Source organism: Oncorhynchus gorbuscha, linkage group LG26 (assembly GCF_021184085.1).
Source record: "Oncorhynchus gorbuscha isolate QuinsamMale2020 ecotype Even-year linkage group LG26, OgorEven_v1.0, whole genome shotgun sequence".
Lineage (NCBI taxonomy): Eukaryota > Metazoa > Chordata > Actinopteri > Salmoniformes > Salmonidae > Oncorhynchus > Oncorhynchus gorbuscha.
The window spans coordinates 16432222-16571822 of NC_060198.1; the positions used below are offsets into that span (position 1 = coordinate 16432222).

The following is a 139601-nucleotide window of genomic DNA, read 5'->3' on the forward strand; positions in this document are numbered from 1 at the left end:
TCATTTACAGCTAACCCACACGGGATAAAAATACTATAGTATACTATGGTTTAAATACTGCAGTATTGCTGTATTTATATACTATAGTATTCACTGTAGGATTCACTGTTTGATTCAAGTGTTCTTGCAGATTGTAGTATACTATATTATTCACTTGTGTTTTTGCAAACTTTACTGTAGTGTTTTTACGGACATGACTAGTATACTGTAGTATTTACTGTAATGTTTTTGAGGCCATGACTGTCGTAAAGCTATAGGCTAAATGGAATATGCAAATGTCTTGCTTTTCAAATTGAATAAGAATATACACTGTATATTCTTTCACACAACACCATACCCCCGTGGCACCGTGCACTGGCACGCAACCTTTTGTCCCTTATTTGGTAGTGAGAAAGTTGGCAACCTTACCAGTAACTGAGCCAAATGTGAAAAATCTGTTGAGCACTTGAGCAAGGCACTTTACCCTAATGGCTCTTATAAGTCGCTCTGGATAAGAGCATCTGCTAAATGACAAATGTAAAAAGAAAAATAAGCTAAATTATGGATATAAGAGATGTGCAAAGAGCAATGTGCAGTTTTGGGATGATAGTGCAGGGTGCATAGTCTGTAAATTAATAATGTAGAGTGCAAAGTCCATGGATAAGAGGACCAGGTGGATGGTTGGTGAGGGCAATGTCATGGGGGAAGAAAGTGTTCAGGAGGCGTGAGATTTTGGTTGTGATTAACCTGAACCGTTTGCTAGAGGGGAATCTTTGGAAGAGAGTGTGCAAGGGGTCGTCGATGATCTTTTTTGCATTGTTCTTTGCCCTGGAGTCATACAGGACCTCGATGGAGGGCATGTGGCAGCCAATGACCCTCTCAGCAGACTGGACAATCCGTTGCAGTGATGGAGGAGGTGAGGATGGACTCTATTATGGTCATTTAAAGCTGAATTAGTACACATAAGAGGACTGCGGACCAAAAACACCTTGCATTCACTAAACATTGCACTGAGGAAAACATTTTATTATAGTAATTGTCTGATTGGGAACTACCATCTATCAAGTATAGACTTCCAAATTATTTATATTTGATGTTGTGAGGTTCTGTGTTATGCACTATAGCCCGTTACCATATCATATGTGATTGATTATTATCTGCTGTTGGCTTGTGTGGGTGTATGTGTTGTGCAACATAGCTGACTTGAGACATTGTGTAGCATAGTGTGAATTGCAGCTAATCTAGGGCGTCAACAGTTTTAGGGCCATGGGCCTTTCTCGTGGTGGAAAAATACAGAATAACATAAAAACTGTGCAATGAGTTGTGGGGGACACATACAGAACGTAGTGTAGAAAACAAACGGTCTTTTGTTAGATGCCAGGTGTGTGATAACTGTATCGAGAGTATGAGCGCATAGATATTCTACACAGCAACCGCTGACCGCTGAAGCGCCTAGGGGCTGGGACCTGCTCGTGCGCCAACAATCAACGATAGGCTGAGGTGAGTTTAAACCACTCCCAGTCTCTACTCTGACAGGCCAGCTCAGAAGCGGGAACTACTTCTGTCAGAGTATATTATAATAACTTTGTCAGGAACAAGTCAGTTCTCTGTTCTGCCCTGCGTGGTGTTACAGTGAACCCGTATATAAGAAAATTGCATTTACCACTTATTGCTTAGCTAATAAAAAGTACATAGTATACAATCGGTGACTCAGTGTCATACTTGTTCTGATACCAGATTTGAATTGACACAACCCTAACAACGTTTTATTGAATATAATCAGTAATACAGGAGTCAAATCGCATATGGAGTCATATCAGATCAGATGTTATCAGCAAGACAGAGCTATCTGTGGAAAGAGCACAAGTAGAACAACTATTTTATATTTATTTATTTAACCAGGTAGGCCAGTTAAGGACAAGTTCTCATTTACAACTGCGATCTGGTCTGTCACGGCTTCCACCGAAGTCATTTACTCTCCTTGTTCGGGCGGTGTTCGGTGTCACTGATTCTAGTCGATCCACTTTTCATTTTCGCCATGGACTTTCGGACCCTGGCCGCTTGCGCGGGAAGGAGCGAAAGGGCCCTGATCGACCAGTATCGCTGCAGTTTGCACGAGGACGTCCGTCGGGAGTTGGCCTGCAGGGACACCACCCTCACCTTCGACCAGCTGGTGGACCTGTCTGTTCGGTTGGATAACCTGCTGGCTACCCGCGGACGTCTGTCGGTTCCATCCCCCAGCACCACCGCTCTGATGCCCATGGAGCTGGGAGGTGCTGTGCGCAGAAAGACCGGAGGAGTTTCCGTCTCGTGCACCATCTGTGGCCGCAGAGGTCACACTGCTGGTCGGTGCCGTGTTGGTTCCTCTGGGGATCGAGGCAGTAGGCAGGGCACTCTGGTGTCACCCCAGGTGAGCTGGCACCATTCTCACTCAGATCCCTCTGTTCCACACCTGTTTGTGTATGTCACTTTTCCTGAACTTTCCCCGCATTCCCAGCATAAGGCACTCGTCGAGTCAGGCGCGGTTGGGAATTTTATAGACAAATCGTTTGCCTATAGTTTAGAGATCCTGATTGTTCCCATGGCTGTGCCCTTCCCCGTTCACGCCTTAGACAGTCGACCATTAGGGTCCAGATTAGGGAGGCCACCGCTCCCCTGGGCATGGTGACGCAGGGGGATCACAAGGAGATAATCAATCTCTTTATTGGACTCTCCTGCGTTTCCCGTGGTGCTAGGCCTACCCTGGTTAGCCTGTCATGACCCCACTGTCTCATGGCAACAGAGGGCTCTCACGGGGTGGTCGCGAGAGTGCTCGGGTAGATGTTTTGGGGTTTCCGTTGGTGCTACTACGGTGGAGAGTCCAGACCAGGTTTCCACCGTGCGCATCCCCCCTGAATATGCCGATTTGGCTCTCGCCTTCTCCAAAAAGAAGGCGACTCAATTACCACCCCATTGACGGTGGGATTGTACGATAAATCTCCTGGTAGACACCGCACTTCCCAGGAGTCACGTGTATCCCCTGTCACAGGCGGAGACGGCGGCTATGGAAACTTATGTTTCCGAATCTCTGCGTTCGGTCCTCCACTTCACCCGCCTCCTTGAGTTTCTTTTTTGTGAAGAAGGGAGGTCTGTGCCTGTGTATTGACTATCGAGGTCTAAACTGATCACTGTGAGGTACAGTTACCCGCTACCTCTCATAGCCACAGCGATTTGGTCAATGCACGGGGCGCACTTCTTCACCAAACTAGATCTCAGGAGCACGTATAACCTGGTGCGTGTCTGGGAGGGAGACGAGTGGAAGACTGCTTTCAGTACTAACTTAGGGCATTATGAGTACCTCGTCATGCCGTACGGGTTGATGAATGCTCCATCAGTCTTCCAAGCCTTTATAGACAAGATTTTCAGGGACCTGCACGGGCAGGGTGTATATTGATGACATTCTGATATACTCCGCTTCAAGCACCAAGCATGAGTCCATGGTGCGCAGGGTGCTTGGTTGTCTGTTGGAGCATGACCTGTACGTCAAGGCTGAGAAATGCCTGTTCTTCCAACAGTCAGTCTCCTTCCTAGGGTACCGCATTTCCACTTCAGGGGTGGAGATGGAGAGTGACCGCATTTCAGCTGTGCCTAATTGGCCGACTCCCACCACGGTAAAGGAGGTGCAGCGGTTTCTAGGGTTTGCCAATTACTACCGGAGGTTTATCCGGGGTTTTGGTCAGGTAGCGGCTCCCATTACCTCACTGCTGAAGGGGGGACCGGTGCGTTTGCAGTGGCGGACAGGGCTTTTGGTCACCTGAGGGCTCTGTTTACCTCTGATCCCGTGCTGGCCCATCCGGAGGTGGACGCGTCCGAGGCTGGGATAGGAGCTGTGCTCTCTCAGTGCTCGGGTACGCCACCAAAGCTCCGCCCCTCTGCCTTTTTCTCGAGGAAGCTTAGTCCGGCAGAGCGAAACTATGACGTGGGGGACCAGGAGCTGTTGGCTGTCGTCAAGGCTCTGAAGGCGTGGTGACATTGACTTGAGGGGGAGAAACACCTTTTTCCCATCTGGACCACGGTTTAGCTCGAATCTATCGCCAGTTTTGTACGGCGCGGCTCGGACCGGAACATATCGGACCTATTTCTCTCTATGTCCCTGGATTTCAACCGCTAACTCTGGACATTTATACCTGGATCTCGCAGCTAGCTAGCTGCTATCCGGCTTTCGTTGATTCCGGAGCAAACATCAATTATTCCGGTGCTAGCCAGCTGAAGAGTTCCATCATTCACTCCTTGGCTACAATCACCTATCCGGACCCGTTTTACTGCCAACGCGGAGCCCCACCGGGCCTTCACAACTGGACTACCGACGTCATCTACCCGAGGGAGATATCCGGCTGGCTCCTCCGTCGCGACGTTACCTGAACGCCCGTCTGCGATCCGCTAACCGTTAGCTGTCTTATCGGCTGCTATCTGAATAGACCTATAGGACAATTATTATTATTTATTTTTTCTTGGGCCTCTAACTATATCTTTTTTTTGTTGTGTAAATTGTATTCATCCCCTCTACCACACGGAACCCCACTAATTCTACCGACGGAAACGCACGAGGTGGCGTATAGCAGACCTCCATCCTATGCTAGCTTGCTACCGATGGTCCGGCTAGCTGTCTAAATCGCTGTGACCCCAACCAACCTCACTACTCACTGGACCCTTGTGATCCCTCTACTAAGCATGCCTCTCCTTAATGTCAATATGCCTTGTCCATTGCTGTTCTGGTTAGTGTTTATTGGCTTATTTCACTGTAGAGCCTCTAGTCTTGCTCACTATACCTTATCCAACCTATTAGTTCCACCACCCACACACGCAATGACATCTCCTGGTTTCAATGATGTTTCTAGAGACAATATCTCTCTCATCATCACTCAATACCTAGGTTTACCTCCACTGTATTCACATCATACCATACCTTTGTCTGTACATTATACCTCGAAGCTATTTTATCGCCCCCAGAAACCTCCTTTTACTCTCTGTTCCAGACGTTCTAGACGACCAATTCGTATTGGCTCTGTCATAACCTCACATGGTCTCTCCTATCATTGCTATGCAGACGACACACAATTCATCTTCTCCTTTCCCCCTTCTGATGACCAGGTGGCGAACCGCATCTCTGCATGTCTGGCAGACATATCAGTGTGGATGACGGATCACCACCTCAAGCTGAACTTCGGCAAGACGGAGCTGCTCTTCCTCCCGGGGAAGGACTGCCCGTTCCATGATCTCGCCATCACGGTTGACAACTCCATTGTGTCCTCCTCCCAGAGCGCTAAGAACCTTGGCGTGATCCTGGACAACAAACTGTCGTTCTCAACTAACATCAAGGCGGTGGCCCGTTCCTGTAGGTTCATGCTCTACAACATCCGCAGAGTACGACCCTGCCTCACACAGGAAGCGGCGCAGGTCCTAATCCAGGCACTTGTCATCTCCCGTCTGGATTACTGCAACTCGCTGTTGGCTGGGCTCCCTGCCTGTGCCATTAAACCCCTACAACTCATCCAGAACGCCGCAGCCCGTCTAGTGTTCAACCTTCCCAAGTTCTCTCACGTCACCCCGCTCCTCCGCTCTCTCCACTGGCTTCCAGTTGAAGCTCGCATCCGCTACAAGACCATGGTGCTTGCCTACGGAGCTGTGAGGGGAACAGCACCTCAGTACCTCCAGGCTCTGATCAGGCCCTACACCCAAATAAGGGCACTGCGTTCATCCACCTCTGGCCTGCTCGCCTCCCTACCACTGAGGAAGTACAGTTCCCGCTCAGCTCAGTCAAAACTGTTCGCTGCTCTGGCTCCCCAATGGTGGAACAAACTCCCTCACGACGCCAAAACAGCGGAGTCAATCACCACCTTCCGGAGACACCTGAAACCCCACCTCTTTAAGGAATACCTAGGATAGGATAAAGTAATCCTTCTCACCCCCCCCCCCCCCTTAAAATATTTAGATGCACTATTGTAAAGTGGTTGTTCCACTGGATGTCATAAGGTGAATGCACCAATTTGTAAGTCGCTCTGGATAAGAGCGTCTGCTAAATGACTTAAATGTAAATGTATTGCTTTTAGCCGTACCCTTCTCGTACTCCTCCTCTGGTGCTCTGGCGATGTAGAGGTGAATCCAGGCGCTGCAGTGCCAATCTCCACTCCTATTCCCCAGGAGCTCTCTTTTGATGACTTCTGTAAACGTAATAGCCTTGGTTTCATGCATGTTAACATTAGAAGCCTCCTCCCTAAGTTTGTTCTATTCACTACTTTAGCACATTCTGCCAACCCGGATGTTCTAGCTGTTTCTGAATCCTGGCTTAGGAAGACCACCAAAAATTCAGAAATGTTCATCCCAAACTACAACATTTTCAGACAAGATAGAACTGCCAAAGGGGGCGGTGTTGCAATCTACTGCAAAGATAGCCTGCAGAGTTCTGTCCTACTATCCAGGTCTGTACCCAAACAATTTGAACTTCTACTTTTAAAAATCCACCTCTCTAAAAACAAGTCTCTCACTGTTGCCGCCTGCTATAGACCACCCTCTGCCCCCAGCTGTGCTCTGGACACCAGATTTGAACTGATTGCCCCCCATCTATCTTCAGAGCTCGTGCTGCTAGGCGACCTAAAATGGAACATGCTTAACACCCCAGCCATCCTACAATCTCAGCTTGATGCCCTCAATCTCACACAAATTATCAATGAACCTACCAGGTACCTCCCCAAAGCCTTAAACACGGGCACCCTCATAGATATCATCCTAACCAACTTGCCCTCTAAATACACCTCTGCTGTTTTCAACCAAGATCTCAGCGATCACTGCCTCATTGCCTGCATCCGTAATGGGTCAGCGGTCAAACGACCTCCACTCATCACTGTCAAACGTTCCCTGAAACACTTCAGCGAGCAGGCCTTTCTAATCAACCTGGCCGGGGTATCCTGGAAGGATATTGATCTCATCCCGTCAGTAGAGGATGCCTGGATATTTTTTTTAAATGCCTTCCTAAGTATCTTAAATAAGCATGCCCCATTCAAGAAATTTAGAACCAGAAACTGATATAGCCCTTGGTTCTCCCCAGACCTGACTGCCCTTAACCAACACAAAAACATCCTATGGCTTTCTGCATTAGCATCGAACAGCCCCCGTGATATGCAGCTGTTCAGGGAAGATAGAAACCATTATACACAGGCAGTTAGAAAAGTCAAGGCTAGCTTTTTCAAGCAGAAATTTGCTTCCTGCAACACTAACTCAAAAAGGTTCTGGGACACTGTAAAGTCCATGGAGAATAAGAACACCTCCTCCCAGCTGCCCACTGCACTGAAGATAGGAAACACTGTCATCACTGATAAGTCCACCATAATTGAGAATTTCAATAAGCATTTTTCTACGGCTGGCAATGCTTTCCACCTGGCTACTCCTACCCCGGTCAACAGCACTGCACCCCCCTCAGCAACTCGCCCAAGCCTTCCCCATTTCTCCTTCTCTCAAATCCAGTCAGCTGATGTTCTGAAAGAGCTGCAAAATCTGGACCCCTACAAATCAGCCGGGCTAGACAATCTGGACCCTTTCTTTCTAAAATGATCTGCCAAAATTGTTGCCACCCCTATTACTAGCCTGTTTAACCTCTCTTTCGTGTCGTCTGAGATTCCCAAAGATTGGAAAGCATCTGCGGTCATCCCCCTCTTCAAAGGGGGGGACACTCTTGACCCAAACTGCTACAGACCTATATCTATCCTACCCTGCCTTTCTAAGTTCTTCGAAAGCCAAGTCAACAAACAGATTACCGACCATTTCAAATCTCACCATACCTTCTCTGCTATGCAATCTGGTTTCAGAGCTGGTCATGGGTGCACCTCAGCCACGCTCAAGGTCCTAAACGATATCTTAACCGCCATCGATAAGAAACATTACTGTGCAGCCGTATTCATTGATCTGGCCAAGGCTTTCGACTCTGTCAATCACCACATCTGCAGACTCGACAGCCTTGGTTTCTCAAATGATTGCCTCGCCTGGTTCACAAACTACTTCTCTGATAGAGTTCAGTGTGTCAAATCGGAGGGTCTGCTGTCCGGACCTCTGGCAGTCTCTATCGGGGTGCCACAGGGTTCAATTCTTGGACCGACTCTCTTCTCTGTATACATCAATGATGTCGCTCTTGCTCCTGGTGAGTCTCTGATCCACCTCTACGCAGATGACACCATTCTGTATACTTCTGGCCCTTCTTTGGACACTGTGTTAACAACCCTCCAGGCAAGCTTCAATGCCATACAACTCTCCTTCCGTGGCCTCCAATTGCTCTTAAATACAAGTAAAACTAAATGCATGCTCTTCAACCGATCGCTGCCTGCACCTGCCCGCCTGTCCAACATCACTACTCTGGACGGCTCTGACTTAGAATACGTGGACAACTACAAATACCTAGGTGTCTGGTTAGACTGTAAACGCTCCTTCCAGACGCACATCAAACATCTACAATCCAAAGTTAAATCTAGAATTGGCTTCCTATTTCGCAACAAAGCATCCTTCACTCATGCTGCCAAACATACCCTTGTAAAACTGACCATCCTACCAATCCTCGACTTTGGCGATGTCATTTACAAAATAGCCTCCAATACCCCACTCAACAAATTGGATACAGTCTATCACCGTGCAATCCGTTTTCTCACGAAAGCCCCATATACAACCCACCATTACGACCTACACGCTCTCGTTGGCTGGCCCTCGCTTCATACTCGTCGCCAAACCCCCTGGCTCCATGTCATATACAAGACCCCCCTTATCTCAGCTCGCTGGTCACCATAGCATCACCCACCTGTAGCACGTGCTCCAGCAGGTATATCTCTCTGGTCAACCCCAAAACCAATTATTTCTTTGGCCGCCTTTCCTTCCAGTTCTCTGCTGCCAATGACTGGAACAAACTACAAAAATCTCTGAAACTGGAAACACTTATCTCCCTCACTAGCTTTAAGCACCAACTGTCAGAGCAGCTCACAGATTACTGCACCTGTACATAGCCCACCTATAATTTAACCAAACAACTACCTCTTTCCCTACTGTATTTATTTGATTTATTTTGCTCCTTTGCTCTATTGTATTTACTTTGCCACCGTGGCCTTTTTTTGCCTTTACCTCCCTTATCTCACCTCACATCGTATATAGACTTGTTTATACTGTATTATTGACTGTATGTTTGATTTACTCCATGTGTAACTCTGTCGTTGTATGTGTCGAACTGCTTTGCTTTCTTGGCCTTGTCGCAATTGTAAATGAGAACTTGTTCTCAACTTGCCTACCTGGTTAAATAAAGGTGAAATAAAAATAAATAAATACTATGTAAACTTCCGATTTAAACTGTATATTGATGTAGGCAAGACTATGTAATATTTCATTTATGTTTTTAATATAATCTATAACAAATATTCCAATTGTTTGATTTAGTGTAGCCTCTGATAGGTTTACTTCAGTCTCTATAATCCCCGCCCCTTCGAAATTCCGTGCAGCATTACAGTTTTTGGTGGACTGGAGGCGGCAGTGCGGATTCTCCCAGTCATTCCCAGCTCTCGTTTGCCCGTTGCGGATTCTGAAGGCGGTGAAGTTTGTTCCTTATTATTGGATTGGTAAGTCAAAAAATGTGTTGTTTCAAACAGACGAGTTTATCTCATCACATTGCCAGTTATAATGTAATTAGGGCCGAGGTTAGACAATCTCCGTTCCACCGATTGACTACAAAGCAAATAGGTTTCCTAAATTTACTGTGAGGTGATGGAAAATTGTGAAATTAAGCAAATATGAAATCGTGAATCACGTGTATATAGACATACGATTGAAACTATGTTTTGTAGGTCTTTTTTTTTTTTTTACACATGTTGATGTTGTAGGCCTACTGCTCATATCAGACATGCCTTTATTTAAAGGCCTATCTTATACATTATGCGCAATTTGGATAATATTTCATTTGTATATTGTCTGATATCAATTTGCATGGTGTTCTGTGACTTTCATTATGGGTGGAATAACAGTACAGTAGAATGGACGCAAACAGGCGTGGTCGTGCGGATCTGTGGCGCTGCGCGAAAGGTAGCTCATGGTGATGCTGCGAGGGCAAGTATTAGCTGGTTTGTTTATTCTGTACAGTTAGACAGGCTAACTGTGGCATTAACAGGATGTGTGAGTTAGGTTGTGCATTATAACAGAAATTCCACTATTTTATGGTCCTTCTTTTACGTGGTGCGTAGTTGTTAACGATTGATAATTTTGGGTTATTGATATAGACATTACTCATTTTAGGTGAAGTGTATCGGTAGTTGAAATGGCCGCTGTTGGCTAATGTTACATTGGCAGCTAAAATCTGTCATTGCTTGATGCGATGATGATATAGTAACTAGCAATACGCAAGTGTTCGGCTCCTCCTCAAAACATAACTTGGAGGACGTGAAGCATCACTTACATGGTTTTCTTTAGTATGTGCTAGTGACCAAATACTTTACATGTATCTCATCAACATGATGTTTGTGTCTCCAATATAGTTTTTATTTGGTGGACTAAATCTTTGCAGTTGATGCTACATGCGTGCTTCTTCAGCATCAAACCAGTCCAGCGTTGCAGCACTAATGCGACCTGGTCGAGTCCTCAATGTCCTAGTCACAGAAGGACTCAAACAACATTTAAAATGCGAGCAATGAGGGAGATGAGTCAGTTAAACAAAGTGATTATGCCGAGCCAAATACTCGGCTCTATGGTAGTGAAGCTGTAGGCCGAAGTTACTGCAAGCATCTGTTTTTCAAGCAACCAGTAACTTCCTCGTTCCAGTGGTGGCACGTTAAGCTTACCTGGTAGGCCTCTCTATCCTACCTACCAAAAGTTATGCCAGCCACAGTGGGAACTGAAGTTGTGAAATATCCATTGCGAACTACAAAGGAACACATGCACAGTTAAAGGTGTTATAGGATTTAAAGGATTTTTAATAACTCTAAGACCTGCAATGTAGTTACACTGTGGGTATTCTATGGGACTTGATATTACTGAATCAATACTTTTCCTAAACCACAAGACTTGAGTGACATGTTTGTTTCAAGTTATTTGGGGTTTTAATGGTTCTACGGAAGAGTTTTTGATCAGGCTTTCTATGGCATAGTGGCATTAAAGTTTGGCACTCTGGTGCATTTTGCTATTAGGTTTTGCTTGATGGATCAGGCTCTTTTCTTAAGACCATTTGCTGTATGCAGACCTAGTGTCTGCCAGCCCCTCTCAGCCTTGTCTGAAAGGGCGGGGTCCCTTTGCAATGGGGAAAAACTTCAGTGTGTGAATGCAGAAAGACACAAGCGCACACACACACACTCACACACATACAACCTATCCATCTGTCTAATATCACACATATGCACAAATGCACAGACCAAATATTACATCATATTTGGTTTCCAAATTATGTGTTCAAGAACTGAAAGCTACAAAATGATGATATCCTGGCATATCCACAACCGATATACATGTATTTTCAAGTATCTTTAGGTTGTTGTTTTTGTCTTTGTTTTTCTCAATTTGAGTCTCTGTGCAGTTACACCATGTCACGTCCGACCTTAGTTCCTCTTTTTATGGCTCTATTTTAGGTTGGTCGGGGCGTGAGTTGGGGTGGGCATTCTATGTTTGTATTTCTAGGTGTTTGGCCTGGTATGGTTCCCAATCAGAGGCAGCTGTCAATCGTTGTCTCTGAGAACCATACTTAGGCAGCCTGTTTTCGCCCTTGAGTTGTGGGTAGTTATTTTCTGTTTAGTGTGTTTTGCACCTGACAGCTGTTTCGGTTGTGCCTTTTGTTACTTTGTATTTAGTGTTCAGTTATATTTAATAATATGCCGAACACGTACCACGTCCTGGCTGGAAGGGATCGCCTCCCATGGGAACAGGTGGAGACAGCCAGGAGAGGTGAACCAGTGGTACGAGGGAACACTGCTAGCAAGGAAGCCCGAGAAGCAGCCCCAAACATTTCTTGGGGGGGGGCTAGAATGGGCATCAAGCCAGGAGGGATGAAGCCGGCTCAGGGCATCTGGTCTCCAGTGCGTCCCCTCGGTCCGTGTTATATGGCACCAGCCCTACGCACTGTGTCTCCTGTGGGTCTGCTCAGCCCAGTGCGTCTTGTGCCTGCGCCCCGCAAGTGCCGGGCTAAAATCAAGGTAGCCCTTTCAATGAGTATCATCTGTTCAGGGAGCAGTGGAACAGTTATTTATGTGCCCTGATGGTTTCACAATAAATAAATCAGTTGTGTTAAGGAGAGATTATTTTCAGAAATCTGCCTTGAATTGAATTTCTCTCACCTTCAGGCTCCATTTTTCCCTAAACTCTTCTTACATTATCTGCTCATCCAGTGAAATGACTGATAAAACAGTCATGCTCAAACTGCACAGATACTGTATGCCCCTTCCACTGTAAGCAACCAGCCATTTTATCCACGGGACCTTTTAACTCCAAACTGCTTTTAAAATCTTCTATTTGTTTGAGATAGATATCTCACATTTCATAAGTCCGGTCTGAGAGGCATCTTAAGAATCAATTATTAAAAAGACAATGAATGTCATCACATACACTGATACCTGGTGTGTTTGGGGCTGGTATTTGAAATTGACACAACAGCATGTGTTATAATGAAAAAGGTGGTGGAGAGGGTGGCATCCTGTTTTCTATCAGGGCAGGTGATGGTCAGTAAAAGAGGGGGGTTGAAGGGTGGGGAACAGCTGTGACCACTGGGGTTACAGGTGAGGACCACACAGCCTCGCTGTGTGTGTGCGTGTGTGCATGTTATCATGCGTGTGTGCGCATGTGGCTGGTAGCCTAGCAGTTAAGAGCATTGGGCCAGTAACCGAAAGATCGCTGGTTTGAATCTCTGTGCCGACTAGGTGAAAAATCGGCTGAAGTGCCCTTGAGCATAATTGCTCCTGTAAGTCGCTCTGGATATGAGTGTTGACTAAAATGTGAAAAAAATGGTTTGGGTGATGGTATGTACATTGTTTTGGGAGTGGTCAGCCAACTTAGACATGCTTGGGCCATCTCCCCTTCAGTAGGACCACCATTGCAAGCAAGTTTCCACAGCTGTGTCTTTTAGGCTAAAAGGAATTTACACTTGTTATAGGGACCAAAGTCTGAGAATGCCTAGAGCCTGAGCCATTAGTCTTGCAGCCTCCCCAGTGCCCTTTTTGTGTCTAAAATACTAGGCCATTTAAGCTGATGTAATTTATTTTTTATTTGATTTATTTCACCTTAATTTAATCAGGTAAGATGGTTGAGAACAAGTTCTCATTTACAACTGCGACCTGGCCAAGATAAAACAAAGCAGTGCGACACAAACAACACAACACACATGGAATAAACAAGCGTACAGTCAATAACACAATATTAAACTCTTCCGTAGAACCATTAAAAAAAAGAAAGTCCATATACAGTGTGTGCAAATGGCGTGAGGAGGTAAGGCAATAAATAGGCCATAGTAGCGAAGTAATTACAGTTTGGCAAATTAACACTGGAGTGATAGATGAGCAGATGATGATGTGCAAGTAGAAATACTGGGGTGCAAAAGAGCAGAAAAGTAAATACAAACAATATGGGGATGAGGTAGGTAGATTGGGTGGGCTATTTACAGATGTACAGCTGCAGCGATCGGTTAGCTGATGTTTAAAGTTAGTGAGGGACATATTAGTCTCCAGCTTGAGCGATTTTTGCAATTAGTTCCAGTCATTTGCAGCAGAGAACTGGAAGGAAAGGCGGCCAAAGCAGGTGTTGGCTATGGGGAAGACCAGTGAGATATACCTGCTGGAACGTGTGCTATGGGTGGGTGTTGTTATCGTGACCAGTGAACTGAGATAAGGCGGAGCTTTACCTAGCATAGACTTATAGATGACCTGGAGCCAGTGGGTCTGGCTACGAATATGTAGAGGGCCAGCCGACTACTGCATACAGGTCGCAGTGGTGGGTGGTATAAGGGGCTTTGGTGACAAAACGGATGGCACTGTGATAGCCTGCATCCAATTTGTTGAGTAAAATTCCGGAGTTCTAAATTGAGCAGCTGCTGAAAAATGAGCTCCTGTATTTATTGAGATTTAAATGTTTTTTTAGAGTGAAGTACATCGAAAAAATCAAGAGAAAACTGCAAGACTCAATAGAAGACAAAACAAGGAACAAACTAAACAAGACAGGCTTTTGAAAAATTAACTATTTTTTTTTCATAAAATTGTACAGTTATCTTAGCTAGGTGAATTGCTAGCAGAATTGTTTACTTGTTGCTAAGCAGTTGCTAGGGACTCTCCTGGAAGAAGCTAGCTAGCTTACAAAGAATAACAACAAAAAATATCTAGTTAACAGAAGAAAGGAAGACAAAATAAGGACAAAAGAAGGACAGAAGAAAAAGGAAAAGAAAGAGGACAACAAAGTGAAACAGTCAGCACTTCTATTGCAACTTCGTATTTCGTCGTCCTAACGTAGTCTACACTGCTATCTGCCCAGCAGCTAGCCAGCTAGCAAACGTCCGTCTACCGAATAGCAGCACTGTAGAAACTATTACACTCAACTGAACGACTTGATTAGTGTAGTGTTAGCTAGCTACATAGTTGTCTTTGCTGTCTTCGTATCCAAGATAATTGTGTAGTTTAGAGCGTGTAGTCTTAGAGTGATTATCTTAATTTACCGAGGTTAGCTAGCCAGCTATTTGTCGTCCTTAACGTAGGAGACACTGCTAGCTAGCCAACAGCTAGCCAACGTCTACTGAATAGAACTTCCGCACTCAACAACCCGGTCGCATTCCGCTTCGCTCCACAGGTAGTATCACATTTTTCATTTCATTTCATTACAGCACAACGGTTTGATTTGTTTGATCGTAGCTAGCTACATAGCTAGCTACATAGCCGTCTGTGTATCAAAGATAATTGTGTAGTCTAGAGCGATTTTCTAGGTTAGCTAGCCAGCTATTGTCGTTCTTTTAACGCAACATAACGTAATCAACAGTGCTAGCTAGCCAGCTAGCCCCGAATAGCAGCACTGTAGAAACTACTACACTCAACGGAACGACTTGATTAGTGTAGTGTCAACAACGCAGCCACTGTCAGCTAGCCTACAAAGTCAACAACGCAGCCACTGCCAGCTAGCCTACTTCAGCAGTACTGTATCATTTTTAATAATTTTAGTCAATAAGATTCTTGCTACGTAAGCTTAACTTTCTGAACATTCGAGACGTGTAGTCCACTTGTCATTCCAATCTCCTTGCATTAGCGTAGCCTCTTCTGTAGCCTGTCAACTATGTGTCTGTCTATCCCTGTTCTCTCCTCTCTGCACAGACCATACAAACGCTCCACACCGCGTGGCCGCTGCCACCCTAATCTGGTGGTCCCAGCGCGCACGACCCACGTGGAGTTCCAGGTCTCCGGTAGCCTCTGGAACTGCCGATCTGCAGCCAACAAGGCAGAGTTCATCTCAGCCTATGCCTCCCTCCAGTCCCTCGACTTCTTGGCACTGACAGAAACATGGATCACCACAGATAACACTGCTACTCCTACTGCTCTCTCTTCGTCCGCCCACGTGTTCTCGCACACCCCGAGAGCTTCTGGTCAGCGGGGTGGTGGCATAGGGATCCTTATCTCTCCCATGTGGTCATTCTCTCTTTCTCCCCTTACCCATCTGTCTATCGCCTCCTTTGAATTTCATGCTGTCACAGTTACCAGCCCTTTCAAGCTTAACATCCTTATCATTTATCGCCCTCCAGGTCCCTCGGAGAGTTCATCAATGAGCTTGATGCCTTGATAAGCTCCTTTCCTGAGGACGGCTCACCTCTCACAGTTCTGGGCGACTTTAACCTTCCCACGTCTACCTTTGACTCATTCCTCTCTGCCTCCTTCTTTCCACTCCTCTCCTCTTTTGACCTCACCCTCTCACCTTCCCCCCTACTCACAAGGCAGGCAATACGCTCGACCTCATCTTTACTAGATGCTGTTCTTCCACTAACCTCATTGCAACTCCCTCCAAGTCTCCGACCACTACCTTGTATCCTTTTCCCTCTCGCTCTCATCCAACACTTCCCACACTGCCCCTACTCGGATGGTATCGCGCCGTCCCAACCTTCGCTCTCTCTCCCCCGCTACTCTCTCCTCTTCCATCCTATCATCTCTTCCCTCTGCTCAAACCTTCTCCAACCTATCTCCTGATTCTGCCTCCTCAACCCTCCTCTCCTCCCTTTCTGCATCCTTTGACTCTCTATGTCCCCTATCTTCCAGGCCGGCTCGGTCCTCCCCTCCCGCTCCGTGGCTTGACGACTCAATGCGAGCTCACAGAACAGGGCTCCGGAAGGCCGAGCGGAAATGGAGGAAAACTCGCCTCCCTGCGGACCTGGCATCCTTTCACTCCCTCCTCTCTACATTTTCCTCCTCTGTCTCTGCTGCTAAAGCCACTTTCTACCACTCTAAATTCCAAGCATCTGCCTCTAACCCTAGGAAGCTCTTTGCCACATTCTCCTCCCTCCTGAATCCTCCTCCCCCTCCCCCCTCCTCCCTCTCTGCAGATGACTTCGTCAACCATTTTGAAAAGAAGATCGACGACATCCGATCCTCGTTTGCTAAGTCAAACAACACCGCTGGTTCTGCTCACACTGCCCTACCCTGTGCTCTGACCTCTTTCTCCCCTCTCTCTCCAGATGAAATCTCGCGTCTTGTGACGGCCGGCCGCCCAACAACCTGCCCGCTCGACCCTATCCCCTCCTCTCTTCTCCAGACCATTTCCGGAGACCTTCTCCCTTACCTCACCTCGCTCATCAACTTATCCCTGACCGCTGGCTACGTCCCTTCCGTCTTCGAGAGAGCGAGAGTTGCACCCCTTCTGAAAAAACCTACACTCGATCCCTCCGATGTCAACAACTACAGACCAGTATCCCTTCTTTCTTTTCTCTCCAAAACTCTTGAACGTGCCGTCCTTGGTCAGCTCTCCCGCTATCTCTCTCAGAATGACCTTCTTGATCCAAATCAGTCAGGTTTCAAGACTAGTCATTCAACTGAGACTGCTCTTCTCTGTATCACGGAGGCGCTCCGCACCGCTAAAGCTAACTCTCTCTCCTCTGCTCTCATCCTTCTAGACCTATCGGCTGCCTTCGATACTGTGAACCATCAGATTCTCCTCTCCACCCTCTCCGAGTTGGGCATCTCCGGCGCGGCCCACGCTTGGATTGCGTCCTACCTGACAGGTCGCTCCTACCAGGTGGCGTGGCGAGAATCTGTCTCCTCACCACGCGCTCTCACCACTGGTGTCCCCCAGGGCTCTGTTCTAGGCCCTCTCCTATTCTCACTATACACCAAGTCACTTGGCTCTGTCATAACCTCACATGGTCTCTCCTATCATTGCTATGCAGACGACACACAATTAATCTTCTCCTTTCCCCCTTCTGATGACCAGGTGGCGAATCGCATCTCTGCATGTCTGGCAGACATATCAGTGTGGATGACGGATCACCACCTCAAGCTGAACTTCGGCAAGACGGAGCTGCTCTTCCTCCCGGGGAAGGACTGCCCGTTCCATGATCTCGCCATCACGGTTGACAACTCCATTGTGTCCTCCTCCCAGAGCGCTAAGAACCTTGGCGTGATCCTGGACAACAAACTGTCGTTCTCAACTAACATCAAGGCGGTGGCCCGTTCCTGTAGGTTCATGCTCTACAACATCCGCAGAGTACGACCCTGCCTCACACAGGAAGCGGCGCAGGTCCTAATCCAGGCACTTGTCATCTCCCGTCTGGATTACTGCAAGTCGCTGTTGGCTGGGCTCCCTGCCTGTGCCATTAAACCCCTACAACTCATCCAGAACGCCGCAGCCCGTCTAGTGTTCAACCTTCCCAAGTTCTCTCACGTCACCCCGCTCCTCCGCTCTCTCCACTGGCTTCCAGTTGAAGCTCGCATCCGCTACAAGACCATGGTGCTTGCCTACGGAGCTGTGAGGGGAACGGCACCTCAGTACCTCCAGGCTCTGATCAGGCCCTACACCCAAATAAGGGCACTGCGTTCATCCACCTCTGGCCTGCTCGCCTCCCTACCACTGAGGAAGTACAGTTCCCGCTCAGCTCAGTCAAAACTGTTCGCTGCTCTGGCTCCCCAATGGTGGAACAAACTCCCTCACGACGCCAGGACAGCGGAGTCAATCACCACCTTCGGAGACACCTGAAACCCCACCTCTTTAAGGAATACCTAGGATAGGATAAAGTAATCCTTCTCACCCCCCTCCCCCTTAAAATATTTAGATGCACTATTGTAAAGTGGTTGTTCCACTGGATGTCATAAGGTGAATGCACCAATTTGTAAGTCGCTCTGGATAAGAGCGTCTGCTAAATGACTTAAATGTAAATCTTAAATGTAGTGTTGGAGGCTATTTTGTAAATGACATCGCCGAAGTTGAGGATCAGTAGGATGGTCAGTTTTACGAGGGTATGTTTGGCAACATGAGTGTAGGATGCTTTGTTGTGAAATAGGAAGCCGATTCTAGATGTACATTTTGGATTGGAGATGTTTAATGTGAGTCTGGAAGGAGAGTTTACAGTCTAACCAGACACCTAGGTATTTGAAGTTGTCCACATATTCTAGGTCAGAACCGTCCAGAGTAGTGATGCTAGTCAGGCGGGCTGGTGCGGGCAGGGAACGGTTGAAAAGCATGCATTTGGTTTTACTAGCGTTTTAAGAGCAGTTGGAGGCCACAGAAGGAGTGTTGTATGGCACTGAAGCTTGTTTGGAGGTTCATTAACATTGTCCAAATAAGGTCCAGATGTATACAGAATGGTGTTGTCTGCGTAGAGGTGGATCAGGGAATCACCCGCAGCAAGAGCAACATCATTGATATATACAGAGAAAATAGACGGCCCGAGAATTGAACCCTGTGGTACCCCCATAGAGACTGCCAGAGGTCCGGACAACAGGCCCTCCGATTTGACACACTGAACTCTGTCTGAGAAGTAGTTGATGAACCAGGTGAGGCAGTCATTTGAGAAACCAAGGCTGTTGAGTCTGCCGATAAGAATGTGGTGATTGACAGAGTCGAAAGCCTTGGCCAGGTCGATGAAGGCCGCTGCACAGTACTGTCTTTTCTCGATGGCGGTTATGATATCGTTTAGTACCTTGAGTGTGGCTGAGGTGCACCTGTGACCAGCTCGGAAACTGGATTGCACAGCGGAGAAGGTACGGTGGGATTCGAAATGGTCAGTGATCTGTTTGTTAACTTGGCTTTCGAAGACTTTAGAAAGGCAGGGCGGGATGGATATAGGTTTGTGACCGGTTGGGTCTAGTGTCACCCCCTTTGAAATTGGTAGTAATAGTTTAGTCATTTTTCATTGTGTTATTCAGTACCATCTTTTCATCCATTTAGTGATACTAGGAGTATTTAAGAAACAGTAGATCAAGGAAAATAGAACATACGCCAATGTTTGGACTGGGGTATGTTTGGCATAACTGAAGCCAAATAGCTGATAGCATACTGTATTCTCTGTTATCTACTAAGCCCAAACAGAACTAGCGGAAATGACAAAGACCCCTTGGGAGTGGGCGAGAACCATGCGCAGCAGCAGTAGCCTATAATAGTTTTACTCTTTCCCAATTCTCCTCCCCTGGATACTTGATACACATTTGTTTCCATGATTTCCCCCTAAGTGCCCTAATTCAATATCTGTCCTGTGAGGTAGAAGCACAGCAAAGACTGTGTTGGGTTGATGTTTTGTCCTTCCTAACCTCGGTTGGGGCCTATAGCACCTTAAAAGCATTAGTACTATCTATTGTTTTTGGTGATGAGTTACACAGTGGCAAGCTTTTCTTGCACTCCTGATACAGGCTCCCAGTTGTATTTTATTCAGATCACTTACTGTTTTGACACATTAGCCATTTGCACAGCTGGCTTAGGACCAGTGTCCTGTCCAAGGGTGCACAGCTAGGCTGCACACCAAGATTTCACTGACTGACCCTGCAGTAAGAAACTGTCTTAAATGTTGGCTGTATGATTAATATACATAAGGTTATAATATAATCAATCAATGTCATTTGGTAGCAGTGCTCGTACAGAACCAAATAGTTAATGATGTGTCTAACTTTCGTTCAACTTTAGCTCATTTGCAATTGATTGTCATGTTATTCAAAATTGAGTTTTGCAGCTGGGCTAGTCTCTTGGAAATTGTGTCTTTTTTGTGCTTTCATTTGTGCTACAGCTGTAATGACATTATGCCGTCCTTTGTTTGTTGTCTGTGGTCTAGCTCTTGTCCAACGGTGTTAGTGCACATCCTTAAAGCACTAGCGCCCTGGACCAGAGCTACCCATGGTCTATCACTTTTGCCTGGAGGGGAATGTTGTTCAAGAGTTTGTGGAAAAGATTAGCTAATTCTAAGAGGATGCATTTCCCATGTCATGAACCTCATATCAATTGTGTTCCCCCATTTTCCATGTCTCTTGGTCCACGAAAGCAGGAAATCGTGACCTGGAGTTCCACTGGTGCAGTTTCCATGTCATGTGGCTTGTAGCTGCTAACACAGCTGAAGGACAGCATCCATCTTGGCTCCCTTTACTCTCTCAAACAATTTCAATACCAGCCACTGCAGATATTAATTTGATCTACTTCTTGAAATGGTGTGCCCCATTTAGCATATGATTAATGTGCTGAATAGATAATCCCTGATTCCTTGAAGTGCCTCACACCCACACACACACACACACACACAATTGTACTATGGTAAAAGAGGGACAGCAAGAGCAACGGGTAAGTAGTATTCATAGGGGCTTTAAGTTGGCAGAAATGGGGTATGAGGCCTAGATTCGTAAGTATCTGATAAGAGTGAGAGAGAGAGAGCGAGTATAATGACAACCAGACCTTCAGAGCAGTGTTTTGAAAGTATGCTAGTGAAATTCAGAGGAGATGCAGTGCATTCGGAAAGTATTCAGACCACATTATTTTGTTATCAACACACAATAGCTCATAATGACAAAGCGAAAAGAGGTTTTTAGAAAGTGAATTGATGTACACCACCGTTCAAACGTTTGGGGTCACTTAGAAATGTCCTTGTTTTTGAAAGAAAAGCAATTTTTTGTCCATTAATGTCAACGGTGGGTGTAGCTGGGACAAAGCACTTTACTGAGACAATCATTGTAACAGAACGCAATTGCGTCACAAAAACAAATGCCCAAAGAACAAGTGAGGCAGCACAAAGTACCACAACCACATACAAAGTACCGGCTGCCACAAAGCACGGGCATAAAACAAAACCCGGCGCAAACCAGCCGGAAGCGTGCCTACCTGACAATAAACAATTACACACACAGACATGGGGGTGGGGGGGGACAGAGGGTTAAATACATGACAAGTAATGAGGGAAATGTAAACCAGATGTGTGGGAAAACAAAACGGGAAATGAAAGGTGGATCGGCGATGGCTAGAAGACTGGTGACATCGAACGCCGCCCGGACAAGGAGAGGAACCGACTTCTGCCGGAACTCGTGACAATTAAAATAACATCAAATTGATCAGAAATACATTGTAGACATGGTTAATGTTGTAAATTACTATTGTAGCTGGAAACAGTTGGTAGATTTTTTTTATGGAATATCTACATAGGTGTACAGAGGCCCATTATCAGTAACCATCACTCCTGTGCTCCAATGGCACATTGTGTTAGCTAATCCAATTTTATAATTTTAAAAGTTTAATTGACCTTCTAGGCAGAATTGCAAAGAAAAATACATATCTCAGACTGGCCAATAAAAATAAAAGATTAAGATGGGCAAAAGAACACAGAAACTGGACAGAGGAGGACAGTTGAGGACTTGTGAGGCGTCTGTTTCTCAAACTAGACACTAATGTACAAGTCCTCTTGCTCAGTTGTGCACCGGGGCCTCTCTCCTCTTTCTATTCTGGTTAGAGCCAGTTCGCACTGTTCTGTGAAGGGAGTAGTACATAGCGTTGTATGAGATCTTCAGTTTCTTAGTCTAAAGTCTAAAGAACGCCAGGTTTATTGCTTCTTGAAGCAGACAACAGTTTTCAGCTGTGCTAACATAATTGCAAAAGTATTTTTTAAATGATCAATTAGCCTTTTAAAATGATAAACTTGGATTAGCTAACACAATGTGCCATTGGAACACAGGAGTGATGGTTGCTGATAATGGGCCTATGTAGATATTCCATAAAAAAATCTGTCGTTTCCAGCTAAAATAGTCATTTACAACATTAAATGTTTACACTGTATTTCGGATCAATTTGGGGTTATTTTAATGGACAAAAAATGTGCATTTCTTTCAAAAACAAGGACATTTCTAAGTGACCCCAAACTTTTGAACGGTAGTGTATGTATTTTCTGTCTACAGGAGAAACCAGTGGGATTGGGGATTGCCAGTTTATGGCTTTTTTTCAGGCTTGACTTAAGCATGTCTTCTATCCCCGTAGTGAGGTATCTGCCCCAGGTCAAACTGCTTTTCAGTTGTTTAAAAAACATGATACACACACACAGCCTTGTTAGCGGCAATGTTTGGATCGCAAGTTATTAATCTGTTTTTCTTGGGAAGACGTCAGACAAACAGGCATGCTCGTGAAGATCTGGGGCTGGTTACATAAACGTATATAGCCCTACAAACAGAACGGAGACGCTTAATTCCACCTGTTGTCAAAGTTGTCATGGGCCGCGTTCAGATTGAAATGGTCTACCCTCCAAATACATATTTACCATATTGTTTTTCTATGGGGGTTGACGGACAACGGAAACTACTGCCGGCTAGTTAGATTTAAAAAAAAATATAGGTCATAACTTTAAATGAGGTTGTTCTAACGGATAGATACATACTTAACTCGTTTTTCATGTATTTGTTCAAGTCCCTTAGATATTCGTTGGAAGATTTTCATGAAGACATGCAAACAAGACTATTTGGAAGAAGACACACAAAGGTTTAATGAAATGCACGGTATCCTCACTTTCCAGCTTATTAAGTAAGTAAACCTTGTCTGAGCCAGGACGTCCCATAGGGGCAGCAGCCTACCTCCTGTTTCTGCAGCATGAGGCAGCTTGATGTACAAGTACAACTGCTGGACAGGATGCTAGTCTGTCGCAGGGCCTTAGCCCCAATCCATCTCCTTAAAGGGATAGTTCACACACATAAGATTTGATCTTCTTCCCCAGAGTCGGATGAACTTGTGGATACCGTTTTTATGTATCTGCGTCCAGTATGAAAGAAGTTGGAGATAGTTTGCTAGCTGTTCCTGTAGACTTTGAGTCATTGTACTAATGCTAGTTAGCAATTGAGCAAATGCTAGTTAGCCACTTCCATCCAACTTCACGCAGATACATACACCTCATTGCCAAAATCACAAACTATCCCTCTAATGCTAAGTGCCAAGCAGAAAGGCATTAGGTCCCATGTTTAGTCTTTGGTATGACTCGACCAGGGATTGAACCCCCAAACAATATTGATGCGGACCATCTAACCCAGGGTTTCCGAAATTCAGTCCTCAGGACTCTACACAGTTGATTCAAATAATCAACCAATCATCAAGCTTTGATAATTTGGATCAGCTGTGTAGTGTTAGGGCAACAAAAAAAAACGTGCACCACTTTGGGTCACGAGGACCGAGTTTGGGAAACGCTGCTCTAACCACAAGGCCAGAGAGTTGATCAAATCTACAGTCGTGGCCAAAAGTTTTGAGAATGACACAAATATTAATTTCCACAAAGTTAGCTACTTCAGTGTCTTTAGATATTTTTTTGTCAGATGTTACTATGGAATACTGAAGTATAGTTACAAGCATTTCATAAGTGTCAAAGGCTTTTTGTTGATAATTACATGACGTTGATGCAAAGAGTCAATATTTGCAGTGTTGACCCTTCTTTTTCAAGACCTCTGCAATTAACCTCTGTCAATTAACTTCTGGGTCACATCCTGACTGATGGCAGCCCATTCTTGCATAATCAATGTTTGGAGTTTGTCAGAATTTGTGTTTTTTTGTTTGTCCACCCGCCTCTTGAGGATTGACCACAAGTTCTCAATGGGATTAAGGTCTGGGGGGTTTCCTGGCCATGGACCCAATATATCGATGTTTTGTTCTCTGAGCCACTTACTTATCACTTTTGCCTTATGGCAAGGTGCTCCATCATGCTGGAAAAGGCATTGTTCTGGATGGTTTTGAATTTTGACTTTGCAGCTGGCCTATCTAGCGGAAATCACTCAGTTCTGCATCCAGGACAAGACTCACGACAATAAACATCAACCTGCATCCTAGGTGCGTCACAAACAGCCCTCGATTCCCTTTATTGTGCATTACTTTTGACCAGGGCCCATAGGGCACTAAATATGCAAAAGGATGGGACATTTGGGACTCATCCCTAGTCAGGGGAGGGATACAGGGGATACACAACGTATCAGACGAGGAGGAAACGGAGGAAACGGCTGAGGCAATCTATAGACGACTACTAATGTTTACAGGAAGAGGATTGCAGTTTCTGCTGAATGTAAGCACTTAGCCCTATCTGCTAAGTGGCGAAGTGGGTAAATGTCAGCCGTAGTCACTGTGTAGGCCTCTGGTTAGGGAAACAAAGTACATACTGGTATGTACACTGCTGCTTCCATCAAATCAACTGTAGGAGCTGTGATGATGGTGATGGTGATGATAATAATGATGCCCTCCGTCTCTTTCTTTCTTTTATTCTTTATCATTCTTCATTCTAGGGTATGAGGCCTATTTTCAACAGCTTCAGATGGGAGTATTATTAGTTTATTTATTATATACACTAGCAGTCAAAAGCTTGGATACACCTACTCATTCGAGAGTTTCTTTATTTTTTACTATTTTCTACATTGTAGAATAATAGTGAAGACATCACAACCATGAAATAACACAAATGGAATCATGTAGTAACCAAAAAGTGTTAAACAAATCAAAATATGTTTTATATTCTTCAAAGTAGCCACCCTTGCCTTGACAGCTTTGCACGCTCTTGGCATTCTCTCAACCAGCTTCATGAGGTAGTTACCTGGAATGGATTTCAATTAACAGGTGTGCCTTGTTAAAAGTTAATTTGTGCAATTTCTTTCCTTAATGCGTTTGAGCCAATCAGTTGTGTTGTGACAAGGTAGGGGTGGTATTCAGAAGATAGTCCTATTTGGCAAAATACCAAGTCCATATTAACGCAAGAACAGCTCAAATAAGCAAAGAGAAACGACAGTCCATCATTACTTTAAAACATGAAGGTCAGTCAATCTGTAAAATGTCAAGAACTTTTAAAGTTTCTTCAAGTGCAGTCGCAAAAACCATCAAGCGCTATGATGAAACTGGTTCCCATGAGGACCGTCATAGGAAAGGAAGACCCAGAGTTAGCTTTGCTGCAGAGGATAAGTTCATTTGAGTTAACTGCACCTCAGATTGTAGCCCAAATAAATGCTTCACAGAGGTCAAATAACAGACAACTGTTCAGAGGCGACTGCATGAATCAGGCCTTCATGGTCGAATTGCTGCAAATAAAGCCACTACTAAAGGACACCAATAAAAAGAAGAGACTTGCTTGGGCCAAGAAACACGAGCAATGAACATTTGAATGGTGGAAATCTGTCCTTTTGGTCTGAGTCCAAATGTGAGATTTTTGGTTCCAACTGCCGTGTCTTTGTGAGATGCAGATTAGGTAAACGGATGATCTCCAAATGTGTAGTTCCCACCGTGAAGCATGTTGGAGGAGGTATGATGGTGTGGGGGTGCTTTTCTGGTGATGCTGTCAGTGATTTATTTAGAATTCAAGGCACACTTAACCAGCATGGCTACCACAGCATTGTGCAGTGATACTCCATCCCATCTGGTTTGCGCTTAGTGGGACTATCATTTGTTTTTCAACAGGACAATGACCCAACACACATCCAGGCTGAGTAAGGGCTATTTGACTAAGAAGGAGAGTGATTGGGTGCTGCATCAGATGACCTGGCCTCCACAATCACCCAATTGAGATCGTTTGGGATGAGTTAGACCGCTGAGTGAAGAAAAACCAACAAGTGCTCAGAATATGTGGGAACTCCTTCAAGACTGATGGAAAAGCATTCCAGGTGAAGCTGGTTGAGAGAATTCCAAGGGAAGCACACTCTCAACAATAGAGGACTACAAATCTAGGAGTGGGAAAATACCTGTGGAAGAGTAAAGTTTTTGGGCAGTTTGATATACCAATATCTCGCTTTGTCAAACAGCAGTTCCTCTCCTTGTCACTAATGATGACTAACATGATACCATCTGGTGTCAATACATTTATTTTAACTAAAGAGCTCAGGACTTTCAGGGTAGCTATATTTAAAAATGGAAATATAATATTTTGAATCTAATGCTGCCACCAACTTTATATATATCACAGAGACTGAAATATAACAAAACGGTTTGACATAGAAACACAGAATTTCCGTTGTTTCATTTGTATTATCTTTATTAATTTTTATTTTTTATTTTATTTATTTCACCTTTATTTAACCAGGTAGGCTAGTTGAGAACAAGTTCTCATTTGCAACTGTGACCTGGCCAAGATAAAGCATAGCAGTGTGAACAGACAACACAGAGTTACACATGGAGTAAACAATTAACAAGTCAATAACACAGTAGAAAAAAAGTCTATACATTGTGTGCAAAAGGCATGAGGTTGGCGAATAATTACAATTTTGCAGATTAACACTGGAGTGATAAATGATCAGATGGTCATGTACAGGTAGAGATATTGGTGTGCAGAAAAGTAAATAAATAAAAACAGTATGGGGATGTGGTAGGTAAAATTGGGTGGGCTATTTAACGATAGACTATGTACAGCTGCAGCGATCGGTTAGCTGACAAATGTGAAACATATGAATAACTTTCCACCCATGATGCCAAAGAGGGTGCTTTTGGTCATTGACTGCAGGAAAGGGCTACCCTGATTGAATGTGGAATGTGGTATATTTGATAGAAAACATTCTGGTAGAAGTGAGTCTCGAGTTTTACCAGAAGATGGCACTGTGTGTCTTGATAAGTTTTGTCCTTAGGCATCAGCAACACATTGCTGGCTAATTCACTTTGAGTGGGGTAACACAACTTACATTTGTAACACTGTTGTCTCCATTTCACTATAATGTAATTTCTATTATGACAAAATGTGTCATTGTCATAAAATTTATCACTTTTCACAATTTTCTCACTTTTCACAAATCTGTAATTGTGTTTAAATCCTTGACATATTTGTAAAATGTGATTAAACCAAGAGATAGACATTGTGTCCTATTGCTCCATTTGTTTACCTATGAACCATGTTTAGGAAACTAACTGAGAGTATAGCGTGAAAAATCAGGCTGAAATCTTACTCAAAATATCCCCATAGTTCTGCCCTTATACAATGGTTGCGTTCCAGGTCATCTTTTCTGTAGTCGTGCTGCACAGATGATCAGATCTCACAACCACATTAATATGATACAGCAATATTTTGAGATGCACAGCATAACAGCACATAGACGACTTTGAACGCCATCTACAATATGTAATTCCACTGCTGGGAGAAGTCCACCCCAGGTACAGAACTAGAATCAGCTTCCCCTCCCACAACCCTAACCACAAACCATTAGAGGGGAATATGCTAAACTGACCGAAGATCAGCATCTCGGGGCAACTTCATCCTACACCTAATACAGCCCTGGTGTCCTAACTGAGTGTGGCGTGTATGTGAACATGTCTCTCTCTGTTTCTGTGATTGCAGGGCTTCATCAGAAGCCACTGATGAAGTGTAATCGGTGAAAAGGTCAGAGGTGAAAGGTCAGGATGACGACAGTAGCCGCGGAATATGAACACATGGAGATCACGCAGCAGTACAGTAGCAGCGACACGGTCAACAACCGCTGGGATGACGAGTGGGATAATGAGAACAGCTCGGCTCGCCTGTTCGAGCGCTCGCGCATCAAGGCCCTGGCAGGTGAGTGAGGCAGAGAGGAGAGAGTGTGTCAGGGTAACCCCTGTTGCTGGCATTGCATTTACTTAATCTCATAGAATAGCAATGGTTGTATGATGATGTATACCTGGACTTCGGTTCAAATACCATTCAAAATACTGTAGCTCTGCTTGCCTGATGCAATGAAACCAATACAAATGATCCCAAAAGTGCAAACTCCACCCACCTGGCACTCCAGGCAGGCAAAGCAAACGCTCAAAGTAGATGTTTGCAGACGGATACAGGAAGATATGGAAGAAACCTCTTTGAAACTGCTCGGCGACCACATCATTAATTTGTATATAGCTCAATGTGTGTTGAGAAATTAAACTCAGAAAATAAGAAGTGATCATTTGTAAACAATTATTGTTGGGGGTAATAGAAGAATAGTTGTGACTTTCTACCATTGAGCTGTTTTATATGAGAGATTATGTACAAAATCCCCATGGCAAAGTCACCGATGCTTACTGGAACAGAGAGAGTTTCAATAGGTAAGTGCCTGCACAGAACCAGAAGCCAACCCAGCAATTAAGCAAAGTGTTTTGACAAGAGAGAAAAAATGATAATAAATAGAAATGAGAAAGTGTTCCTTGGTTTCTCTTCTTTCTGGCCCGGAGACCACAAAGCCCTCTGCATTCCGATGAGTATCCTGCTTCTCACATGACTGTGTTTTCCTGCATTTCTGCCCAGCGGAGCATACGCCTCTCCCCCACCTCCACTTGCTGCAGTCAAGAGTGTCTTCAATGGCTACATGAACACCTACCTACTAGTAACCAGGCGCCTTTGATTGAATCGAAAACGGGTCATTCTGCTATTAAACTTTGTTCTGCTTTGTAAAATGAGAATGAAGTCAACGGAAAATGAATTCAAAACATTTGATTGAAGAGGGCCCGCTTGATGTTTACAGTAATAGTGTTACTATTGCATCTGAAAATCATCTCACCCCATATGACTCAAACAGTAACATCATTACATTCCCAGTGGCTTGGTAACTCTGTAACCCCCCCCCACACACACACACACACGAGTAGCCAACATACTCTGTAAAGTTGCAATATGCAGAAATCGCTGCAACGTTTCCTGGTTGCTAAAACTCTAATAGTTCACCTGATTTCAGTTTATGTGACAAAATAAGCTAGTATAGTGTAGAGTCATTATGCCTTCTAAACCACTGTAAATGATATTTTCCATAACCAAAAATATTGTTGTTTCAGCTGTTTGAAGCTGGTGTACAAAACCGAAAGTAAAAGATGCAAAAACAAAACGTAAGAACAGAAAGCATAGAAATAGTGGACATAGAACAGATCTACCGCTTCTTATACTTGTTTTCAAGTAGAATGATCAATCTATAATTCACATTTCTATGTCAATTTGGTCAGGTCGCCCAAAACGTTACATATTGCCACTTTAATGTGTACCATCTGGTTCAGGATCAGGCCCCCTAACAATGAATGGCAGGTCATCTCATTCGTTTCAGGGTTGCCAGATTGAGTTGTATTATTTTAATTCCTTCAGGTGGATCACCAGATTAAAGAATGCTGGCTATGACCTCTCACAGGTGTAGCTGAATTGCAAAGACATCACCTTTTCCTTCACGTACTGACGTGGGTGGCAATTTTTTATTTCTTCACAACTCAGCCGCATGGCCATGAGAGAGAAATACAGTACAATGCTCATCTTACAAATATGTAGTAGTAAGTAAGGTTTCATATTTTCCAGAGATTCTACCAATTTTCTATCCCGAGAAATGTCTGTTCCAACCAGAAGTGCTTAAAAGCACAGGAACAGCTGGCACTGTAAATGGAGAAATATACACATTCATCTAAAGTTTTGTTTTTGTATTTGTTGCAATTTAATCCATTTAAAATCCTGTCAGTCACAACACTGTTCAAATCAAATTTTCTGTTTTGTTGTATCTTAGTTTTAAGGTAGCCTAGGCCTATGAAGCACTGGCCGACTGTTAAAATATCATGAGGTCTATTGAAAATTACATTAGTTTTTAGCCTACCTTTGACTGAAAGTTGTCAGACAGCTTGTTGACTCTTTTCTCTCCCCTTACACCTGCTATCGGGGGAATTTGGGAAGGCTGTGGCTGTTTATACTTCATGATAAGACCTTTATTGTGGTGACTGTCACAGGGAACAGCGACTGGAACGAATTGCAAAAATCACTGAAGTTAGAGACTTATCTCCCTCACCAACTTCAAACATCTGCTATCTGAGCAGCTAACCGATCGCTGCCGCTGTACATAGTCTATCAGTAAATAGCCCACCCATTTTTACCTACCTCATCCCCATACTGTTTTTATTTTTTTATTTTATGCTCTTTTGCACACCAATATCTCTACCTGTACATGACCATCTGATCATTTATCACTCCAGTGTTAATCTGCAAAATTGTAATTATTCGCCTACCTCATGCCTTTTGCACACAATGTATATAGACTCTCCTTTTTTCTACTGTATTATTGACTTGTTAATTGTTTACTCCATGTGTAACTCTGTGTTGTCCGTTCACACTGCTATGCTTTATCTTGGTCAGGTCGCAGTTGCAAATGAGAACTTGTTCTCAACTTGCCTACCTGGTTAAATAAAGCTGAAATAAAAATAAATAAATAAATAAACATTTATTGTAATTTAATAGCCGCACACATTGTTGCCACCACGTTGTCCCAAGACGTTGATGATGGCACGGTGGCGTCTGATATTTCTGCCATGGCCCCTTGTTTTTGCAAGGCTGAAACCTGCTTCGTCCACATATATTAGCTCATGATGCACTGCATCTGCTTCTAGCTCCACGACTCTCTGAAAGAAGACAAAACAATGTAGCACAGTACGAAAAGGCAGGGATCAGTTAATATGACGTAGCACTATACACTTCCAGATCTAGTACCAATGATAAGATGGTATAAAGAGACTCACGCTGACGTTTTGGAATATGGTGTTATCTGCCATTATGTGGTCCTGCAGTCCTCTGAGTCTGATGCAGTTATTTGAAATGACCATATTTACAATGTGGGGCTCCTGCTCTGGGGTGAATAGTCAACCTCTTCAACCAGATACTGGTTTTCTTGCAGTTCTGTAAAAACATTTTAATGGTTTTAGTGATAGATCCTTCTCATTATGAAAGTACAGTACATATTACTGTAGCAGTAAGACAACAGCACTTAGTTATGTACCGGTTCTCATTTTGAAATACCCAGATGATACATGCAACAGTATAGAGGCTCAGATTTGGTTTAACCTGTTGCCCAGCCTCCCTCATGCTCATCCCATGGCATCCCTCATGCTCATCCCATGGTTGACAACATGGTCAACAACGGTCGCTCTGATTTCATCAGTTATTATATTCCTGACTCCTCTTCCCTGTCCTCTCCTTCCCCCCCATCCTACTTCAACTCTTCCTTCTTCTCCTCCTCTTACTTCTTCTCCTCCTCTAGTTCTCACCCCTCTTACTCTTTGTCCAATATTGGTCTCCATTGTTGTCCAAACCAAATGTTTACCTGTGGTCTATTTATAGTGCTCAAGCTATGAACTTGTAAGTGAACTAATTATCTGAATGTGTTTCCACGTGTCAATGTGGAAAGGCAATTGGCAAAATAGTGTAGCAATGTAGAGACCAATGTTTACAGTTTTTCTAGAAGTGTGTTATTAAATTACAAACTGAGTGTAAAGCAGAGAATGTGCATTCAGTTTGGTACCCTTGGTAAATGCATTGGCTCCAAGTGGTAATGGTTTCAGAGATAGTACTTCAAGGACCACTGTTAGTGTTTAAATATTCAGAAAAAATTGTAAGATCCCCATTGTGGCGGCAGGGTAGCCTAGTGGTTAGAGCGTTGGACTAGTAACCAGAAGGTTGTGAGTTCAAACCCCCCAGCTGACAAGGTACAAATCTGCCGTTCTGCCCCTGAACAGGCAGTTAACCCACTGTTCCCAGGCCGTCATTGAAAATAAGAATTTGTTCTTAACTGACTTGCCTGGTTAAATAAAGGTAAAATTAAAAATAAAACTTTTTTTAAAATGAGCTGTTGCGAAAGCAACATCGACAGTCGTGGCCAAAAGTTTTGAGAAAGACACAAATATTAATTTTCACAAAGTCTGCTGCCTCAGTTTGTATCATGGCAATTTGCATATACTCCAGAATGTTATGAAGAGTTATCAGATGAAATGCAATCAATTGCAAAGTCCATCTTTGCCATACAAATGAACTGAATCCCCCAAGAACATTTCCACTGCATTTCAGCACTACCACAAAAGGACTAGCTTACATCATGTCAGTGATTCTCTCATTAACACAGGTGTGTTGACGAGGACAGGGCTGGAGAGCACTGTCATGCTGATTGAGTTCGAATAACAGACTGGAAGCTTCAAAAGGAGGGTGGTGCGTGGAATCGTTGTTCTTCCTTTGTCAATCATAGTTACCTGCAAGGAAACACGTGTCATCATCATAGCTTTGCACAAAAATGGCTTCACAGGCAAGGATATTGCTGCCAGTAAGATTGCACCTAAATCAACCATCAATCGGATCTTCAAGAACTTCAAGGAGAGCGGTTCAATTGTTGTGAAGAAGGCTTCCGGGCGCCCAAGAAAGTCCAGCAAGTGCCAGGACGTCTCCTAAAGTTGATTCAGCTGAGGGATCGGGGCACCACCAGTACAGAACTTGCTCAGGAATGGCAGCAGGCAGGTGTGAGTGCATCTGCATGCACAGTGAGGCAAAGACTTTTGGAGGATGGCCTGGTGTCAAGAAGGGCAGCAAAGAAGCCACTTCTCTCCAGGAAAAACATCAGGGACAGACAGATATTCTGCAAAAGGTAAAGGGATTGGACTGCTGAGGACTGGGGTAAAGTCATTTTCTCTGAATCCCATTTCCGATTGTTTGGGGCATCCGGAAAAAAGCTTGTCCGGAGAAGACTAGGTGAGCACTACCATCAGTCCTGTGTCATGCCAACAGTAAAGCATCCTGAGATCATTCATGTGTGGGGTTGCTTCTCAGCCAAGGGAGTGGGCTCACTCACAATTTTGCCTAAAAACACAGCCATGAATAAAGAATGGTACCAACACATCCTCCGAGAGCAACTTCTCCCAACCATTCAGAACAATGCCTTTTCCAGCATGATGGAGCACCTTGCCATAAGGCAAAAGTGATAAGTGGCTCGGGGAACAAAACATCGATATTTTGGGTCCATGGCCAGGAAACCCCCCCAGACCTTAGTCCCATTGAGAACTTGTGGTCAATCCTCAAGAGGCGGGTGGACAAACAAAACCCCACAACTTCTGACAAGCTCCAAGCATTGATTATGCAAGAATGGACTGCCATCAGTCAGGATGTGGTGGCCCAGAAGTTAATTGACCGCATGCCAGGGCGGATTGTCAACACTGCAAATATTGACTCTTTGCATCAACTTCATGTAATTGTCAATAAAAGCCTTTGACACTTGTGAAATGCTTGTAATTATACTTCAGTATTCTATAGTAACATCTGACAAAAATATCTAAAGACACTGAAGCAGCAAACTTTGTGGAAATTAATATATGTCATTCAAAACTTTTGGCCACTACTGAACTCTTTACACACACACACTATCTTAATTTGTTCCTGCTTCTCTGCGACCACAGAGTGATCAAATTAAGATTGGAGATACGTTTTCCACTTACTGCAAATCTGTGGGCTTGGCCATTCTCCGTGAATTGTTCTGACCTCATTCATTCTTTGTAGCATCATGTGAAACGTTTGAGAAGAAGCTACATCATAAGCTCAGCAAAGGCTATTGTTTCACATCCAACTAAAATATAAGCATATATACATTAACCTTGCCACAAGGAAATGAAATGGAGGACTGTGTAATTGTTATGAACAACTCAATTTGACATTTTAAAGAGATTTCACTCTCCAATATTTTGGTATTTTCAATTTGTATGATTATCGCAGAGGTTGACCATCACAGAAACCCACCCAGAAACCCACACCACTATGTCACCACCCTATTTCCTTTCTCTGTTTCATAGTAATTCCTATGAGGTGAGTCATGTGGAAGGATGTATGTATTTTTCTTGTCTAAGAATCTGACTTAAAACCGAGCATTACAGGTCTCGATGAAGAGGCTTGTATAAAGAGGTTATGTAAAGTAGGGAGCAGAGGTGACTTGCAACTCGACTTTGACTTTAACACCAATGACTCGGGACTTAACTTGGACTTGAGCCTTTTAACTCGAACTGACTTGATACCCTCCCCAAACCCAAATATATAAAATTATGCTATTAAAAAAAGTGTGCAGCGCATCAACTCTTCATTTAACTGATTACAGTTTGAATCAGACATCAGCCAATCAAATTGTACCAGATGAGAAAAAGTTGGGCGTGGTAGTGCAGAGGAAAGTCGGCGGGTGAATTCAGACTGAGTCTTTAGAAAGATGATACCCCAAATTATTATTTTCGAATATAAAGACCACGCTGTATAAAAAAAATGGAATGCAACTTGCAAAACATGTCGGAAGAAAATTAGACGGAGGCGCAGTAAGTTCCAACTTTGTTCGACATTTGAAGTTGCACAAAGAACGGTAAGTCGTGGCTAATATAGCCGACAGCTATATAGTTTAACTTTGCTAGTGTAGCATGTAGGCTAACATAAAGTTAAATCAGTGAGCCTCCACACAGTGAGTCAGTGCGGGAACGTGATCATTGCACCCAAGATTGAGGTACAACTGGCTAAGCAGTTGGTTGTCTAAATCCTGCCTGATGTTACTGCTATTCCTAAAAACCATTGACACACGTTAGCCTACTGTAACCACACACAGAGAGGGTGTGTGTTAAGGTTTGGCGATTGTGTACAAGCCTACATCGCCCGATTGCGATCCTTGATAGTCGATTGCTATGGGGGGGGAGAGGTCTTCCTCATGGCTACCCATGTATTTCCATGGAAATATGAAGTTGATTTGGAAAATAATAAATATATTTTTAAAAGCGTTGATGATTTGCGTAAATATAATATACTAACTCTTACTCTTGTTAAAAATAAGAAATGGTTTTACATTTGGTGAACATTTTGACTTGTTTAGGACTCAACTCAAAGTTTAGGTCTTGAGACTTGACTTGAGACTTGTCGATCTTGACTTGACTCGGACTTACCTGTTTTTGACTTGGGACTTGAGTGCTAAGACTTGAGACTTTGGCGCTCTGCAAGTTCACCGGATGTTGGCCCATAAGTTTTCATGTGTCATGTGTTTGTGCCATTTACAGTTCCTAACTTTTTTCTGGCTCTGTACAACTAGGAAAGTATATTCGTCATGTGTTTTTACCCAGTGTATATTTGCTCATATATTTTTTTTTACCCCTCCCTTATGCTTTGTTGTGATACAACAAATATAATATTATTTAACACATAATAATATAATTTATATTACGGGAATTCTAGTGTCATTATTAGCATGTGTTCCTTAATTTTATTTTTATGACACACTCAAGAACCTCCAGACGCTAACCAGCTAACTAGCTACAAGCTATTTAGTCATTGTTAGTTTTTTTTAAAACCTGGATGACACTCGCCACCCCAGCTTCCCTGCCCATCCACCGCTGCCCCCTGGACACTGATCTCTTGGCTACATAGCTGACGCACGCTGGACTGTCCATTAATCACGGTACTCCATTCTGCTTGTTTGTTTTCTGTCGGCCCAGTTGCCTAGTCAACGCCATTTTACCTGCTGTTTGTTGTCCTAGCTGATTAGCCTCACCTACTGTTTTTAGCTAGCTTTCCCAATTCAACACCTGTGATTACTGTATGCCTCGCTGTCTCTCTCAAATGTCAATATGCCTTGTATACTGTTGTTCAGGTTAGTTATCATTGTTTTAGTTCACAATGGGGCCCCTAGATCCACTCTGCATACCCCTGTTACCTCCTTTGTCCCACCTCCCACACATGCGGTGACCTCATCCATTACAACCAGCATGTCCAGAGATGCAACCTCTCTCATCACCCAGTGCCTGGGCTTACCTCCGCTGTACCCGCACCCCACCATACCCCTGTCTGCGCATTATGCCCTGAATATATTCTACCATGCCCAGAAACCTGCTCCTCTTATCCTCTGCCCCCAACGCTCTAGGCGACCAGTTTTGATAGCCTTTAGCCGCACCCTCATACTACTCCTTCTCTGTTCCGCGGGTGATGTGGAGGTAAACCCAGGCCCTGCATGTCCCCAGGTACCCTCATTTGTTGACTTCTGTGATTGAAAAAGCCTTGGTTTTATGCATGTCAACATCAGAAGCCTCCTCCTTAAGTTTGTTTTACTCACTGCTTTAGCACACTCTGCTAACCCTGATGTCCTTGCCGTGTCTGAATCCTGGCTCAGGAAGGCCACCAAAAATTCAGAGATTTCCATACCCAACTATAACATCTTCCGTCAAGATAGAACTGCCAAAGGGGGCGGAGTCGCAGTCTACTGCAGAGATAGCCTGCAAAGTAATGTCATACTTTCCAGGTCCATACCCAAACAGTTTGAACTACAAATTTTGAAAATTACTCTCTCCAGAAATAAGTCTCTCACTGTTGCCGCCTGCTACCGACCACCCTCAGCTCCCAGCTGTGCCCTGGACACCATTTGTGAATTGATCGCCCCCCATCTAGCTTCAGAGTTTGTTCTGTTAGGTGACCTAAACTGGGATATGCTTAACACCCCGGCAGTCCTACAATCTAAGCTAGATGCCCTCAATCTTACTCAAATCATCAAGGAACCCACCAGGTACAACCCTAACTCTGTAAACAAGGGCACCCTCATAGACGTCATCCTGACCAACTGGCCCTCCAAATATACCTCCGCTGTCTTCAACCAGGATCTCAGCGATCACTGCCTCATTGCCTGTATCCGCCACGGAGCCGCAGTCAAACGACCACCCCTCATCACTGTCAAACGCTCCCTAAAACACTTCTGTGAGCAGGCCTTTCTAATCGACCTGGCCCGGGTATCCTGGAAGGACATTGACCTCATCCCGTCAGTTGAGGATGCCTGGTCATTCTTTAAAAGTAACTTCCTCACCATTTTAGATAAGCATGCTCTGTTCAAAAAATGCAGAACCACGAACAGATACAGCCCTTGGTTCACTCCAGACCTGACCGCCCTCAACCAGCACAAAAACATCCTGTGGCGGACTGCAATAGCATCGAATAGCCCCCGTGATATGCAACTGTTCAGGGAAGTCAGGAACCAATACACGCAGTCAGTCAGGAAAGCTAAGGGCAGCTTCTTCAGGCAGAAGTTTGCATCCTGTAGCTCCAACTCCAAAAAGTTCTGGGACACTGTGAAGTCCATGGAGAACAAGAGCACCTCCTCCCAGCTGCCCACTGCACTGAGGCTAGGTAACACGGTCTCCACCGATAAATCCATGATTATCGAAAACTTCAATAAGCACTTCTCAACGGCTGGCCATGCCTTCCGCCTGGCTACTCCAACCTCGGCCAACAGCTCCGCCTCCTCGCCCAAGCCTCTCCAGGTTCTCCTTTACCCAAATCCAGATAGCAGATGTTCTGAAAGAGCTGCAAAACCTGGACCCGTACAAATCAGCTGGGCTTGACAATCTGGACCCTCTATTTCTGAAACTATCTGCCGCCATTGTCGCAACCCCTATTACCAGCCTTTTCAACCTCTTTCATATCGTCTGAGATCCCCAAGGATTGGAAAGCTGCCGCAGTCATCCCCCTCTTCAAAGGGGGAGACACCATGGACCCAAACTGTTATAGACCTATATCCATCCTGCCCTGCCTATCTAAGGTCTTCGAAAGCCAAGTCAACAAACAGGTCACTGACCATCTCGAATCCCACCGTACCTTCTCCGCTGTGCAATCTGGTTTCCAAGGCGGTCACGGGTGCACCTCAGCCACACTCAAGGTACTAAACGATATCATAACCGCCATCGATAAAAGACAGTACTGTGCAGCCGTCTTCATCGACCTCGCCAAGGCTTTCGACTCTGTCAATCACCATATTCTTATCGGCAGACTCAATAGCCTCGGTTTTTCGGATGACTGCCTTGCCTGGTTCACCAATTACTTTGCAGACAGAGTTCAGTGTGTCAAATCGGAGGCCATGCCGTCCGGTCCTCTGGCAGTCTCTATGGGGGTGCCACAGGGTTCAATTCTCGGGCCGACTCTTTTCTCTGTATATATCAATGATGTTGCTCTTGCTGCGGGCGATTCCCTGATCCACCTCTACGCAGACGACACCATTCTATATACTTTCGGCCCGTCATTGGACACTGTGCTATCTAACCTCCAAACGAGCTTCAATGCCATACAGCACTACTTCCGTGGCCTCCAACTGCTCTTAAATGCGAGTAAAACCAAATGCATGCTTTTCAACTGATCGCTGCCTGCACCCGCATGCCCGACTAGCATCCCCACCCTGGATGGTTCCGACCTTGAATATCTATAAGTACCTAGGTGCCTGGCTAGACTGCAAACTCTCCTTCCAGACTCACATCAAACATCTCCAATCGAAAATCAAAAGTTGGCTTTCTATTCCGCAACAAAGCCTCCTTCACTCACGCCGCCAAGCTTACCCTAGTAAAACTGACTATCCTACCGATCCTCGACTTCGGCGATGTCATCTACGAAATGGCTTCCAACACTCTACTCAGCAAACTGGATGCAGTCTATCACAGTGCCATCCGTTTTGTCACTAAAGCACCTTATACCACCCACCACTGCAACTTGTATGCTCTAGTCGGCTGGCCCTCGCTACATATTCGTCGCCAGACCCACTGGGTCCAGGTCATCTACAAGTCCATGCTAGGTAAAGCTCCGCCTTATCTCAGTTCACTGGTCACGATGGCAACACCCATCTGTAGCACGCGCTCCAGCAGGTGTATCTCACTGATCATCCCTAAAGCCAACACCTCATTTGGCCGCCTTTCGTTCCAGTACTCTGCTGCCTGTGACTGGAACGAACTGCGAAAATCGCTGAAGTTGGAGACTTATCTCCCTCACCAACTTCAAACATCAGCTATCCGAGCAGCTAACCGATCGCTGCAGCTGTACATAGTCTATTGGTAAATAGCCCACCCATTTTCACCTACCTCATTCCCATACTGTTTTTATACTGTTTTTTTATTTATTTACTTTTCTGCTCTTTTGCACACCAATATCTGTACATGACCATCTGATCATTTATCACTCCAGTGTTAAATTGTGTTATTCGCCTACCTCCTCATGCCTTTTGCACACATTGTATATAGACTGCCCATTTTTTTTTCTACTGTGTTATTGACTTGTTAATTGTTTACTCCATGTGTAACTCTGTTGTCTGTTCACACTGCTATGCTTTATCTTGGCCAGGTCGCAGTTGCAAATGAGAACTTGTTCTCAACTAGCCTACCTGGTTAAATAAAGGTGAAAAAAAATCAAAACAGCCCAAACACATGAACTACTGTACATAGATGCAGATCCCTAAGGTTGGACAGACAGACAGACAGACAGTCAGAGGCAGACAGCAGAAAGACGGACAGACGGTGTCCCTTCTGGCCTTTTCTCATTCCCTGTGTCCATTGTCGTAATGATTTTGATTAGTCTTTTCGCACAGTTACTGGAAAACAAATGACTGCAAGACTCGTGGTATTGGGATGAGCATGAATTCATAACATCATGAGGAGTAGATGTAAGGTAGCTTAACTGTGGCCTCCTTCGCCACAAGGCTTTCTCATGAACAGGGGGACAAATGGGATATTGTTGATGGTGCTGCTACTGTATGTAGCAAAAATACTCTGTGGCAGAGAACTCCTGAGACTGCCATGAATATAAGGCAACATGGTTGAGTCCGTGGCTAAATCCAAAGGGGAATAATTATGGAAAACATTTTGTCAGAGTCTTGTATGGATTACATTTGGTTGTATTTACTAGGATTATCTGGACTTTACAATTACTTTGTTTTTTGTGTGACCATACTTTTTTAATGACTTGCTCAGAATATGAAATGATAACTGTTATAGAAAGTGTCTCTGCTTAGAGAGAAATCTATGTCTGTCCTTTCCCTGGCAGTGTTCGCTGCGGTACCTTGGCTATTTATGTTTGATTTGTAATCAGAATCCTTTTCGCTTTGTGATGTTCTGCCTAGTGGAAACTGGTTGATTGTGCTCCTCCTTTGTTTGGGAAGCAACCATTCATGGGCCAATATGTGGACTATTCATCCATTAGGAAGAAAGAGGGGGGAGGCTTTCAGTTCACCTCTGAAACAGGATGTTTGTATGGTCACTTTTTGACATTGGTCGCTCACATTATTTCAAACCAGCATTTATACATTTCTGGAATGGCCAGATTATTCCTCTGTCACTGTCTGAACAACAATGCTGGGAATTGGCAGGCTTGTATCCTGGCTAGCTTCCCTCTACCCCCTCCTCTCTTCAGGGCTTAGTACGGCCCAACGTCCTCCCTCTTTCTCCCCACTGCATGGACATGAGGCGGTGACATCATCACTGAGCTCCCAGGCCGTGGCCTGCCAGTGACGGAATTACAAACTCCTCTTCCCTCTCTAAACCCATCCCCCTCCTCCACTTTTCCCTCCAGACTTATGAAAGTTGTGCTGTGTGGGAGGAAAACCCCTTTCATTCTCTCTTTTTATTGGACACCTTTCTTAACTGTCTGCCAGTTGAGGATGAGGTACAGTGATTTCTTTTTTTTGGGGGGGGGGCAATACCACTCAAGTGTGCACTCCTGAATGGGTGAGCAGCTTCACAACCTAGAGGGAGAGGGGCGTGAGAGGGGGTGGGGCGGAGGCTGCTTTTGAATGGGTTGAGAGGGAAGACAGAACTAATCAAGAGAGAAGAAGAAGCATGTTGTGCCCCCTATCTGACACAGATCCAGCTTCTCCACTCCGGTTCCTTCAGTGGCTGCTCTGGGAAGAGTAGTGTCCTTGAGAACATTCCTTCCTTTTGTTACTTTTACTGGATTCTTTTTTGGGGCTTGTGGTGTAGCAAGGGTGGTGGTGGTAGGAGGCTAAAAGAGCCCACTGGATCCCTTCTTAACTTCCCTACGTTTTTCGCCTTGCTGTGCTTGTTTTTTCTGAGGGGAATTTTTCTTTCAGCGGGTCCCAGTTTTAGTTTGGAACTATGGAAATGGACTGGGAGTTGGGTGGGAAAGATGTACAATTCACAAAGCCGGACTCTGGTTTCCCCGCTCAGGTGGCTTTCAACTACAACATGTTAGAAGGGCGCTTTAAACAGCTTCAAGGTAAGTGAATGCTGAAGGCTGCAGGCGCCTTTTCTTTATAGGTGTTGCTATGCTATATTCTCTGTCAGCATATAGAGTCTAGAGAGAGAATTCTGGATCGTCTGTGTTGAATTTGGCAGTTCTTTATCAGGGTAATGTTATGTGGATGAAGAGCATTATATTTCATTATTGTTCTTTGACTTCTTAGAAAATAAAACAAATTGGGTGTCTTAATCCTACAGGAAACGGTAACTGTTAGTGGTGGATATGTCACGTTTAGTATGACAGCACTGTGATGAATTTCAGACTGGATTATAAGGCTGTCTTTTTTGAGGGGATATTAATTTAGTGTTGACAATAAAATACTAAATAGCTGTTTTCGAAAAAGGCCCTCTGTCTACAAACACACAATCCACAATGCTATCTAAACGGCATGCATGCTAGTTCCTAGCGGGTAGTCAGGACAACAATGGCATGAGAGGGGACGGGGAAGGTGGGAGTGGTTGTTTTTGTCCAGCCCTCCCATGAAAACTACCATTGCAGTGTTTTACTTGCTATATTGTATTTACTTTGCCACCATGGCCTTTTTTGCCTTTACCTCCCTTCTCACCTAATTTGCTCACATTGTATATAGACTTGTTTATACTGTATTATTGACTTTTGTTTGTTTTACTCCTTGTGTAACTCTGTCGTTGTATCTGTCGAACTGCTTTGCTTAATCTTGGCCAGGTCGCAATTGTAAATGAGAACTTGTTCTCAACTTGCCTACCTGGTTAAATAAAGGTGAAATAAATAATAAAAAATAAAAAACACTTTCAAGGAGCCAAATTCTAGGAAATGATAGCGCTTAACAATATGTTTTTACACAGTATAAGTATCTTTTTTACAAAAATGGCATATTACTATTAGTTACACAGTATGTCATTGTGTGATATTGTTTAGTATATTTACTATAAAAATGACTTGTTTTCTAAATACATTTTTTTACATTCATTTTCATATTTTCATTACTATGAACCCCAGGTTAGACTGCAATAGAAAAAAAAATGAGAAATGAGCATGCCAATGTTACCATTATCATACAAACGTTTTTTAATAGTCCTGCTGTCTTTGTTGACATCTTTGTCGGGGTTTCTCTCATCCCAAAGAGAATGTGGTCTTTGCCACATGAAAATATCAGTCATTAACTCAGCCTCTCTATGAATAATTGACTGAATGCACTATTGTGTTGTTGAATGTCTCTATTCTATACATTTTTTTATATATATATATATATAAGTCCTTTTCATTAATAGAACATCAAATCTACAGCAAATCTACAGCAATGGTCAGAATTTGTCCAGTTTTGCTCCCTTGAATGGTATAAACTGGCCACAACAGCTACGTGGATACGACTGGATGAATGTGTGCCGTTTGTTAATATGTAGCTTTGTGTAGATTTGACTGACTTGACTGACTGCTGACACCTTGTCCAATGTTGTAAAGCAGCCAGAATGAAAAGGAAGACCGAGAGATAGACTTGAACTTTCATCCTCTGGTCTATTGGCTTTACTAAGTCATGGGATGACTGAATTGATAAAACATCACAGAGTCAATGTTATTGATTGCTATTCTTGTGTCATGTACTGCTAGCTTGAAATTGTTATGCTTCATCATATTTTTTAAATTGAGTGAAGATATGGCAAAATGTATGGATTTGACCTGGTGTGCTGATAATGGAAATTGTAGAACTGTAACAGGGTCCCGAGTGGCGTAAGGCACTGCATCGCAGTGCTAGAGGTGTCACTACAGACCCTGGTTCAATCCTGGGCTGTATCACAACCGGCCCTGATCGGGTGTCCCATAGGGCGGCACACAATTGGCACAGAGTTTGACCGGGTTAGGGGAGAGTTTGACCGGGTTAGGGGAGAGTTTGACCGGGTTAGGGGAGAGTTTGACCGGGTTAGGGGAGAGTTTGACCGGGTTAGGGGAGAGTATGACCGGGTTAGGGGAGAGTTTGACCGGGGTAGCTTGTCATTGTAAATAAGAATTTGTTCTTAACTGACTTGCCTAGTTAAATAAAGGTTCAATAAATAACAAATGTTCATAGGGTCTCAAAGGATCTAGGAACAGTAACGTTCAACTGAAGATTTCAGACATACTGTAAGGGGAGTAAGATTACCATTGGTTGAATCCCTGTGACCCTTGATTTTAGGCCGAGTAAAGTAGTAGCCTTGTTCCACCCAGAATTGGTCATAGAACAGTTCTCCTGTTTCTGTAGCGTGAGACGGCTTGATGTACAAGTGCGTCCCCTAGACAGGACTCTAGTCTATCGCATGACCTGATATTAGGCAGAGCCCTCTGGTTCATTAGTTCATAAATGTGTTATATTTTCAGCATAGCTACGTGGTGTCATTGTGCCAGTGACCTTTTACAAACAGACATGAACTGTGAAAAACATTTAGCAAGTCATTTTGTATTCCCGTGGCTGTATCAAACGAAAGGAAATTGAAAGTGCGTTGTCAGGTCTCATGAATTGTTCTGTTTTATCTAATACATTTAGGCTGGTTGTACTCCTGTACTTAAAATCACTTTTAATGGAGATTTTCCATTGCTCCTTTCTTATCCAAGAGTAGGCTTAATCTGAGTCCTTGAGGTGGGGTTTTTAGGTCAATAATTTGCTTTGACAAGCTTGCACTGGCTTGGTTACATATCTACCATAGTTGCTAAAGCCGTGCTGGAAAGGACCGTGTGAAAAGACAATATCCGATCTAACGTTATATTGTTTGGGTCGGAACAATAGTGTAAAAATGGTTATTAGATGCACTCCAGTCGCTTTTGTACCAGACTGTAGCTATTTCTCCACACCAATGACCTGGACTACCACCACACAGACTTGAGTGCTGAAGTAATACTTTTGTCGGCAAACAGGCCCCTGGCAACCCGGTTTCCACCACAGTCAGTCTTTAAATGAACTGCCGGGGAAATGTTGATGTTGAGTCATTGATTTGAAGTATATAGCTGTTGGTAGTTGCCTGTGTGATAATCTGAGGCCTTTATTAAAGAACAAACAGTCCATCTGCCATAACACCATGACTTATCTGACCGATGATCTGTTTCACCCTTCTATCAATGGAGGGACTTTATCCACTTTATGACATGGAGACATCTTGTCAAGTACGGTACCTGGTATTTATGTTTTCCCATGTGTTTTGTCAGCATAATATTATTACATCAACATTGCTGGTGGGCAAAACATAATTTACACACACAGTTTTTGTATAATTTCGATCTAGTTTTCAAACAACAATCAACAATAGCTTTTCAGGTTTTGCATGAAGTTGACTTCCTGTATGACAACGCAATCAAATACCAACCAAAGTTGGATGTGGATTTGACAACTCATTTGTCCTGTTGTTAGTCACCCCTAAACATGGCAGTGTGACCTCATCCATTAATCCAGCCCTTACACACAGGAAGAATTTCAATCTTCTGGCCCGCCACACACCACAGGATGTTGATTCAACAGTGAGGGAAGAAGGAAGCAACCTTTGAACTGCTTCACTAAGATGTCCAGTCTTTCACCTTTGTTTTTCATCCTTGGATACTGATTTCTAGTCTGTTCATTTGTTAGTTTGCCAATGAATGCTATATCATGTAATATGTATATCTAGGCCTAAACAAAATGGCTGTTGTTATTGTTGTCACTCTGAATGATTGTTTTCAGTCTCTGCCAATCATTCAAATCTTTCACCACGTTCAGTATTTCCTTCCAGCTAAGGGTGGGGTAGTGATCCAAAGTGCCTTGAACTCTGCAATTCCGGAGTAGTGCCCTAATCAAGATCTCATTTTCCTGCCGAAACCTGGAAAGAGGAAAAAATAGAGAAAAGAAACCAAACTGTAATTTGAATGAATGTGCATCCCTGTTGAGATAAGATGAGAGATTAGCTTTTGGGAACCGGAGAGTTAACCCCCAGGATAGAGTTACAAGATTTGTCAATAAATCAATAGTTTCTATTCTGTGTCAGTCATGATGACCAGACTGCTCATATCCCCCAGCTGGTTAGATTTGCTTCTTTGTTCCTGAACTCCAAAGACAGTAGAGCTGTGGGTCAAGTCAAGGTCAAAATTTGGGATGATTTTCTCTGGAAGAGAGTGATATCCAACACGATTAGGACTAAAGGACCCTATTAATCAGTGCAATAGTAAAAAAATAATGAATAGCCTCTGATAAATAAGTGGATATACTTGAATATATGGGTTATTCCACAAATTAGGTTCCATTTGCATAGCCACGGGAAGAAGGGGTGCTGAGGGTGCTGGCACCCCCTGATAAATAACAATAAAGAGATAATGAATGTAAAAAATATATTTACAAAATTAAGTAAAATAAATTCCCACCAAATTAGTGCACTAGGTCTTTATTACTCCTGTATAAAATGATAAACATTTCCCTCAGTTGACCTTAAAAGAGGGACAGGTTTTTGTCCTGCATAAAATGAATCACTAATAGCAAATCTTTATTCATATAAAAATTGAATTTATGGAATTTTCCATGTGGTCCATATTAAAGAGCACTTCAATTAATATAACAGACTTTTACAATTCAATATTTGTGGACAATTTCTACTTAAGAAACTGACACAAGCACCGATGCAAAGTGAAACAAAGTGTATTCCATGCGCTCATATAGATGAAATTTGGACTAGAACAGCGTCAAGTAGCATTAAGTACGATGTACAAAATATGTACCCTCCAATGAATGTACCTTCCAATGCAATTACCGTTTGCATGTTTTTTAGTGACACTAAAAAAGTTGCCATCCAACCTTTTTTATGCTAGTAAAGTACATGTCACGACAGGCCTGTATCCAACCATGTCATGCTAGTAAAGTACATGTAACGAGATGGCGGACGGAAGACAGGGTGGTGTGGCTTCTCATTCGAATGCTGTAATTTTATCTAAACCACCAGGTGTACGCCGACCCCAGCTAAGCAACTCATGCAAAGAGTTAAAGCGCAATTGTGTGTTTTATCTCCAGTACCTGCCATGATTGTCAGTTATGTAGCTGCTCTACTGATAATCTCAGTGCGTCCTTGCTGGGATGACACCAGTCTACTGCCGGAGAATACCAACACCAAACGCATTGGTTCACCGTTCCACTGGAGCAGACAGTACACAGCATACCATAATGTTCTGAATAATGGCCAAGTCTACCTTGCTCCCTATTCCACTGAACCGCTTAGGCGTAACAAACACAAGTCTAACATTTATCGGAAACTGTTAAACTACCTGTTCACTACCCTCCTGCTCTCTGGGGATGTGCAACTAAATCCTGGGCCCAACATCACCGAGCCAGCGAAACTCACCAGAGTGGAAAGCGATGGATGGCCTCGTGAAAACATTGTAGCCAGGCACAATCAAAGCAGCATATGGAGAGGTTTTATGGAGCTGATCGTTGCCTCTGTGGAAGTGGGTGAGTGCTATGGTCCCATGGTTTCTCTCGGCTCACCCGGCTCCAGGATAGATTTTGACTCTTCAAACATACCCAAGTCGCAATATGTGATCCCTGACTCTGCTTCTGGTATGCAAGCTGTTTTAATTAGTTCCCCGCATCCAGTGCAGGCGGGAGGGATTGTTAATTGCAATACCGAACTGCCCATAATCAAAACAAAACAAAATGGCCTAAACCCACCCGTCAGAAAACACAGAAAATGTCACTTTTTTTCAATGTGTCATCTGGGACCCACAAGTTAAGCCCAAGGGACTACTAGGGGGGCACTTGAACATTCGTAGTGCAATTCCAAAAAGTGATCAAATTCAACATCGACTCACAGACTCCAACCTTGACTTCCTCTGCCTCTGAGACACGGCTCCATAAAAACTCTCCATATGCTGCTTTGATTGTGATTGGCTACAATGTCTTCGGGAGAGACAGGATTGAAGGAAGAGGAGGGTGTGTGATGATTTACATTAAAGAACATATCCGGTGTAAACAAATTGAGTGGTGATGTGATAATGAACTAGAATGTATTGGCCTGTCACTGTCTCCCCAAATGTCTTTTACCCTTATTGGAATGCATAGGCCACCTTCCACCAAAAGTGTGTTTTTTGATCAGTTTAATAACATGCTTAGGGAATGTGACTTTGGGAAAGAGGTCATCTTAATGGGAGATTTTAACATTAATTATGAAGGCAAGTTTTGTAGGAAAACCCTCAAACGATCACTAATACCTTTTGACCGTACACAGCAATTTAAAGGGCCAACCAGGGTGACTTGTTGCTTTAAAACACAGATTGGTTTGGTGTTCAGTAATAAACCAGAGAGAGTGACTAAATCATTCAATATGGTTACTGGGCTCTCTGATCATAATCTGACACTTCTAAGAGCAGGTTTAACCTCTCTACTGTTAGAAAGCCGGATCAACTAAGAATACCTAAGAGTGAATTAAGCTATTTTGAAAACGCAATTAAGGGAATTAACTGGAATGATCTCTTGTCTTATACAGACGTGGAAGCTGATAGTCAAGTTTTTCTATCCACAATCCAGACCACAATAAATGGTTTCCTAAAGAAAATCAAATCAAAACCTGGCCAAAAGAGCACTCTTCCTTGGCTAAATGGAGAAATCTGGAAATTGATGAAAGAACGAGATTATGCTCTGAAAATAGCCCTAAGATCCAAATTAGAGCATGACAGACGTAGGTTCACCATGTTGAGAAATAAGGCGATGAAAGAAATCAAACAGGCCAAGGCAAACTTTTTTTGTATTAATATAATTGCTGAAGCAAAGGGAAATTCTAAACTGATCTGGGAGAATCTAAAAACGTTAACAGGGAAAGACCAAAGTAACACTGCAAGAAGACTAGAAATCATGGTGAATAACAATCTAACCCAGGATGCAGTCAAAATAGCAATAGTCTTCAATTCCTACTTTATTGACTCTGTCAGTGTACTGACACAGAACCACTCCACTGGTTTCTTGGGCTCAGTGCTAGTAAATGATGCCCAACCTGTCTTCATCATAAGGGAGGTTTCTGAGTCAAAGGTGAACAAGGTGATTAGCTCACTAAAGAACTCTAAAGCCAAAGATAGGTAGAGTCCAGCCCAAACATATCTTAAAAACTACAAAGAGTCACTCATTGGTCCCATTACTAAGGTCACCAACACATCTATTGGTCTCGGGGTGTTTCCAAGGGTATGGAAGTCGGCCATAATAACGGCCCTCTTTAAATCAGGCGACTCTGCTGACGTGAGTAACTACAGGCCCATTAGTATACTACCTGTGGTGTCAAAGGTTATTGAAAAGTGTGTAGCAGAACAACTGATTGCCCACCTCAACATTCACATTACACTCCATGCAGTTTGGCTTCAGAGCGAAGCACTCCACAAAAACAGCCAACTGCTTTCTTCTGGAAAATGTGAAGTCCAAGATGGACAAAGGGGGTGTTGTTGGGGCTGTGTTTCTGGACCTAAGGAAGGCTTTTGATACTGTTAACCATGAGATTCTCATCATAAAATTGTCCAAGTTCAACTTTTCCCCTGATGCCTTGAGATGGATGAAATCATACCTTGAAGGCAGAACTCAGTGCAATAAGCTGTCGCCCACTCATAGCTATGATGTGGGCGTGCCCCAAGGGTCAATACTGGGGCCCCTCCTGTTCAGCCTGTACATTAATGATCTGCCTTCTGTCTGTACTGGGTCTGAAGTTCAAATGTATGCAGATGATATAGTGATATACAGTGGGGCAAAAAAGTATTTAGTCAGCCACTAATTGTGCAAGTTCTCCCACTTAAAAAGATGAGAGGCCTGTAATTTTCATCATAGGTACACTTCAACTATGACAAAATTAGAAAAGAAATCCAGAAAATCACATTGAAGGATTTTTAATGAATTTACTTGTATATTATGGTGGAAAATAAGTATTTGGTCACCTACAAACAAGCAAGATTTCTGGCTCTCACAGACCTGTAACTTCTTCTTTAAGAGGCGATAGGGATGACCAGAGATGTTCTCTTGATGCAGTAAGTGCCTGAATTTGACAATTTTCTTTTTCTGCTAACCATTCTAAATGTAACGAGTACTTTTGGTTGTCAGGGGAAATGTATGGAGTAAAAAAATACAATTTTCTTTAGGAATGTAGTGAAGTAAAAGTTATCAAAAATATAAATAGTAAAATAAAATAAAGATGCCAAAAACTACTTTAAATAGTACTTTAAAGTATGTTTACTTAAGTACTTTACATCACTGCTATTTTGTGACAAAACTATTGGTAGAGTTGGAATCACATTGAACTTTAAATCATCACGCACTGATTTTTAACTGAAAAAAGTATGTTTTCTTGACACACACACTGGTGAGAATCTGCATAAAGAAAATCTGCAGATTCCAACTCTACCAATAGTTTTGTCACATTCAAATCTGTCACCATTTGTATGGAAACCTAGCTACTTACTATAACGATTGATACTAAAACCTCTTTATACCAACAGACATTTTATAGCACAAACTAAGAATCTCAATTGGTGGCACTTAACCCCCCCCCCAAAAATATTAGTTGTATTGATTGAATTGAACTTCCTCTATTGCATCAAGGTCCTAAAGCGATCATCTGCTAAAAATGGCATTGAGATGACATTGGAATCATTTAAAAAACATGGTTGTCATTTCACATAATCAATTATGTATTTCTCTTAACCATATCCCCCTACTTGGCCCTTCGAGATACTGCTGTCATTTCTCCATCAGCCCAAGGTCTTTGAAAAATGACAAACGTCCTGACGTAGCCTTGTTTTAATGAACAACCTGAAATCGTCTTTATTGGCAATGTTTTTGTTGTTGTTGTTAAACAGCTCAAACTTTACTCTTCAACCTGTGTTAATAGTACGGGAGCTGTGTGTTTACCTAACGATAAGACCAGATGCTAGTGCAACATTCCTCTAGCTAGCCCTCCTCGGAGTTGAGCGAGGGCAGTGGTGGAGGAGAGGAACACTGTTCTTCTGTCCAGCTCTGTCTTGTCCTCCTGTCTCACAGAAGACTCCTTAAAAAATCCCCACTAGCATGTACCTCTATGTAACACTTGTGGTGATGTTACCATGTTGCACTAATGCCACAGAAATGGGTTTGGATGCATAGGAGGTTGGTGTCACCTTAATTGGGGAGGATGGGCTTGTGGTCATGGCTGGAGCAGAATAAGTGGAATTTTATGAAATAGATCAAACACATGGTTTCCATGTGTTTATGCCATTCCATTCACTCCTTTCCAGCCATTATTATGAGCCGTCCTCTCCTCAGAAGCGCCTGTGATGATAGCTGGTTCTACCCCCGAGGGGTAAGGCAGCAGGCAGGAGGTTGGCTGAGTCTAGTTAGTGAAGTCATACACAGTACAATTGTGGTCAGGGTTCAGTATTAACTGAGAGATCGATTCCAAATCAATAGTGTTTATAGTGAAAGGATACCTTTTATTTCATATGTTGATTTAATGTTTTGTGTTGCAGGAATGGGGGGGGAGATAGGTTCGACCTTCTACAATTGTTATTCTTTCGGCAAGATCGTCAAACGTGTCAAATAAATCACTCCCAACAAAAAAAAGTCAAGAGGGCCTTGGAGTTCATTGCAAGGTGCAGCCAGCCCTGCATGCGGCAAGGTCATCGCTCTCATTCCGTCGTGTGGCAAACAAACAATCAAATCACTTGCTTATGTCTTTGCAGGGATAAGGAATGCAATAACAGGAACATTGGGGAGGATTATAAATAAACCCGCCTTGTGTTCATGGATATGAACTCTGAGCCAGAGGGTGGGGCATTGTCCCTGTCAAGGGCCCCGAGCATAAACAGGATTCCCACTTTCACTTTTTTTGAAAACATTTCAATGCTATGGATAGATCTCATTAGTCTGCAGTGGCTTTCTCCCCTTGTCTCCTCACTTTCATGCACACTGTCCTGAGAACCCAGAACAGATGGCAAACAATATGGTCGACCGCCTATCAAGCATTTGCGTTCACCTGTCCATTTCCTTCATCTCAGTGGAGATGGCGAGACCAGGAGAGGAAGCCGTAAGACATTCTGCAATAGGTCTGAAGAGGCAAGGCCACCAGTCCCAATCCAGTCTAGTTGTTTTAATATCTGGATCATGAAAGGATGATGAGTTGCATGTGACAAAGCGGGCCAATCACCCACAATGACCAAAACCTCTCATATTATACAATGAGTATCATTACTGTTACTGTATATAACAACACATGGGTGCCATCATTTGCCACAATACTTAGCAACACAGTATTGATTTTGTTTACGTAAAAAGTGTTACATCTGAATGGCAGGCTTACAATCTTATTGACATTATCAATCTAGCCTTGGGGACCCAGGGAGTACACATTTTAAATATGCTTTAGCCCAGCACTAAAACACCTTATTCAGTTAACCAGGGGATGATTACAGTAGTTGATTAGTTAGATAACTACTCTATTATTATTATTATTATTATTATTTCAGACTTGAAGTATTTCAGATTTGAAATTAAAAGACCAGGCTGTATAGGGACAGTGTGAGCTGTTAACTATACTTCAATGTCTTGTTCCAGCATTATCTTCCATAGCCTTAACTAAAGCTACTTTGACAAAGTAGTTCACTACATCAAAGCTATATTGGGAAAATTATAATATCTATATCTTAAATGTCATAGATTGCAAAACAGATCACTCTTTAAGACAAAAACGATATTTCGAGTGATATTTAGGAACGTCTGATGCCCCACAAATGATAAAATACTGTGTATTCCATCCATATTTTCTTCTCTTTTTGCCAAAAAGTAGTGTTGTTCCAGTAGTTAGCTACATGGTCAAAAAGCAATTAACTACACTGCCAAGATTTTAATTGAATCTGCCACCAAGCTACAGCAAAATGTAGTTTAATTACTAGTTGAACTACATGTAGTTCACTACTCCCCAACACTGCTAATTTGGCAAACATAGGGCAGCAGATAGCCTAGCAGGTAAGAGTGTTGGACCAGTAACCACAAGGTCACTGGTTCAAAACCCCGAGCCGACTATGTAAAAAATCTGCCGATGTGCCCTTGAGCAACGCACTTAACCCTAACTGCTCCTGTAAGTCTCTCTGCTAAAATGTTTTTTTAAAAAATTTTTTTTTACCCCAACTCTGCTTATCCGTCATCAGGAATTCACTTGTTTCATATCCCAATTCATTTAATGACATATCACTTTGACATAGCTTCTCTTTATTTCTTCCTTCTTAATTTTATTCCCGGTCTTCTTTTCTCTCCAGATGAGCGCGAAGCGGTGCAGAAGAAGACCTTCACCAAATGGGTGAACTCTCACCTCTCCCGGGTGTCCTGCCGCATCACGGACCTGTACAGGGACCTGAGTGATGGGCGCATGCTCATCAAACTGCTGGAGGTGCTGTCTGGGGAGAGACTGGTGAGTACCGTGCTACCTGGGCTTATATGGATCAGTTTAGCCTTTTAGATCACAATGAATAAGATTACATGGGCAGGGAGGACCTGATCCTAGATCAGAACTTCTACTCTGAGATACTTGAGGGGCGTTCCATGAAAAGAGTGCCTTTTGCATCCATTTGATATTTTAAGTAGCAGTTTTGCATCTATATTGCATTTTAAAAGTGTGTTATATTAAATGAAGTGCCCTTTTAATATAGACCACACGGAGAACTGAATACTTCAATTAATATGAATAAAGACATACTAAAGTGCCAAAATTCAGCATTTTGACATGTCCCTCCGTCAACCCTGTGTAATTCTAGGAAGATTTCTCCAAGTTTCACCATCATTTGTAATGCCCAAGTTTGTCATTTCTGAAGATTTATTTATTGTGATTACTGATTCATTTACATCTGTCCCTCATTTTAAGGTCAGCCCTGCTACGTGAACTGAACACTCATTTTAATGAGGTGGTATTTTATTATTATTTTTTTTACCTAAAGAAACATTGAACATCTAATAGTCAAATCAGTGTAAAAGCTTGTCAGTTGGTTCTACTCTTTTGCAATTTTCTGGTGTTTTGTGGTGGAAAACTGAGCGGGTTGAGCATAACACGTCAACCCTGTTTCCCATAGATAGACAGGCTGGAAAGGTTTTAACAATTCAATTTTTTTGTGAAGTTTGCATTCAATTACCACTCCCTGTTGCACACCACAAGCTTCCATTCACCCTGTCACAATGAGATTTCTGACTGATTTAAGTTTTTTTTTCTTCTTTTCATTTAAACTCTTGACATGGGAAAACGTGTTTATGAAGTTGAACGTGCTCTTTATGATAGAATGTTAAAACTTGGTGAAAACCAAAGGTTTTTGGAACTAAGTTACATTGGTGGAAAGACCTATGATACATACAGTACTGTAGCGACCCGCGGTACCCAGTGTTCATGGGGTCCGACATGCCAGTCAACCCGCTATCTGCCGGAAATGCCTGTAATGTTCTGGTGCTGGGCATCCTGGTGGGGGGCTGGATGTCCTATGGGTGGTGGACCATTCTTGATACACACTAAACAGTTCATTGTGAAAAAAAACAAGCAGTGTTGCAGTTCTTATCACACTCAAACTGATGCACCTACTACCATAGACCGTTCAAAGGCACTTAAATATTTTGTCTTTCCCATTCAACATCTGAATGGCTCACATACGCCATTCATGTCTCAGTACGTAAAAATCTTTCTTTTAACCGTCTCCTCCCCTTCATCTACACTGAATTAAGTGGATTTTTAAAAGTGACTTCAATAAGGGATCATAGCTTTCATCTGAATTCACCTGGTCAGTCTGTTTTGAACATTCAGTGTATATTACTAAAGTGCAGTTATTGAAGCAGGTGGGCTGTCTGGGATTGTTTGTTGTTGCTGATGTCGGGAAAAGATGTCCACACCGTCAGAGCCATATATCATTATGGGGGTCCGCTGTCCAGACGTGTTATTGTGTACAAGGCGCCCGATAAGATATCTCACTCTATTAGAAAATACCCAACAAGCCACAACCCATAATGTAATCTACCAAGGATACTCTATTACTCTATACTCTTACCCTATGAGGTCCGGAGCCTGCTGGTTTTCTGTTCTACCTGAATTTATTGTACACACCTTGTGTTCCCTGGTCTAAATCAGTCCCAGTCCCTGAACAATGAAAATAATGTAGTGGCTATCATGACACGAGACCCAGATGCAGATGGTTGGAGTTTACGATGTTTAATAATCCAAAAAGGGAGTAGGGCAAGAGAATGGTCGTGGACAGGCAAAAGGTCAAAACTAGAGTCCAGGAGGTACAAAGTGGAAGACAGGCTCAAGGTTAAGGCAGGCATAATGGTCAGGCAGGCGGGTACAGAGTCCAGAACAGGCAAGGGTCAAAACAGGGAGGACGAGGAAAAGTAGAATAGCAAAGGCAGGAGTACGGGGAAAAAGGCTGGTTGACTTGGAACATACAAGACAAACTGGCACAGAGAGACAGGAAACACGGGGATAAATACACTGGGGATAACAAGCGACACCTGAAGGGGGTGGAGACTCTAACAAGGACATGTAAAACAGATCAGGGTGTGACAGTGGAACTGGCTTTGAGGTCCAGAGTTGACTTTGTGGGCTTTATGCCATGTGGCTATTGGGGTAATCCATGTGTGCAATTACAAACAGCAGTTGATGCTCAAAACTCAAAGGGCTTTCCCTTTTGTATTGTATTGTATTACGGTACTTGGCTGTTGTAATCCCCAACTCCTATTTTTGCACTTCCTATTGTGATAAAGGACTACAAGACATTAATTACTTCCTCTGGGCATGCCTTGTGTCGGTTTTAATTCGTCACTTTCCTGGTCAATGTGTAACTCGATTTGAGTTTAGGCACAGCAGATAACAGCTATTTGCCAGGTAGAGGCATGGGACCAAATAGTATTTGGAATTGTTTAAATACTTAAGCTGCGCTTGACTGACCTTTCCTGGCGCAATGTTAACAATGGAATAGTCCCAAAACTGCAAACCCTGCCCATCTGGCACTGCGGGCAGGCTCAAGTAAAAAAAACTCCAGGTATTTGAAAGATTGTAAAATACTATTTGAACCCTGGTCTGGTACCATATTAGGTTACCAGGATATTGTGCAACACATAGGAGGATGATTCAACTTGCATAGGCCCCGTACCAGTGTTCTTCTGACCCTGTTAGGTGTCTCGTCAGGTATCATGGAAACCAGTAAATAGATCGTACTCAAGTCATGTATTAATAAGCACTGAGAAGTAGTGGTGTAGTGGAGGATAAATACACCTAAATGTCATTTACAGACCTTTTTTTATTTTGTGCGAGCATTTACCCACTTACTGCGGGAAAATGCATTGAAAATATAGGGACTACTACTTTATTTACAGCTATCGGAGTTTACCCACCTATGTTTTTACCAGTACGTCACCTCTCATAAGCACTGAATATCTTTTTTGTCACTACCTAGCACTTTTTTTATGACATAGTTCAAGAATCTATACATACAGAATGTGCTTACCAGCGGTTAAGAGCATTGGATCTGTAAATGAAAGGTCACTGGTTCGAATCCCTGAGCCAACTAGTTGAACAATCTGTTCATGTGCCCTTGAGCACGACACGTATCCCTAGTTGCTCTGGATAAGAACGTCTGCTAAAATGTAGAATACCCGGCTGTGTGTGTACGTACCTGCATTGCATATAAAATGCAAGCCATGGTCTCCCCACATTTTGTACGTCATCTTTCAGCAATGATTAAGGAAAGTGAACCGGTAGAGACTGTAGGAATGACGCTTCCTTTACATGATCTCATGGTCTGGTAGAAAAGTGCTTATGTCATTGTTACTCAGCTGGCGCTGCACTCCCGGCTCCTACAGAGTATAAATCTGCATCTCAAAGAGCTGCGCCACCACACAGCACGCTCAGGCGAACATGTACACACACACAGTGATACAGACACACACACACACACACACACGCCTTACGAGGTCAGCAGTGTATTGTGCTGACTGACTCAACAATAGGAGTTGAATAGGGATTTTGCTTTCACTCTCACTTGGGTGTCAATCAAATGGTGTTAAGATACAGTAAGTACATTTTTTAAATTCTTCAATCCAAACCATCATCCGTTTTCGGGGATACATTTTCTTCTTTCAACACAGTGGAAAAACTAGGCATGTACAGTGCTGTATTTTAAATGAAGTAAGCAGTTATGTTTTTGTTTTACACTATTGACTCCGTTTTGCTGAGTACTTCAATCCAAACGTGCCTGCTTCCAATGTTTTAAATGTTATACCCAGATAGCGGTTTTGATTGAATAGGGTTGACTCACCCCCCCCCCCCCCCCCCCGCCTGCACAAAGGCCTAGTCCCCCCCCCCTCTTCTGCTCCTCCAAAACCACACCTCAGAGTAAAGTCTCCACACACATCAGAGAGCAGAGGGCTGCTTTATTGCCAGGTTACTCATTCACTTTCATCAGATCGGGCAGATCGGGCAGCCGAGCGGAAATGGAGGAAAACTCGCCTCCCTGCGGACCTGGCATCCTTTCACTCCCTCCTCTCTACATTTTCCTCCTCTGTCTCTGCTGCTAAAGCCACTTTCTACCACGCTAAATTCCAAGCATCTGCCTCTAACCCTAGGAAGCTCTTTGCCACCTTCTCCTCCCTCCTGAATCCTCCGCCCCCTCCCCCCCCTCCTCCCTCTCTGCAGATGACTTCGTCAACCATTTTGAAAAGAAGGTCGACGACATCCGATCCTCGTTTGCTAAGTCAAACGACACCGCTGGTTCTGCTCACACTGCCCTACCCTGTGCTCTGACCTCTTTCTCCCCTCTCTCTCCAGATGAAATCTCGCGTCTTGTGACGGCCGGCCGCCCAACAACCTGCCCGCTTGACCCTATCCCCTCCTCTCTTCTCCAGACCATTTCCGGAGACCTTCTCCCTTACCTCACCTCGCTCATCAACTCATCCCTGACCGTTGGCTACGTCCCTTCCGTCTTCAAGAGAGCGAGAGTTGCACCCCTTCTGAAAAAACCTACACTCGATCCCTCCGATGTCAACAATTACAGACCAGTATCCCTTCTTTATTTTCTCTCCAAAACTCTTGGAACGTGCCGTCCTTGGCCAGCTCTCCCGCTATCTCTCTCTGAATGACCTTCTTGATCCAAATCAGTCAGGTTTCAAGACTAGTCATTCAACTGAGACTGCTCTCCTCTGTATCACGGAGGCGCTCCGCACTGCTAAAGCTAACTCTCTCTCCTCTGCTCTCATCCTTCTAGATCTATCGGCTGCCTTCGATACTGTGAACCATCAGATCCTCCTCTCCACCCTCTCCGAGTTGGGCATCTCCGGCGCGGCCCACGCTTGGATTGCGTCCTACCTGACAGGTCGCTCCTACCAGGTGGCGTGGCGAGAATCTGTCTCCTCACCACGCGCTCTCACCACTGGTGTCCCCCAGGGCTCTGTTCTTGGCCCTCTCCTATTCTCGCTATACACCAAGTCACTTGGCTCTGTCATAACCTCACATGGTCTCTCTTATCATTGCTATGCAGACGACACACAATTAATCTTCTCCTTTCCCCCTTCTGATGACCAGGTGGCGAATCGCATCTCTGCATGTCTGGCAGACATATCAGTGTGGATGACGGATCACCACCTCAAGCTGAACCTCGGCAAGACGGAGCTGCTCTTCCTCCCGGGGAAGGACTGCCCGTTCCATGATCTCGCCATCACGGTTGACAACTCCATTGTGTCCTCCTCCCAGAGCGCCAAGAACCTTGGCGTGATCCTGGACAACACCCTGTCGTTCTCAACTAACATCAAGGCGGTGGCCCGTTCCTGTAGGTTCATGCTCTACAACATCCGCAGAGTACGACCCTGCCTCACACAGGAAGCGGCGCAGGTCCTAATCCAGGCACTTGTCATCTCCCGTCTGGATTACTGCAACTCGCTGTTGGCTGGGCTCCCTGCCTGTGCCATTAAACCCCTTCAACTCATCCAGAACGCCGCAGCCCGTCTGGTGTTCAACCTTCCCAAGTTCTCTCACGTCACCCCGCTCCTCCGTTCTCTCCACTGGCTTCCACTGGCTTGAAGGTGCTTGCCTACGGAGCTGTGAGGGGAACGGCACCTCAGTACCTCCAGGCTCTGATCAGGCCCTACACCCAAACAAGGGCACTGCGTTCATCCACCTCTGGCCTGCTCGCCTCCCTACCACTGAGGAAGTACAGCTCCCGCTCAGCCCAGTCAAAACTGTTCGCTGCCCTGGCCCCCCCAATGGTGGAACAAACTCCCTCACGACGCCAGGACAGCGGAGTCAATCACCACCTTCCGGAGACACCTGAAACCCCACCTCTTTAAGGAATACCTAGGATAGGTTAAGTAATCCCTCTCACCCCACCCCCCCTAAGTTTTAGATGCACTATTGTTAAGTGACTGTCCCACTGGATGTCATAAGGTGAATGCACCAATTTGTAAGTCGCTCTGGATAAGAGCGTCTGCTAAATGACTTAAATGTAAATGTAAATGTAAAATGGTCAGCTGAATCCTCTGCTTTTTAGGAGGGTGAAGAAGTGCCGTGTTGTGTATATAAAACCCATGTCATATACTTAAACTTGAATGTATTTGAGGTGAGTTTGAAATAGCTTTTAGGACTTTTTTTTTTTGTTGGTCAGGTTAAATTTGCAACCATGATTGCACTTTTGATTTCATGTAGACTACCAGGCAATTGTAAAAGTGTGATACTTTTGGATATACTCTATAGTGTATGTGGACACCCCTTCAAATTAAACGATTTGGCTATTTCAGCCACACCCATTGCTGACAGGTGTATAAAATATAAATATGTTGTCTCCATAGACAACATTGGTAGTACAATGGCCTAACTGAAGAGCTCAGTGACTTTCAACGTGGCACCGTCATTTGATGCCACCTTTCCAACAAGTCAGTTTATCAAATTTCTGCCCTGCTACAGCTGCCCTCGTCAACTGTAAGTGCTGTTATTGTGAAGTGCAAATGTCGAGGAGCAACAACGGCTCAGCCGAGAAGTGATAGGCCACACAAGCTCATAGAAAGGGACTGGCGAGTGCATAGGGTGTAAAAATCGTCTGTCTTCCATTGCAAAACTCACTAACGAGTACCAAACTGCCTCTGAAAGCAATGTCAGCACATTAACTGTTTGTCGGAAGCTTATAGAAATGGGTTTCCATGGCCGAGCAGCCGCTCACAAGCCTAAGATCACCATGCGCAATGCCAAGCATCGGCTGAAGTGGTGTAAAGCTCACCGACATTGGACTCTGGCGCAGTGGACACTTTCTCTGGAGTGATGAATCACTCTTCACCATCTGGCAGCCCGACGGACTAATCTGGATTTGGTGGATGCCAGGAGAATGCTATCTGCTCCAATGCATAGTGCCAAATGTAAAGTGTTTTTCATGGTTCAGGCAAGGCCCCTTAGTTCCACTGAAGGGAAATCTTAACGCTACAGCATACAATGACTTTCTATACGATTCTGTGCTTCCAACTTTGTGGCAACAGTTTGGGGAAGGCCCTTTCATGTTTCAGCATGACAATGCACCCGTGCACAAAGCGAAATCCATACAGAAATGGTTTGTTGAGATCAGTGTGGAAGAACTTGACTGGTCTGCACAGAGTCATGACTTCAATGAGCCAGGCCTAATCGCCCAACATCAGTGCCCGACCTCACTAATACTCTTGTGGCTGAATGGAAGCAAGTCCCCGGAGCAATGTTCCAACATCTAGTTGAAAGCCTTCCCAAAAGAGTGGAGGCTGTTATAGCAGCAAAGTGGGGACCAACTCCATATTAATGCCAATGATTTTGGAATGAGATGTTCGACGAGCAGGTGTCCACATACGTTTGGTCATGTAATGTACAAACAAAAACAGAACTACATATCAGTATGAACACGCTTTCTAATGGCATGGCAATATAATTTCAAACTTAAAATGATAGTTCACCCAAATTACTAAATTACATATTGGTTTCCTTACCCTGTAAGCAGTCTATGGAAAAGGTATGGACAAGTTCTATGTAACTATGTTGATAGAGCATGCTGCTTGCAGCGCCAGGCTTGTGGGTTAGATTCCTATGAGGGATCAGTATGAAAAAAATATTTAAAAGTATGAAGTCGCTCTGGATAAGAGCGTCTGTAAAAAAGTGTATGACAGCAATCCATGCTTTGGTTTAGTTTCACTGGCACTGTTTCCACATGCTAACGTGTTAGAATTTGTGGCACAAGTCCCATTCAAGTCATGGGACCGATATTATCCTCACAATCAATTTCAGATACTTTCGGATGATTTGGACTTGATGTGCGAAAAATGCTAATATCGGTACCATGACTTGTATGGGATTTATGCCACAAATGCTAGAAATGGTGACAGGAAAATTAAACCAAAGCATGGCTGGCTGTCATACCTTGTCCATAGACTGGAAAGCAATGTGTAATTTTCTGTAATATGGGTGAACTATCCCTTTAACTTTAGGCCAACAAGTATAATGCATTATGATGCCATGGGCATGTATGATCCTATAATATTTTGGGGAAGCCTTATAATTAGACAGTGTAAGGGCTCATACTGTACATGCTTATAACAAGAAATAAAGTGTCACCAACTTATTGTTTTAACCTACAGCCACTCTCAACTGATTGTAAGTTGCTCTGGATAAGAGTGTCTGATAAATGACTAAAAAATGTAAATAAAAACGTGTAAATCTCTTGTAGCTGACGTGTTCGGTGTCCTGTCCCGTCTCCCCAGCCCAAGCCCACCAGGGGCCGGATGCGTATCCACTGCCTGGAGAACGTGGACAAGGCCCTGCAGTTCCTCAAGGAGCAGAGGGTCCACCTGGAAAACATGGGCTCACATGACATTGTTGACGGCAACCACTGCCTCACCCTGGGCCTCATCTGGACCATCATTCTCAGGTTCCAGGTAAGAGAGTCTTCAAACCAAAACGCATGAAACGTATGTCTGGTGGGGAGAAATGATTTGCTAGAAATGCTGTTCTAGTTTTTCAATTGGGTGATGGATAAGTCTTTGCTACATATATAACGGACAGCGCAACTAAACCCGAGGGCCTCCCCCAAAGCACTGCTCCTGTTGAAAACCATTGAATTGCTGTGTTTTTTAATGCATCAATTTGTCTGGTTTGAACTCTCACTTACCCAGTGTTCTATTATTATCATCCTGGAGACCTGTGTACCTCAGGGTCTCGGTTATCTGAATCAGTTATGTTATTATTGGTATGTGAGCAACAAACCCAGTTGCTCTCCATGAGGAGAGTTCAGTCAGTATGCTGATTTCATTCCAACAGAGTGTCGAAAGCTTATTTTACTATAAGGCCTCATCCTTTATAACAGTGATCTAATACTAACTTGTCCTCAGCACACATATTACACAGTCAATTATTTACATAAAGATGATGTTATGACACGAATAAGATATGTAGGCAACTTGGTATGGCAACTGCTTGGCATCAGACCGCAAGGCGCTACAGTGGGTAGTGCGTAAAGCCCAGGACCACTATACCAGGCGGTGTCAGAGGAAGTCAAAGACTCCAGTCATCCAAGTCATAAGACTGTTCTCTCCGGAAAGTGGTACAGGAGTGCCAAGTCTGGGACCAAAAAGGCTCCTGAACAGCTTCTATCCCCAAGCCATCAGACTGCTGATCAGTTAATCAAATGGCTACCCGGACTATTTGCATTGACTCCCTTTTTATATTTTATTGCACTGACTCTCTTGCACTGGCTCTATGCACATTCACTGGACTCTACCCACACACACACTCACACGTACTACACTGAGACACTCAACATACACATACACACACTACATACACTCACACACATTCACACTGTTTCCCACTCTCCCCACACGCTACCACTGCTCTGTTTATTATCTACCCTGATCGCCTCGTCACTTTTACCCCTACCCACATTTACACATTAACTCAATCCCCTCAACTACCTTGTATACCCAGCACATTGACTCGGTACCAGTACTCCTTGTATATAGCCGTGTCATTGTTATTTTAATGTATTACTATTATAATTTTTTTTTAGCACATTTTATTACCTTTTTAACTGCATTGTTGGGAAAGGGCTCGTAAATAGGCATTTTACAGTAAAGTCTACAACTCTTATAGTCAGCACATGTGCCAAATAAAATTACATTTTTTTGATTTAAGACTGTTCACAGGTGCTGTTGTATCATTGTCTGTGTGACAGATTCAGGACATTAGCGTTGAGACTGATGGAGACAACAAGGAGAAGAGATCAGCCAAGGATGCCCTGCTCCTCTGGTGCCAGATGAAGACTGCTGGGTGAGTGATTGACTGTCACCTTGCTTTCAGACACGTTTCTTCGAGATTTGAAGTACTTAGACTTGGGTCATCTACATTTACCGCTCTCAGTTCCACCGCTTGACTTAAACAATCCTCCTTAAGATATACATTTATTTAGACAGCAACACCATTGTGAATTTTTCATTTACAAGTCAGTAAAGAAATTCCAGACGAAGATCCACATCTTGAATTATGTAGAAATTGCTTCGGGAATGAATTTGAACATTGAACACACAGTCATATCTGGTGTTCTCTGTTTTGTTCTTTACAGCTATCCAAACGTGAACATTCACAACTTCAGCACCAGTTGGCGAGACGGCATGGCATTCAATGCCCTCATCCATAAGCACAGGTAACAAGAGTCTGTTTGATCAATACCTTCATGTCCTTGTGGGTCACATTTTACAACGCTCTCAACATATTTTTTCACAATTTTTCACATGTAATTCAGACCAATTATCCTTTGTGATTTATGTCAGTCTGTAATGACCCAATATATATATATATATTTTTTATCCCACCTCCAGCCCCCCTCATTTATGATGATTTATTTTCTTATTTACAATAGAGTAATGTTCAAATAACTACTTTTTTGGTGTCTTTGGGATTTATTGATGCATTACTGTACGTCAGTTGGTATAATTGTGTTGAATCTTTGAGATATTGGAACATAACTAACATTTCAACAGGTAAATTACATCTGGGTATTTACCTTGTGATTATTTGGTGGAATTACTGTGTGACTGGTGCTGTTGTATGATGCTTTGTCTCGTGTAAAGGCCAGACCTGATTGACTTTGACAAGCTGAAAAAGTCTAATGCCCACCACAACCTGCAGAATGCCTTCAATTTGGCTGAGCAGCATCTGGGGCTTACCAAGCTCCTGGACCCAGAGGGTGAGTTCTGAACTATGCTCTTCTATGTAGTGGAGGAGTGCATATAGAAAATAGCTAAATCTAGTGCAACGCATACTTTCTCAGTGTACAGTCGTGGCCAAAAGTTTTGAGAATGACACAAATATGAATTTGAAAGTCTGCTGCCTCAGTTTGTATGATGGCAATTTGCATATACTTCAGAATGTTATGAAGAGTGATCAGATGAATTGCAAAGTCCCTCTTTGCCATGCAAATGAACTGAATCCCCCCCAAAAACATTTCCACTGCATTTCAGCCATGCCACAAAAGGACCAGCTGACAACATGTCAGTGATTCTCTTGTTAACACAGGTGTGAGTGTTGACTAGGACAAGGCTGGAGATCACTCTGTCATGCTGATTGAGTTTGAATAACAGACTGGAAGCTTCAAAAGGAGGGTGGTGCCATCATCATTGCTTTGCACAAAAAGGGCTTCACAGGCAAGGATATTGCTGCCAGTAAGATTGCACTTAAATCAACCACTTATCGGATCAACAAGAACTTCAAGGAGAGCTGTTCAATTGTTGTGGAGAAGGCTTCAGGGCGCCCAAGAAGGTCCAGCAAGCGCCAGGATGTCTCCTAAAGTTGATTCAGTTGAGGGGTCGGGGCACCACCAGTACAGAGCTTGCTTAGGTATGGCAGCAGGCAGGTGTGAGTGCATCTGCACGCACAGTGAGGCGAAGACTTTTGGAGGATGGCCTGGTGTCAAGAAGGGCAGCAAAGAAGCCACTTCTCTCCAGGAAAACATCAGGGACAGACTCATATTCTGCAAAAGGTACAGGGATTGGACTGCTGAGGACTGGGGGTAAAGTCATTTTCTCTGATGAATCCCATTTCTGATTATTTGGGGCATCCAGAAAAAAGCTTGTCCGGAGAAGACAAGGTGAGCGCTACCATCAGTCCTGTGTCATGCCAACAGTAAAGCATCTAGAGACCATTCATTTGTGGGTGCTTCTCAACCAAGGGAGTGGGCTCACTCACAATTTTGCCTAAGAACACAGCCATGAATAAATAATAGTACCAACACATCCTCTGAGAGCAACTTCTCCCAAACATCCAGGAACAGTTTGGTGATGAATAATGCCTTTTCCAGTATGATGGAGTACAAAACATCAATATTTTGAGTCCATGGCCAGGAAACTCCCCAGACCTTAATCCCATTGAGAACTTGTGGTCAATCCTCAAGAGGCGGGTGGACAAACAAAACCCCACAAATTCTGACAAACTCCAAGCATTGATTATGCAAGAATCTGCTGCCAAGAATCTGCTGCCTTTGATGTGGCCCAGAAGTTAATTGACAGCATGCCGGGGCAGATTGCAGAGGTCTTGAAAAATACCAAATATTGACTCTTTGCATCAACTAAATGTAATTGTTAATCAAAGCCTTTGACACTTATGAAATGCTTGGATACTTCAGTATTCCATAGTAACATCTGACAAAATTATCTAAAGACACTGAGGCAGCAAACTTTGGAAATTAATATATGTGTCGTTCGCAAAACATTTGGCTACGACTGTACTGTTATGTTTTTGTTATCCAAATAAACGTAATAAAATTGTAAAAAATCTTAACTGGAATGTTTAAAATACTCTAGGGGCCAGATTCTGGTCCAGTGATAGTGCTGCATATTCCAGACTACATATACCCCCTGGCGATGGGGATTTGAGCCATGTCTGCCACTCTCCACCTGCTTTACCTTCCCACTGCCCTGTCATACAAAATAATGAAATACAAAAGGAGATCTTCTTTTGATATTTTTGTAATGTTCCAAATCATTGTCACTATAACCTACAAATTGTTTTAACCAATCGGAAATGTAATTTTTGCTTCACAGATATCAGTGTGGACCACCCCGATGAGAAGTCTGTCATCACATACGTGGTGACATACTACCACTACTTCTCCAAAATGAAGGCCCTGAAAGTCGAGGGGAAACGTATTGGGAAGGTGACTCAGCGTTTATTCTCAATTTATTCTCAATTTATTATCTCAAATTCTATGCTTGTTTGTTGGGTTGTTGTCAACAAGTTGCCTCAGTTGTTCGGGGCAGAGTAAGAGCTTTGCAGATTTGGATTCAAATAGTATAAAAACTTTCAAGCTGTACTTGATTGAGGTCATAATGAAACCAATTGAATAGTACCAAAAGTGCAAACTGTCAATCTGGCACTCCAGGAAGGCCAAACTAAAAGAAAGAAAACAAATACTCTTTGTTCCGCTAGGTACTGGACAATGCCATTGAGACAGAGAAGATGATTGAGAACTATGAGTCTCTGGCCTCAGACCTGCTGGAGTGGATCGAGCAGACCATCATCATCCTCAACAATCGCAAGTTTGCCAACTCTTTAAACGGGGTGCAGCAGCAGCTTCAAGCCTTCAACACATATCGCACGGTTGAGAAACCCCCTAAGTGAGTAACCCCCGCCAGCACCCAATCCCAAAGGATCCCCTAACCCCAATGCAACCCCTATGCACTTATGGAGATCTGACAAGATGGGCAATCTTCAGCTTTAAGACCATCTTAAGAATATTTGTAAATGTCTACAATATTTACTCAAGGTATAACATTGTCCAGTTACCTTGTCATTCCGTGACCCCTTTTTTGGTTACTGTTCCTGTGACATTCCCAGAACATCACAAATTCTTTGTTCCAAACTTCTGAACCAATATTTTTATGAAAAATTCATGTCACTACCAAAAGCAAAAATGATAAGTCCTAATGTTAATGAATGGCACACCATTCTGGGTGCACGCCTCTCTCCTGCTTGTAGTGGAATGTCCTTCAAAATTTTAGTTGTGCTATGTCCATGAATTGAAGCGATACGGTATGCATGTTTAGTATGTAACGATGCAGAAATAAGACGTGACATGTTGCATTCCAAAAACGCTTTGAAATAAGTGCAACCCTGCAAACTTGGAAGTAATACGATATGTGTTTAGACATTAGCCTTTTATACGTTGTCAAAATATCACTCCCCCAAAACCACTTACCTTTTTTATCGATCAGGTTTACTGAGAAGGGCAACCTGGAGGTGCTTCTGTTTACCATCCAGAGCAAGATGAGGGCTAACAATCAGAAAGTCTACATGCCCAGGGAGGGCAAACTCATCTCTGACATTAACAAGGTGATGCCTGTAGTCTCTGACGAACGCTTTCGGGTGACATTTCCCTAGGTACAGATTAAGGATCAGTTTCCCTTCCCCCAATCCTAACCTTTACCATTAGTGGAGAAAATGCTAAACTGACTCAAGATAAAGGGTCTAGGGTCAAAGTTACCCTAAGCCTTGACCAATGTTTTGTCTTAGTGAAAAACTTGATGTTTCATTATCTCTCTCTCCTGTTTGTCTATGTCAGGGTGTTTGGTAGTCTTTCTTTGGTGTGTGGTAGTATTATTATTAGTAAGTAGGCGTTTTACTATGGTATAATTATTACAACGGGAGTTATTCAGCCAACTCATACATTTTTGCATCCGGACATAAAACTGTGAGATGATGAAAGAGTTTAATCCACCATTGGCATAGTGTGTATGTGTAAGGTACAAGACAGACTGGTGGAAAATGGTGGCAATTCAACATGTAGACTAGTCTAGAAATGAACAGAACAATAACGTCCGATGTTCATGTTGGTCTGTCTTGTCCATATGACACACCTGAGTTAATATTGTGTGTTTAACTTTGTCTATGGTAGACCTGGGAGAGACTGGAGAAGGCGGAGCATGAGCGGGAGCTGTCTCTGAGGACAGAGCTGATTCGACAGGAGAAACTGGAGCAGCTGGCTCGCCGCTTTGACCGCAAGGCTGCCATGAGGGAGACCTGGTTGAGTGAGAACCAGCGCCTCGTCTCACAGGTGAAAACAAACGCTTGTGCACAAATAGAAGAACACACATGTTAATGTATGCACATACTCACACAAACACTCAAAGTAGCCATGAGGGACAACTGGCTAAGTGAAATCCAACGGCTTGTCGCACAGCCATAGACACACACACACACACACACACACTCATACAAAGAATAATTATAAAAAGCAATCGTGGCTATTTACACAAAATACAGTACTTTACCACATCATTGTCAATACAAACGTCTCGGCCATTGTTTTCTCACAGTTTTGCACCACTTAGTGGACACACAGATTCAGTGTAATACACTGGTATGGCAGCATCTCTGTGCACATTAAGACTAAGTGCTGCAGATGTAAACGTTACATCTCATTTGCTTTCCTACTTTTGTCAAACTGAAATCAGGGCCAATCTGCAGTTGAAACAATAACAAAGCGGACACCCCGCCTCTGTTTTGGCAATAACCTGAGGGATGGGCCGGGAAAATTTAACCACTCTCAAATTCATAGACAGAGCTATTGGATGTGAGGCTTGACCATCCATGTTATCACAAATTATCGTTAATAAATCTTCTTCGGGATTGGTGGTGTCCCTTCCACGGGACGGTTGAGCTAATGTAGGCTAATGTGATTAGCATGAGGTTGTAAGTAACAAGAACATTTCTCAGGACAAAGACATATCTGATATTGGCAGAAAGGTTACATTCTTGTTAATCTAACTGCACTGTCCAATTTACAGTAGCTATTACAGTAAAATAATACCATACTATTATTTGAGGAGAGTGCACAATTTTGAACATGAAACGTTGTTAATAAATAAATTAGGCACATTTGGGCAGTCTTGATACATTTTGAACATAAATGCAATGGTTCATTGGATCAGTCTAAAACTTTGCAAATACACTGCTGCCATCTACTGGCCAACATCTAAATTGCACCTGGGCTGGAATAATACATTATGGCCTTTCTCTTGCATTTCAAAATGGTACAAAAAAAATACAAAAGAACGGTTGGTTTTTATCTTTAACCAGATCTATTGTGTTAAATTCTCCTACATTCCTTTCACATTTCCACAAACTTTCAAATGGTACCAAGAATATGCATATCCTTGCTTTGGGGACTGAGCTACAGGCAGTTAGATTTGGGTATGTCATTTTAGGCGAAAATTTTAAAAAAGGGGTGGATCCTTAACTTGTTGTAACTCTCATCCCGTGAACTAGATCGTTGTCATCATCTGACACTAATTAGCATAACGCAACAGACATAAATATTACTAGAAAATATTCCTATTCATGAAAATCACAAGTGAAATATATTGAAACACAGCTTAGCCTTTTGTTAATCACCCTGTCATCTCAGATTTTCAAAATATGCTTCACAGCCAAAGCAAGACAAGCATTTGCGTAAGTTTATCGATAGCCTAGCATAGCATTATGTCCAGTTAGCAGCAGGTAAAATTGGTCATGAAAATCAGAAAAGCAATCAACTTCGGATGAGCTTCGGATGTTTTCACTCATGAGACTCCCAATTAGATAGCAAATGTTCCTTTTTTCCAAAAATATTATTTTTGTAGGCGAAATAGCTCCTTTTGTTCTTCACATTTGGCTGAGAAATCGACCGGAAATTGCGGTCACGACAATGCCAAAATTATTCCAAATTAGCTCCATAATATTGACAGAAACATGGCAAATGTTGTTTGTAATCATTCCTCAAGGTGTTTTTTAAATATCTATTCGATAATATATCCACCGGGACAATTGGATTTTCAGTAGGGGCGAGAGGAAAATTGGCTACCTCTGTATTTTACGCAAGAATCACTCTGAGAGCCATCAGGTGACCACTTGCGCAATGTAGCCCCTTACGCTTATTCTTCAACATAATGGCGTGAAACTACGTCAATGCTGTAGACACCTTGGGGAATAGTAGAAAAAGTAATCTGGTTGATAGCCCATTCACTGCTCAATAGGGACGCATCGGAACGCAGAGCATTCAAAACATGAGTCACTTCCGGATTGGATTTTTCTCAGGCTTTCGCCTGCAATATCAGTTCTGTTATACTCACAGACAATATTTGTACAGTTTTGGAAACTTTAGTGTTTTCTATCCTAAGCTGTAAATTATATGCATATTCTAGCATCTTGTCCTGACAAAATATCCCATTTACTTTGGGAACTACTAGTGAGGCTATACAGTGTTTGTTTACATTTACAATGTTTACAAACATTGGAGCAAAACAAGCTTATATTTGGGGTTCTGATGGGGTTTGACAGTTGAAATAATGTCACGAGGCATAAAATTGTTTTGTTTATAGTTTTTTTCTCTCCCCTTTTGTAATATCCAATTGGTAGTTACACTCTTGTCCCATCGCTGCATCTCCCATACGGACTCGGGAGAGGTGAAGGTTGAGAGCTGTGTGTCCTCCCCGAAACAAGACCCCGCCAAGCCGCACTGCTTCTTGACACAATGCTTGCTTAACCCTGAAGCCAGCTGCACCAATGTGTCGGAGGAAACACTGTGCATGCGCCTGGGCCGCCACAGGAGTTGGTAGAGCGTGATAAGACAAGGAAATCCCAGCTCGACAAACCCTCCCCATAACCCAACGACTCTGGGCCAATTGTGCGCCACCTCATGTGTCTCCCGGTCGCGGCCGGCTGCGACACAGCCCAGTATCGAACCCAGATCTGTAGTGACGCAGACCACTGCACCACTCACAGGCATTTCTAAGTTATATTCTTCAAGAATCAATGGGTACATCAATGTATAAATCCAAAAATAGCAACTGCGGATTGCCCCTTTAAAGGAAGCATAGTATTTTATATGTCATTGTCAAATTGTAAAGATGATTACTTTAAAGAAATAGAGATTATTTATTCCTTGTATGCCAGTATGTTGCCAACCATACGATATAATACTGTTAGGATATACTGTATTTTATTGTATTTTAATCTATTCCATTCCCATCACTTCTATCTCGCAGGACAACTTTGGCTTCGACCTTCCAGCGGTGGACGCGGCCACCAAGAAGCATGAGGCCATCGAGACTGATATTACAGCTTACGAGGAGCGTGTGCAGGCCGTGGTGTCCGTCGCTAAGGAGCTGGAGGCAGAGAAATACCACGACATCAAACGAATCGCAGCACGCAAGGACAATGTGATCCGGCTGTGGGAGTACCTGCTGGAGCTTCTGAAGTCGAGGCGCCAGCGCCTGGAGATGAACTTGGGTCTGCAGAGGGTCTTCCATGAGATGCTTTACATCATGGACTGGATGGACGAGATGAAGGTAAGAGAGGGAGAGTGGACCTTTCTGAAAATGTATCTGTTAAAACTGTGTTGGAAAGACCAAATATATAATTGCACATTTAATTTTTTATTGTAACACAAATTGAATTGTTCAAAATGCATTCTACCTCATCTACCCTGCTTTCACTCTTACTCTTCAACCTCTTCATTCAAAGACTCAATCATGGACACTACTGAAAGTTGTGGCATGTTTGCGTGATGTATTGTTGTCTCTACCTTCTTGCCCTTTGTGCTGTTGTCTGTGCCCAATAATGTTTGAAACTATGTTTTGTGCTGCTACCATGTTGTTGTCATGGGCGGCAGTGTAGCCTAGTAGTTAGAGCATTGGACTAGTCAACCGGAAGGTTGCAAGTTCAAACCCCCGAGCTGACAAATCTGTCGTTCTGCCCCTGAACAGGCAGTTAACCCACTGTTCCTAGGCTGTCATTGAAAATAAGAATTTGTTCTTAACTGACTTGCCTAGTTAAATAAAGGTATAAAATGTTGCTACCATGCTGTGTTGTCATGTGTTGCTGCTTTGCTATGTTGTTGTCTTAGGCCTCTCTTTATGTAATATCATGTTGTCTCTTGTCGTGATGTGTGTTTTGACCCCCGCAGGAGGTCTTTTGGTAGGCCGTCATTGTAAATAAGAATTTGTTCTTTACTGACTTGCCTAGTTAAATAAAGGTTAAATAAATAGAAAATCACTAACATGTGAACAATGTGTATTGGAAACGGGTCATTTCAAGTCAAACAATCTATTAATCTTGCGTGACATTTCCGGTAGGGGGTGTCAAATAATATTACCCTAATGTCCCATCTCTCTTCTAAATAATAATTTTAACCAGTATTAATGGTGAAATTAACTGGCATATGTCAGTCCAATGCTGAATAATTCCAAATCTGCACACCTGAACCTCGTCCTCGGCACTCCTGTAGATACAAGAGGATTGGGTTGGCACTGTAAGCACTACATCATCTTGCCTTTCTGATTGGCTGGGTGGAATTCTCGCATATCGCTTCCACCTATCGAATCCTCTGCGGTTTACAGGAGTCACAAGAGAGTTGATGGTAGTTGTAATGAATACTCAGGGAGAAAAAGGTGTAGATTCACACGCAGAGCGCGGCAGGTGTTTATTTCACCTTCACAGAAAGCAGTAAACGTGGTCACAGGCAGGCAATGGTCATACACAGGCAGGCAATGGTCATACACAGGCAGGCAATGGTCATACACAGGCAGGCAATGGTCATACACAGGCAGGCAATGGTCATACACAGGCAGGCAATGGTCATACACAGGCAGGCAATGGTCATACACAGGCAGGCAATGGTCTTACACAGGCAGGCAATGGTCTTACACAGGCAGGCAATGGTCTTACACAGGCAGGTGAATCAAAACTAGGACTGAAGGCTATAACTGGTTCTCACAAACGAGCTAGGAAAAGGCTTAGTAGAGTCAAAACAAACAATACCTCACAAAGGCACAAACAGAATGAACTGATCTAAATAAGGAGCTGATGAGACCAGGTGAATTCAATTAACAAAAATGAAAGACAGGGCTACATTCAAGAAAACAACGAAACAGAACACAAGGTTGACTAAGAAAAAAAAAATACAAAACCTTACAGTAGTGGTTGATTTGGATTGATTTTTACATTTCATCTAAATTATAAAAGTTTCAAAAAGTTTCCTCTCCTCACCTTGAAATAAATACTCATGTTGCGTTTCAAAGTGCACAAAAAGTAAACGATTCAGATTGGCAACTGACGAACGAAGGCCAGTGTAATTGAAGGTGCCTGTATGTTGCTAACACGCATGCCTGCCTGTATGACATGCCTTTATGTCTCTACCACACAGATGATGCTACTGTCCCAGGACTATGGGAAGCATCTGCTCGGAGTGGAGGATCTCTTGCAGAAACATGCCCTGGTGGAGGCTGACATCGGCATCCAGGCCGACCGAGTCAAAGCTGTCAACAACAATGCTCAGAAGTTTGCCATCGATGGCGATGGTGAGAATGACCCAAACATTCCGACTGCTATTATTCTAATTGTATTATTAACTGATGATGATAATATATGTCAACACACAATTTTTCGGTTCAGTTGTATAGCATACATTTTGCAAGATCTATACAAGCAAATGGAAAAATAAACATTAAAGGAATAACATATACAGTACAATGTCAATACAGTACAATGTAAATCTGTGGGTCCTGCAAGATGCTAACTGGGCCTCTGTTCTGTCTCCTCTACAGTTTACAAGCCCTGTGACCCTCAGGTAATACGCGACCGCGCGGCACACATGGAGTTCTACTATCAGGAACTGACCCAGCTGGCTGCCGAGCGACGGGCCCGCCTAGAGGAGTCCCACCGCCTCTGGAAGTTCTTCTGGGAGATGGCCGAGGAGGAGGGCTGGATCCGTGAGAAGGAGCAGATCCTGTCGTCGGACGAGAGCGGCAAGGACCTGACGGGCACTGTGCGCCTGCTGAGCCAACACCGCACCCTGGAGAACGAGATGAGTGGCCGTGCAGGTCACCTGCAGCACACCATTACTGAGGGCCAGGCCATGGCCGACGGCGGCCACTTCGGCGCTGCCAAGATCCGTGAACGCATCACCAACCTGCGGGCGCAGTGGGCAGCGTTGGAGGAGCTGGCGGCCGCGAGGAAGGCCCATCTGGAGGAAGCGTATGCCCTGCACCAGTTCCAGGCGGATGCAGATGACGCCGACGCCTGGACCCTGGATGCCCTGCGCATCGTGTCCAGTGGTGAGGTGGGCCATGACGAGTTCTCCACACAGGCCCTGGTGCGCAAACACAAGGACGCCGCCGCCGAGGTGGCCAGCTATCGGCCGGTGATAGATGCGCTCCATGAGCAGGCGGGCGCCTTGCCTGAGGTGCAGGTCCAGTCGGAACAGGTCAAGGGCCGTTTGGCAGGCATAGAGGAGCGTTACAAGGAGGTGGCCGAGCTGACCCGGTTTAGAAAGCAGGCACTGCAGGACGCCCTGGCCCTCTACAAGATGTTCAGCGAGGCGGACGCCTGCGAGATGTGGATCGATGAGAAGGAGCAGTGGCTCAACAGTATGGAGATCCCAGAGAAGCTGGAAGACCTAGAGGTCATACAGCACAGGTGAGAGAATCCGTACATATATAAATGCATGCTGAAGTCATAGTCGACCCCTAGCGCCTCCACCTTTTAGGCCTGATTTATCTTAGTGTGCCACTCAAATACCTGACAAACAGTTTCAGTCAAATGTCATTTTTCTTTATTTTTACTATTTGAAGACGTGAAATAACACACATGCAAGCATTTTTTTGGGAACAATGTTGTCGATTTTCAAAACACTGTAACAGAAGAAACGTAACTCTGGCCATTTGCAAAACATTAAAGGCCTGATTCCGACCCAAGTTAAGTGTGAAAATGGAACGTAATTCCTTTTTTAATGCACTTTTCTCTAAATGTGTATTCTGACCTTGAACATAAGAATGGGAATAGCGTGCTATTCATCTGCTATTTATTTTGGATAAGTTAGTGTGGCAGAGGTGAGTCTACACATATGCCGTATTCTGACCTGGACTTCATTTCCTAATCATTCCACCACCTTTACACACAAGGAAGCAATTAATAAGGTCTAGCGAACCCATTTGTTCCAAGTGGAAAAAGCATCTACTGAATTTTTTTTCCTATAAAAATAACACCATTCTCCATGCAATGTAATTTACAACTTGGTAAGAGCTACTGATAACAGCTATTGATAAGTAAATGAATCATCCATTTGAAGAAGGTAATTGTAAATATAAATAACACTTGCTTTAGATGTGTGACACCCCTATTACTAGCCTGTTCAACCTCTCTTTCGTATCGTCTGAGATTCCCAAAGATTGGAATGCTGGGGGAGACACTCCAGACCCAAACTGCTACAGACCTATATCTATCCTACCCTGCCTTTCTAAGGTCTTCGAAAGCCAAGTTAACAAACAGATTACCGACCATTTCGAATCCCCACTGTACCTTCTCCGCTATGCAATCTGGTTTCAGAGCTGGTCATGGGTGCAGCTCACCCACGCTCAAGGTCCTAAAGGATATCATAACTACCATCGATAAGATACATTACTGTGCAGCTGTATTCATCGACCGGGCCAAGGCTTTCGACTCTGTCAATCACCACATTCTTATCGGCAGACTCAACAGCCTTGGTTTCTCAAAAGATTGCATCGCCTGGTTCAGAGTTTAGTGTGTCAAATCGGAGGGCCTGTTGTCCGGACCTCTGCCAGTCTCTATGGGGGTGCCACAGGGTTCAATTCTCGGGCCGACATCAATGATGTCGCTCTTGCTGCGTGTGATTCTCTGATTCACCTCTACTGAGATGACACCATTCTGTATACCTCTGGCCCTTCTTTGGACAATGTGTTAATTAACCTCCAGACGAGCTTCAATGCCATACAACTCTCCTTCCATGGCCTCCAACTGCTCTTAAATGCTAGTAAAACTAAGTGCATGCTCTTCAATCGATTGCTAACCGCACCCTCCCGCCCGACTAGCATCACTACTCTGGACGGTTCTGACCTAGAATATGTTGACAACTACAAATACCTAGGTGTCTGGTTAGACTGTAAACTCTCCTTTCAGACCCACAATAAACATCTCCAATCTGAATTAAATCTAGAATCTGCTTCCTATTTCGCAACAAAGCATCCTTCACTCATGCTGCCAAACATACCCTCGTAAAACTGACCATCCTACCAATCCTCAACTTCAATGTAATTTACAAAATAGCCTCCAACACTCTACTCAACAAATTGGATGCAGTCTATCACAGTGCCATCCGTTTTGTCACCAAAGCCCCATATACTACCCACCACTGCGACCTGTACGCTCTCGTTGGCTGGTCCTCACTTCATACTCGTCGCCAAACCCACTGGTTCCAGGTAATCTACAAGTCGTTGCTAGGTAAAGCCCCGCCTTATCTCTGCGCCCTGGTCGCCATAGCAGCACCCACCCGTAGCATCTCACTAGTCACCCCCAAAGCCAATTCTTCCTTTGGCTGCCTTTCCTTCCAGTTCTCTGCTGCCAATGACTGGAACAAACTGCAAAAATCACTGAAGCTGGAGACTCATATCTCCCTCATTAGCTTTAAGCACCAGCTGTCAGGGCAGCTCACAGATCACTGCACCTGTACATAGCCCATCTGTAAATAGCCCATCCAACTACCTCATCCCCATACTGTATTTATTTTGCTCCTTTGCACCCCGGTATCTCTACTTGCTCATTCATCTTCTGCACATCTACCATTCCATGTTTAATTGCTATCTTGTAATTACTTCGCCACTATGGCCTATTGTTTGCCTTACCGCCCTTATCCTACTGCATTTGCATACACTGTATATAGACTTTTTCTACTGTATTATTGACTGTATGTTTGTTTATTCCATGTGTAACTGTGTTGTTGTATGTGTCGAACTGCTTTGCTTTATCTTGGCCAGGTCAGTTGTAAATGAGAACTTGTTCTCAACTAGCCTACCTGGTTAAATAAAGGTGAAATAAAAGAAATAAATATTTTACCTTATAATCGCTGGAGACAAATGTGAAACCAGTCATATGGATGCAAACTGATGTATATCAACTTTCCCACAGTAAAGTTTATGAAATGCTGTGCCATTACACAGAATTTAAATTGTACAGCATTTTAACTTACAGTGATGGGCACTTTCGAATGTCTTAATTGTAGGCATACCCTGACTTTCTCTGTTTCATATTTCTATCATATTAAATATTAGCCACTAACAGTATCAAATGTCAGTAGGCCTCATAACAACTGCCAATTTACTCTTAGTTCCCTTTAGCTTAGATTATCATTCCATTTAATTACATTGTTTCGTTTACATTCATTTGCTTTGCTTCCTCTGTAAACACAGTATCTTCCTTGTGGTTGTTGCTGAGGATCATTAGTAACAGTTGATAATATTAAAAAAGGCCGGCTAATTAAATCATTATGGAGCAGAACACAGACCAAGCCGTAACCGTTTGAATTCGACGCATGGCGCAATACTTGGCTGTGTCATCACACAGTTCCACGGTTAGTGCAGGCAATAGACGAGGGTATAGCCTATTATTGTACACTATTCTCCATATTACAATTCTATGTTCACTAATCTTCCAACATTACCATGGGTTAAAGAACTGAATGTGGCAATTTTCAGAATGACTCAACACTATTTAAAAATATATATTCTAACCCTAAACAATCTACAAAATCAGAGTAGTTTTTAATCTATCAATTGGTGCAGAAATGGAAATCCCTTCATTGATCCCTAATATTCTGAACCCCTTTTTGCGATTTCCAAAACTCTTTCCATGACAGACTGACCAGGTGAAGGCTTTGATCCCTTGTTGATGTCACTTGTTAAATCCACTTCAGTCAATGTAGATGAAGGGAAGGAGACAGTTTAAAGAATCATTTTAAAGCCTTGAGACAATTGAGACATGGATTGTGTATGTGTGCCATTCGGAGGGTGAATGGGCAAGACAAAATATTAAAGTGCCTTTGAACGGGGTATGGTAGCAGGTGACGGGAGCACCGGTTTGAGTGTGTCATGAACTTCAACGCTGCTAGGTGTTTCACACTCAACAGTTTCCCAGGTGTATCAAGAATGGTCCACCACCCATAGGACATCCATCCAACTTGACACAACTCTAGGAAGCATTGGAGTCAACATGGAAAGCTTTCAACGCCTTGTAGATTCCATGCCCCGACTAATTGAGGCTGTTCTGAGGACAAAAAGGATGCAACTCAATATTAGGAAGGCATTCCTAATGTTTTGTACATTCAATGTATTCTATTGAGTCTGTCAACCAAATTAAAAATCAAAGGTATGCCGTATTTAAAGGGATTGTTTAAGATAAATGTACTGAAAACCCGATTTGAATGAAAATTCCACGAGAAAGTGGGAGGGTTTTCAGAGTTTGATTTCAATTTATTAAGCAAAGCCTGCAAAGCCTGTTACGCACCTTTACAAGGCAAGTCTGAATATCAACTACTGAGAAGTGCTTAGGAAAGATGTAATTTACTATGTCGGAAACGTGCCCAAAATGCATTTAAACCTTTAAAATGTAGTTTACTTCTCATAAAATCATTTGGATTCATCAAAACTGTAAATACAGTACTCGAAAGACTGCCTGAAAAAAAATATTTTCACAACCATCGATGCCTCTTGAGTCAAGCGGACACGAAAGAAAGTTAGTCTGTTTAAAAAAAAATGTGCAGTCACTAAATCATGACGATCAAAATTGGAATATCAAAAGGTGCAAAGCTATGGAAAATTACTCTACTTTTATGCATAGTTCACCCAAAAAATGTCACATTGTATGGGATTCATTCATCATTCATTCATCAGGATTCATTCATCTGCATCATCATAGTCCAATTCCATGTATTCTATACATAGTCTGTTCTACTGATAAGTTTGTAGACTTTCCATCACCAAGCAGAAAAACAATCCCAAAGAGAAAAAAGGACAGGTGAATACAGTGGAGGAACTGCTGATACGAATGGAAAGTCTTCAATTTACACAAAGGTCACTCTGTAATGGAAGTATACAATCAGTGCTGGATTACCGAATGGGTATACAGGGCACGTGCCCTGGGGTCCCCAACCTCTGCTATATTTTACGTGAATTTACACTGATCGAGCCATTTTACAATTTTGTGCACTAGTATTTACTGATTTCTGGAAAAAAATGGGCAGATTTGCTAAATTCTCTTATGTGAACAAAACACATCATGGAATTTTGCATTCATTGATGGCAGTTGTATTTCAGGTTGAGCAAAAGGGTGTCTTAAGAGATGCAATACAAGTAGAAAGAAAATAAAATGACCAGAAGATCTGTTACTGTATTTGATCACTGATGTTCTGCTGTCGGTACGTTTGACCACAGTTCCAAAAAACTGTTTTACGTGATTGAGGAAAAACTATAAATATACAAATGATAAATTAGTTATAATGCAACAGCTCCTCCTACTGGGCTGGGCGTTAAAGGTGCCCTATTTGTTAGGTTCCTTCTGAGAAACTGAAGTTCACCTTTTTAAATAGAAAATGATGAAATAGATATTTGAAACAGACAGAACAAGGCAGATAATACAAGGAGAAAATTAGATTAATCCCCAAACAGGGGAATACGTCTGAGGTGGATTCATCCGGGTAAAACGTTAAAAACAGATTAAAAACATGGTATGTGGAACAAACATGCCTCTGATATGTATCTAATCAAATCCAATTTTATTGGTCACATACACGTGTTTAGCAGATGTTATTGCAGGTGTAGCGAAATGCTTGTGCTTCTAGTTCCGACAGTGCAGCAATATCTAACAAATAATATCTAAAAATGTCACAACAAATACCTAATACACATACATCTAAGTAAAGGAATGGAATTAAGAATATATAAATATATGGGAGAGCAATGTCAGAGCAGCATAGACTAAGATACAGTAGATAGTATAGAATACAGTATATAGGTATGAGATGAGTAATGCAAGATATGTAAACATTATTAAAAGTGACATTATTAAAAGTGACTCGTGTTCCATTTATTAAAGTGGCCAATTATTTCAAGTCTGTATGTAGGCAGCAGCCTCTCTGTGCTAGTGATGGCTATTTAACAGTCTGAAGACCTTGAGATAGAAGCTGTTTTTCAGTTTCTTTGTTCCAGTTTTAATGAAACTGTACTGACCTCGCCTTCTGGATGGTAGTGAGGTGAACAGGCAGTGGCTCGGGTGGTTGTTGTCCTTGATAATCCTTCCTGTGACATTGGGTGCTGTAGGTAGGATAAGGAATCATGTCAGCTCTATTCATGACAGTTCTATCTGCAGCTTTCCACAACATTTGCCTGAATGTGGCCCAGACATCAATGTCCGTATGCTTATCTTAACATTAGTTTTGAAGAGAAAATGGTTTGTTTTGAAGTGGAACTGATTGGACATGACATGCTCTCTCTTTCCCAGGTTCGAGAGCCTGGAGCCTGAGATGAACAACCAGGCGTCACGCGTCGCTGTTGTGAACCAGATCGCCAGGCAGCTGATGCACAACGGACACCCCAGTGAGAAGAACATCAAAGCCCAGCAAGATAAGCTCAACACCAGGCAAGTTGATCCATTCACAGACAGACGTGACACTATCTCCTGTCATACAGATGCCGTAGCTTAATTTGATCATCCTGTTGTTGCAGGAAATGCAAACTTGTAGTGTATTCGAGGTTTAACATAGCTTCAAGGGGGCCTCCCGAGTGGTGCAGCGGTCTAAGGCACTGCGCCACTACAGCCTCAGGTTCGATCCCAGGCTGTGTCACAGCCGGCCGTGAACGGGAGCCCAATGGGCTGGCACCAATTGGCCCAACGTCGTCCGGGTTAGGGGACTTGGTTGGTGGGATTTCCTTGGCTCATCGTGCCGGCTCATCAAAAATCAAGGCTTCTAAAGTTTAACTTCCACTTAAAATGTTCAGACTTGATTTGCCCTAATTAAAAATGTATCAACCCCTACAAAAAATGGCCAGTAATTATAATCCACATTTACTGTTGCTGTAGGAATTTTTTCTTGCTTTAGCAAACTGGCTCAAATTAAGATCCTACATCTGTAGCTGATATGTCCCTCAGTGGAATGCGGATCAGCTGTTTGTTCACCCTCACCCTGCCGCAATTGCTAATAACCCATCCGCAGTGGCCCGACTATATGTGATAAAGTGAAACTCTGAGTCACACACCTGACCCTAACCCACTAATATAGAACATTTAGATATGATTCTACTTATAATTTCAAACATTTTGGTAGGCTATTTGTTTGTCAACTTAGAATTAGATACATGTAGCTTCTCTTCTGTCATCATATGTTGCCCTAGAAGACTAGATAAACCCTTGCTCACGAGAATGTCATAAATCAATGGAATGAATGCTTCAATGTAGTTGTGAAAACTTTTCTGAGTGATCTCTGCTTCTATCACGGTGCAAAGACGTTTAGGGACCGGGGAGAAAATACAATAACTATAAAATAACGTAAAAGATGTTCTGTGCAAAATGTTCAGTTTGACCAGTTGTAAGCAATTTGGCTTGGGTGCATATTTGTGACTGAATGGCTCAAATCGGTCTTATGTAGCAAAATTTGAAATTGTTTTTTTTTTATACATTGGATAAAAGTAGAGAATCAGTGCTATAAAATTGTATATTATACACTGGGATTTTTGCCCATCCTTCAAAGAAAAACTGCTCCGGCACATTCAAATTGGATGGGTTCCGCTGATGTACAGCAATTTTAAGTCATACCACAGATTCTCAATTGGATTGAGGTCTGGGCTTTGACATTTGCATTTTTCCCCTTAAACCACTCGAGCGTTGCTTTAGCAGTATGCTCAGGGCCATTGTCCTGCTGGAAGGTGAACCTCCGTCCCAGTCTCAAATCTCTGGAAGACTGAAACATGTTTCCCTCAAGAATTTCCCTGTAATTCGAGCCATCCATCATTCCTTCAATTCTGACCAGTTTCCCAGTCCCTGCCGATGGAAAAACATCCCCACAGCATGATGCTGCCACCACCATGGGGATGGTGTGCTTGGGATGAGAGGTGTTGGGTTTGCGCCAGACATAGTGTTTTCCTTGATGGCCAAAAACCTCAATTTTAGTCTCATCTGCCAGAGTTCCTTCTTCCATATGTTTAGGGAGTCTCCCACATGCCTTTTGGCGAACACCAAAAGGCATGGGTTTGCCTATTTTATTTTTTTCTTTAAGCAATGGCTTTTTTTTCTGGCCACTCTTTTGTAAAGCCCAGCTCTGTGGAGTGTACGGCTTAAAGTGGTCCTATGGACAGATACTCCAATCTCCGCTGTGGAGCTTTGCAGTTCTTTCTGGGTTATCTTTGGTCTCTGCTGCCTCTCTGATTAATGCCCTCCTTGCCTGGTCTGTGCGTTTTGGTGGATGGCACGCTCTTGGCAGGTTTGTTGTGGTGCCATATTCTTTCAATTTTTTAATAATAGAATTAATGGTGCTCCATATAATGTTCAAAGTTTCAGATATTTTTTTACAACCCAACCCTGATCTGTACTTACCCACAACTTTGTCCCTGTCACGTCCTGACCGTAGAGAGACCTTATTTTCTATGGTAGAGTAGGTCAGGGGGGTTAGTCTAGTTTATTATTTCTATGTGGGGTTCTAGTTTTGTTTTTCTATGTAGGTGATTTTGTATTATTCCCAAATAGAGGCAGCTGGTAATTGTTGTCTCTAATTGGGGATCATACATAGGTAGCTTTTTTTCACCTGTGTTTTGTGGGATATTGTTTGTGTAGTTGCATGTTAGTACTCCATTGTCGTCACGTTTCGTTTAGTCTTTATTGTTTTGTTGTGTGGTTCACTTATTTCTAATAAAAGATGTGGAACCCAGATCACGCTACACGTTGGTCCGAGTGTGCTTCCAACGATCGTGACAGTCCCTGACCTGTTTGCAGAGCTCCTTGGTCTTCATGGTGCCACTTGCTTGGTGGTGCCCCTTTCTTAGTGGTGGTGCAGACTCTGTGGCCTTTCAGAACAGGTGTGCGTGTATATTGAGATCATGTGACAGATCATGTGACACTTAGATTGCACACAGGTGGACTTTATCTAATTATGTGACTTCTGAAGGTAATTGGTTGCACCAGATCTTATTTAGGGGCTTCATAGCAAAGGGGGTGAATACATATACACGCACCACTTTAAAAAAATATATATATTTTTTGAAACAAGTAATTTTTTTCATTTCACTTCACCGATTTGGACTATTTTGTTCATTGCATTAAATCCAAATAAAAATACATTTAAATTACAGGTTGTAATGCTACAAAATAGGAAAAACACTTTTACAAGGCACTGTACCTGATGCCAAATGAAGAAACCAAAAGATGATTAGGATATTATAATGTTAAGCAGTTATGTGATTTTAACTATGCCTGACCTTTACTTTTCTCATGGTGAATTAATAATACCTATTGACTCAAAATTGTGTTATTGTGTGTTGGATATGACTTTATCCTTTGAATTGAGCTGGACATTTATTATTGGTTATCATCAAATTAATTGGCCAGTTCAGTCAATTTGAGCCTTGGTCTGGCAACAACAGGGTTATGGTTGGTTTGATTCCCGTACGGGCCACAAATATTGAAATATGTGTCACTGTCCGTCAACTGGATCAAAGTGTCTGCTAAATTACCATATTTCTATTTATTAATTTGTTCCTCAGATGGAGCCAGTTCCGGGATCTGGCAGACCAGAAGAAGGAGTCTCTAATCTCGGCGCTGGGTGTGCAGAACTATCACCTGGACTGCAACGAAACCAAGTCATGGATACGCGAGAAGACTAAGGTCATCGAGTCCACCCAGGAGCTGGGCAATGATCTGACGGGTGTCATGGCGCTGCAGCGTAAACTCACTGGCATGGAGCGTGACCTGGCTGCCATCGAGGACAAGCTGGGCGACCTGCGCGGCGAGGCAGAGCGGCTGGCCGGCGAGCACCCGGACCAGGCCAAGGCCATCAAGGGCCGCCTGGCCGAGATCACTGCCGTGTGGGAGGAGATGAAGGCCACACTGCGTAATCGCGAGGAGTCCCTTGGTGAGGCCAGCAAGCTGCAGCAGTTCCTGCGCGAGCTGGATGACTTCCAGTCTTGGCTGTCGCGCACACAGACAGCCGTCGCCTCTGAGGAGACACCCAACACGCTGGCCGAGGCAGAGAAGCTGCTAGCGCAGCACGAGGGCATCAAGAACGAGATCCGCAACTACGAGGAGGACTACCAGAAGATGCGCGACATGGGTGAGATGGTGACCCAGGGCCAGACCGATGCCCAGTACATGTTCCTGAGGCAGCGGCTACAGGCCCTGGACACGGGCTGGAATGAGCTGCACAAGATGTGGGAAAACCGGCAGAACCTGCTGTCCCAGTCCCACGCCTACCAACTGTTTCTCAGGGACACCACGCAGGCCGAGGCCTTCCTCAACAACCAGGTACGCTGATTGGTCAATACCCCTTAAACCAGGGTACTTGATTGTTCGATTCAATTGAGTTTCAATTCTATTTCAAGAGTGGAAAAATATTAGCCAAGGAATCCAAAGTGAATGGTTCCGTTTCACTATTATTTCATTTCACTGATTACACTCATTCAAAATGTGATTTTTGGTAACAGTTTATTTTAAAGTCCTCTTTTAGCTGTTACTACCTAATTTTACTAGGCAGGGATGTGGTAACAATGTGTCATTTTGTGTGCCCAACTATAATCCACTCCCTCTACCTAGGACATGCTGCTTTGCAAATCAAAAAAGTACATTTCAGAAAGTGTCCAATGTACTTTAGATTGAATTACCAGCAGGGTTGGGTTCTATATTCTGTTTCAGTTCAGTCAATTCAAGAATTTCAGTGTACTCCCTAACTGATTTGAAATGGAATTGACCCCAACCTGGATATCCAGTCTCAGTGGGGATTATTAGAAAACCCTGTGATTGACTCTCTCTTTTTATAACTCTAATCTTAGGAGTACATGATGGCCCATACAGAGATGGCCACTACGCTTGAGGGGGCCGAAGTAGCCATCAAGCAGCAGGAGGACTTCATGACCACCATGGACGCCAACGAAGAGAAGATCAACAGTGTGGTGGAGGCTGGCAGGCGGCTGGCGACTGATGGCAACATCAACGCCGACCGCATCCAGGAGAGAGCGGCGTCTATTGACAACAGGTTAGAAGCCTCTTCTGCTATATAGTTACAAATGACACTGGTGGACAGGTCGTCATTTTTTTGCGGTTACTCTGCTGCGCAGATTAGATCTCACACCTGTTGGAGTATTTAATGCCCCACGAACCACATTAATATCATGAAGCGATCTCCTGGAAATGGGATACCTAGTCAGTTGCATAACTGAATGCATTCCTCTAAAATGTGTTTTCCGTATTTAACCCAACCACTCTGAATCAGAGGGGTGCGGGAGGCTGCCTTAATCGACATCATCAGTGCCCGGGTTAATTGTCTTGCTCAAGGGCAGAGCAGCAGATTTTTCTACCTTAGGGATTCAAACCAGCAACCTTTCAGTTACTGGCTCAAAACGCTTAACCAGTTGGCTACCTGCACAGCTTTACTGCAAAAAAAGACTACCCAGAATACAACCAATGGTTAGATATATGACCACCCAGTTATTAGGTTTACAGCTACCACAAATGCCAGTACAACGCTTGATATTGATCTTTGCATTTACTTTGTATTGTGTATCGTGATGAAGCCATCTATTTTGATGAAGCCATCTTCCTCATGAAGCCATCTATTTTGTGAAGTGCACCAGTCCCTCCTGCAGCAAAGCACCCACACAACCTATCCCTCAACGTAACCAAGACTAGGGAGATGATTGTGGACTACAATCATCTCAACCACTCCACAAATGTTGTGTTAACAAACTATAGTTTTGGAAAGTTGGTTAGGACATCTACTTTGTGCATGACACAAGTCATTTTTCCAACAATTGTTTAGACAGATTATTTCACTTATAATTCACTGTATCATAATTCCAGTGGGTCAGAAGTTTACATACACTAAGTTGACTGTGCCTTTAAACAGCTTGGATTTTTTTTTAAATGATGTCATGGCTTCAGAAGCTTCTGATAGGCTAATTGGCATAATTTGAGTTGTACCTGTGGATGTATTTCAAGGCCTACCTTCAAACTCAGTGTCTCTTTGCTTGACATCATCAAAAAATCTAAAGAAATCAGAGACCTTAGACAAAGAATTGTAGACCTCCACAAGTCTGGTTCATCATTGGGAGCAATTTCCAAATGCCTGAAGGTACCACGTTAATCTGTACAAACAATAGTACAAACACCATGGGACCACACAGCCATCATACCGCTCAGGAAGGAGACTCGTTCTGTCTCCTAGAGATGAGTGTACTGTGGTGCAAATCAATCCCAGAACAACAGCAAAGGACCTTGTGAAGATGCTAGAGGAAACAGGTACAAAAGTATCTATATCCACAGTAAAACGAGTCCTATATCGACATAACCTGAAAGGCCGCTCACCAAGGGAGAAGCCACTGCTCCAAAACCGCCATAAAAAACAGGCTATGGTTTGCAACTGCACATGGCGACAAAGATCGTACATTTTGGAGAAATATTCTCTGGTCTGAAGAAACAAAAATATAACTATTTGGCCATAATGACCATCGTTATGTTTGGAGGCAAATGGGGGATGCTTGCAAGCCGAAGAACACCATCCCAACCGTGAAGCACATGGGTGGCAGCATCAAATCAAATCAAAGTTTATTTGTCACGTGCGCCGAATACAACATTACAGTGAAATGCTTACTTACAGGCTCTAACCAATAGTGCAAAAAGGTATTAGGTGAACAATGGGTAGGTAAAGAAATAAAACAACAGTAAAAAGACAGGCTATATACAGTAGCGAGGCTATAAAAGTAGTGAGGCTACATACAGACACCGGTTAGTCAGGCTGATTGAGGTAGTATGTACATGTAGATATGGTTAAAGTGACTATGCATATATGATGAACAGAGAGTAACAGTAGCGTAAAAGAGGGGTTGTCGGGTGGGGACACAATGCATATAGCCCGGTTAGCCAATGTGCGGGAGAACTGGTTGGTAGGCCCAATTGAGGTAGTATGTACATGAATGTATAGTTAAAGTGACTATGCATATAAGATAAACAGAGTGTAGCAGCAGCATAAAGAGAGGGGTTGGGGGGGCGCACACAATGCAAATAGTCCGGGTGGCCTTTTGATTACCTGTTCAGGAGTCTTATGGCTTGGGGGTAAAAACTGTTGAGAAGCATTTAGGACCTAGACTTGGCACTCCGGTACTGCTTGCCATGTGGTAGTAGAGAAAACAGTCTATGACTGCGGTGGCTGGGGTCTTGGACAATTTTTAGGGCCTTCCTCTGACACTGCCTGGTGTAGAGGTCCTGGATGGCAGGCAGTTTAGCCCCAGTGATGTACTGGGCCGTACGCACTACCCTCCTTGAGGTCAGAGGCCGAGCAATTGTCGGGCAGTGATGGCAACCAGCTCTTGATGTTGCAGCTGTAGAACCTTTTGAGGATCTCAGGACCATTTACATTACATTTAAGTCATTTAGCAGACGCTCTTATCCAGAGCGACTTACAAATTGGTGCATTCACCTTATGACATCCAGTGGAACAGTCACTTTACAATAGTGCATCTAAATCTTAAAGGGGGGGTGAGAGGGATTACTTATCCTATCCTAGGTATTCCTTAAAGAGGTGGGGTTTCAGGTGTCTCCGGAAGGTGGTGATTGACTCCGCTGTCCTGGCGTCGTGAGGGAGTTTGTTCCACCATTGGGGGGCCAGAGCAGCGAACAGTTTTGACTGGGCTGAGCGGGAGCTGTACTTCCTCAGTGGTAGGGAGGCGAGCAGGCCAGAGGTGGATGAACGCAGTGCCCTTGTTTGGGTGTAGGGCCTGATCAGAGCCTGGAGGTACTGAGGTGCCGTTCCCCTCACAGCTCCGTAGGCAAGCACCATGGTCTTGTAGCGGATGCGGGCTTCAACTGGAAGCCAGTGGAGAGAACGGAGGAGCGGGGTGACGTGAGAGAACTTGGGAAGGTTGAACACCAGACGGGCTGCGGCGTTCTGGATGAGTTGAAGGGGTTTAATGGCACAGGCAGGGAGCCCAGCCAACAGCGAGTTGCAGTAATCCAGACGGGAGATGACAAGTGCCTGGATTAGGACCTGCGCCGCTTCCTGTGTGAGGCAGGGTCGTACTCTGCGGATGTTGTAGAGCATGAACCTACAGGAACGGGCCACTGCCTTGATGTTGGTTGAGAACGACAGGGTGTTGTCCAGGATCACACCAAGGTTCTTAGCGCTCTGGGAGGAGGACACAATGGAGTTGTCAACCGTGATGGCGAGATCATGGAACGGGCAGTCCTTCCCGGGAGGAAGAGCAGCTCCGTCTTGCCGAGGTTCAGCTTGAGGTGGTGATCCGTCATCCACACTGATATGTCTGCCAGACATGCAGAGATGCGATTCGCCACCTGGTCGTCAGAAGGGGGAAAGGAGAAGATTAGTTGTGTGTCGTCTGCATAGCAATGATAGGAGAGACCATGTGAGGTTATGACAGAGCCAAGTGACTTGGTGTATAGCGAGAATAGGAGAGGGCCTAGAACAGAGCCCTGGGGACACCAGTGGTGAGAGCGCGTGGTGAGGAGACAGATTCTCGCCACGCCACCTGGTAGGAGCGACCTGTCAGGTAGGACGCAATCCAAGCGTGAGCCGCGCCGGAGATGCCCAACTCTGAGAGGGTGGAGAGGAGGATCTGATGGTTCACAGTATCGAAGGCAGCCGATAGATCTAGAAGGATGAGAGCAGAGGAGAGAGAGTTAGCTTTAGCAGTGCGGAGCGCCTCCGTGATACAGAGGAGAGCAGTCTCAGTTGAATGACTAGTCTTGAAACCTGACTGATTTGGATCAAGAAGGTCATTCAGAGAGAGATAGCGGGAGAGCTGGCCAAGGACGGCACGTTCAAGAGTTTTGGAGAGAAAAGAAAGAAGGGATACTGGTCTGTAATTGTTGACATCGGAGGGATCGAGTGTAGGTTTTTTCAGAAGGGGTGCAACTCTCGCTCTCTTGAAGACGGAAGGGACGTAGCCAGCGGTCAGTGATGAGTTGATGAGCGGGGTGAGGTAAGGGAGGAGGTCTCCGGAAATGGTCTGGAGAAGAGGGGAGGGGATAGGGTCAAGCGGGCAGGTTGTTGGGCGGCCGGCCGTCACAAGACGCGAGATTTCATCTGGAGAGAGAGGGGAGAAAGAGGTCAGAGCACAGGGTAGGGCAGTGTGAGCAGAACCAGCGGTGTCGTTTGACTTAGCAAACGAGGATCGGATGTCGTCGACCTTCTTTTCAAAATGGTTGAGGAAGTCGTCTGCAGAGAGGGAGGAGGAAGGGGGGGGAGGAGGATTCAGGAGGGAGGAGAAGGTGGCAAAGAGCTTCCTAGGGTTAGAGGCAGATGCTTGGAATTTAGCGTGGTAGAAAGTGGCTTTAGCAGCAGAGACAGAGGAGGAAAATGTAGAGAGGAGGGAGTGAAAGGATGCCAGGTCCGCAGGGAGGCGAGTTTTCCTCCATTTCCGCTCGGCTGCCCGGAGCCCTGTTCTGTGAGCTCGCAATGAGTCATCGAGCCACGGAGCGGGAGGGGAGGACCGAGCCGGCCTGGAGGATAGGGGACATAGAGAGTCAAAGGATGCAGAGGGAGGAGAGGAGGGTTGAGGAGGCAGAATCAGGAGATAGGTTGGAGAAGGTTTGAGCGGAGAGAAGAGATGATAGGATGGAAGAGGAGAGAGTAGCGGGGGAGAGAGAGCGAAGGTTGGGACGGCGCGATACCATCCGAGTAGGGGCAGTGTGGGAGGTGTTGGATGAGAGCGAGAGGGAAAAGGATACAAGGTAGTGGTCGGAGACTTGGAGGGGAGTTGCAATGAGGTTAGTGGAAGAACAGCATCTAGTAAAGATGAGGTCGAGCGTATTGCCTGCCTTGTGAGTAGGGGGGGAGGGTGAGAGGGTGAGGTCAAAAGAGGAGAGGAGTGGAAAGAAGGAGGCAGAGAGGAATGAGTCAAAGGTAGACGTGGGGAGGTTAAAGTCGCCCAGAACTGTGAGAGGTGAGCCGTCCTCAGGAAAGGAGCTTATCAAGGCATCAAGCTCATTGATGAACTCTCCGAGGGAACCTGGAGGGCGATAAATGATAAGGATGTTAAGCTTGAAAGGGCTGGTAACTGTGACAGCATGGAATTCAAAGGAAGCGATAGACAGATGGGTAAGGGGAGAAAGAGAGAATGACCACTTGGGAGAGATGAGGATCCCGGTGACCAGAAGCTCTCGGGGTGTGTGAGAACACGTGGGCGGACGAAGAGAGAGCAGTAGGAGTAGCAGTGTTGTCTGTGGTGATCCATGTTTCCGTTAGTGCCAAGAAGTAGAGGGACTGGAGGGAGGCATAGGCTGAGATGAACTCTGCCTTGTTGACCGCAGATCGGCAATTCCAGAGGCTACCGGAGACCTGGAACTCCACGTGGGTCGTGCGCGCTGGGACCACCAGATTAGGGTGGCCGCGGCCACGCGGTGTGGAGCGTTTGTATGGTCTGTGCAGAGAGGAGAGAACAGGGATAAACAGACACATAGTTAACAGGCTACAGAAGAGGCTACGCTAATGCAAAGGAGATTGGAATGACAAGTGGACTACACGTCTCGAATGTTCAGAAAGTTAAGCTACGTAGCAAGAATCTTATTGACTAAAATGATTAAAATGATACAGTACTGCTGAAGTAGGCTAGCTGGCAGTGGGTGCGTTGTTGACACTACACTAATCAAGTCGTTCCGTTGAGTGTCTTTTTAGTTTCCTGAGGGGGAATAGGCTTCGTCGTGCCCTCTTCACGACTGTCTTGGTGTGTTTGGAACTTTCTAGTTTGTTGTTGATGTGGACACCAAGGAACTTGAAGCTCTCAACCTGCTCCTCTACAGCCCCGTCGATGAGAATGGGGGCATGCTCGGTCCTCCTTTCCCTGTAGTCCACACTCATCTCCGTAGTCTTGGTTACGTTGAGGGATAGGTTGTGTGGGTGCTTGGCTGCAGGAGGGACTGGTGCACTTAACAAAATAGGAAGGAACATTATCTTGATATATTGAAGCAGCATCTCAAAACATCAGACAGGAAGTTAAAGCTTCATCGCAAATGGGTCTTCCAAATAGACAATGACCCCAAGCATACTTCCAAAGTTGTGGCAAAATGGCTTAAGGAAAACAAAGGCAATGTATTGGAGTGGCTATCACAAAGCCCTGACCTTAATCCTATAGAAAATGTGTGGGCGGGAACTGAAAAAGCGTGTGCGAGCAAGGAGGCCTACAAACCTGACTCAGTTAAACCATCCCTGTCAGGAGGAATGGGCTAAAATTCACCCAACTTATTGTGGAAAGCTACCCAAAATGTTTTACCCAAGTTAAACAATTTAAAGGCAATGCTACCAAATATTAATGGAGTGTATGTAAACTTATGACCCACTGGGAATGTGATGAAATAAATAAAACCTTAGTAAATAACTCTACTATTATTCTGACATATCATATTCTTAAAATAAAGTGGTGATCCTAACTGAACTAAAACCGGGAATTTTTACTAGGATTAAATGTCAGGAATTGTGAAAAACTGAGTTTAAATGTATTTGACTAAGGTGTATGTAAACTTACGACTTCAACTGTATACAGTATATCACAAAAGTGAGTACACCCCTCACATTTTTGTAAATATTTGAGTATATCTTTTCATGTGACAATACTGAAGAAATGGCACATTGCTACAATGTAAAGTAGTGTGTGTACAGCTTGTATAACAGTGTAAATTTGCTGTCCCCTCAAAATAACTCAAAATAACACAGCCATTAATGTCTAAACCGCTGGCAACAAAAGTGAGTACACCCCTATGTAAAAATGTCCAATTTGGGCCCAAAGTGTCAATATTTTGTGTGGCCACCATCATTTTCCAGCACTGCCTTAACCCTCTTGGGCATTGAGTTCACCTGAGCTTCACAGGTTCCCACTGGAGTCCTCCTCCACTCCCCCATCAAATCAAATCAAATCAAATGTATTTATATAGCCCTTCGTACATCAGCTGATATCTGAAAGTGCTGTACAGAAACCCAGCCTAAAACCCCAAACCGCAAGCAATGCAGGTGTAGAAGCATGGTGGCTAGGAAAAACTCCCTAGAAAGGCCAAAACCTAGGAAGAAACCTAGAGAGGAACCAGGCTATGTGGGGTGGCCAGTCCTCTTCTGGCTGTGCCGGGTGGAGATTATAACAGAACATGGCCAAGATGTTCAAATGTTCATAAATGACCAGCATGGTCGTATAATAATAAGGCAGAACAGTTGAAACTGGAGCAGCAGCATGGTCAGGTGGACTGGGGACAGCAAGGAGTCATCATGTCAGGTAGTCCTGGGGCATGGTCCTAGGGCTCAGGTCCTCTGAGAGAGAGAAAGAAAGAGATCCATAGATGCCCCACAGATGCTCAATAGGGTTTAGATCTGGAGACATGCTTGGCCAGTCCATCACCTTTACCCTCAGCTTCTTTAGCAAGGCAGTGGTCATCTTGGAGGTGTGTTTGGGGTTGTTATCATGTTGGAATATTGCCCTGCGGCCCAGTCTCCGAAGGGAGGGGATCATGCTCTGCTGATCCTTTGTACTCCTCACCTGGTTGCCGCCACACACGCTTGACACCATCTGCACCAAATACGTTTCTTGGTCTCATCAGACCACAGGACATTGTTCCAATAATCCATGTCTTTAGTCTGCTTGTCTTCAAAAAACTGTTTGCGGGCTTTCTTGTGCATCATCTTTAGAAGAGGCTTCCTTCTGGGACGACAGCCATGCAGACCAATTTGATGCAGTGTACGACGTATGGTCTGAGCACTGACAGGCTGACCCCCCCCACCCCTTCAACCTCTGCAGCAATGCTGGCAGCACTCATACGTCTATTTCCCAAAGATAACCTCTGGATGTGACGCTGAGCACGTGCACTCAACTTCTTTGTTCTACCATGGCGAGGCCTGTGCTGAGTGGAACCTGGCCAGTTTAAACCGCTGTATGGTCTTGGCACCCGTGCTGCAGCTCAGTTTCAGGGTCTTGGCAATCTTCTTATAGCCCAGGCCATCTTTATGTAGAGCAACAATTATTTTTTTCAGATCCTCAGAGTTCTTTGCCATGAGGTTCCATGTTGAACTTCTAGTGACCAGTCAGTATGAGGGGGTGTGAGAGCGATGACACCAAATTTAACACATCTGCTCCCCATTCACACCTGAGACCTTGTAACACTCATGAGTCACAAGACACCGGGGAGGGAAAATGGCTAATTGGGCCCAATTTGGACATTTTCACTTAGGGTTGTACTCACTTTTGTTGCCAGCGGTTTAGACATTAATGGCTGTGTGTTGTTATTTTGAGGGGACAGTAAATTGACACTGTTATACAAGCTGTACACTCACTACTTTACATTGTAGCAAAGTGTCATTTCTTCAGTGTTGTCACATGAAAAGATATACTCAAATATTTACAAAAATGTGAGGGGTGGACTCACTTTTGTGATATACTGTATATGGTACACACAACTGGGAGCTTGTTTGTGGTAGTCACAATAAACATGGGACCTATTATCCATGATCAAATCTGTTTACCCAACATTTGCACAGACATAAGAAGAACCGCAAGGCTACTCTGGAGCTACTGATGAGGCTGAAGGATAACCGGGACCTTCAGAAGTTCCTACAGGATTCCCAGGAGGTCTGCTGCCCAACATGTCTTTCCCGGACCCAGATTAATCCTACTCCTGAACTAAAAAGCACTTTCAATAGAGATTCTCCATTGAAAGTGCTTATTATTCCAGGAATATGCTTAATCTGGACGTGAGAAATCGTTCATACAGTCTAACATTGGTATAAGTCTCGATACTATGAATGCATACATTGCCACGCTATGTATTAAATATAAACAGTGCATGTAAGTATAGTGACAGACTGTTTTCACAATCTAAGGCAGTCAAATACAATGACCCTCCTACCTCTGTGTGTGTGCAGCTGTCCCTGTGGATCAATGAGAAGATGCTCACGGCCCAGGACATGTCGTACGACGAGGCCAGGAACCTCCACAGCAAATGGCTCAAGCATCAGGCCTTCATGGCCGAGCTGCAGTCCAACAAGGAGTGGCTGGACAAAATTGAGAAGGTTAGCAAAACCAAAATAAGATTCACTCTGTCTTGATGATTTTGCATTGGGTATTAGATGAATGAACACAAGTTAATAACAAGTGCCTCCAATTACATGACATTAGCGTGATCAGTTATCTAGACTTTTAAGTAGTCTTAAGTGTATGTTGTCATTAAAATTACATTATTTTAAGAATAAAATACATATTTCATAAGTCCTTCTTTTGAGGGCCTAGTTTTAGCCTTATACAGTGGCCTGAAACTCATAGTTTACGGGCCACATCAGACCTGCAAGCCACATTATGCTGGCTTGCAAAGTGATGTGTAACTCCTATTGGAGTGGGGATATCCAACATTTAGAATTTGTATTCACCCGCAACCTGCATTCAGAATGACTTCCAGGGTTGGGAAGACTAAGGTATGAGACTACCTTAAACATCTAGAATTGAACAAAAATGTCAGTAACCGGTACAATAAGTCCAAGTAACAGATTTGAATAGTTTAGAAAATGTATGTTATTTATTTCTGAGTAGCATACATTTAATTAATCAATGTACATGCAAAAAATTGATATTGAAACAAACAATTTTAAAAAATTGACCTGCAGTAGAGCATGCTGGGAAATATGATAATGTTAACTGTGGGTTTTTTTCAACTCCTGTAAAATAACCCCACTGTTGGTGTTAATAACCACACTGAGTGTTAATTTAACTCTTTACAGTGTCAACACTAAAAATGTTACACTGAAAAATAAACACTGGCCAATTTTCTGTGTGCTATGAAAGGGACACATCTGCAGGCTTCATTATGTTTCAAGAACCTTTCAGAATTCCGAAGAACCATAGATGCCACATCAAGAACCCCACACTTACTGTCACAATTTCCTTTAGCATTACTTTATGTAAAATATTCAACTCACGTCTTATTAGGTACACCACCCCATTCATGAAAATGGATAGCTTGCATAGCGAAAATAGCTAGTTAATGAGAGAGGTCAAAGGAGAATGGCCAGAATTGTGCAAGCTAACAGTTGGGGCACAAACAGACATAACGGCGCAGTACAACAGTGGTGTGCAGAACGGCATCTCGGAACTCACAACTCGTTGATCCTTGTCATGGATGGGCTACTGAAGCAGACGACCACACCGGGTTCCACTCCTATCAGCTAAAAACAAGACGAAGTGGCTCCAGTGGGCACGAGATGACCAACACTGTACAATTGAGGAGTGGAAGAACATCGCTTGGAATATGACAGTGAGTTCAGTTCGCTTGAGTGGCCGGAACGGGCTGTTCGCAGCATGAATGTACCGCCGTCCAATCTGCAGCAACTGCGTGATGTCAGCATGGACCAACATCCCTGTGGAATGTTTCCGACACCTTATTGAATGCCCTGAAGAATTCAGGCTGTTCCGGAGGCAAAGGGGGATCTAACCCGGTACTAGATGGGTGTACCTAATAAACTGTCTATTGAGTGTATGTACCCACTACAGCTCCCCAACTGATTATGACTACCCTATACTCACTAACTGCCATATTATACCCACTCCAAAACTCATGGGGTTACCCCACCATAACTAACTGACTGTACCTGCCCACCGCACTAAATGTTCTTCACGACCATAAAATGTGTTTCAACAACTGCAGAAACACAAAGATTATCCATAAACTTGACCTTTTCTATTTCATACTGTGTATTTTGTTACTGTAAGGCATGGCAGCACCACATCACTAGGTCAAATTCCTGGTACTTGTAAAACTACTTGGGAAATAAAGGTGACTCTAAGTCTTTCCTCTCCAGGATGGGATGCAGCTGGTGTTAGAGAAGCCTGAGACAGAGTCGGTGGTCAAGGAGAAGCTCTCAGCCCTCCAGAAGATGTGGGAAGTGTTGGAGTCTACCACCCAGACCAAAGCCCAGTGCCTGTTTGACGCCAACAAGACCGAGCTGTTCACACAGAGCTGTGCTGACTTGGACAAGTGGCTGGGTGGCCTGGAGGGACAGATTCAATCTGATGACTATGGCAAAGACCTGACCAGCGTCAATATCCTGCTCAAAAAGCAGCAGGTACTGTACATGGTGGAGCATGTGTCGTTGTAATCAAATTGATAAATCATGTTGGCGTTAATCAAATAATAATGCAACATATTAATACTAATAATAATTTAAATAAGTTGGCTTTAATTGTTTTTTAGCAATAAAAAAATGTATGGCATCAATTGGTCTGATCTGAAAATCTTTGATAAGAAACCATGGATGTTGACTTAGTGGCCTGGGCCCCGCCAGGAACATCATCTAGGGGAAACATAGTGTTCAAAATGTTCTCCTCCCTCTCCCTGGTGGCCCCTAGATATTGGAGAACCAGGTGGAGGTCCGTCAGAGGGAAGTGGTGGAGCTGCAGAGCCAGGCACTGGTCCTCAGCCAGGAAGGGAATGTCACAGAGGAGGTGGATGGCCAGAGACAGATGGTGGAGCACAAGTTCAAAGAGCTGCTCGACCCGCTGAGGAAGAGAAAGAACTTCCTGGTGGCCTCCCGTGAGATCCACCAGTTCAACCGCGACGTGGAGGATGAGATAGTGAGTTGATAGTTGATTGAGCTGCCTCCTGGGGGTGTACTGTGTGTGTTTGTTTGTTTGTTTGTTTTTGGTTTGCCGATAGTAAAACAAGCAAAATTCAGACAAGTGGAGACCTTTTGGTTTTCAGGGGAAATGTAAAGAGAGCCTGTGACGCAACTTTGGGACGTTAACAAGGCGACACTCCATCTTAACTCCTCCACATTTACTGGATTGGTTGAACGGTACAGAAGGGAATCTCCCTCAACATTTGTCTTTGTTCTCGTCAAGACCAGTATGTAGGGCAGTTTAAGTTTAAGGCATTTATTTTAGGTTAGGTTAGGGAAAATAGGATTTTGAATGGGAATCAATTGTTTGGTCTCCACAAGGATAGTAAAACAAGCGTTTGTGTGTGCGCATGCATGCACATGTTCCACTGAGGCTTTATTTGTTCTGGTATTTTCATTCAATGCACTTAATAATCTATTTGGATTGTCCATTTTAGCTTTGGGTCGAAGAGAGGATGCCAATTGCAACCTCCACAGAGCATGGTCACAACCTACAGACCGTTCAACTGCTTATCAAGAAAAATCAGGTATGTGTATTTTTCTCATGTACTGAACATGTCTGTCATGCCCTGACCATAGCTTTTTTAAAATTCTCTATTTTGGTTAGGTTGGGGTGTCACTAGGGTGGGTAATCTAGGTTGTTCATTTCTATGTTGACCTGATATGGTTCGCAATCAGAGGCAGCTGTTTATTGTTGTCTCTGATTGGGGATAATATTTAGGCAGCCATTTCCCCACTGTGTTTTGGTGGGATCTTGTTTATGTGTAGTTGCCTGTGAGCACTTCATTGACCTCACATTTAGTTTGTTCTTTAATAAATATGTGGAACCCATATCACGCTGCGCTTTGGTCTGAATGTTATTACGACGATCGTGACAATGTCACTTTACAAGGAAGTCACACTTAGGCCCAAAATAAGCACCATTCTATTGTTGTGAATATGTTTATGCACTTATTTATAAGCAAAATTATAATTGCTAGTGTCCGTGTTTAGGACCGTGTTGTTCATGAAATTTTGTCAGTCAGTGATTGTCAAGCAAATAACTGCTGTTCTCACTGGTAATTGCCTGGTAATTAGCATAAACACGTTTAGCATCTCCTGGCTTCCAGGCATACCCTACAAGCCACTGATGCAGACCTTTGGAACATCTACATTTTAAAACGTCTAATAAATCAATTTAATATAAATCCATTATGTATTTTAGACATGACTAAAGAAACATGATATAAAGAAAATGTAGTATATTTCAGAAGAACAGAATAGCATACTCTGTTGTCCTTATGTTAGGCCCTGATATGGCTATGCCATATGGCTGTGGGCTACACTAGTTAATTTAGCAGACATGATTTACCGTAATTGCTGGACTATTAAGCGCACCTGAATATAAACCGCACCCACTGAATTATAAAAAAATATGTATTTTGTACATAAATAAGCCGCACATGTCTATAAGCCGCAGGTGCCTACCGGTACATTGAAACAAATGAACTTTACACAGCCTTTAAACGAAACACGGCTTGTAACAAAAATAAATAGGCTTTAACGAAACACGGCTTGTAACAAAAATTAAAACAGTAGCCTACCAAGAAAGTCATTGGTCACCATCTTCCTCCTCCTGTGCACTGAAACCACTGAAGTCATCTCCTCCTGTGTCGGTGTTGAATAGCCTCAGAATTGCTTCATCTGATGTTGGATCATTTTCATTGTCGCTCTCGTCACTTTCACCCGGAGGCAAATACCCCGCTGAGCTCATGCTGCCCCTTCAACACGCAGCAGTCCAACCATTCGAAACCCGTTGATGATAGTGGATTTTTTGACAATGCTCCACGCTGTCAGGACCCACTGGCAGACTTGACCATAAGATGCTCTGCGCCTGCGGCCCGTTTTAGTGAAGGATTTCTCCCCACTTGTCATCCAAGCCTCCCACTGAACAAGGAGCACCACCTTAAATGCACGATTTACACTGATGTCGAGTGGCTGCAAATACTTTTCTTCCCTCTGAAAGCTTTTGTTGTCTTTCTGCACTGAGTCAGTTCCTCACGCTGCTGTTTCCAACGTCTTATCATCGACTCATTAAGGCCAAGCTCCCATGCAGCAGCTCTATTTCCTTTTCCAACAGCCAGATTTATCGCCTTCAACTTGAAAGCTGCATCATATGCATTTCTCCGTGTCTTTGCCATGATGAGGGTGACAAAATTACTACCGTAAATCAGAATGATGGGAAGTTTGAGCGCGCTCGATTTACGTCACATTATGTGACGGTGCTCAGTTTTTTTGGCGGCATGAATCTTGTGAAAGCGGGAAACATCCATAAATTAGCCGCGTCATTGTATAAACCGCGAGGTTCAAAGTGTGGGAATAAAGTAGCGGCTTATAGTCCAGCAATTACGGTACTTCAAATTCCGTGACATTATTTTACAGTATGAGGAATACAATTGAAAAAGTAGCAGTTGTGCCCTTGGGCTGAATATAATAGGCAATTTATAATTCCATTCTCCCAGCTGTCGTGCTCTGTAGCACCTCTCACTCACATGGGTCTCTCAGATGTAGCCAATGCCCATCACGTGATTGGGTCTTTCTCAGGCAAGAAGTAGGCTACAAGTGAATGAAGACAGACACATCGGTGACACAACTGCGAATTCCGAGGCGCATATTGAATATGTCCACATTTAGCCTGCTTTTTGTCAGCCAACAAGATGAGTAGGCTTAACGAATAGCAAAAGCATAAGCCTATGTGAATCTACTATCCCCCATACTACAAAAGTTGACCTATTCTATTGGTCAACTTGTCCTTCTGTGCAATAAAGAAATATTCCAAACATACTCTGGGAGAGATGTGGGATACCGATAGATCCCAACCTAATACAGCCACTCGCATCAACAAAACGTTTAAAAGCAATGAGGCTGATCGTTTTGGTGATAAGGTGGCTGGATAGAGCCTGCCTAGATCTGTTATCCTATTCCCACCAAGATATTTAAGCAAATATATTGAATGATATCCTACATAGCAAAGAGTATCACTGTCTTATTGAGTTTTAATTGAAATATAGGGTAGATAGATTGGCGTCTTCTCCAGGGGGTGTACAGTACAGAAATAGGGCTCCTGCCCTTTGAGCCATTCAGGCATAGCTTACTTACTTACTTGAAGTGTATCTACTGTATTGTGCTCTTGGTTTTGTGTATCTAGTATGTTAATGTATTGCTGACATTACAAAATTAATTTCCATGGAAATGTGCAATAAAAGTATTGTGTCCCCTTCTCAGACCTTGCAGAAGGAGATCCAGGGACACCAGCCCCGCTTCGACGACATTTTCGAGCGGAGCGAGAGCCTGCTGATGGAGGACAGCCTTGCCGTGGAGGCCATCCGCCAGCGCCTGGCCGACCTGCAACAGCTGTGGGGTCTGATGATTGAGGAGACAGAGAAGCGTCACGCCCGACTGGAGCAGTCCCACAACGCCCAGAAGTACTACTTTGATGCCGCCGAGGCAGAGGCCTGGATGAGCGAGCAGGAGTTGTACATGATGTCTGAGGACAAAGCCAAGGTACTAGGGTGTTATTGACAGTGATTTGGTGCTGTACAAATGTGTGTGTGTGTGTGTGTGTGTGTGTGTGTGTGTGTGTGTGTGTGTGTGTGTGTGTGTGTGTGTGTGTGTGTGTGTGTGTGTGTGTGTGTGTGTGTGTGTGTGTGTGTGTGTGTGTGTGTGTGTGTGTGTGTGTGTGTGTGTGTGTGTGTGTGTGTATTGATAATGTTGCTACTAACTTAGAATTCCCAAAGCGCTAAAAACAAGTGTATTTCCCTCTTAGGATGAGCAGAGCTCTGTAGCCATGCTGAAGAAGCACCAGATTGTGGAACAATCTGTGGAGGACTACGCTGAGACAGTCCATCAGCTCTCCAAGACCAGCAGAGGCCTGACAGCTGCAGGACATACAGAGAGGTCAGTGAAAGAGCCCAGAGTGAAGCCATTGAAGTAGAATGTCACTTATTATTGCCACCCGTCAAGGAACGTTGACTTGAATATGAATGTCCGATCTAGAAAAAGTATTTCTATGAGTGGAGTATTCAGTAGACCAGAGTGTGGTGTGTATGCATATTTTTGTTTCATCTGAACCCTAACAGACCTGATTTCACGAAACGAAAGCCTTGATTGCAGACCATGACTAGTTTATTAGTTTGATCAGGGGTGTTAGTATTGGGCTGGAACAAGAATATGCTTTTTTGCAAAAACAAAAAAGATTACTCTTGTTAAACCCATCCACTGATCATTGAAGTCTTGATTTCTGTTTGTGTGGGCAGTGAGAGGATAGGCATGCGTCAGTCTCAGGTGGACAAGCTCTATGCCGGCATGAAGGACCTGACTGAGGAGAGGCGGGGCAAACTGGATGAGAGGTTCCGCCTGTTCCAGCTCAACCGCGAGGTCGACGACTTGGAGCAGTGGATTGCCGAGCGGGAGGTGGTGGCTGGATCTCACGAGCTGGGACAGGACTACGAGCATGTCACTGTAAGCTACGTCACCTGACTTCAAACCCTACCCTTTCACTCCTGGTGCTGTCAGGGAGGAAAACACAGTCTATATTCCAGACCATCTGCAAAGCAGCACATTGCACAATGTATGATTGTATTAAAGTACCAATAATTGAATGCTGCATTGCAGTTGGGTATCATATTGATATGGTTGACACTTATCCAGGTGTTGTGTGCTTTGGTGTGTGACTGCTTTGCAAACAGTCTGTAACACGGCCATAGACTGATTTCAGTACTGCCCATTTGATACCACCATTACCTTTTAGTAGGTAGTACAGGGCAGTACAATATATATTTGTGTTAAAGGTCCTCATTCTCCTCCTCTCAATCCATCTATCCATCCACAGATGCTCCAGGAGCGCTTCCGGGAGTTTTCCCGTGACACAGGCAACATCGGCCAGGAGCGTGTGGATGCCGTCAACCGCCTGTCCGACGAACTGATTAATGCGGGCCACGCAGATGCCGCCACGGTGGCTGAGTGGAAGGACGGCCTCAACGAGGCCTGGGCTGACCTGCTGGAGCTCATCGACACGCGCACACAGATCCTGGCTGCCTCTTACGAGCTACACAAGTTCTACCACGACGCCAAGGAGATCCTGGGCCGCATTCAGGACAAACACAAGAAGCTTCCCGAGGAGGTGGGACGTGACCAGAACACGGTGGAGACACTGCAGCGGATGCACACCACCTTCGAGCACGACATCCAGGCCCTGGGAACACAGGTAGATATAGCTAATATCTCCCTGTAGCTCACTTCACCAAATCACTGCACTGCGGAAAATGAAATCTCATGTTATTATTAGTGGTGGGCACCAATATCGATCATTCAATGTAATATTGATATTGATAACCTACACTATTATACAAAAGAGGAAACATGACTGTTCTTGCAGACACAAAACCCTCTCACAGGCTCTCAACTTAGCATTCTGAAAGCATTCAGACCCCTTGACTTGTTCCACATTTGTTACGTTTCAGCCTTATTCTAAAATGGATGAAATAGTTTTTTCCCCTCATCAATCTACACACAACGCCCCATAATGACAAAGCAAAAACAGGTTTTTAGAAAATAGAAATGACATTTATATAAGTATTCAGACCCTTGACTCAGTCCTTTGTTGAAGTGTCTTTGGCAGCGATTACAGCCTCGAGTCTTCCTGGCTATGACGCTGCAGGCTCGGCACACCTGTATTTAGGGTGTTTCTCCAATTCTTCTCTGCAAATCCTCTCAAGCTGTCAGGTTGGATGGGGAGCATTACTGCACAGCTATTTTCAGGTCTCTCCAGAGATGTTCGGGTTCAAGTCCGGGCTCTGGCTGGACCACTCAAAGGACATTCAGAGACTTGTCCCGAAGCCACTCCTGCGTTGTCTTAGTTGTGTGCATAGGGTTATTGTCCTGTTGGAAGGTGAACCTTCGCCCAGTCTGAACTCTCTGGAACAGGTTTTCATCAAGTATCTCTCTGTACTTTGCTCCGTTCAGCGTTCCCTTGATCCTGACAAGTCTCCCAGTCCCTGCCACTGAAAGACATCCCCAACAGCATGATGCTGCCACCACCATGCTTCACTGTAGGGATGGTGCCAGGTTTCCTCCAGACATGACACTTGGCATTCAGGCAAAAGAGTTCAATCTTGTTTTCATCAGATCAGAGAATATTGTTTCTCATGTTCTGGGAGTCTTTAGGTGCCTTTTGGCAAACTCCAAACGGGCTGTCATGTTCCTTTTACTGAGTGACTTCCGTCTGGCCACTCTACCATAAAGGCGTGATTGGTGGAGTGCTGCAGAGATGGTTGTCCTTCTGGAATCTCTCCTATCTCCATAGAGGAACTCTGGAGCTCTGTCAGAGTGACCATCGAGTTCTTGATCACCTCCCTGACCAAGGCTCTTCTCCCCCGATCGCTCAGTTTGGCCGGGCGGCCAGCTCTAGGAAGAGTCTTGGTGGTTATAAACTTTTCCATTTAAGAATGATGGAGGCCACTGTGTTCAATGCTACAGACATTTTTTGGTACCCTTCCCCAGATCTGTGCCTCGAGACAATCCTGTCTTGGAGCTCTAAGAAAAATGTGTTTGATCTCATGGCTTGGTTTTTGCTCTGACATGCACTGTCAACTGTGGGACCTTATAAAGACAGTTGTGTGCCTTTCCAAATCATGTCCCATCAATTGAATTTACCACAGGTGGATTCCAATCAAGTTATAGAAACATTTCAAGGATGATCAATGGAAACAGGGTGCACCTGAGCTCAATTTTGAGTCTCATAGCAAAGGGTCTGAATACTTATGTAAATAAAGTGTTTCTGCTTTTTGTTTTTAATCAACTTGCAAGCATTTCTAGAAACCTGTTTTTGCTTTGTCATTATCAGGTATTGTGTGTAGAATGATGAGGTAAATGTATTGAATCCATTTTAGAATAAGACTGTAACGAAATTTGGAAAAAGTCAAGGGGTCTGAATTAGAGGTCGTCCGATTAATCGGAATGGCCGAATAATTAGGGCCGATTTCAAGTTTTCATTACAATCGAAAATCGGTATTTTTGGGCGCCGCCAATTTGCAGATTTTTAAAATTAAAAAATATATATTAATTTTTTATACCTTTTTTTAACTAGGCAAGTCAGTTAGTCAGTGGGTTAACTGCCTCGTTCAGGGGCAGAATTACATATTTTCACCTTGTCAGCTCGGGGGACCCAATCTTGCAACTTTACAGTTAACTAGTAACTAGGTCGCAATAACGACCTGCCTCTCTCGTTGTGGAGACTGCCTGTTACGCGAATGCAGTAAGGCCAAGGTAAGTTGCTAGCTAGCATTAAACTTATCTTATAAAAACAATCAATCATAATCACTAGTTAACTACACATGGTTGATGATATTACCAGACATTATCTAGCGTGTCCTATAACCTATAATCTGACTGAGCATACAAGTATCTAAGTATCTGATTACGCGCCTGCTTCTGCCTACCAACGCTCAAACATTCATTCAAACAGCACTTTCGAGTGTTTTGCCAGCAGCTCTTCGTTGTACATCAATAAAATATATATATATATATTTTTTTTAAATCTGACGATTAATCGGTATCGGCTTTTTTGGTCCTCCAATAATCGGTATCGGTATCAGCGTTGAAAAATCACAATCGGTCGACCTCTAGTCTGAATACTTTCAGAATGCACTGTACTTAACTGCCTGCTGATGGGTCACCAACTGGCTTCCCATTGTATTCAAACTGGCCCCCAGATGGCAATCCCAATAGGCAATAAGAAAGCAGTTGTCTGAGCTTCACAAAGCCATGGAAATGAACAGAAAATGAAACAATCACACAATGTTATTCATAAAACTGCTATGGTATCGGTTATTTAATTTTTTTACCAATATCAATATAGATTTTCCATATTGGGTGCACATCACTAGTAATTATTAACCTGTTAATTACATATAGCCTGTCATTTCATGTAAATACCAGGCAGCAAAAGGTAGTATAATTGTAGAATAAAATGCATTAAAGCGACTTGTGTTTGGACCTTCAGGTGAGACAGCTGCAGGAGGATGCCGTCCGCCTCCAGTCAGCTTACGCCGGCGACAAGGCAGACGACATCCAGCGGAGGGAGAGCGAGGTGCTGGAGGCCTGGAATACCCTGCTGGAGTCCTGCGATGTCCGCAGAGGCCGCCTCCTGGACACGGGTGACAAATTTCACTTCTTCAGCATGGTGCGCGATCTCATGCTGTGGATGGAGGACGTCATCCGTCTCATCGAAGCCCAGGAGAATCCAAGGTAAATGATTATTGTACTTAGCTAGGTGGGGGTCAGTTCCATTTCAATTCAGTCAATTCAGGAGGTAAACTGAAATTCCTATTCCAATCTTAGGTTTGTATACGGATATCCTGATGTGTGTGTGTGTATGCTCCTGTGTGTGTGTGTGTATGCTCCTGTGTGTGTGTGTGCTCCTGTGTGTGTGTGTGCTCCTGTGTGTGTGTGCCTGTCTGTGTGTGTGCGCGCCTGTCTGCGTGCATGCATATTTTTCTTTCTCTGCACAGGGACGTGTCCTCTGTGGAGTTGTTGATGAACAACCACCAGGGTATCAAGGCTGAGATCGACACCCGCAATGACAGCTTCACCGCCTGCATTGAGTTGGGCAAGTCTCTGCTAGCCAGAAAGCACTATGCATCAGAGGAGGTACGTTTAATTGCCAAACCAATGCTATGCTACTGCAGGGCAACCCATGAGCCATTTGAGGACCACTGCTCTTTCTCAATTAAATGGTCCATTTGGGTAAATTAATTTGACAGCCCTATGTTACTGGGTCGTTTCACCACTTTGGTGCCTTTTGAGATGTGTAACTTGGTGAAAATAAATGTTTGATTTCACCTAATTTTAACATTCTGTCATAAAGAGTACATGTTCAACTTAATACAAAAAACATATTTTTACATCTCAAGAGGTTAAATGAAAAAAAACTACAACAGTAAGTGTCTATTAACTGCCAAATAAAGTAACAGTGTTGACCAGAACAGGGTTGACTATTTCGTCTTAAATCAGCCATAAATCCCTTGTGATGGGGGAAATCAAAGCTTGTTATATGCAACAGGGAGGTGCAATTGAATGCAAGTTTCATAAAAAATATTTAACATGGTTGACATGTTATGGTCCACCCACTCAGATTACCACCACAAAACACCAGAAAATGCCCAAAAAGAGTAGATCCATCTCACCTGCTTTTTACAGTATGATTTAGATGTTCAATGTTTCTTTTGTTTTGTATTTTTTTAAGGAATAGTTTCGCCATATTAAAACGAGAGTTCAGTTCACATAACAAGGTTGACCTTCAAATGAGGGACAGGTTGTGTTGTTTTTTACCTTTTAAAAGGAATCACTAATCATATTAAATAAATAATCATCTTCAGAAATGGCTTTGTCAATAAAACAAATAACTGGGGATTTACAATGATGGTGAAAACCTGGAGAAATGTTGGAGTGAAGTGGGTTCCTGGAAGTCACAGAGGGTGCAGTGAGGGACGTCAACGTTTTTGAATCTTCGCACTTTAGCGTGTCTTTATTGATATAAAAATCGGATTTATTAAAGGGCACCATTTCTTAAAATATCAAAGCAAAGACACTCATTTTGTGGAATGACCATACTGCATCGTAGCCTCTTCAGGTTTTAGTGTATTGCATTGTTTGTATGTGATGATACCGAATGTTAAAATATAATAATTTGCTGCCCTGTCCTCTGTTTAGATCAAAGATAAATTACTACAGCTGATGGACAAGAGGAAAGACATGATTGACAAGTGGGAGGACCGACGGGAGTGGTTAAGACTGAGTAAGGATTTTTGTTCATACTTTCCCACATGCTATTGGATGGAATCTTGTCACTAGTTGGGCATATCCCGCCCTATTGGGCACCAAACTGATTCAATGAACGTTGTTTCAACGTAATTTGTCAATGTATTATGACATGCAATTAATTATATGTATTAACCCTAGATGACTGACAGGGCACTGTTTTGAAGCCACCAAGCAGCCATTTTGGTACTCTTCCTCCCTCCATTTCAAAAAATTATTTTGGAAGCTATATAAATCAAAATGTGTATGTCTATATTCATTTTTGACAAGTCTATTCTATTACAGACACCTTATGCTTACTTAAAAAATATATTTTCTGAACTGAACATGAAAAAAAAAATATATATATATATATATATATAAATATATGACTTAAAAAAACATTTTTGGAGTAGAGTACTAATGTTACTGTCCCCATAAAAGACATACTTAAATACATGTAATTTTGTCCTAAAACCAATCCAGGGTTTATACACATCCATTGCATGGAATCTATGTATAAAATACCTAGTGGCCGGGGAATTTAATGCGGGGAAACTTAAATCAGTTTTACCTCATTTCTATCAGCATGTTAAATGTGCAACCAGAGGGAAAAAAATTCTAGACCACCTTTTCTCCACACACGTTTACAAAGCTCTCCCTCGCCCTCTATTTGGCAAATCTGACCATAATGCTGTCCTCCTGATTCCTGCTTACAAGCAACAATTAAAGCAGAAAGCACCAGTGACTAGGTCTTCAGATGAAGCAGATGTTTTCCCTGTTGACGTTCTTCTCTTTGCTCTGCATGGTCTAGTTTTGGAAGTTCACCAGTTTGGGAGGGATGCAGGGGTGGCAGAGGCGTGGCTGCTGGGACAGGAACCATACCTCTTTGGCCCGGAGTTGGGGCAGAGCGTGGACGAAGTGGAGAAACTGATCAAGAGGCACGAGGCTTTTGAGAAGTCGGCCGCTACTTGGGAGGAGCGCTTCTCAGCACTGGAGAGGTTGACTACGGTGAGTGTTTTGACAGTTTGCAATTTTTCTGTGACGTGTCATGAATGTTTATGATAAAATGATTCTTAGACATTAGTCTTACTCATAGACAGTTACTTTTTCAGTTCTATTCCAGTGGGCATTTGTAATGTTCATAAAACATTGTTTAGTGAACAGCTATCTTGTGCTAGTCAATTATTTAAGTTCACATACTAACATTGACACCTAGTGTTAACTGCATGTCATTACAGTATTTACCCAATATTTCATGACAAATTTGATAGTAGTAATATAATATAAGTTCAAAGAATTCAACATAATTGGTACAATGTTTTGCATGTTCCAATGAATCCCAAAGAAACTACAATGTAGTCATTAGGTAATTAAATTTGCTACCATTTTTCACATCTTTAAGTCCCAGGTCAATAGCCAACTTTAAAATTGAAGTGTAACCCATCACTTTTTTGAAGGTGGCATTGCCAAATTTACTCAGATGAAGGTGGTAAAATGAGACTGAGGTTCCGTTGTGTCTTGTTCTTCCAGTTGGAGTTATTGGAAGTGAGAAGACAGCAAGAGGAAGAAGAGAGAATGCGAAAACCCCCTTCGCCGGAGCCTTTACCGGCGCAGGACTCACCACGGCAGAGGTAAGTGTAGCAGGAAGTTGCTTATCTTGTTTATTGTTTATCTTTACAACAGGAGTATAGCTTACCTGGCTGGCATGAAAATGAAGAAAGGGAAAAGCGTCCTCCGTTCGTTATTTAAGTGCATAAATGACTTGTATTTTTTCCCACTGCCCCTGTTTCGAGACAGGTGCATGATAATGGTAATTTCTATATTAAATAAAAATCACACATACATTATTTAGTACAGTTGAAGTCGGAAGTTTTACATACACCTTAGCCAAATACATTTAAACTCAGTTTTTCACAATTCCTGTCATTTAATCCTAGGAGAAATTCCCTGTCTTAGGTCAGTTAGGATCACCACTTTATTTTAAGAATCTGAAATGTCAGAATAATAGAAGAGATAATTCAGCTTTTAGTTATTTAATCACATTCCCAGTGGGTCAGTTTACATACACTCAATTAGTATTTGGTAGCATTGCCTTTAAATTGTTTGTAGGCCTCCTTGCTCTCACACGCTTTTTCAGTTCTGCCCACAAATTCTCGAAAGGATTGAGTTCAGGGCTTTGTGATGGCCACTCCAATACCTTGATTTTGTTGTCCTTAACACTATTTCAGGCTAGGGTCTATTTTTCTCCACTTCCTGTCTGACTGACGTGCACAAAGTAAACTGCCTGTTACTCAGGCCCAGAAGCCAGGATATGCATATAATTGGTACCAGTGGATATAAAACACTTTGAATTTTGTAGAAATGTTATAATAATGTATGAGACTATAACACAATAAATATGGGAGGTGAAAATGCAAAGAAAAATCAACCAGATTATTATTATTATTTTTTTTTTAGAGAGCTCATGCTCTTACAATGGAAAGTACATTTACATTTAAGTCATTTAGCAGACGCTCTTATCCAGAGCGACTTACAAATTGGTGCATTCACCTTATGACATCCAGAGTATGTGGGCATATCCAAATTCAGCTCCCAGATTGCAATTACTATGGCTTCCACGAGATGTCAACAGTCTTTGTTCAGGGTTTTTGTTGTTCTTGTTTCTTCCCAAACAAGGAAGAAGTACGAGTTTTAGTACTGGGACTCAGAGTTGGAAATCAGTCTGTGCGTGCATGACGAAGAGGACGCGCATCTACTAATATCGTTTTCCTATTGAACATACTTCTTTCCGTATGAAATATTATAGTTTAATTACATTTTAGGGTACCTGAGAATGTATTTTGACCTGTTTTAACAAAGTTTAGCGGAAGATTTTTGGATTCCTTTCTCTGCTTGTTGAACGAGTGGATTACTCGAATCGATGGCGCCAACTAAACAGACTTTTTGGGATATAAAGAAGGATTTTATCTAACAAAACGACACTACATTTTGTAGCTGGGACCATTTGGATTGCAAATCAGAGGAAGATTTAATATTTAATCGCTATTTGTGATTTTATGAAGCCTGTGCCGGTGGAACAATATGTTGATGTGGGGCGCCATCCTCAAACAATCACATGGCATGCTTTCGCTGTAAAGCCTATTGTAAATCTGACAGTACAGTTAGATTACAAGAACTTAAGCTTTTAACTGATATAAGATACTGGTATGTATATAAATGTTTAATATCCATAATTCATATGATTATTTAATTGAATTGCGCGCCCTCCAATTTCACCGGAAGTTGTCGACAGGTGTCCCGCTAGCCACAACTTTGGAAGTATGCTTGGGGTCATTGTCCATTTGGAAGACACATTTGCGACCAAGCTTTAATTTCCTGACTGATTGTTGCTTCAATATATCCACATTTTCCTCCGTCATGATGCCATCTATTTTGTGAAGTGCACCAGTTCCTCCTGCAGGAAAGCACCCCCACAACATGATGCTGCCACCCCCGTGCTTCACGGTTAGGATGGTGTTCTTCGGATTGCAAGCCCTCCCTCTTTTCCCTTCAAACATAACGATGGTCATTATGATCAAAACAGTTCTATTTTTGTTTCATCAGACCAGAAGAACATTTCTCCAAAAAGTACAATCTTTTTTCCCCATGTGCAGTTGCAAACCGTACTCTATAGATACTTTTGTACCTGTTTCTTCCAGCATCTTCACAAGGTCCTTTGCTGATGATTTGTACATTTTGCACCCAAGTACATTCATCTCTAGGAGGCAGAGCGCGTCTCCTCCTGAGCTGTATGACGGTTGCGTGGTCCCATGGTGTTTATACTTGCATACTGTTTGTACAGATGAACGTGGTACCTTCAGGCATTTGGAAATTGCTCCCAAGGATGAACCAGACTTGTGGAGGTCTACAATTTTTTTTGTCTGAGGTCTTTGCTGATTTCTTTTGATTTTCACATGATGTAAAGCAAAGAGGCACTGAGTTTGAAGGTAGGCCTGGAAATACATCCACAGGTACACCTCCAATTTCTTATATTTTTATTTCACCTTTATTTAACCAGGTAGGCTAGTTGAGAAAAGTTCTAATTTACAACTGCGACATGGCCAAGATAAAGCAAAGCAGTTCAACATATACAACAACACAGAGTTACACATGGAATAAACAAACATACAGTCAATAATACAGTAGGGAAAAAAAGAAGTGTGTATATATACAGTGTGCAAATAGGTAAGATAAGGGAGGTAAAGGCAATAAAATAGGCCATAGTGGCGAGGTAATTACAATATAGCAATTAAAACACTGGAGTGGTAGATGTGCAGAAGATAAATGTGCAAGTAGAGATACTGGGGTGCAAAGGAGCTAAATAAATAAATACAGTATGGGGATGAGGTAGTTGGATGGGCTATTTACAGATGGGCTATGTACAGGTGAAATGATCTGTGAGCTGCTCTGACAGCTGGTGCTTGAAGTTATTGAGGTAGATATGAGTCTCCAGCTTCAGCGATGTTTGCAGTTCGTTCCAGTCATTGGCAGCAGAACTGGAAGGAAAGGCGGCCAAAGGAAGAATTGGCTTTGGGGGTGACCAGTGAAATATACCTGCTGGAGCATGTGCTGCATTGTGCCCTTCTCCCTGAGTGCTGCATTATGCCCTTCTCCCTGAGTGCTGCGTTGTGCCCTTCTCCCTGAGTGCTGCGTTGTGCCCTTCTCCCTGAGTGCTGCGTTGTGCCCTTCTCCCTGAGTGCTGCGTTGTGCCCTTCTCCCTGAGTGCTGCGTTGTGCCCTTCTCCCTGAGTGCTGCGTTGTGCCCTTCTCCCTGAGTGCTGCGTTGTGCCCTTCTCCCTGAGTGCTGCGTTGTGCCCTTCTCCCTGAGTGCTGCGTTGTGCCCTTCTCCCTGAGTGCTGCGTTGTGCCCTTCTCCCTGAGTGCTGCGTTGTGCCCTTCTCCCTGAGTGCCGCCCTTCTCCCTGAGTGCTGCCCTTCTCCCTGAGTGCTGCCCTTCTCCCTGAGTGCTGCCCTTCTCCCTGAGTGCTGCCCTTCTCCCTGAGTGCTGCCCTTCTCCCTGAGTGCTGCCCTTCTCTCTGAGTGCTGCGTTGTGCCCTTCTCCCTGAGTGCTGCCCTTCTCTCTGAGTGCTGCGTTGTGCCCTTCTCCCTGAGTGCTGCCCTTCTCCCGGAGTGCTGCGTTGTGCCCTTCTCCCGGAGTGCTGCGTTGTGCCCTTCTCCCGGAGTGCTGCGTTGTGCCCTTCTCCCGGAGTGCTGCGTTGTGCCCTTCTCCCGGAGTGCTGCGTTGTGCCCATCTCCCGGAGTGCTGCGTTGTGCCCATCTCCCGGAGTGCTGCGTTGTGCCCATCTCCCGGAGTGCTGCGTTGTGCCCATCTCCCGGAGTGCTGCGTTGTGCCCATTGAGAGCTTGGAGGGTACTATGGTGTTGAATGCCGAGCTGTAGTCGATGAACAGCATTCTCACATAGGTATTCCTCTTGTCCAGATGGGTTAGGGCAGTGTGCAGTGTGGTTGAGATTGCATCGCCTGTGGACCTATTTGGGCGGTAAGCAAATTGGAGTGGGTCTAGGGTGTCAGGTAGGGTGGAGATGATATGGTCCTTGACTAGTCTCTCAAAGCACTTCATGATGACTGAAGTGAGTGCTACGGGGCGGTAGTAGTTTAGCTCAGTTACCTTAGCTTTCTTGGGAACAGGAACAATGGTGGCCCTCTTGAAGCATGTGGGAACAGCAGACTGGTATAGGGATTCATTGAATATGTCCGTAAACACACCGGCCAGCTGGTCTGTGCATGCTCTGAGGGTGCGGCTGGGGATGCCGTCTGGGCCTGCAGCCCTGCGAGGGTTAACACGTTTAAATGTTTTACTCACCTCGGCTGCAGTGAAGGTGAGTGCATGTTTTCGTTGCAGGCCGTGTCAGTGGCACTGTATTGTCCTCAAAGCGGGCAAAAAAGTTATTTAGTCTGCCTGGGAGCAAGACATCCTGGTCCGTGACTGGGCTGGTTTTCTTCTTGTAGTCCGTGATTGACTGTAGACACTGCCACATACCTCTTGTGTCTGAGCCGTTGAATGAGATTCTACTTTGTCTCTATACTGACGCTTAGCTTGTTTGATAGCCTTGCGGACGGAATAGCTGCACTGTTTGTATTCGGTCATGTTACCAGTCACCTTGCCCTGATTAAAAGCAGTGGTTCGCGCTTTCAGTTTCACGCGAATGCTGCCATCAATCCACGGTTTCTGGTTAGGGAATGTTTTAATCGTTGCTATGGGAACGACATCTTCAACGCACGTTCTAATGAACTCGCACACCGGATCAGCGTATTCGTCAATGATGTTATCTGACGCAATACAAAACATATCCCAGTCCACGTGATGGAAGCAGTCTTGGAGTGTGGAATCAGCTTGGTCGGACCAGCGTTGGACAGACCTCAGCGTGGGAGCTTCTTGTTTTAGTTTCTGTCTGTAGGCAGGGATCAACAAAATGGAGTCGTGGTCAGCTTTTCCGAAAGGAGGGCGGGGCAGGGCCTTATATGCGTTGCGGAAGTTAGAGTAACAATGATCCAAGGTATTTCCAGCCCTGGTTGCGCAATCGATTTGCTGATACAATTTAGGGATTCTTCTTTTCAGATTAGCCTTGTTAAAATCCCCAGCTACAATGAATGCAGCCTCAGGATGTATGGATTCCAGTTTGCAAAGAGTCAAATAAAGTTCGTTCAGAGCCATCGATGTGTCTGCTTGGGGGGGAATATATATGGCTGTGATTATAATCGAATAGAATTCTCTTGGTAGATAATGCGGTCGACATTTGATTGTGAGGAATTCTAAATCAGGTGAACAGAAGGATTTGAGTTCCTGTATGTTTCTTTGATCACACCACATCTCGTTAGCCATAAGACATACGCCCCCGCACCTCTTCTTACCAGAAAGATGTTTGTTTATGTCGGCGCGATGAGTGGAGAAACCCGCTGGCTGCACCGCCTCCGATAGAGTCTCTCCAGTGAGCCATGTTTCCGTGAAGCAAAGAACGTTACAGTCTCTGATGTCCCTCTGGAATGCTACCCTTGCTCGGATTTCATCAACCTTGTAGACAATGTGTGAAACCCAGGAGATGAATGGTCAATTACCGTGAGACCAGTTATTTCCTTGACAATCACTGGCGGACGAAATGTTGTAACTGCCACCGCAGCGGTGTTGGTAAAGAAACATACAAGGGTGTGTTTCCCAAAGCCATCATATCTAATGTAGTATGTTACTTATCTCAAAGACCCAGACTCATTCCAATCGTAGAATAACAAAGTGCTTCCTTTTACGTATTTCAGTGTTTCCCAAACTCTGTCATGGGGACCCCAGGGGGTTAACGTTTAGGTTTTTGCCCTAGCACCACACAGTTGATTGAAATAATCAACTCATCATTAAGATTAGATTTATTTGAATACTCTTTGTAGTGCTAGGGCAAAGAACCAACATGTGCACTCATCAAACAATTGTGACTCGTTCTTGTAAATTAAGTTAGCGATGAAAATCACCACAGGCAAGTTGTTAGGTAGCTCATGGACACTTACTCATCTTCATTGACTCGCTTCCTGATTATCCCTTTCTACTTTATATTCTCCACAGTGGAGTAGAGAACGGACTGCAGAACGGACTGCCCTCAGACCAGGATTCTCCACAGGTAAGTCACTGCTCCAAAGTTTACCACCAAAAATATGCCAGCTTTTAGGGTCAGTAGACTGACTAGGGCCTTACTTCTCAGAGCATTACATTGTTAAATATCACCTAAGGTGCATTGTTTGCATCTGAGGCGATTCCCAGAAAACATAATTACATGAAAGCTGAAGAATGAATATTAATATATTGAAATATTTTATGTATGAAATATAAATTAAATTATTTTGGTGTGAAGGCCCATCCATGCCTCTTCAAATTATAATAATAATTAATGTTGGTGCATGACCCCACTGGTGTCAAGGCCACCTCTTATGTAGGTTAATCTGCATTTTGTCCTGCGCTACCCTGTCATTCCAGTACTTCTTCAATCACTACTAACGACAAACTAAGACCCAAGTATATGTAGAACAATGACGCAGCAATTCCTGCTTGTGCATGCCTGTCACATATTTCTAAAACTAAAAACATTGTATTTGGGACAAATCATTCACTAAACCCTAAACCTCAACCAAATCTTGTAATAAATAATGTGGAAATTTGAGTTGACTAAATGTGGAAAGTTGAGTTGACTAAACTGCTTGGAGTAACCTTGGATTGTAAACTGTCATTGTCAAAACATATTGATACAACAGTAGCTAAAATGGGGAGAAGTCTGTCCATAGTAAAGCACTGCTGTTCAACCTTCTTAACAGCACTATCAACAAGGCAGATCCTACTGGCCCTAGTTTTGTCGCACCTGGACTACTGTTCAGTCGTGTGGTCAGGTGCCACAAACCGGGACTTTGAGCAATTAGCTCAAAACAGGGCAGCAGAGATTGCTTGTCAATCTCTCCTGGCTCAAAGCGGAAGAGGGATTGACTTCATCATTACTTGTATTTATAAGAGGTATTGACATGTTGAATGCACCGAGCTGTCTGTTTTGAACTACTGGCGCACAGCTCGGACACCCATGCATACCCCACAAGGCATGCCACAAGAGGTCTCTTCACAGTCCCCAAGTCTAGAACAGACTACGGGAGGTGCACAGTACTAAATAGAGCCATGACTACATGGAACTCTATTCCACATCAAGTAACTGATGCAAGCAGTAAAATTTGATTTAAGAAACAGATCAAAATATACCTTCTGGAACTGCGGGGACTGTGAAGCAGCACAAACACGTACAGAGACACATGCATACACATGATAACATAAACACACGTACACATCAATGTGGTAGTGGTGGAGTAGGGGCCTGAGGGCAGACGGTGTGTTGTGAAATCTGTGAATGTATTGTAATGTTTTTAAAATTGTATAACTGCCTTCATTTTGCTGGACCCCAGGAAGAGATAATGGGGATCCATAATAAATACAAATACAAATGGACATCATTGGTATGGTGATACAGTGCAGACCAGGGTTCAAATACTGTTTAGGGTAATTTAATTACTTTTAAAGACATTCCAAAGTAAATATTTATAATTTTAAATGTTATTTTTAAGACAGGTAGTTGATTATTGGAACGTATTAGGAAATACACTTGGTATGTATTTTAAAACTCAAATACACTTCCATACATGTAACCCAGGCATTTTATTATATTTCAGGAGAAGACCCAGATGCAGACAGTGTCAAAGTAACAAATGCTTATCACTAGTACATGGGGCAAGCAAAACTACAGGTCAAGGGCAGGCAGAGGTCAGTAATCCAGGGTGGTGTGACAAGGTACAGAATGGCAGTCAGGGTCAGGGCAGGCAGAATGGTCAAAACCGGGGAAACTAGCAAACAGGAACTAGAAAAAGACAGGAGCAAGAGGAAAAACACTGGTAGGCTTGACAAACCAAACAAACTGGCAACATACAAACACAGGTATAAGTACACTAGGATAATGGGGAAGATGGGCGACACCTGGAGGGGGGGTGGAGACAAGAAGAGAGACATGTGAAACAGACCAAGGTGTAACAGTACCCCCCCCCTCCAGGGGCGCTACCTGGCGTCCTACCTGGGCGCATACCTGGTTGACTCAATCACAACATTCTTTGTCCAAATACAATTCAGAAACCAGAAGAGCCTATTAGTGTTGCATACTCTAGTTTTAAGGCATGATTGGGGAAATGATTGGTCTCACTCTCACACAGAACGGCTTGGATAGAGTTGAGATCATGAATGGAGTGGCGGAGCAGAACTCAAAGGACCCGAGCCCCATTCCCTCACCCACAGCCGACCGGCGGGGCAAGGGCAGCCTGTCCTCCACGTTGCTGACCCAGAACCACGATACGCCTGTGGCTCAGCTGGAGGGCTTCCTGCATCGCAAGCATGAATGGGAGGGACACAACAAGAAGGCCTCAAGCAGGTATGGTGAACTGGATCAAAAGAGAGAATCCAAATAGCATTGTTTTGAAGAAGTCATTTAATTATACCGTTTATTTTTATGTAAATAGATTATTTTAAGGAAGGTAACTTGTGTTGTACAATACATCCCAGGCTCACAGTGACTTTTTTCCCAGGCTCACAAAGCTCTCTTTTTCAGATCATGGCATAACGTGTACTGCGTTATCAACAATCAGGAAATGGGCTTCTACAAAGACAACAAGGGTGCTGGTCAAGGCATCCCCTACCATAATGCGATTCCGATCAGTCTAATGGGGGCTGTGTGTGATGTGGCCATGGACTACAAAAAAAAGAAGCATGTCTTCAAACTCAGGTAAAAAACTTGAGTGGTGTTCATGTTTCTTCTCATAGAATCACCCCAGAAGTGGATCCTCTCAGTTGCACTTCTTTACGCTATCTGCTTCAGTCTAAATCGGATTTCTTAATGTTCTAATTCATTTTGTTAGAACCAGTTCAGTTTAATGACTGCCATTTCAGAATGTTTTTCTTGCAAATGTTGCTATCCGAATCTCTTTTGAATCTGAAATACACTGCTCAAAAAAATAAAGGGAAAACTTAAACAACACAATGTAACTCCAAGTCAATCACACTTCTGTGAAATCAAACTGTCCACTTAGGAAGCAACACTGATTGACAATAAATGTCACATGCTGTTGTGCAAATGGAATAGACAACAGGTGGAAATTATAGGCAATTGGCAAGACACCCCCAATAAAGGAGTGGTTCTGCAGGTGGTGACCACAGACCACTTCTCAGTTCCTATGCTTCCTGGCTGATGTTTTGGTTACTTTTGAATGCTGGCGGTGCTTTCACTCTAGTGGTAGCATGAGACCGAGTCTACAACCCACACAAGTAGCTCAGGTAGTATAGCTCATCCAGGATGGCACATCAATGCGAGCTGTGGCAAGAAGGTTTGCTGTGTCTGTCAGCGTAGTGTCCAGAGCATGGAGGTGCTACCAGGAGACAGGCCAGTACATCAGGAGATGTGGAGGAGGCCGTAGGAGGGCAACAACCCAGCAGCAAGACCACTGCCTCCACCTTTGTGCAAGGAGGAGCAGGAGTAGCACTGCCAGAGCCCTGCAAAATGACCTCCAACAGGCCACAAATGTGCATGTGTCTGCTAAAACGGTCAGAAACGGACTCCATGAGGGCGGTATGAGGGCCCAACTTCCACAGGTGGGGGTTGTGCTTACAGCCCAACACCGTGCAGGACGTTTGGCATTTGCCAGAGAACAACAAGATTGGCAAATTCGCCACTGGCGCCCTGTGCTCTTTATAGATGAAAGCAGGTTCACACTGAGCACATGTGACATAGTCTGGAGACACCGTGGAGAACGTTCTGCTGCCTGCAACATCCTCCAGCATGACCGGTTTGGCGGTGGGTCAGTCATGGTGTGGGGTGGCATTTCTTTGGGGGGCCCCACAGCCCTCCATGTGCTCGCCAGAGGTAGCCTGACTGCCATTAGGTACCGAGATGAGATCCTCAGACCCCTTGTGAGACCATATGCTGGTGCGGTTGGCCCTGGGTTCCTCCTAATGCAAGACAATGCTAGACCTCATGTGGCTGGAGTGTGTCAGCAGTTCCTGCAAGAGGAAGGCATTGATGCTATGGACTGGCCCGCCCGTTCCCCAGACCTGAATCCAATTGAGCACATCTGGGACATCATGTCTCGCTCCATCCACCAACGCCACGTTGCACCACAGACTGTCCAGGAGTTGGCGGATGCTTTAGTCCAGGTCTGGGAGGAGATCCCTCAGGAGACCATCCGCCACCTCATCAGGAGCATGCCCAGGCATTGTAGGAAGGTCATACAGGCACGTGGAGGCCACACACACTACTGAGCCTCATTTTGACTTGTTTTAAGGACATTACATCAAAGTTGGATCAGCCTGTAGTGTGGTTTTCCACTTTAATTTTGAGTGTGACTCCAAATCCAGACCTCCATGGGTTGATAAATTTGATTTCCATTGATAATTTTTGTGTGATTTTGTTGTCAGCACATTAAACTATGTAAAGAGAAAAGTATTTATTAAGATTATTTCATTCATTCAGATCTAGGATGTGTTATTTTATTGTTCCCTTTATTGTTTTGAGCAGTGTATATATATTTATTAAGTTCCCCCATTTTTTCCTTCTTTTTTTTCTCAGAGTTGCTGATGGAAATGAGTATCTCTTCCAAGCCAAAGAAGAGGTAAGTCGGCTTCCTTTGTTTAACATTTTGTGTAATCGTGTTAAATATTGTTTCGGTAGGCCAAAACAAAACAGTGGGTATACTGTAAAACAAATGAACAACAACTTTTGTGTAGAGGCCCTGTTCTTGACTACCCAACCTAATTATTGGGCTAGTTGTTAAACTGGCCTCCACTACCTTGCATGCACCTATTCTTCTAGGGTGAGTTTCCCCAAAATTTCCTAGCTAATGTGGCACTTTATATGTCATGACGAACCAGACTCAGTACTTCTTTGCCAAAGTACTTCTTTGGCAAATTTCATTCACTTATAAACATATATCTTTACAATTGCCATTCTCTTTTTGAGACAGAAAGCACAACATTAGCTTAAAAAAGTGCTTAGGAAACTGACCTTTCAATGACCCCTTACAGGAGGAGATGAGCACATGGATCCAGGCCATTCTGAATGCGGGGACAGCTGACAAGGTATCGATTACGCCCAGCAACCAGAGCACTCCGGCGTCGAGCCGAGCCCAGACCCTGCCCGCCACTGTCACCCTCACCACCGAATCCAGCCCGGGCAAGCGGGAGAAAGACAAAGAAAAGGACAAGGAGAAGCGATTCAGCCTCTTTGGCAAGAAAAAACTATAAAGTTTCTCAGCAATGAAGACATTCTGTTTTTTATTAGTGCAGCATTGTTTTTTCTTTACTTCTTTTTAATTGTCTGTCCAGCCACAATGATATTCCTGCTCAACTACACCACATGCTGTGTTTAATGTTCCTGGAATTGGGTAAAACGGTCGATGAGACTTGAAATACAAATGTAAATGAACCATTTGAACTTTGTTAGTGTCAAGGTGTATCTGGCAGGTTCCATCATGAAATAGATTTGGTAATATCATGAGGACCATTTAATATTTTAACCTGAATTATTTACTTGTAAAAATGTGTTTTGTGTGTTTTTGTGCTTTTTGTCATTGTGTTTTGTTAAAATGGGTCTGAGTATTTAAACATTTCCTCAATTTTGTGAGGGTGTCTTCAAGAGGCAGGCCTACATTTTTTTTCTGTTGAAAAGGGAGACAACATTACTTCAAAATAATTCATTTTTGTGACTGGACATACACATATTGAATAAAGAATTTAAAGAAACTTTTCAACATAATTTACTATGATTCTTACTTGAAAACAAACAACCTCGAGAAAATATCAGGCTCCACAAGGGCATAGCTAGCCAGCATTATGAATAAGCGCATTTCTTTTTTTGGTCAAGATAAGCCTAATAATACACCTTTAATTGAAACAAGATGAATATCTTTAAATGATTCCCTCATGGTGTAATGTTTTATATATATCATGGACCAGTAATTATTTTCCTTTGTTTACAATTGTCCCTCTTGAGTTGCATCATAATATATGTTTCCAAATAATAATAGTTGGCTACAGATTATAAAATCAGTATGTATAACAAACACTTTAAAGCATTGATGTTAAATTGAAATGTGGAAATTCAGCATTTACTGCAAAAAAAAGGTTGCTTGCTGGTTGATTCTAGCACTGCACATTATAATTTTTGCTATGTTATCCTGTTATTTGATACATAGTGTGCATTTCTTTGTCACTGTATATATTGTATTGAGAAAAAAACACAATCAGAAATTATGTAATAGGAATGAAATGCTTTGCAATGCCTGGGTCTTTGGGCATATATGGAATATTGACCTGGATTTCTGATGTATGAAACTGCACCTGTAGACTTCTCTCTCTCTCAAATATGTGCGATGTCATTAAAATGCTATTAAACATTATAGTTTGTTTGCTACCTATGGTTTTGGAAAAGTGGAGCTCGTCTGCTTGAAAATGTTGAACCTTGCTGTAGTCTAATGAGTACTTTAAGTCTACTCTGTGCAAACAATGTAACTGTAAATACACATTCAAAGTTCAAATGCCCTAGTCTATAACTTCAGTACAGAGCACCTTATTATGATGTGCTGGTCATATTTTTGTTAACACACAACAGCCCAAAATTCCTAATAACCCATCTGCAACTGCCCTACTATATGTGAAAATCTGAGGCCCACACCGCACCCTAACCCACAAACACAGAAAATGCACTGTAGAGATGCTGGAAAAAAATGTTTTGACGAGGTGCAGGATATTTTTTTTTACCGCCACTAGGCCTTTGTTTCTTATCATTTCCAACTTTGATAGGCTATTTGTTTGTCAACTTGTCTATAATTAGCTACATGCAGCTTATCTTCTGTCATACAGTGCCTTCAGAAAGTCTTCGTACCCTTTGACCTTTTCCACATTTTGTTGTCTTACAAAGTGGGATTCAAGTGGATGTAATTGTCATTTTTTTTGTCAAAGTCTACACAAAGTACTCTTAATATCAAAGTGGAAGAAAAATTCTAACATTTTATTTTTATTATGGAAAATAAAATACTATTATATCTGGATTAGATAAGTATTAAAAAAAATGTTTAAATGTTAACTGAAATTAAATAACTGAAATATAGTTGTTGCGCAAGTATTCAGCTCTCTGATTCAATACATGTTGGAATCACCTTTGGCAGAGACTAAAGCTGTGAGTATTTCTGGGTAAGTCTCTAAGAACTTTGCACACCTGGATTGTACAATAGTTCCCAATTATTACTTTTAAAAATGTCAAACTCTGTCAAGTTGGTTGTTAATCATTACTAGATAGTCAATTTCAAGTCTTGCCATGTACAGTTGAAGTCGGAAGTTTACATACACCTTAGCCAAATACATTTTAACTCAGTTTTTCATAATTCCTGACATTTAATCAGAGTAAAAATTAGGATCACTTTATTTTAAGAATGTGAAATGTCAGAATAATAGTAGAGAGGGATTTATTTCAGCTTTATTTATTTCATCAGAAGTACACTCAATTAGTATTTGGTAGCATTGCCTTTAAATTGTTTAACTTGGGTCAATCGTTTTGGGTAGCTTCCCACAATAAGTTGGGTGAATTTTGGCCCTGACTGAGCTGGTTTGTAGGCCTCCTTGCTCGCACACGCTTTTTCAGTTCTGCCCCAAATTTTCTATAGGATGAGGTCGGGGCTTTGTGATGGCCATTCCAATACCTTGACTTTCGTTGTCCTTAAGCCATTTTACCACAACTTTGGAAGTATGCTTTGGGTCATTGTCCATTTGGAAGATCCATTTGTGACCAAGCTTTAACTTCCTGACTGATGTCTTGAGATGTTGCTTGTGGTCCTGTGTAGCTCAGTTGGTAGAGCATGGCGCTTGTAACGCCAGGGTAGTGGGTTCGATCCCCGGGACCACCCATACGTAGAATGTATGCACACATGACTGTAAGTCGCTTTGGATAAAAGCGTCTGCTAAATGGCATTTATTATTATTTATTTATTAATATATCCACAATTTTCCTCCCTCATGATTGGAGTCTATTTTGTGAAGTGCACCAGTCCCTCCTGCAGCAAAGCACCCCCACAACATGATGCTGGCACCCACGTGCTTCACGTTTGGGATGGTGTTCTTCGGCTTGCAAGCATCCCCCTTTTTCCTCCAAAGATAACAATGGTCATTATGGCCAAACAGTTCTATTTTTGTTTCATCAGACCAGAAGATATTTCTCCAAAAAGTACAATCTTTGTCCCCATGTGCAGTTGAAAACCGTACTCTGGCTTTTTTATGGCTGTTTTTGAGCAGTGGCTTCTTCCTTGCTGAGCGGCCTTTCAGATTATGTCGATATAGGACTCGTTTTACTGTGGATATAGATACTTTTGTACCTGTTTCCTCTGGCATCTTCACATGGTCCTTTGCTGTTGTTCTGGGATTGATTTGCACTTTTTGCACCAAAGTATGTACATCTCTAGGAGACAGAACGAGTCTCCCTCTTGAGCGGTATGGCGGATGCTTGGTCCCATGGTGTTTATATTTGCGTACTATTGTTTGTACAACGTGGTAACTTCAGGCGTTTGGAAATTGCTCCCAAGGATGAACCAGACCAGACTACAATTTTTTGTCTGAGGTCTTGGCTGATTTCTTAAGATTTCCCCATGATGTCAAGCAAAGAGGCACTGAGTTTGAAGGTAGGCCTTGAAATACGTCCACAGGTATACCCCAATTGACTCAAATTATATCAATTAGCTTATCAGAAGCTACTAAAGCCATGACATAATTTTCTGGACTTTTCCAAGCTGTTTAAAGGCACAGTCAACTTAGTGTAAACTTCTGACCCACTGGAATTGTGATAGAGTGAGTTATAAGTGAAATAATCTGTAAAAAATTGTTGGAACAATTACAAAGTAGATGTCCTAACTGACTTGCCAAAACTATAATTTGTTAACAAGACATTTGTGGAGTGGTTGAAAAACGAGTTTTAATGATTCCAACCTAAGTGTATGTAAACTTCAACTCTATTTTCAAGACGATTTAAGTCAAAACTGTAACTACTCTCGTAAGCAACTTGCCTGTGCTTAGCTCTCTTACGTTTCTTTTTCCTAAAAGAAAACTTGTATACCCATAACAAAGCAAAAACTCCAAATCAGTTTAATGCACTCTTGTAAAAAACTGTTTAAAGCATAGGAACACTGTGGGCAATAACATGAAATGAAATAAACGCTTTTCCATAAACAAGGTCCAAATCATGTTTAATGCACTCTGTAAGTAAACATTTTTGCAGTACTGTTTAAACTAGATGATAGGAACACTGTGGCCATTTTTCAGCAAGTTGCCACCTTGAAATACAGAAATAAACACTTTTCTGTAAAACAAGGTCTAAATCATGTTTGATGCACTCTGTATAAGCAATTTCTTTGCAGAACTGTTTAAACAAAATGATAGGAACACTTACATTTACATTTTTACATTTAAGTCATTTGTGGACAATTTTTAGCAAGTTGCAGCATTGAAATACAGAAATAAACACTTTTCCATAAACAAGCTCTAAATCATGTTTGAAACACTCGCTAAGCATTATTGTTTTTGCAGTACTGTTTAAACAAGATGAAAGGAACACTGTTGACAATTTTCAGCAAGTTGCAACGTTGAAATACAGAGAAATAAACACTTTTCCATTAAACATGGTCTAAATCATGTTTGATGCACTCTGTAAGTAAACATTTTTGAAGAACTGTTTAAACTAGATGATAGGAACACTGTGGGCAATTTTTAGCAAGTTGCAGTGTTGAAATAAAGAAATAAACGCTTTTCCATAAACAAGGTCTAAATCATGTTTGATGCACTCTGTAAGCAATTTTTTTTGCAGTGCTGTTTAAACAAGATAATTGGAACACTATGGACAATTTTCAGCAAGTTGCAATGTTGAAATGCAGAAATAACCACTTTTCCATAAACAAGCTCTAAATCATGTTTGATGCACTCTGGATGTAAAAGAAAAAAGAAAAAAATCTGCTTATTCGAGATGATATGAACACTGTGGACAATTTTCAGCAAGTTGCAACATTGAAATGCAAAAATAACAATTTTTTCCATAAACAAACTCTAAATCATGTTTGATGCACTCTGGATGTAAAAAACAATTGTTCTGCATATTCGAGATGATATGAACACTGTGGACAATTTTCAGCAAGTTGCAACATTGAAATGCAGAAATAACCACTTTTCCATAAACAAGCTCTAAATCATGTTTGATGCACTCTGTAAGTACATTTTTGAAGTAATGTTTTAAACTAGATGATAGGAACGCTGTGGACAATTTTTTGCAAGTTGCAGCTTTGAAATACAGAAATAAACACTTTTCCATAAACAAGGTCTAAATCCTATTTGATGCACTCTGCAATTTTGCAGGACTGTTGTTCCAATTCTATAAAATTATTTTGTATTTTTTCATGTTGAGAGCTCTAAATCCAGCGGAGAATATCACAGCGAGATTAAACTACTATTGCTGCATGCATCTGATGGACTCTCCCGTAGTATCCAGGACAGCTGTGAGTTTCACAGGCATGGGAAATAGTTCCTTAGACACATCACACCCTATGCAAATCTTTGTCTGAAACCTGACACTTCAAGTCATTTCCGCTGAGAGAGTGAGAGTGGAGAGCAGAGGCATGGGGCTTCTTTGGCACTATAAGGCACTGCACCCTACAACATTCACAGAACGCCAAAATGTCAGGCTGAATCGGTCCAGAAACTCTCAAAGTCTCCCAAATAAGGGACTTAACATCTAAGAGAAAAACACTCAATCAATGACCAAAGACAAGACTTAACTTAATCCACCTATGGCAGGTATGTAGTTGCCAGAGAACCTAATAATGGGTTATTATCCCACGTGTTGCTGATATTGCACTCCACAAATACATTAATGACAAACAACAGGCCTCACACAGCTATAGAAAGCTGTAGGAATAACAAATAAGACATTTAAGTCATTTAGATAGTTAGTTCCTGACTATTTAAGTGTCAAGCACATTTAAAGGTAGAGTCAGCTATATGACATAGATGCAGAAGGTAAACAGTATAGTTGGTCAATTTCCACAACAACTAGGAGGAGCGTTAAAGCGCGAAGCTCAACTTCTCTGCTGTTTTTATCCCGTGGTCTAAATTACTTAAGTAAAAATACTTTAAAGTACTACTTAAAAGATACACTCCGGGATCTTAAGCACAACAAATTCTCACACATTGGATTTGTAGCATATCACACCAATTGCAAAATTCATATGATATGTCATACATATTGGAAAATTCATATGATATGTCATACATATTGGAAAATTCATATGATATTATACAAATTGCAAAATTCGTAACATATCACGAAATGGATGATGTAGTACACAATTGGATGACATAGTACACAGAAAACGGGGACCAATTTTGGCTCGTGAACACCACTTTCAAAACTACTGGCTGAAATTATACAAAAGTTCGGGAGTGCATCTTTAAGTTTTTTTTTTGAGGGTATCTGTATATTACTATTTTATTTATTTATATTTTACTTCAGTCATTTTCTATGAAGTTATCTTGAGGACTTTTTCCACCACTGCCCATGTGGCCACCACATTGTAAAAGTGTAAAGAGAACCCGTGCACATGTGCAGATACTGTGTGTAACCGTGTGTGAGCGAAGTCTTACATCTTGCTCATAGCAATATCTGCTGGTTTCCTGGACACAGATAAACACAAATATTGGTCTAAAAAGCAGTGGAGATTCTCCTTTGAAACTCCAGGACTAAACTCTGTATACTGTAAATCTGAGCATAGACCTTATTGTCACTGGCCCCCCTAGCTGTATAATACTTTAAAAACAAATATTTAAGATTTTCTCTGAAGTCTGTAGCTTTGATGTCGCGTGTAGATTCTCATCTCCGTAACCAAAGATCCCATTTTCACTTGAAAGAGACCTTATGAGCCATGACTGCCTGATGTATTTTCCCCTTCTTTCTGTTGATTTAGCTGTAATACTTTCTATGGTGAAGACATATGTTATTTTATAGTTCTTTTTCTAAATGTCCTTTGATTTCACATCCAGTAGAAAACGCCGCAGCCCGTCTAGTGTTCAACCTTCCCAAGTTCTCTCACGTCACCCCGCTCCTCTGCTCTCTCCACTGGCTTCCAGTTGAAGCTCGCATCCGCTACAAGACCATGGTGCTTGCCTACGGAGCTGTGAGGGGAACGGCACCTCAGTACCTCCAGGCTCTGATCAGGCCCTACACCCAAATAAGGGCACTGCGTTCATCCACCTCTGGCCTGCTCGCCTCCCTACCACTGAGGAAGTACAGTTCCCGCTCAGCCCAGTCAAAACTGTTCGCTGCTCTGGCTCCCCAATGGTGGAACAAACTCCCTCACGACGCCAGGACAGCGGAGTCAATCACCACCTTCCGGAGACACCTGAAACCCCACCTCTTTAAGGAATACCTAGGATAGGATAAAGTAATCCTTCTCACCCCCCTTAAAAGATTTAGATGCACTATTGTAAAGTGGCTGTTCCACTGGATGTCATAAGGTGAATGCACCAATTTGTAAGTCGCTCTGGATAAGAGCGTCTGCTAAATGACTTAAATGTAAATGTAATATAATGAAAAAGAGGGAAACGCGGCGGTGTTCTGGTCAGACTCCGAAAAAGGGCACATCGCGCACCACTTCCCAGCATTCTTCTTGCCAATGTCCAGTCTCTCGACAACAAGGTTGATGAAATCCGAGCAAGGGTGGCATTCCAGAGGGACATCAGAGACTGCAACGTTCTCTGCTTTACGGAAACATGGCTTACTGGAAAGACGCTATCCAGGGCGGTGCAGCCAACGGGTTTCTCCACGCATCGCGCGGACAGAAACAAACATCTCTCTGGTAAGAAGAGTGGCGGGGGTGTATGCCTCATGACTAACGGGACATGGTGTGATGAAGGAAACATACAGGAACTCAAATCCTTCTGTTCACCTGATTTAGAATTCCTCACAATCAAATGTAGACCACATTATCTTCCAAGAGAATTCTCTTCGATTATAATCACAGCCGTATATATCCCCCCCCAAGCAGACACATCGATGGCTCTGAACGAACTTTTTTTAACTCTTTGCAAACTGGAAACCATTTATCCGGAGGCTGCATTCATTGTAGCTGGGGATTTTAACAAAGCCAATCTGAAAACAAGACTCCCTAAATTTTATCAGCATATCGATTGCGCAACCAGGGGTGGTAAAACCTTGGATCATTGTTACTCTAACTTCCGCGACGCATATAAGGCCCTGCCCCGCCCCCCTTTCGGAAAAGCTGACCACGACTCCATTTTGCTGATCCCTGCCTACAGGCAGAAATTAAAACAAGAGGCTCCCACGCTGAGGTCTGTCCAACACTGGTCAGACCAAGCTGATTCTACACTCCAAGACTGCTTCCATCACGTGGACTGGGACATGTTTCGTATTGCGTCAGATGGAAATATTGACGAATATACTGATTCGGTGTGCGAGTTCATTAGAACGTGCGTCAAAGATGTCGTTCCCATAGCAACGATAAAAACATTCCCTAACCAGAAACCGTGGATTGATGGCAGCATTCGCGTGAAACTGAAAGCGCGAACCACTGCTTTTAATCAGGGCAAGGTGTCTGGCAACATGACTGAATACAAACAGTGCAGCTATTCCTCCGCAAGGCTATTAAACAAGCTAAGCGTCAGTACAGAGACAAATTGGAATCTCAATTCAATGGCTCAGACACAAGAGGCATGTGGCAGGGTCTACAGTCAATCACGGACTACAAGATGAAATCCAGCCCAGTCACGGACCAGGATGTCTTGCTCCCAGGCAGACTAAATAACTTTTTTGCCCGCTTTGAGGACAATACAGTGCCACTGACACGGCCTGCAACGGAAACATGCGGTCTCTCCTTCACTGCAGCCGAGGTGAGTAAGACATTTAAACGTGTTAACCCTCGCAAGGCTGCAGGCCCAGACGGCATCCCCAGGTGCGCCCTCAGAGCATGCGCAGACCAGCTGGCCGGTGTGTTTACGGACATATTCAATCAATCCCTATACCAGTCTGCTGTTCCCACATGCTTCAAGAGGGCCACCATTGTTCCTGTTCCCAAGAAAGCTAAGGTAACTGAGCTAAACGACTACCGCCCCGTAGCACTCACTTCCGTCATCATGAAGTGCTTTGAGAGACTAGTCAAGGACCATATCACCTCCACCCTACCTGACACCCTAGACCCACTCCAATTTGCTTACCGCCCAAATAGGTCCACAGACGATGCAATCTCAACCACACTGCACACTGCCCTAACCCACCTGGACAAGAGGAATACCTATGTGAGAATGCTGTTCATCGACTACAGCTCGGCATTCAACACCATAGTACCCTCCAAGCTCGTCATCAAGCTCGAGACTCTGGGTCTCGACCCCGCCCTGTGCAACTGGGTACTGGACTTCCTGATGGGCCGCCCCCAGGTGGTGAGGGTAGGCAACAACATCTCCTCCCGCTGATCCTCAACACGGGGCCCCACAAGGGTGCGTTCTGAGCCCTCTCCTGTACTCCCTGTTCACCCACGACTGCATGGCCACGCACGCCTCCAACTCAATCATCAAGTTTGCGGACGACACAACAGTGGTAGGCTTGATTACCAACAACGACGAGACAGCCTACAGGGAGGAGGTGAGGGCCCTCAGAGTGTGGTGTCAGGAAAATAACCTCACACTCAACGTCAACAAAACTAAGGAGATGATTGTGGACTTCAGGAAACAGCAGAGGGAACACCCCTATCCACATCGATGGAACAGTAGTGGAGAGGGTAGCTAGTTTTAAGTTCCTCGGCATACACATCACAGACAAACTGAATTGGTCCACTCACACTGACAGCGTCGTGAAGAAGGCGCAGCAGCGCCTATTCAACCTCAGGAGGCTGAAGAAATTCGGCTTGTCACCAAAAGCACTCACAAACTTCTACAGATATGCACAATCGAGAGCATCCTGGCGGGCTGTATCACCGCCTGGTACGGCAACTGCTCCGCCCTCAACCGTAAGGCTCTCCAGAGGGTAGTGAGGACTGCACAACGCATCACCGGGGGCAAACTACCTGCCCTCCAGGACACCTACACCACCCGTTGTTACAGGAAGGCCATAAAGATCATCAAGGACATCAACCACCCGAACCACTGCCTGTTCACCCCGCTATCATCCAGAAGGCGAGGTCAGTACAGGTGCATCAAAGCTGGGACCGAGAGACTGAAAAACAGCTTCTATCTCAACGCCATCAGACTGTTAAACAGCCACCACTAACATTGAGTGGCTGCTGCCAACACACTGTCATTGACACTGACCCAACTCCAGCCATTTTAATAATGGGAATTGATGGGAAATTATGTAAATATATCACTAGCCACTTTAAACAATGCTACCTTATATAATGTTACTTACCCTACATTATTCATCTCATATGCATATGTATATACTGTACTCTACATCATCGACTGCATCCTTATGTAACACATGTATCACTAGCCACTTTAACTATGCCACTTTGTTTACTTTGTTTACACACTCATCCCATATGTATATACTGTACTCGATACCATCTACTGTATGCTGCTCTGTACCATCACTCATTCATATATCCTTATGTACATGTTCCTTATCCCCTTACACTGTGTATAAGACAGTAGTTTTGGAATTGTTAGTTAGATTACTTGTTGGTTATCACTGCATTGTCGGAACTAGAGGCACAAGCATTTCGCTACACTCGCATTTAACATCTGCTAACCATGTGTATGTGACAAATAAAATTGGATTTGATTTGATTTTGATTTCTCTAGAGACTATATCTCTCTCTTCATTACTCAATGCCTAGGTTTACCTCCAATGTACTCACATCCTACCTTACCTTTGTCTGTACACTATGCCTTGAATCTATGCTATCGTGCCCAGAAACCTGCTCCTTTTACTCTCTGTTCTGAACGTGCTAGACGGCCAGTTCGTATAGTCTTTAGCCGTACCCTTATCCTACTTCTCCTCTGTTCCTCTGGTGATGTGGAGGTTAATCCAGGTCCTGCAGTGCCTAGCTCCACTCCCACCCCCCAGGTGCTCTCATTTGTTGACTTCTGTAAACGTAAAAGCCTTGGTTTCATGCATGTTAACATTAAAAGCCTACTCCCTAAGTTTGTTTTACTCACTGCTTTAGCACACTCTGCCAACCCAGATGTCTTAGCCGTGTCTGAATCCTGGCTTAGGAAAACCATCAAAAACCCTGAAATCTCCATTGCTAACTATAACGTTTTCCACCAAGATAGAATTTCCAAAGGGAGTGGTGATGCAATCTACTGCAAAGATAGTAATACAGAACTCTGCAGGCTATCTAAGTCTGTACCCAAACAATTTGAGCTTCTACTTCTAAAAATTCACCTTTACAGAAACAAGTCACTGTTGCCGCTTGCTATAGACTTCCCTCTGCCCCCAGCTGTGCCCTCGATACCATATGTGAATTGATTGCCCCCCATCTATCTTCTGAGCTCGTGCTACTAGGTGACCTAAACTGGGACATGCTTAACACCCCGGCCATCCTACAAACTAAGCTCGATGCCCTCAATCTTACACAAATCAATGAACCTACCAGGTACAACCCCAAAATCAGTAAACACGGGCACCCTCATAGATGTCATCCTAACTAATTCGCCCTCCAAATACACCTCTGCTGTTTTCAATCAAGATCTCAGTGATCACTGCCTCATTGCCTGCATCCGTAATGGGTCTGCGACCAAACGACCACCCCTCATCACTGTCAAATGCTCCCTGAAACACTTCTGCGAGCAGGCCTTTCTAATCGACCTGGCCGAGGTATCCTGGAATGACATTGACCTCATCCTGTCAGTAGAGAATGCCTGGCTGTTCTTTAAAAGTGCCTTCCTCACCATCTTAAATAAGCATGCCCCTCTCAAATGTACAACTAGGAATAGATATAGTCCTTGGTTCACTCCAGACCTGCCTGCACTTGACCGGCACAAAAAATCCTATGGCATTCTGCATTAGCATCGAATAGCCCCCGTGATATGCAACTTTTCAGGGAAGTTAGGAAAAAATATACACAGGCAGTTAGAAAAGCTAAGGCAAACTTTTTCAAACAGAAATTTGCATCCTGTAGTACTAACTCAAAAAAGTTCTGGGACACTGTAAAGTCCATGGAGAATAAGAGTACCTCCTCCCAGCTGTCCACTGCTCTGAGGCTAGGAAACACTGTCACCACCGATAAATCCACTATAATTGAGAATTTCAATAAGCATTTCTCTACGGCTGGCCATGCTTTCTACATGGCTACCCCTGCCCCGGTCAACTGCCCGGCACCCTCCACAGCAACCCGCCAAAGCCCCCACCATTTTCCCTTTACCCAAATAGCTGATGTTCTGAAAGAGCTGCAAAATCTGGACCCCTACAAATCAGCCAGGCTAGACAATCTGGACCCTCTCTTTCTAAAATTATCTGCCGAAAATGTTGCAACCCCTATTACTAGCCTTTTCAACCTCTCTTTCACATCGTCTGAGATTCCCAAAGATTGGAAAGCTGCCGCGGTCATCCCCCTATTCAAAGGGGGTGTCACTCTAGACCCAAACTGCTACAGCATATCTATCCTACCCTGTCTTTCTAAGGTCTTCAAAAGCCAAGTTAACAAACAGATTACTGACCATTTCAAATCCCACCATACCTTCTCCGCTATGCAATCTGGTTTCAGAGCTGGTCAAGGGTGCACCCCAGCCATGCTCAAGGTTCTAAACGACATCATAACCGCCATCGATAAGAGACATTACTGTGCAGCCATATTCATCGACCTGGTCAAGGCTTTCGACTCTGTCAATCACAACATTCTTATTGGCAGACTCGACAGCCTTGGTTTCTCACCTGGTTCATCAACTACTTCTCTGATAGAGTTCAGTGTGTCAAATCAGAGGGCCTGTTGCCCGGACCTCTGTGGTGTGCCACAGGGTTCAATTCTCAGGCCGACTCTCTTTTCTGTATACATCAATGATGTTGCTCTTGCTGCTGGTGATTCTCTGATCCACCTCTACGCAGACGATACCATTCTGTATACTTCTGAGCATGGCTGGGGTGCACCCATGTAGACACCTTGGGGAATACGTAGAAAGCGTAAGCTCATTCGTTGCCCATTCACAGCCATATAAGGAGTCATTGGCATGCAGCGCTTTCAAAATATGGGGCACTTCCTGATTGGATTTTTATCTGGGTTTCGCCTGTAACATCAGTTCTGTTATACTCACAGACAATATTTTGCCGTTTTTGAAACGTTAGAGTGTTTTCTATCCAAAGCTGTCAATTATATGCATAGTCGAGCATCTTGTCGTGACAAAATATCCCGTTTAAAACAGGAACGTTTTTTATCCAAAAATGAAATACCACCCCCAGAGTTTAAATTATATAGGTCCTGTATTGCAGGAAGCTTGGCTCAAGTGATGTACTGGGTCGTACACACTACCCTCTGTAGCGCCTTACGTTCAGATGCCAAGCAGTTGCCATACCAGGCGGTGATGAAACTGGTCAGGATTCTCTCGGGTGCAGTTGTAGAACTTTTTGAGGATCTGGGGATCCATGCCAAATATTTTCAGTCTCTTGAGGGGGAAAATGTTTTGTCATGCCCTCTTCACGACTGTCTTGGTGTGTTTGGACCATGACTGGTTGTTGGTGATGTGGACACCAAGGAACTTGAAACTCTCGACCCGCTCTACTACAGCCCCATTGATGTTAATAGGGGCCTGTTCGGCCAGCCTTTTCCTGTAGTCCACGATCAGCTCCTTTGTCTTGCTCACATTGAGGGAGAGGTTGTTGTCCTGGCACCACACTGCCAGTTCTCTGAGCTCTGCCCTATAGGCATCGTTGTCGTTGATCAGGTGTACTACCAACTTAATGATGGTGTTGGAGTCGTACTTGGCCAGGCAGTCATGGGTGAACAGGGAGTACAGGAGGGGACTAAGTACACACCCCTGAGGGGCACCAGTGTTGAGGATCAGCATGGCAATCGTGTTGTTGTCTTACCACCTGGGGACAGGCCGTCAGGAAGTCCAGGATCAAGGAAGCAAGTTACCTTCGCTTCCTTGGGCACAGGGACTATGGTGGTCTGCTTGAAACCTGTAGGTAAAACAGACTCAGTCAGGGAGAGGTTGAAAATGTCAGTGAAGACACTTGCCAGTTGGTCCGTGCATGCTTTGAGTACACGTCCTGGTAATCCATCTGGCCCCGCGGTTTTATTAATGTTGACCTTTTTAAAGGTCTTGCTCACATCGGCTACCGAGAGCGTTGTCACACTGTAATCCAGAACAGCTGGTGCTCTAGTGCATGCTTCAGTCTTGCTTGCCTCGAAGAGAGCATGTAAGGCATTTAGCTCATCTGGTAGGCTTGCGTCACTGGGCAGCTCGCATCTGGGTTTCCCTTTGTAGTCCATAATAGTTTTCAAGCCCTGCCACATCTGATGAGCGTCAGAGCCGGTGTAGTAGGATTCAATCTTAATCCTGTATTTACGCTTTGCTTGTTTGATGGTTCATCTGAGGGCATTGCGGGATTGTTACGAATCCATTTTGGCCCGACAGTCTAGGGGAGATGGTAACGAGACCCGTAACATAACTCATGCAAATTATAATAGTGAAAAAGTAAAAGTGAGAACGAAATAACCACGACAACTGAAATCTAACGTCAAACTCGGGGTTTATTGGAAAACACACGGTAATGGGGGGAGCAGGAAAAGGGGCTGAGCTGGACCCAAGGAAAGAAATAATAAGTAAACACCCTTAAGCTAGACTAGCATATTTCAACAAAAGCTAACTAACTAACCAAAAAATACAGTGGGTGGTCCGCCCAGTTCTAACTAGTGTATTTAACAAAGTTTACCTACGGGTAGTGTATGCCCATGGGCGACTTGTCTTGTTTCCCCCTTTTCCCACCAGCAAACAAACACCATAACCAAAAACAATTCTCACAGGTGAGGACAAAGTGATATGGAGGTGCTCAAACAAAAGAGAGGTCAATACATAAAGAGAGAGTGAAACAGAGAGACCTACAGACATGGCATTTGAAGAGAGATTGTGCTCCACAGCAAACAACTGACAGGGTTTTTAAACAAAGGGAAAGGAACGGTGATTGGGTAGGAAACAGGAGGAGGTGTGTCTTCTGCTTGATGATTGGTGACTGATTGGGGGATGATGATTTTCACCTTTGAGGGGAGAAGGAGAGAAAAGAAACACACACACACACAGGATACACACACAGGATACTTGTATCCGTAACAGGGATTTCTTATAGGCGTCCAGATTAGTGTCCTGCTCCTTAAAAGCGACAGCTCTAGCCTTTAGCTCAATGCCGATGTTGCCTGTAATCCATGGCTTCTGGTTGGGATATGTACGAACGGTCACTGTGGGGATAACGTCGTCGATGCACTTATTGATGAAGCTGATGACTGAGGTGGTATACTCCTCAATGCCATTTGATGAATCCCGGAACATATTCCAGTCTGTGCTAGCCTCCACGCCATCTGACCACTTTCGTATTGAGCGAGTCTCTGGTACTTCCTGCTTTGGTTTTTGCTTGTAAGCCGGAATCAGAAGGTTAGAAATATGGTCGGATTTGCCAAATGGAGGGCGGGAGAGAGCTTTGTATGCATCTCTCTGTGTGTGGAGTAAAGGTGGTCTAGAGTTTAAAAAAATAAAATCCTCTAGTTGCACATGTGACAAAAAATATATACTGTATATATATATTTGGTCAAACTGATTTAAGTTTGCCTGCATTGACCTCTTATGGCTGCGATCCCCGTACAGGGATCAACATCAGGGGACATTTCAGAGTGACAACTAAAAATACAACGTCGTAACATTAAACATTCTTCAAATGCAAGTGTCTTACATCCTTCAAAAGATTAGAATCTTGGTAATTAAACTACGTTTTCCGAGAACAAATACCATGCTTTTGTTTGAGATGAGCAATCAACAACAAAAACATTTTCCGCCATGACAGTCTTTACACATTCACATCTGAAGGTAAAATTATGACTTACATTCTGATGTCTTTCTCTTATTTCTCTTTCTGAGGGTCCCAGTGATCAAATGAAGTGCCATTTTCTTTGATAAAATCAATTTTTAGAGCCTAAATTGAAACATTTTGTAAACCGTTTGTGCCGTGAATTCCATCTCTATCAATTTTTTACGGAGCATTCGACATAATTACACACAGTAAACAATTGTTTATCTAGTGTCATCGTTGGTTTCAGTGCATTCCTCTGGATGTTTGCAACACAGCCAAACTTGATTGTTTTTTTTTGCGGGGAGTATTGACCGAAGTGAACTGATTTGAAGACAATGAGCAATGACTTCATTGCGCACCAATTATTTTAGCGAAGCTTCGTTGATTGACTGTATTTCTACCCAATGACCACTGATCTTCTTGAAATATAGCTGGGTAGATAGCCAATGAGCTGAGGTAAACGCCAGTATGTGATGGTTATGGGTTGGACCACCATTCTTTGTTTGTAAACGCACGCGTAACGCACTCCATTCTCGCCTTGACTATCAGAGGAGTTGCAGTGACGCTTGTTACGCACAGCAGTATTTTGGAAAGGAGTATTTTCAACAATTTCATTGAAGACATCATGGCGAATAAATCAGGAAAAGTGAAGTCCAAAAGTCTAAGTATACAGATTTGCACCAGATTATAGAAGAGATTGATCGGGAAACTGAGATAGATTTTTTGTTTGAGGAATCTTTGAGTGTTATGATTCAAACAGGAGCTGAGGAGCTGTATTCCATGTCAGATATATATATTTTTCATTTTTTTATTCAAATGGAATGGAGTAGAAAAGCAAACACACACATGGCCACTGCGCCTGCTACTCCTCACCATTTCCATATGAAATAGCCATTGGGTGCTTTTCGGGGGAGGGCAGGCCCACAACAATGGCCGGAGTTGAATGGAACAACAGCACTTCACCTTAGTGACTGTTCCCTCTGCTCTATACAATACATATCTGTTTATTTTATGTGATGATAAAAGGCTCATACAATAAAAATGTTTTTTTACATGTTTTCTTTCACAGTGATAGCGACTTTGACTGGGAGCCCCCGGTGCCAAGCTGCCCGCTCTACCTCTGCCCCCTCTACTCCTGCCTCCAGTGGTGTTCATATGCCACAGTTCATTACTGCAGGCATGACTGTGCCTCAGGGCTAAAACGGCACAGCATGGAGGCGTCGTTGTGTTCTGTGTTGCATGACCTGCACCACTTGTTCAGTTTGCCTCTGCTTTACATCAGAAAGAGACTGCTATGGGACATGGCACAGGCAGCAAAATATTGTGTAGAGGACTTCCAAAGGGTCTAATGTTTTTTATATTTTTTAAAACATTTGTATATATTTGTTTGTGTGTTAGAATTGCTTTTTGATATGTTGTATATAGTTATTTGCACTGTTGTATATAGTTATAGGTCATTTCTCCAATTCGGTCACTTGGGTACATTTGGGCAACTTGTGTGGGACACCTGGGTGACTTCATGCTGAATGTCATGTAGCTCACCCATTCCTGAAGTTATCAGTCTGAAAATTTACACACCACACCAGCATTCTATCTGACTGTGTGGCTATTCTAGTACATGTGAAAGATGCTGCTACAACAATAAAAAACAGAAAACGTATGATCTTTTTTTCTCTTTTCTTCCACCAGATCTACTGTGTTATATTCTCCTACATTCAATTAACATTTCCACAAACTTCAGAATGTTTCCATTTAAATGATACCAAGAATATGCATATCCTTGCCTCTGGGGCTGAGCTATAGGCAGTTAGATTAGGGTATGTCTTCAGGTGGAAATTGAGAACAAGGGATGCAGCCTTAAGAATCTAATTAGTCCCCGGCAACTACAGGATTAAGATTGAATCCTACTACACCTGCTCTGATGCGCATCGGATGTGGCAGGGCTTGAAAACTATTACGGACTACAAAGGGAAACCCAGATGCGAGCTGCCCAGTGACGCAAGTCTACCAGACGAGCTAAATGCCTTTTACGCTTGCTTTGAGGCAAGCAACACTTAAACATGCACAAGAGCACCAGCTGTTCTGGATGACAGTGTGCTAACACTCTCTCTAGCCACTGTGATTAAGACCTTTAAACAGGTAAACATTCACAAAGCAGTGCCAGATGGATTACCAGGACACTTCTGGGTTAGCATTTTCTTGATTGCTTTTTGGCTTTATAGAGTTAGTTGAGTGCGCTCTTAATGCCAGCATCGGTCTATGGTGGTAAATAGACGGCTATGAATATTATTAATCAGAACCCTCTTGGTAGATAGTGTGGTTTACAGCTTATCATAAGGTACTCTACCTCAGGCGAGCAATACCTTGAGACTTCTACATGAAAGAGGTTTATTTAAGCAATAAGACAAGAGGGTGTGTGGTATATGGCCAATATACAATGGCTAAGGGCTGTTCTTATGCACAACGCGGAGTGCCTGGACACAGCCCTTAGTCATGGTATATTGGCCATATATCACAAAGCCCAGAGGTACCTTATTGCTATTATAAACTGGTTACCAACGTAATTAGACAATTTAAAATAAATGTTTCGTCATACCCATGTCAGCCAATCAGCATTCAGGGCTCAAACCACCCAGTTTATAATTATTTATCTTAATTACAATATGTATTACCATTCAGCAACACTGTGGGGCAATATTCAGGAGGTGTTTTGCTGAAATACCCTTTGTTTTGGATACCTTTGCATATTTTAAATTGTTACTAAATTGTTACTACTGATTTGTTTAGCGAGCTTTAATTACATTTCAGTAATCAATTACAGAAATATTTGTACCTCACTATGAGATACAGTCCGGTAATACCACACTTCGAAATGTAGTTCAGTCAAGCCATCACAACGTAACATATAACCATAACAAAACATTACACACCAACATCCAAGCTTCATTCATCCAACAAAGAATAGAGATGTTCGCTTACAAAAATATATGGGGAACTTGTTTGTGAAACCTTGTGAAATCAGCTGTTTATCTGATTGTTGAAAAAAATGCTAAGTGGAAGACAAAAGCTTTGAAAGCAGTCGTTGGCACAGAGGATGGTCATTGTCTGTTACTTATGACTCCCTCCCTCTCTTTCTCTCTCCTCTCTTTCTACTTCCCTCTCTTTCTGGGTGAGTTCCAGCCAGAGGGAGAGTTGTCATCATGCGTCTCTTCTCTCTCCAACTCCTGCAGTTCCCACACTCTGCCCCAGACTGAGTCATACAGTATGTACATGCACAAGCGCACACATGAATCCATGCACATGCACACAACTGTGTTTTCATAACACAGACTGCTCTATGAGGGGTGTGGTTGTTGTTGTTGTTGTGTGTGTGTGTGTGTATCTTTCTGAGTAGGCATTTTCCTTCAACAACTTTAAGCCCACTCTTTTCTCAGTCAAAGTATCGCTAAGAAGTGACTTAATTTGATGTCCTGATCAAAATGTAAGGAGTTAATTTGTTCAAATCTCATCAAGGACAACTTCAGCATTTTAGCAACTTTTCAACTACCTATTACTTTTTTTGCAATTTACATGTTCGCTAACACATCCCCAACCTTAACCCCTTTAGCTAACCCTTCCCCTAACCTAAACCTAAACCTAACTCCTAAACTTAACCCTAACCCTTCGCCTAGCTAACCTTAATCAGTTATCTAACGTTATCCACCTAGCTAGAATTCGTAATATATCATACGTTTTGCAAATTCGTAACATATTGTACGTTTTGCAATTTCATAACATATATTACGAATTGTAATTTGTTACATATTATATGGGCAATGGACATCCACAAATGATTACATACAATACAGAACATATCATACTATATGGAGAGCCCCGGATTTACATACAGAATAATACGAAATGCTCTGAGACCAGGTTGGTAATATAGCCACAACAGCATTTGCTTCTCACAGAGGGTAACCCACCAAGGTAAAGTAGGTTTTGTTTCAGACATTCAACAGACCAGACATTCAACTGAAATTCGTTGTTAACCTATTTAAATGTTGACAACAATTTCCATTCCTCTCTGATTACTACAAAGGATCTTTCACGAGCCAAGGTTTTCTGATAGGGGCCGGGCACTTTTTTTAAATAAGTGAAAGTGCAATCGCTATAAGGGCACTTAAGGCAGTGATTACGTGCTGCAGTTCTGTTGAGGGTCTGGTTTGAATTTGAATAATTTGACATTTACTTTGATGTTTCTGACCAATCCATGAAAAGGTTATTGCTGATAAGAGATTTAAATGTAATTTTATAGGACTTGATTATTTCTATCAAATCAACAACTAACTTTTTATACAAATCAAAGGTTGTAAAAGTAGGCCAGGCTTTTTGTTTATCAATTTTATTTTATTTGAGGTTTTTGTAGTTAAAAGATTAATAAAAAGTACAAATAAAATGGAATTAACCACATCACTAACCACATTTTAATCTACAGTTTTTATGCAAGTAAAGTCATAACGTATAAAATAAAATCAGACAGCTGTGATGAAAACATGAAGTTTAGGTACAATATTATAAATGCTGACAGATCTCCGCCACGGCACAACCCAAAAGGGGACGTCAACCAAGACAAGAAGATCATGTCTGTGACTCAACCAACTCAAGTGATGCACCCCTCCTAGGGACGGCATGGAAGAGCACCAGTAAGCCAGTGACTTAGCCCCCCCCCCCTTGGGTTGTGCCGTGGCAGAGATCTTTGTGGGCTATACTCGGCCTTGTCTCAGGATGGTAAGTTGGTTGAAGATATCCCTCTAGTAGTGGGGGGGCTGTGCTTTGGCAAAGTGGGTAGGGTTATATCCTTCCTGTTTGGCCCTGTCCGGGGGTGTCATCGGATGGGGCCACAGTGTCTCCTGACCCCTCCTGTCTCAGCCTCCAGTATTTATGCTGCAGTAGCTTATGTGTCGGGGGGCTAGGGTCAGTTGTTTTATATCTGGAGTACTTCTCCTGTCCTATCCGGTGTCCTGTGTGAATTTAAGTATGCTCTCTCTAATGCTCTCTTTCTCTCTTTCTTTCTCTCTCTCGGAGGACCTGAGCCCTAGGATCATGCCTCAGGACTACCTGGCATGATGACTCCTTGCTGACCCCAGTCCACCTGGCCGTGCTGCTGCTCCAGTTTCAACTGTTCTGCCTGTGATTATTATTATTTGACCATGCTGGTCATTTATGAACATTTGAACATCTTGGCCATGTTCTGTTATAATCTCCACCCGGCACAGTCAGAAGAGGACTGGCCACCCCACATAGCCTGGTTTCTTCCTAGGTTTTGG

General features: G+C 43.4%; 1 protein-coding gene across 2 annotated transcripts; it reads left to right on the top strand.

Annotated features, from left to right (window-relative positions):
* Positions 1-9467: 9467 nt before the first annotated feature.
* Positions 9468-119667, top strand: LOC124015154 (spectrin beta chain, non-erythrocytic 1-like). 2 transcript variants are annotated; one of them, XM_046330144.1, is made up of 36 exons: positions 9468-9602; positions 27698-27910; positions 52373-52524; positions 60843-61016; positions 62312-62406; positions 62699-62779; positions 63207-63322; positions 65175-65287; positions 65560-65747; positions 66345-66462; positions 67025-67183; positions 70155-70457; positions 72314-72467; positions 72714-73584; positions 79456-79593; positions 82707-83463; positions 83988-84190; positions 92684-92774; positions 93068-93214; positions 94994-95257; positions 95541-95765; positions 96247-96336; positions 99074-99352; positions 99615-99745; positions 100105-100309; positions 100680-101054; positions 103851-104095; positions 104359-104497; positions 105560-105644; positions 106461-106657; positions 107180-107280; positions 113256-113310; positions 115424-115638; positions 115816-115989; positions 117826-117868; positions 118281-119667. In XM_046330144.1, exons 2-36 carry the CDS (start codon positions 27760-27762, stop codon positions 118497-118499), a joined length of 7053 nt encoding a protein of 2350 aa, XP_046186100.1. In that variant the 5' UTR covers positions 9468-9602; positions 27698-27759; the 3' UTR covers positions 118500-119667. The 2 variants fall into 2 exon arrangements, with proteins under 2 accessions (XP_046186100.1, XP_046186101.1); XM_046330145.1 differs by lacking the exons at positions 9468-9602; positions 27698-27910 and adding an exon at positions 40684-41131.
* Positions 119668-139601: the final 19934 nt, after the last annotated feature.

Excerpts from the sequence above, each read along its gene's own strand:
- LOC124015154 (XM_046330144.1), top strand. The coding sequence starts at position 27,760 with ATGACGACAGTAGCCGCGGAATATGAACACATGGAGATCACGCAGCAG. Across the intron at positions 65,748-66,344 it reads ACGGTTGAGAAACCCCCTAA|GTTTACTGAGAAGGGCAACC; the intron begins GTGAGTAACCCC and ends TTTATCGATCAG. Across the intron at positions 100,310-100,679 it reads AGGACTACGAGCATGTCACT|ATGCTCCAGGAGCGCTTCCG; the intron begins GTAAGCTACGTC and ends ATCCATCCACAG.